Source organism: Mytilus californianus, unplaced genomic scaffold, assembly GCF_021869535.1.
Source record: "Mytilus californianus isolate M0D057914Y unplaced genomic scaffold, xbMytCali1.0.p SCAF_6, whole genome shotgun sequence".
NCBI lineage: Eukaryota > Metazoa > Mollusca > Bivalvia > Mytilida > Mytilidae > Mytilus > Mytilus californianus.
Window position 1 is genome coordinate 114,193,580 of NW_026262712.1, and position 144,179 is coordinate 114,337,758.

Sequence of the window (144,179 nt, forward strand, 5' to 3'; positions counted from 1 at the left end):
GCTTAAAGTTGAAGGCTGTACGGTGACCTATAGCTGTTAATTGCTGTGTCATTTGGTCTCTTGTGGGGGGTTTTCTCATTGGCAATCTTCGTTTTTATATCAACCCTGCCATATTCTTTCGTGTGCCTCACGTCCCAAGTCAGGAGCCTGTAGTTTAGTGGTTCATGTCTCGACTCATATTTGATATTTTGTAAATTATTTTGTTATGTATAATTAGGCCGTAAGTTTTTTCGTTTGAATTGTTTCTCACACTTTTCACGTCGGGCCTTTTGACAGTATCGGGTTTTGTCATTAACGAAGGCCTTAATTACGGTTGCCTATAATTGCTTACATCCACTTCATATTTGAACTCCGGTGGATAGTTGCCTCATTAGCAATCATACATTTCTTCGTTTTTATTTATTTACCTGACTTTTAAACTCGTGTTTCCTGAACCGAATCCTGAACCTGCATGACATATTTGTCACTGGGCGTTAAAAATTAGCAACAAACAATCAATCAATTTAAACTTGTGTTAAATAAGAAGAAAAACCATTTGATATTCATTCATTTATTGGGGTGGGGGGCAGGAGGATTTCATATATGAATATGGTTGGCCGGTAAGAGCTGAAAAATAGGCATAATTAGCGTCAGATTAAAAAAGTTAATTATGCCCTCTTCCCTTCCCCATCCTTCATTTATAAATTTAAACTGACCACCACGGAATAGCCCAACCTAGTGTTGAAAGTAGCGTTAAACACCAATCAATCAAAATCCCTTCCCTAGAATATCAAATAGTCGTCCCTTAACTGTTATTGTCCGTGTAGTTCTTATATTTATACAGCTTATCGTCCTACAGGGATGTCCTACTAAGACTGTCATACCATAAAAACGTTTATAACACAGCTCACATTCTAATATATCTGCATTCATAAATTTATTAATGTCATTTAGACTAAACGACGCCATGTTTGTTATGTGCCTCTGCCGTCTAAACTACGTATACCTATCAAAAAAGAAGAGGTGGAAGAGAGCCAGAAGATCTTCCCTATGCAAAAAAAACAGAAATGGACCTCTTCTGGCTCACTACCGAAGAACAAAAAAACACGCCCCAGGATTACAAGTATCAGATGTACTAATCGATAATAATTTTACATTTGACTCAGTACAATGAATATAATTTAAGGTGGATAATCAATATATATTTCCTCATATAGAATTTTCTTATATCTTGCCAAAATGTAGATTTTACCATATAAAAATAAGGAGCTAGGTGTGGTATGTTTGCAAATGAGACAACTATCCACCAAAGTTCAATTGAAGTGGATGGAAGCAACTATAGGCAACCGTACGACCTTCAACAATGAGAAAAACACAGGCTTTTTCAAAACTATGATAAAAACATTTTCATTTGTGAATAAACAGAAATCTACGAGATTGCATTTTGAAATAAAATATGAGAAGATATGTTTTATAATATGCTTTTAGAAATAAAAAGAAAAAATGGTGTCACCGAACTTTTTTTCTTGCTACAAGTAAAAATGACAATTTCATTAACATTCCTTTACAAAATATTTACTATAAGAGTTATCTCCCCTTATTTGACTAAGTTCAAATATTGAATTAGACAAAAACAAATATTTGGTATTTGTTAAAACAGTCTAAATAATGCAACAAATCACTTATTTTTCTGTATTTGAATAAACAGTCTTAAACATTAATTGCCAATCTGTCTCAACACTTGCAGATTCAGTAAGCAAAGAACTAGACCGATTGTGTACTGCTATTTTACAATCCAAAATGGCGGTATAAATTTAATCTACCTTAAATGCTTAAACAATTAAAATACTAATTGCTATCAGAACAACTCTCCAAGTGCCAATCAGAAATAAAAGCACACTGGATCTACTTATTACCTAACTGGGAATAGATGTTATACTGGGAATTTCAGACCATGACGTTGGGTATGGCAGAAATGAACAGCAATCCAATATCAAAAAACCAAAAACAAAGAAAAATCCAACTGTATAGAAGAGCAAAATGATACAGCATACTTAAAAAGAAGTTATGATCTTAAAATAAGAGAAAAAAGCCTGACCTTGACAAAAAGACACAATACTCTCTGGAATATGTTCAAGGAATGTTTAAGGCATAGCAAAACAACCTTCCAAAACATGCAAGACAAAAGAAAAAAAAACCATTGATAACCCAGGAAATAATGAAATTTATGAGGATAAGAGACCGAGACTACAAAAAAAACGAAATCAAATCCCCCTTCTGATATAAAAAGATTTAAGCAACCTAAGCAAACCACTCAAACAATATCAAGACAAGCTTATTAGAAATATAGGGAACATAATAAATTCAGACGATAATGAAGACACCCATTCTCCAACGAAACGATTCTGGAACTACATCAAACATACTAAAAGTGATAAAAACGAAGTAGCAACACTAAGAAGCAATGGCAAAATAGAAACAGATCCCATAAATGATGCAAACATACTGAATCATGTGAATGATCAATTTATATCTGCCTTCTCCACTGCATGTCTGATCAGTAAAAGAGAATTTAATTAAAATATTAATAATAGATCCACCAGAAAAATATCTAAAAAGCGAAAAGATTATCATCACACATGATGAGATAGACTGAAAACAGCTGAAACAAATCTTAATCCACACAAAGCTGCTGGACCAGACAATGTAAATAAACCAACAATACTGAAATAACCAGATAATGGAATTTCCTTGATCATAACCATCATTAACATTTTTTTTCAATTGAGAAAGAAAAGGTATCAGAAGACTTGGGAACTGCAAATGTCACACCGGCATACAAGAAAGGTCTTAAATACACACCAGCTTACTATAGATATATAAGAAGATGTGGTATGAGTGCTAATGAGACAACTCTCCATCCAAGTCACAATTTGTAAAAGTAAACCATTATAGGTCAAAGTTCGGCCTTCAACACGGAGCCTTGGCTCACACCGAATAGCAAGCTATAAATTAAGGGCCCCAAAAATGAAAATAGCCCAATATCTATGGCAAGCCGTTTTACTATCTATTCTAACTTCAAGATATCTCATATAATATATAAGATATCTTGTATAGTTCAAGTATAAGATATATAGTTTATAAGATATCTTATATAGTTTATAAAATATCTTATATAGCAAATGTATAGTTTATAGGATATCTCATATAATTTATAAGATATCTTATCATGAAAGAAAATTATATGAGATATCTTATAAACTCTATAAGATATCTTATAAACTCTATAAGATATCTTATAAAGTATATGAGATATCTTATAAAGTTTATTAGATATCTTGAAGTTAGAATAAATAGTAAAACGACTTGCCATAAATATCCCTAACATGCACGAGGATCTGGGTGGTCGGTCCTTCATTTCTGTATTCTTTAATTTTTTAGGACTTTTTTTCTCTATTCTTCATTTTTTTGCACTTTTTTCACTATTCTTTATAATTTAGCACCCCATTTTTTTCTATTCTTTATTTGTGGGGCCTATTTATCTCTATATTCTTAACATTTTTACCCGTTGTCTGCAGTATTAGTGTATTAGTTTCTATTCTGTAAACCCCATCTAGACCCTCGTGCCTCTGTTGTAAAATAATAGAACATATAGTGACCACTTATATATTATGAAACATGAAGATAGAGGTGAAAACCATTATGTATCCTCTACGGTTTCATGAGTAAGGATCATGCAAAACACTGGTCCTTGATTGTATTGACAATATCACAAGCAAATCTTGAAAATGGAAACAATTAGATCAGGCCGTTCTTTACTTCTTCTAAGCTTTTGACAAGGTCTCCTTCAGCCTACTCCTACAAACACTACACCCTTATGGCATCAGAAATAAGACAAACAATTGGGTAATGGAATCTCTCACGAACAGAACACAGTCAAGTAGTAGTGGTCGAAGGGGAAACATCAGAAAAAGTGAAAGTAGAATCTAGCAGCAGGTCTCCACTCAACAGTGAGACTGTTTGTGGACGGTAGTCTTTTTTACTCTTTCTTCAGACAACTGCCATCAATTCCGAGAAGACCTGGAAAAATTGGAAAAGTGGAAAAACTTTTGAAAAATGGAGTTCAACCCTGAAAAAATGCTCACAGTCACCAGAAAGAAAACCCCAATCAATTTGGAGTACAAACTTCACGGTTATACTCTGAAGCTTGAAACAACAATTGAGGTTCATTGAATACATGCCAGGGGCGGATCCAGCCATTTATAAAAGGGGGGTTCCAACTATATGTCCCCATTCAAATGCATTGATCGTCAAAAAAATGGTGGTTCCAACCCCCGGAACCCTCCCCCCTTCCCCTGGATCCGCCACTGCATGGTCTGTACGAACTCAAATGATCTAGATTGAGGAGAACCTAAACACAACATCACAAGTAAAGCCAACAGAAACCTTGGTTACTTACACCATCTATTGTTATCTTTATCTGGTCTTCAGATTAACTGTAAGCTAACTATCTGTTAGAGTAGATACAAACTGATCTCCGAAGCTTGATTAGAAAAAAATACTTCTTTACACGTGTATTCTGCGTTGTAAACTTAAATACTGATTCAGATATCTTGTTTTAGGATCCTCAAATATTTCTTTGTAAAAAAAACCACTCCGATTCAAACAAAAAGTTCTCTGAAAGGGATGTATCTAGATGATTTATTTTTTATTGACAACATGTTCGTTACGTTTAGAGGTCGCGTTTTCCAACGGAAAATTGGCATTCCATGGAAACGAGGAATGTGTCAAAGAGACAACAACCCGACAAAAGAACAGAAAACAAAGAGCAGAACGGATTCTTCCTCCTTTTCCTTATCATTTGAGAGTGGTTGATTGAAAAGTTTCTGTTTTGTAAATTGAAGAACTATGTCACTTATTCTTTTTAAACAGAGCCATATGTAAATTGTTGTATGCACACTGTTTCGTAGGTGTCTTTTTATAAGTAGCATATATTAAAAAAAAGGTTTGAAGATACAAAGAGCGTAATAAAAAATTAATAGACGAACAGCACGCCATAGCCAAAGAAAAATATGACTAGACAAAACAGTTCATAAAACACTACAGGGAAAACTTAAAATTGAGCAACACGAAGAATGCTAAATACCGGCGGTTAACTCGGGTACTCCGGTAGGGTCAACGTTCCCGACCCACTGGTTACATCCGTCGTGTAACTCCGTTAAAACCCGTTGAAAGATATTCGGTGATAAGTCGTCATAAATGTCGTATTGTTTAAAAGCATATGTACGGGTTATGTTCTTCTCATATATTTTATGATGGTATGATACTAAACCCCTAACGGGAGGGATTGTGCTTGATTTTCATATGATGAAGACATAATCTTTCAATCAGTTTAATGAGGTCTAGAGCTGGCATGTCAGTAACTGCTAGTAGTCCTTTGTTAATTTATGTATCATTGTCATTTTGCTTAGTTTTTTTTTGTTACCTATTCTGACATCGGACTCGGACTTCTTTAAAAGTGAGTTTTACTGTACTTATTGCTGTGTGTTTATAGATATAAGAAGATGTGGTATGAGTGCCAATGAGACAACTCTCCATCCAAGTCACAATTTATAAAAGTAAACCATTATAGGTCAAAGTACGGCCTTCAACACGGAGCCTTGGCTCACACCGAATAGCAAGCTATAAAGGGCCCCAAAAATTAATAGTGCAAAATCATTCAAACAGGAAAACCAACGGTCTAATTTATATTGTTTATTCTACATTGGCTAGAGGTATAGGGGGGAGGGTTGAGATCTCACAAAACCTGTTTAACCCCGCCGCAATTTTGCGCCTGTACCAAGTCAGGAGCCTCTGGCCTTTGTTAGTCTTGTATGTATTTTTCAATTTGAGTTCATTTTTATATGTTTTGGAGTTTAGTATGACGTCCATTTTCACTGGACTAGTACACATTTATGTTTAGGGGCCAGCTGAAGCCCGACTCAGGGTACGGGATTTTCTCGTGTTGAAGACCGATTGGTGGCCTTCGGCTGTTTTCTGCTCTTCGGTCGGGTTGTTGTCTCTTTGACACATTTCCCATTTCCATTCTCAATTTTATTATACGGTCATGCAACTAAATCACTGTGGCGTCCTTGAAGCTTTCAAAGAGATTACTTCTACTCTACCATTGCGAAGACTGGGTTCTCCGTGAAGCGTTCAAAAAGAATACTTCCACTCTATCACTATGAAAACTGCCGAGTTTCAATAACTTCCTCGTAAGCAACAACCCTTTTCCAAGCCAAATCATGATAGAAAAATCAGGTCCTGGATCAACTAAGAGATCATGTGTAAAAATATTTCATGCGCAGGTGCTGCTGAGTGTTGCTACATGATATATAGAAATGAAAGTTATTGTGAAGTTAAGTCTACAATCAAATTAAAATATAGATCTCTGGTGGATACAGGTGGGGCACCTGTTTTTATTTTACATGTATTAATCTGTGGAGTTGTTTGTCTTACACGGGAACTTAAAATTCTGGATCCATCACTGTTTATCCTATGATACCGATTCCAGCGCGCACCGCATGTGTTTCTTGAATATTTTTTTAACACTAAAATTTGGACCTAAGGGGAACATCTCATATCATCAAATGTCAACTTGATGGCCCATATAAAGATGACATAAGTGTACGGTATATGGACTTTGTTTGTGTCGAAGACTGTATGGTGACCTATAGATGTTTTAAAATCCACGTCATTTGGACCCTCAGAATAGTTGTCTCATTGACAATCATAACACATCTCCTTAAGACATAAACGAAAGAAAATTTTGTTTCATTAGTATATATCATGTATATACAGTACTAGAAGTTCATATTTAAGCGCTAATCAAAAGCACTAATTATAAAGTTAGACACTAATTTAAAAGTAAAGTTCATGTCCTAAACTTAGACATTAAGATTTCATAAACAAGCTCTAAAGTTCGAAATAAGAACAAATTAAAGTTCATAAATCTTAGCATCAAAATTCACTACAATAAAACAATGAAAAAATTATTAATGTACGTTCTTAAATGCTTAAACTGATGGTTCACATATGCGTGCACACTTCGTTAGAAGTATCTTTGACGACATACCGACTGTATGCACTAAACAACATTCCCTATATCTGGGTTGTCTCTTTGTTTTGGAGACCGACGGAGATTCCCTTCGTTAACTAGTTTGCAGTCCGTTGGTACTTTCGTTGCTTTCTTGTACGTGAGGTGGAGTAGAACGAAGAACTGGAGATTTCATTAGTTTTCCTTTCAGGTAAGTCGGTGGAGATTGTTTGTTTGGACATTTCTGCCAACACACTCCAGGGGTAATTCATTTCTCAACGACCTGTAATAAGCTTGTGTAATTAACATGTGTAATTGGATTATCATTTTTTAGATCATTTAATTGGAATCATTAAAATTACATTACCTACTCATTGTTAATTTAATTGGACCCAAGACAATTGGGCTAAATCATGAGCCTGACCATAGTATCATTTGGGCTAAAGTGTTGGAGTCCTGTTTACATTTGATCTCCTGCTTTGTTTTCTGTATATCTGAATGATTTACAAGCATTTTTAGAAGAGTTAGATACAAAAGGTTTACAGTCAATAAGTGCAGACCTAGAAAATGAACAAGATGTGTATCTGAAGATTTTCTTATTGTTATATGCTGATGACACTGTTTTATTCGCGGATAGTAACACTGAATCACAAAATATGTTAAACAAATTTGCCATATATTGTAACAAATGGCAACTTAAGGTAAATGTTGATAAAACAAAAGTTCTTGTTTTTTGCTAATGGTAGAATTCCACAAAATTTGAATTTCTTTATTAATGATACTGAAATTGAGATTGTTAAAAATTATAAATATTTAGGAATATTTTTTTCAAAAAGTGGTTCATTTTTACAAACTAGAAAATATTTACGAGACCAAGGAATAAAGGCTATGTATTCTATCTTGAAGAAGAGTAGAATTAATAATTTATCTATTGAATGTCAACTAGATCTCTTTGATAAGGCTGTTGTACCTATTTTGTTATATGGGTCAGAGATTTGGGGTTTTGAAAACTTTGACTTATTAGAGCGGGTGCACCTAAAATTTTGCAAACTCATTTTACATTTAAAGCAATCAACCCCAGACTGTATAGTTTATGCTGAACTAGGCAGATTCCCAATACTTCTTTATGCAAAAGTTTGTATGATAAATTTTTGGGGCAGAATTATAAACGGTAAAGAGTGTAAAATTTCTCATGTTCTTTATAAATTATTATATACTTATAAATTTAAATAACTATGGTTTTGAAAGTAAATGGTTGATTTATATAAAAAATGTTTTAGATAATTGTGGAATGTCTAATAGTAATATTTGGAATATGCAGTTTGCTGACAAATGGGTATCAAAAAGTGTGGAACAAAAACTTAAAGACCAGTCAATTATGTTTGTCACAGATAGATAGCTTACCTAAATGCCTATGTTATAGAATTTTTAAGACTAATTTGAAATTTGGGAATTATCTCAACATATTGCCTAATAATTTATTATTTGTATACTGCAAATTTAGATGTGGAAGTCACCGGTTACCAATTGAGACGGGAAGATGGCGAGGCTTGTCACGAAACGAACGTGGGTGAGACTTTAATTGCCATCTCTGCGATTCAAGTGATATTGGTGACGAATATCATTACATCATGACTTGTAAATCTTTGGATGTAGAGAGAAAGAAATTTTTACCGGAATATAGCTGTAAAAATCCAAATACATACAAATTTTATGGTTTATTTAATTCAGACAATACTATCATTTTAGAAAAATCAAATAAGTTTATAAAAATAATACAGGTGAAAGTCAGTCCTCCAAGTTAAGTTACGTTTGTTCACACATGTGCATGCTTATATATATATATATACATATATATAATTGCAGATATATATTTTCTCTGTAACTATGACATGTAGTTTTGTGAGAATAAAGTTCATTCATTCATATCTAATCATTTGTTGTTAATGGAAATGAATTCTCAGTTGAGAACGGCTGAGGCACAATCACAGCATAGTCAAAGTTTAGCCCAAATGTACTTCACTTAGCCCAAACGTGTATCTCCCATCTAATGATTATGATTTAGGTTAAACATTCATAAAAAATCTTTAGAAATAAAGAATTAAAAAAAAAATACGCCTTAATTATTTTATTTTTTGTAAATCAAGTTGTAAACGAATTTCAATTAAAATAAGTAGAAATTTGGATTCACATTAAAGAACTTATTTTGATATTTTTTTTGCAAATTCAGGAACATTTAATTGATACCTTTATGTTGATTATAACATTTAATTGTTTACAATCAGAGACATATAATACAATTACAATTGTATTACAGGTCTCTGTTATAATCATTAAACATGTTAAAGGAGGCCGAGTTGACTGACTTCATAGACGGTCCGAATTGACTTATTAGTCGGTCCTACTGTCTCTGGGCCGAATTGTCCCATGTGTCAAATATGGTGGATTCAAGCACCTGCTTGGATGCAGAGTAAACAAATGATACAAGGATATATCTTTGAAGCATTCAGGTAGTCATTATCTTTTGTATGATTGTCAATTATTTCATATGACTTACTTGACTTAATCCTCTTCATTCCTTGTGGAACATAGGGCTGCCACAGTCGCTTTCCACCTTACTCTATTTTGGGCTATTCTTTTTGCTTCGTTCCAGGTATATCCAATCTCCTCCAGCTCCTTGCGCCTTGATCTTCTCCAGCTGTGAAATGGTCTCCCCGGTCTCCGATGTCCTTGGGGGTTCCATTCTAATGCTTGTCTAGTGATGGTACCTACAGGTTTCCTCAAAGTGTGCCCAATCCATTGCCATGTTCTTCTCTTTAGCTGTTTAATTGCGGGTTCCTGGTTGGTCCTTTCCCATAAGCATTTGTTACTTATTGTTTCTGGCCACCAAAATTTACAAATTTGGCGCAGGCATTTGTTGATAAAAACCTGGATTTGATGTTGTACCCCTGCTGTGTAAGTCTCCAGGTTTCTGCTCCATAAAAAAGGACTGATTTTACATTGGTGTTGAAAATTCGAATTTTGGTGTTTTCTGTAAATGCTGTTGATTTCCAAACTGGCTTCAGCATAGCAAAGGCTTGTCGAGCTTTACTTATTCTTGTCCTAATGTCTGCATCTGTCCCACCCGTTCTATCCATGATGCTTCCTAAATAAGTAAATTGGTCTACTTCTTCAAGATCTTCTCCTTCAATTGAAACTGTTCCTTCTTTTCTGGTCTTTACTTTCATATTTTTTGTCTTCTTTATGTTGATTTTTAGGCCTAGTTTTTTTCCTGTTTCATGGAGTTTGGTGGATGTGCTGGTGGTTGTACGCAGGATTGTGCATGCGTCTAGTGTGGTAGGAGCCATAGGCTTTTTATCACCGCTGGCTAGCCTACTTGCAAGTGAAAAGAAAGCCGAGTGAGTAAGTCTTTCTGCCAGTACATAGCCTCTGCACTATTCAAGACTTCTGCAATGCCTCCCCGTGACAGCACATGGTAACTAGGGTCTTGCATCCTAGGCATAATTGCAGGGGATCTCGGAGCAGCAAGGGCCCTAGAGGTGCAGTGTGTAGGCCCACCGGTGTGTGGATATGCCCTAGCACTCATCAACCTTGCCCCAGCTATGGGTAAATAGTTGGTCAGATGAAGATCATAGCTCCGTTAAAGCAGTTCATCTAAGAGAAGGACAACTTGATACAAAACCAATGGCTAGATGAGAGTCATAAGCTTTGGCTAGCAGCTTATCTAGAGGAAGGAAACCTTGATTAATAAATCCCTAGCCCTCCTGGTAGGGGGTTTGGCGTCAGGCTAATCACCTTGCCCTGTAAAAAAACAGCTGATTACAGAAACTAATTATTTCATATATCCTCTATATAAAAAATAAAACATTGTCGTAGAAAAATAGTATTCGAATACAAGCGAATGTCTTAGACCGAAAAGAGCAGTTCTTTTCCTGTTTTCATCAGCAGATCAGTTAGTTAATTGTGCATGTTGTATATTTTCAGAAGTCCATTAATACTGGAAGTGCGAAATGTATACAAACTTCTTTACAATGAGGGTGTCCTGAGATTAGAATTTTCTCATTGTCCAACAATGTTTAGAGAAGATTTTTGAGAACTTTCAATTAAGTGAGGGTTGTAAATAATTTGGGGGTACCTTCATGACGAATAACCAAAACTAACTGTAACAGATAAATTATTTGAGACCTCTGATGACGAATCATGATAATTATATTTTGAAGAATTAGGATAAAAATTTTTCACCAATTTGAGCTAACAGTGGCTGAAAATGACCATTTGACATCTGACAGTAAAGGGCATTCCTACCCTCATTAGAGAGTAGCAAAATTCTTAATCCCTTTTGGGATTCTATGTCTGGAGCTATTTTCTATTTAGTTGGCAGCCAAACTGAAAATTACTCTGGATGAGGAATCTAAAATGGATAAGCAATTTTTTTTTACCTATGTTTTGGACTTATGGTATTGTCTTATCTTGATGAAAAATCCTGCCTTTCAAAAGCACACCTCTGGTTTCAGCCAGAGTAAACAGTTTATTAAACAGCAGATAAAAAGTTTATTACACTTTTAAACTCTAATAACATGAATAAAGAAATAACTAAATAACTTAGATTTTATGCATTCACACCTTTGACTGAGTGATCACAAGCGTAACCCTTTCATATTATGCATAGTGCGAGTTAGAACCATGCAGTCACCCAAATCATGCATTAACAATAATCATTATGGGATATGATAGTGCACCCTATCTTTTTTTTTAAGACATGAAATACATTTATTGAAAAACACTTAATTATAATTTACGTTGTACAATTAAGTCAGGGAAGTACAAACAAGGGGCCCTGTGTTTACAATGTTCCATTGTCCAGGATTAAACGATGGTCTCTTATAAAAAAAATATTTTCTGTGTTTAGTACATATTAGTTGCATTGTTAAACACCAAAAAATAAACAATCAAACACTGCACGGTGGAACTATAGTCACCCAAATCATGCAGTACAATGATCTGTATGATTATTATATATAATAGTGCAAAAAATTTAAAAAAATTGATTTTAGTGTTTAGATCAATTAAAGTCTTGTTACATGTACATGTAGTAGCACATACTTTTGATTCCTTGAATTTAAAGGGTTTGAGAGATTATCAGACTGGTACCCAACAATAAAACAACTAACAAGAACTTAAAAGATGATAGACACAAAATAATGACATAAGAGTACTCATAGATACATAAGAAAGCTAGTTGCTTCAAAACCCAATTTCAAATAATATTTATTTTACCGTAAGATTTGATACATGCACTTTGTTTTAAAAAGAGAAAAATGAAAGAGAAGTTCCACTGTCAAGCTCCAAACAATTTGATACATGCACTTTGTTTTAAAAAGTAAAAAATGAAAGAGAAGTTCCACTGTCAAGCTCCAAACAATTTGATACATGCACTTTGTTTTAAAAAGTGAAAAATGAAAGAGAAGTTCCACTGTCAAGCTCCAAACAATTTGATACATGAACTTTGTTTTAAAAAGTTAAAAATGAAAGAGAAGTTCCACTGTCAAGCTCCAAACAATTTGATACATGCACTTTGTTTTAAAAAGTGAAAAATGAAAGAGGAGTTCCTCTGTCAAGCTCCAAATCACTAGTTTTACTTTTTGGTCTTGAGTTTAAAATTTTTTGATTTATTATTTTGGAAATAGAAAATTGAAAATTTGATTGGTTGCACTTCTACTCCTGGTAATAAACATTACTACTGTATAGTGAGGATACAGGGTTAGAGTACTCCTGGTAATAAACATTACTACTGTATAGTGAGGATACAGGGTTAGAGTACTCCTGGTAATAAACATTACTACTGTATAGTGAGGATACAGGGTTAGAGTACTCCTGGTAATAAACATTACTACTGTATAGTGAGGATACAGGGTTAGAGGAAAGGGGGTATACATTATCGTCATAGAAGAAATAGACTATTTTATGCCAAAAATAGTATTTTTTCTAATCAAAGAGGGGATCCTCTATACTTCCACCTGTATCTTCCCCTTCAAATATAGATGTACATCATAGACATGCATGTGTATGCATTCAGCTTGGAAATTTAACCATTTCCTAAAGTTAGAAATTGAATGCATTAAAATAAATATATATATACATACTAACTTTGTTTAGGTTGTATAATCAATCAATATACATCATTAAAATAATTTCCATAATATTGATTTGACTGTCTCTGTCTTGGCATCAAACCAAAAGATTAAAACACTGGCACAAATCCATCATAGTTTAAAAGTACGTAAATTGTTATTGTTTACATTCTATCAGCTGATCTTACATCAGGAGACAGTCAAATTTGTACTTCATTGGTGAAAGTCGAATTAGTAAAGGTAGGGTTGTTATAAATTATTGTAGTACTAATTTTACATGTAGTAGTATAAAAATAGTAGAATAGACAATTTTTTAAAGGTACATGTATTGTCTTGACCATAGGGAAGTTGGTATGCTGTCTGTATTGAAAATATCATTCAGTATTTGACAAATATTGAAAAAACAAATTACTATATGTGGTTGCCCTCAATGTGGTACCATCCATCAGCATTAAGTTGGACACTACATTTTAGCTAGGTCAGCCTTTCTATGTTCCAATTGTTGTAGCCACAATCCTGTCTTCTTCATTGTGTATACATGACATTGACAAATATTAAACTTATCACTGTATTTTAAATTTCCAAAAAAACCCCATTTAGTTGAGCAGCAGTATTTTTGGCAATTCTTTTTTTTATGACTTTTGTATAGGTTTGTGAATTACGAAATAATAGAGTTATTTAACTAGCATTCAGGGTCCTATTTAATAAAACAATTAAACTGATAAGTTTATACGAATGTATAACATAAATATATACAATATAGAGAACTTTGTACGTTGAGGAGAAGAATGGTGCGATAAAGTCAAATGAATACTTTTGTGAAATACTTTCCTAAACTAAAATTCTAAAATATTGATATAATTGATAAGATTCCTTTGGAATTTATTTCTCTCTGAATTATTTATAAGTAATGAAATCACATTAGTTTCTTTTGAGTTCAGTTGATACTGTTCTTTAATGGAATTTATACAGACATGAATCATCTGAGCTGTGCTAATTGTAGCTAAAATAGATTTCTTTACCTTGAAAGAAGATTTTACAATGTCATATAATAGAATTTTTCTGTTCTTATTTCCATATTTTATTCATTAGAGAAGTCACTTTTTTCTACATCTAGCAAAGAATTCTGCTCAAACTGGTGCTAAGGGTTGTCTCAAATTTGATAGAGATCAGGAGTGGGTTTCACAAAAAAACTTATGACTAAGATTGATCATAAGTCATGAACAATTCAGTATACTTACGATCAATCTTAGTCATAAGTTTTTTGTGAAACCGACTCCAGAGTTTTGGAGGTTAAGGTCACAACAGCTATTATTTATCTGAGGCCACACTTAAAAATATTTTGGTTTGCCCAAACCCTACCCAAAGGTATAGACAGTGGGTAGGTAGGTAGGCATTTTCTTTTTTTTTTTGCAAAGAGAAATTGAAGTGTCAGATGTTTTTAAGTCTTCGTGCCTATCTGATTAAAAAAAAAACTTTTTCACATCAGGACAATAAAAGATTTTGAGAAGGTAGCTATTTTCTGGGTAGGTAGGGTTAGGGCAAACAAACATATTCTTTTTTATGGCCTGAAATAGCGGACAAAAAAATTGTTTTGGATTTTTTTAACCACATATGTCATGTATGTCAAACCTTCACCAAACCTAGCTCAAATATGACACATAGAAAGAAGAACAGCATATTGATTTCGTAGTCAATAGGTCAAAGTACCTATAGATAGACTGAAAGTTGGGGAAAAGTTTTTATTTGGGATAATATCTTTTGAGGCAAAAATCAGAACCTAGACCAAAAATGAAATTAAAATTGTTTGATAATGATATTGTCTACCTACCCACCTAAAACATCCTAAAAAGCAGCCTACCCAAAAAATGTTGACACAAATCGTATAAAATTTTTTTTTTTTTTTTTTTCGTGCTCTAGCGTCGGTTTCTTGTCTAAAATATGTATCTATGTTATTGGCCAAAAAAGAAATAAAATCCCTACCTACCTACCCAACCCTACAAGGCATTGGTAGGCAACATCAAACATAGAATTTTTTAAGCCCTATCTTTGGTGGATATATATATAATGCCCCTTGAGGTGAACAAATCTCCTCCATTAAATTATAGGTCAAAGGTTAAGGTAACAGTAGTAATTGATACACTGAAATTGTTTCCGCCATTTGACATAAATGTCAGTGAATTTTATAGTCTTTATTGTACTAGACCTAAAAATCTTTTCTTTACTGCAAATTATTTCATAAAGATCACAACTGGACTAATCCATGGTGCTTCTGTAGTTTTTTTAACTTGAATACATACACATACATAAAAGTTTTGTAAAATCGTCTTTTACTGTATACTTAATTAATTAAATGGATATAAAAGGTGCATTTAAAACAGGGTGACCCTATAAGTAATCCGTGATAAATCTACAATAATACTCTTTAATCGTGATGTGTACTCATTGGAGCGAGTCTGTTGATATTTACTGTTTGTGTATTGGATATATATGTGTGACTCCATCAGATGGTTTTGTTACTTTATGGTTCTTAGTCGTTAAATCAACAGGGAGTTGATGAATTGAACTATTTGAATGATTTGAAGGTAATTTTCTAAGTTTTAAATGTAATTTGATTAAATGTTATTATAATGTCACTTGACTGACTTATAATGACTGAATGTTTTTTTTTCACAATGACTCAAATAAATTTCGCAAGACTTATAAATTAAAATTTTACCTTTAAATTGGCTTTTTTATAGTTTCCTTATATTAATGACTTTCATCAAGTACAAAGAAGTGGCATCTAGAGTTAACCACATAAATGGCCCTCATCATTGTCTGATAATTTAGTCAATTCTTTCTTTAAATTCACCTGGTTAATTTGGACAATGCGAGTTATTGCCATTACTTTGCATCTTTTGTTGTCGTCATCAACATTTCCAAAAACATCTTTTCAGAAACTTGTTTCTGTTTAAACACTGTTGTACATAACATGTTTTATGTCAATAAGTGTCTCTGAAGGGATTTGTTAAATACATAACAGGCTATTATTTGAACTTGGAATTATTTTCAATTATGGAATTTGCATAATTTCTTGTGCTTGAAATTTTTAATAAATTCCATGTTTATTCTGTATTATAATGTTTTGAGCGGTTCATAACACTTCTCATACAATGTATTTTGTATAGATAGTGTTGTGCGCGGCACAGTACATTCTATTGAAAATGTACTATCTTCTTTGTAATAGAAAGTGTTGTGCGCAGCACAGAACATTAAAGTCCAAGTAAACATGGAATTTATTAAAAATTTCAAACACAAGAAATTATGCAAATTCCATAATTAAAAATAATTCCAAGTTTAAATAATAGCCTGTTACATGTTGTTTATTCAGATGGTCCTGTTCACATGTTGTTTGTTCAGATGGTCCTGTTCACATCACCATATCATTTCTTATCACAATTGTCTGCATTCAGCATGAGCAGGTGTTCTGTCATGTATGGTGTATGGTGCTCTTACTATAAGAGATGGAAAAAACTGCTTGATATATTTTAATCTATTTTCTCACTTTAGGAAAATAAATGATATATATGAGATGCTGGTTTCCTTATCTACATGTACCCTAACTTTGTCAAATCGAACCCCTATCCCAACTTTGAGCTCCTACTCTTGCTTTGAGCCCCAACCCAAACTTTGAGACACTACCCTTTATGACATTGCCAAATTAAATGATTATTCCCTTAGTAAATATTAAATAGAGGATAATGATTCAGTTAAAATTTTCCTCTGGGTAACCGGCATTGAGTAAACTGAGTTTGAAAAAGGGTGATATATGAAGCTCTATACTGGTAGGATTTAAACCTTGGAAGCAGGTTGATAATGATATGAAAATATTCAAATAAAACAAATCTAGAGTCATTCAATGGAATATTGAAACGAGGAGATATGATTGCCTGAGTTAGGACAACAATGAGAGGCGGATTTGGGGTAGGGGGTGCATTGGGGTGAGAGGGGGCAGTGAGGGCTCCCACTTATGGAGCTTCATATATGATAAATGCATAGACCTTTTACAAGTATCACTCCAAAGGTTTGCTTGCTAGGGGCAGCCCCTTTCTTAAAATCCTGGATGTGCACCTGACAATCCACCAAGGACAGGCAGGATTTGCTAATTCTTTAATGAGTATATATATATAGGTTTGAACGTTGTTTTCAATTTAGACTTGTTTATATATACATTGTATATATATAGATCAGAAATAAGTGATTCAGTATTCTTGCTGGCTGGAGTTTGACATAGATGTTTTGAGAATTCCTTTTTAAAAATAAAATATAAATGAATGAAAAAACACTATCAGTCTGTACAAAATTGTTGGTTGACATTTTGCAGGTAATTTGTGTAGATTAAGTTCTGTATTTACTCTCTTCAGGTAATGTAAATTCAGAAAAAATTCTTGCAGTATGTTGAGATTGTTGAACAATGGACTAAAATGGGAAATTTATTATTGTGATTTCAGAAACTCTGTATACAAATAATATTAACCAAATGAAAAATGTGAGTTCTTATTTTAAGTGATAAATTAAACCATTAAGTCACAGTTTTTCTCAAAAACAATAACATCACAAAAATTTCTGAATTTAAAGTAACTTTGTGGCAGTAAAAGACTTGTAACTATTTCCATCATGACATTGCATGTCACAGTGTCATCTGTCATCAGACAAATTGTACATCTTGACAAAAAAGATTGTTCTCGATTTATGATCCCAGAAAATCGTGGTGTATCCCCTTTTGTCAGCAGTGAATGAATGGTATACAATATAAAGGTTCCTCATGTTGAAGTATAATTAAAGTAATAATAATCAGTCAGATAAAAGGTATTATTTACTGGTATTGTTTTTCAGTGATTCTTTTGCCCCAACGACCTTGAAATGACATATCAAGTTGTTAAAATCTTTTTGTTTTGTTCTGTTTAACAATGTTTACCTTTAATTTGGTTGTAGAACAATTTTGTAAAGATAGTTATAGCATTTGTAAAGTGGTGAGTGGTCTTTGATTTGCACTGAGGATTTATGAAAATTGGTGTTTGCTAATTTTTTGATTCAGTGTTGGTATAAATATTGCTCTGTCAGATCATGCCAGTACGTATTATATTTTACTTCCATGGTCAGAGGTAACTCTTCAAATAAAATTGAGAATGGAAATGGGGAATGTGTCAAAGAGACAACAACCCGACCATAGAGCAGACAACAGCCGAAGGCTACCAATGGGTCTTAAATGCAGCGAGAAACTCCTGCACCCGAAGGCGTCCTTCAGCTGATCCCTAAACAAATATGTATACTAGTTCAGTGATAATGGACGTCATACTAAACTCCAAATTATACACAGGAAACTAAAATTAAAAATGATACAAGACTAACAAAATAGACTTTTCTACATTATGTGTTACTATCTCCTTCTGCATACCCCCCCCCCGTAAAGAACATGTAAAGACAAATGTGCAGAACATATGTCTGACATGTGTAAACCAAACCATGAAGATGATACTCAAAAGAGGAAAGTGCCATTTCTTCACTAAAAGTAGGTCACTATGACCTATAGTTAGGAAAAATTAGAAGTGCATAGTATGATTGTCAATGAGACATGGAATCAATGTGGAACTTTAGAGTAAAAGTAATGCACCAATTATGCTGACTCCTCCAAGAAAAAAGACGTACATTCTTTATGTGCCTGTCCCATTGAGTCAGGAGCCTGTAATTCAGTGGTTGTCGTTTGTTGCTGTGTATCATATTTGTTTTTCGTTCATTATTTTGTACATAAATTAGGCCATTAGTTTTCTCAGTTGAATTGTTTAACATTTGTCACTTAGAGCCTTTTATAGCTGACTATGCGGTATGGGATTTGCTCATTGTCAAAGGCTGTACGTTGACCTATAGTTGTTAATTTCTGTGTCATTTGGTCTTTGTGGAGAGTTGTCTCATTGGCAATCATACCACATCTTCTTTTTTATATTAACAACAGATGGTCCAGATAGCCTGACTGTGAACAGGCACAAAATGTTGTTGGGTGAAACCATTTTTTTTTATTAGCTTAAAACTAATCCCCTTTGCCTACTTGTATCAAAACAGTCCGTCGTTAAAGTAAAACGCACAATATATATAAAAAAAGCTGCACAGTCCACCTTGTACCTAACCATCAGGTGACAACTGACTTGAACAAGAAAATAAAAGACAGAAGTCTGCACCATAATCATAATGACATACTACAAAGGTAAATGTGTAGACCGAATGTCTTTTTGTCAGAAATATGAAATAATTGTTTAATTTGGTTGCTTTACATGCAGTGGCAAATAGATTATATTGCATGCATGTTTAGGAAGAGAACAGATTGACAATAAATATAAGAGGTAGTCCTGTATAAGAGGCCGTCCAGGATGAAGGTTTGGGAAATTTGGACTGCCATTGGAAAATAAGGGTACAGTATATTGGATAGGGACAGAAAATTTGACTTGCAATAGCCACCTATTGACCCTCAAAGAGATGTTGCAAGGGTTCCTTATGTGCAGAGAGTGTGGCACTCTCTTTATGTAATAAATATTATGACTAACTGAACCAGTCTTAACTACACATATTAGTGTATAGCATAAGACAGTCCTTAAAGTTGCCAACAGCGTAGTTTAGAAATTGAATTGTATGTTTTACAAACTGATAAAGTATAAAAAGTGAGTACAATTCAAATATGGCTAGGCTTTCTGCCAGATAATTTCAAACAAAGAAAACCATCAGAATTAAAACATATCAAAAAGGATCAATGCAAAGAGGATTTTCTCAATAAAATGCATCCTTGTTACGGTGAAACTTGACACATATTTATCAATCTAATGTTTTCATTTTGATCATGAGTTTAAATGTATCAATACATATATGTAGCAATGTAAACACTAAACAGCTGATTTTTATTGGCACTGTGCCAGGATACTATATGGAACAAAGAAAAGACATTATGATAAATATTGAAGTAGTAGTTTATAAAATCAATACAGAGAACCTAAATTGGCTAACTAAAGACCAAAAATATTTACATTTTGAGATTAAAATTAACTTGCACTTATTTTGGTCTAGGAAAAGTTTGTCTTAGTCTGTCAAGAGACATTGTGTTTGAATTGGTTTATCTATAGCTCTATGATGTTAATATGATTGGTCATTTTTATGTCATTTTGTATTTTATAGAACGCTTGCTTGAAATTTACTTCAGGCAGGTGTGTGGCAGGTTGTACGTTATAGATATCTGTAAAAAATACTTTAAAAAAAAATGTGTTTGTTGAATTTTAAGAATTGAAATATTTAATGTGAATTTATTGTGGTATGCTGACTATTTGATGAACTCTGGCCTGCTCTTTCCTGTATCTGCCAATGTATCAACTAAAAACTCAATTGTTAACTTACAGCATTGTTATAGCCATTGTTAGTGCATTGTTATAGCCAAAAGTCTTGTATTGGTTTGATTGTTAGTGCATTGTTATAGCCAAAAGTCTTGTATTGGTTTGATTGTTAGTCTGCATTGTTATAGCCAAAAGTCTTGTATTGGTTTGATTGTTAGTGCATTTTTATAGCCAAAAGTCTTGAATTGGTTTGATTGTTAGTCTGCATTGTTATAGCCAAAAGTCTTGTATTGGTTTGATTGTTAGTCTGCATTGTTATAGCCAAAAGTCTTGTATTGGTTTGATTGTTAATGCTTTGTTATAGCCAAAAGTCTTGTATTGGTTAGATTGTTAGTGCATTGTTATAGCCAAAAGTCTTGTATTGGTTAGATTGTTAGTGCATTGTTCTAGCCAAAAGTCTTGTATTGGTTTGATTGTTAGTCCGCATTGTTATAGCCAAAAGTCTTGTATTGGTTTGATTGTTAGTGCATTGTTATAGCCAAATGTTTTGTATTGGTTTGATTGTTAGTGCATTGTTATAGCCAAAAGTCTTGTATTGGTTTGATTGTTAGTGCATTGTTATAGCCAAAAGTCTTTGTATTGGTTAGATTGTTAGTGCATTGTTCTAGCCAAAAGTCTTGTATTGGTTTGATTGTTAGTCTGCATTGTTATAGCCAAAAGTCTTGTATTGGTTAGATTGTTAGTGCATTGTTATAGCCAAAAGTCTTGTATTGGTTAGATGGTTAGTGCATTGTTATAGCCAAAAGTCTTGTATTGGTTAGATTGTTAGTGCATTGTTATAGCCAAAAGTCTTGTATTGGTTTGATTGTTAGTGCATTGTTATAGCCAAAAGTCTTGTAATAGTTTGATTGTTAGTGCATTGTTATAGCCAAAAGTCTTGTATTGGTTTGATTGTTAGTGCATTGTTATAGCCAAAAGTCTTTGTATTGGTTAGATTGTTAGTGCATTGTTCTAGCCAAAAGTCTTGTATTGGTTTGATTGTTAGTCTGCATTGTTATAGCCAAAAGTCTTGTATTGGTTAGATTGTTAGTGCATTGTTATAGCCAAAAGTCTTGTATTGGTTAGATGGTTAGTGCATTGTTATAGCCAAAAGTCTTGTATTGGTAAGATTGTTAGTGCATTGTTATAGCCAAAAGTCTTGTATTGGTTTGATTGTTAGTGCATTGTTATAGCCAAAAGTATTGTAATGGTTTGATTGTTAGTGCATTGTTATAGCCAAAAGTCTTGTATTGGTTTGATTGTTAGTGCATTGTTATAGCCAAAAGTCTTGTATTGGTTTGATTGTTAGTGCATTGTTATAGCCAAAAGTCTTTGTATTGGTTTGATTGTTAGTGCATTGTTATAGCCAAAAGTCTTGTATTGGTTTGATTGTTAGTCTGCATTGTTATAGCCTAAAGTCTTGTATTGATTTGATTGTTAGTGCATTGTTATAGCCAAAAGTCTTGTATTGTTTTGATTGTTAGTGCATTGTTATAGCCAAAAGTCTTGTATTGGTTTGATTGTTAGTGCATTGTTATAGCCAAAAGTCTTGTAATAGTTTGATTGTTAGTGCATTGTTATAGCCAAAAGTCATGTATTGGTTTGATTGTTAGTGCATTGTTATAGCCAAAAGTCTTTGTATTGGTTAGATTGTTAGTGCATTGTTCTAGCCAAAAGTCTTGTATTGGTTTGATTGTTAGTCTGCATTGTTATAGCCAAAAGTCTTGTATTGGTTAGATGTTAGTGCATTGTTATAGCCAAAAGTCTTGCATTGGTTAGATGGTTAGTGCATTGTTATAGCCAAAAGTCTTGTATTGGTAAGATTGTTAGTGCATTGTTATAGCCAAAAGTCTTGTATTGGTTTGATTGTTAGTGCATTGTTATAGCCAAAAGTATTGTAATGGTTTGATTGTTAGTGCATTGTTATAGCCAAAAGTCTTGTATTGGTTTGATTGTTAGTGCATTGTTATAGCCAAAAGTCTTGTATTGGTTTGATTGTTAGTGCATTGTTATAGCCAAAAGTCTTTGTATTGGTTTGATTGTTAGTGCATTGTTATAGCCAAAAGTCTTGTATTGGTTTGATTGTTAGTGCATTGTTATAGCCAAAAGTTTTGTATTGGTTTGATTGTTAGTCTGCATTGTTATAGCCTAAAGTCTTGTATTGATTTGATTGTTAGTGCATTGTTATAGCCAAAAGTCTTGTATTGTTTTGATTGTTAGTGCATTGTTACAGCCAAAAGTCTTGTATTGGTTAGATGGTTAGTGCATTGCTATAGCCAAAAGTCTTTGTATTGGTTTGATTGTAAGTGCATTGTTATAACCAAAAGTCTTGTATTGGTTAGATTGTTAGTGCATTGTTATAGCCAAAAGTCTTGTATTGGTTAGATTGTTAGTGCATTGTTCTAGCCAAAAGTCTTGTATTGGTTTGATTGTTAGTCCGCATTGTTATAGCCAAAAGTCTTGTATTGGTTTGATTGTTAGTGCATTGTTATAGCCAAATGTTTTGTATTGGTTTGATTGTTAGTGCATTGTTATAGCCAAAAGTCTTGTATTGGTTTGATTGTTAGTGCATTGTTATAGCCAAAAGTCTTTGTATTGGTTAGATTGTTAGTGCATTGTTCTAGCCAAAAGTCTTGTATTGGTTTGATTGTTAGTCTGCATTGTTATAGCCAAAAGTCTTGTATTGGTTAGATTGTTAGTGCATTGTTATAGCCAAAAGTCTTGTATTGGTTAGATGGTTAGTGCATTGTTATAGCCAAAAGTCTTGTATTGGTTTGATTGTTAGTGCATTGTTATAGCCAAAAGTCTTGTAATAGTTTGATTGTTAGTGCATTGTTATAGCCAAAAGTCTTGTATTGGTTTGATTGTTAGTGCATTGTTATAGCCAAAAGTCTTGTAATAGTTTGATTGTTAGTGCATTGTTATAGCCAAAAGTCTTGTATTGGTTTGATTGTTAGTGCATTGTTATAGCCAAAAGTCTTTGTATTGGTTAGATTGTTAGTGCATTGTTCTAGCCAAAAGTCTTGTATTGGTTTGATTGTTAGTCTGCATTGTTATAGCCAAAAGTCTTGTATTGGTTAGATTGTTAGTGCATTGTTATAGCCAAAAGTCTTGTATTGGTTAGATGGTTAGTGCATTGTTATAGCCAAAAGTCTTGTATTGGTAAGATTGTTAGTGCATTGTTATAGCCAAAAGTCTTGTATTGGTTTGATTGTTAGTGCATTGTTATAGCCAAAAGTATTGTAATGGTTTGATTGTTAGTGCATTGTTATAGCCAAAAGTCTTGTATTGGTTTGATTGTTAGTGCATTGTTATAGCCAAAAGTCTTGTATTGGTTTGATTGTTAGTGCATTGTTATAGCCAAAAGTCTTTGTATTGGTTTGATTGTTAGTGCATTGTTATAGCCAAAAGTCTTGTATTGGTTTGATTGTTAGTGCATTGTTATAGCCAAAAGTTTTGTATTGGTTTGATTGTTAGTCTGCATTGTTATAGCCTAAAGTCTTGTATTGATTTGATTGTTAGTGCATTGTTATAGCCAAAAGTCTTGTATTGTTTTGATTGTTAGTGCATTGTTATAGCCAAAAGTCTTGTATTGGTTTGATTGTTAGTGCATTGTTATAGCCAAAAGTCTTTGTATTGGTTAGATTGTTAGTGCATTGTTCTAGCCAAAAGTCTTGTATTGGTTTGATTGTTAGTCTGCATTGTTATAGCCAAAAGTCTTGTATTGGTTAGATGTTAGTGCATTGTTATAGCCAAAAGTCTTGCATTGGTTAGATGGTTAGTGCATTGTTATAGCCAAAAGTCTTGTATTGGTAAGATTGTTAGTGCATTGTTATAGCCAAAAGTCTTGTATTGGTTTGATTGTTAGTGCATTGTTATAGCCAAAAGTATTGTAATGGTTTGATTGTTAGTGCATTGTTATAGCCAAAAGTCTTGTATTGGTTTGATTGTTAGTGCATTGTTATAGCCAAAAGTCTTGTATTGGTTTGATTGTTAGTGCATTGTTATAGCCAAAAGTCTTTGTATTGGTTTGATTGTTAGTGCATTGTTATAGCCAAAAGTCTTGTATTGGTTTGATTGTTAGTGCATTGTTATAGCCAAAAGTTTTGTATTGGTTTGATTGTTAGTCTGCATTGTTATAGCCTAAAGTCTTGTATTGATTTGATTGTTAGTGCATTGTTATAGCCAAAAGTCTTGTATTGTTTTGATTGTTAGTGCATTGTTACAGCCAAAAGTCTTGTATTGGTTAGATGGTTAGTGCATTGCTATAGCCAAAAGTCTTTGTATTGGTTTGATTGTAAGTGCATTGTTATAACCAAAAGTCTTGTATTGGTTAGATTGTTAGTGCATTGTTATAGCCAAAAGTCTTGTATTGGTTAGATTGTTAGTGCATTGTTCTAGCCAAAAGTCTTGTATTGGTTTGATTGTTAGTCCGCATTGTTATAGCCAAAAGTCTTGTATTGGTTTGATTGTTAGTGCATTGTTATAGCCAAATGTTTTGTATTGGTTTGATTGTTAGTGCATTGTTATAGCCAAAAGTCTTGTATTGGTTTGATTGTTAGTGCATTGTTATAGCCAAAAGTCTTTGTATTGGTTAGATTGTTAGTGCATTGTTCTAGCCAAAAGTCTTGTATTGGTTTGATTGTTAGTCTGCATTGTTATAGCCAAAAGTCTTGTATTGGTTAGATTGTTAGTGCATTGTTATAGCCAAAAGTCTTGTATTGGTTAGATGGTTAGTGCATTGTTATAGCCAAAAGTCTTGTATTGGTTAGATTGTTAGTGCATTGTTATAGCCAAAAGTCTTGTATTGGTTTGATTGTTAGTGCATTGTTATAGCCAAAAGTCTTGTAATAGTTTGATTGTTAGTGCATTGTTATAGCCAAAAGTCTTGTATTGGTTTGATTGTTAGTGCATTGTTATAGCCAAAAGTCTTTGTATTGGTTAGATTGTTAGTGCATTGTTCTAGCCAAAAGTCTTGTATTGGTTTGATTGTTAGTCTGCATTGTTATAGCCAAAAGTCTTGTATTGGTTAGATTGTTAGTGCATTGTTATAGCCAAAAGTCTTGTATTGGTTAGATGGTTAGTGCATTGTTATAGCCAAAAGTCTTGTATTGGTAAGATTGTTAGTGCATTGTTATAGCCAAAAGTCTTGTATTGGTTTGATTGTTAGTGCATTGTTATAGCCAAAAGTATTGTAATGGTTTGATTGTTAGTGCATTGTTATAGCCAAAAGTCTTGTATTGGTTTGATTGTTAGTGCATTGTTATAGCCAAAAGTCTTGTATTGGTTTGATTGTTAGTGCATTGTTATAGCCAAAAGTTTTGTATTGGTTAGATGGTTAGTGCATTGTTATAGCCAAAAGTCTTTGTATTGGTTTGATTGTTAGTGCATTGTTATAGCCAAAAGTCTTGTATTGGTTTGATTGTTAGTGCATTGTTATAGCCAAAAGTTTTGTATTGGTTTGATTGTTAGTCTGCATTGTTATAGCCTAAAGTCTTGTATTGATTTGATTGTTAGTGCATTGTTATAGCCAAAAGTCTTGTATTGTTTTGATTGTTAGTGCATTGTTACAGCCAAAAGTCTTGTATTGGTTAGTTGGTTAGTGCATTGCTTTAGCCAAAAGTCTTTGTATTGGTTTGATTGTAAGTGCATTGTTATAACCAAAAGTCTTGTATTGGTTAGATTGTTAGTGCATTGTTATAGCCAAAAGTCTTGTATTGGTTAGATTGTTAGTCTGCATTGTTATAGCCAAAAGTTTTGTATTGGTTTGATTGTTAGTGCTTTGTTATAGCCAAAAGTCTTGTATTGGTTTGATTGTTAGTGCATTGTTATAGCCAAAAGTCTTGTATTGGTTAGATTGTTAGTGCATTGTTACAGCCAAAAGTCTTGTATTGGTTAGTTGGTTAGTGCATTGTTATAGCCAAAAGTCTTTGTATTGGTTTGATTGTTAGTGCATTGTTATAGCCGAAAGTCTTGTATTGGTTTGATTGTTAGTGCATTGTTATAGCCAAAAGTCTTGTATTGGTTAGATTGTTAGTGCATTGTTATAGCCAAAAGTCTTGTATTGGTTAGATTGTTAGTCTGCATTGTTATAGCCAAAAGTCTTGTATTGGTTTGTTTGTTAGTGCATTGTTATAGCCAAAAGTCTTGTATTGGTTTGAGGAATGGTACTAAGGCCAAATCATATAGAAGGATAACATGATACATCTTTTAAGGAAACTTTACATTGGCAAAGGGATGATTGTTGTTATGTATTTATATGAATATATTCAACTGTACCCTCAAGATGCTTTTGTCTCAGTTTGAGGAACATAATCGCATTATATTAACAAAATCAAAATATTTTTGACATTTTTGGTTAAATTTGCAAATTTCAAGCGTTTTTTCACTTACACTGACATTTCTCTGTTTTGCGGATTTAAACAATATTTGAAAATAACATAAAATCATTGATTTTTATAAAAAAAAAAATAAATGTGTTAGAATATATCCTCTTATCTTGTATAATTTATTTAATCCCTTTATGAATAGATATTTGTAGATCATTTTATATAAATCATTTAAATGAAGCTATTCATACAAAGCAAATACAATAAAGAAATTTAAAAAGAAGAAAGTATTATATTTAAACAATAAGGGACAATATAAGTAATACTCGATCAGTAAGTACCAATGAACATAAAATTTGGAAGTTCTTGAATTAGTCACCAACAAAACTAATAAGATTTAAATTGTGTCTTCTCACAATTCCTCAGGTCAAAAGTTCATGCCATCATTGTCCAGTTACAATTTAAAAGGTCTATTTTAAAATAATAACTTAATTAAGGGGATATCTTTGTTAAGGTAAAACTCTAATTATTTTCACCTGTCTTTGGGATGTGTATTGGCCCTATGCCAATCTAATCCAATACACACATGGCAAAGATCTTTTGTGATACAATTGACACAAAGAGAACCCACCAGCTGACACTCAGGGTATAAGGTATATATAAACTCTGTGTTTCTTTGTGATGCTTACCAAACAGAATCATACCAAGATACTATCTGAAATACTTTATTTTATTTTAATGATGTTAAATGGACTTCAGCTAAAACGATGAACTTGTTTGATATGAAAAACTACAGTTAATTAACAGGTATATGGATTAATATCATTTACTTTCTTTGTGATGCTCATATAATCAAATTTGTAGCATTGATGTTATTACTAATAAGTGTGGCGAATCGATATATGTACAGCCAGTGTAATATCATGTATATTTGATACACAGAACTGTCATATATTTGATGACTTTTGACCTGTCATTTTTAATTGTTTATAAAATGTTTAGTTCTTTAGAAGAGTCTGAGATTGACATTTTAAAAGATATACTATACATTAAACCTTGAAGTAGATATTGACCATTTGGAGAGTAAGAATAACTTGTGAATGCTTACAGTAACTGAGCGTTCTATTTTGATACAGTATTGTGTTACCTGTCTTTTGACATGTACAAATGTAATTCAGATGTTTTAGAGTCACACTGAATTTTATAATGCATTCTTTTATTTACTTTTCAAGTTGTCTAAGTAGTTCTACTGCTGCACCATTAGCCTGCCAATGCTGAGATTGTGAATTTGAACCCTGTACGTGGCAAGTGTGTTCAACTCCAATCTTAATTGGCTAGGATTGTCAGTTTTCCCTGCTGAAGGTGTGGTTCCCTCCAGCTTCCTCCACCGATAAAAACTGGCTGCCACAAAATTGGAAATAGTGTTGAACAGGGTGTTACCCCCCACAATCAAAATCAAATATATTTATATTTAGTTATTGTACCGATGAAGGGGGAATGTATGAAAAGGGGGATGAGAACATATAAACTTATTTGTCCAGTCAGGAAAGGCATGTTCCTTTGTGAGTCCATTGCTTGAGAACATATAAACTTATTGTCCAGTCAGGAAAGGCATGTTCCTTTGTGAGTCCATTGCTTCAGAACATATAAACTTATTGTCCAGTCAGGAAAGGCATGTTCCTTTGTGAGTCCATTGCTTGAGAACATATAAACTTATTGTCCAGTCAGGAAATGCATGTTCCTTTGTGAGTCCATTGCTTGAGAACATATAAACTTATTGTCCAGTCAGGAAAGGCATGTTCCTTTGTGAGTCCATTGCTTGAGAACATATAAACTTATTGTCCAGTCAGGAAAGGCATGTTCCTTTGTGAGTCCATTGCTTGAGAACATATAAACTTATTGTCCAGTCAGGAAAGGCATGTTCCTTTGTGAGTCCATTGCTTGAGAACATATAAACTTATTGTCCAGTCAGGAAACGCATGTTCCTTTGTGAGTCCATTGCTTGGGTCGAAGATTCCACCACAGTTTTAGACTCTGGGCAGTTTAGAGCATAAATACTGCATCATAAAACAATCTTCTTGTAATATTACTTCCTGCAAACAAAGTTTTGAAAAAAGTACTAGTGGGGTTATGCAGTAATAGATTAGAATAGAAATCTGCATTAACATATCTATCATTAATGTAAAAATGTATTCAATAGGTTAAATAATATTTGGGGCTATAACAAGTTGAAGCAAGTTATTTGTTTAGCTCAGCATGTGCAGGTAGTTCTAGTTAATCTTAGATTGACATTTTAATTTATTTAAAAATGGTACAAATACTCACATATAATTCCAATTTCAAGAAGCATGCAAAATCTTTTGCTAATTATGGCACTAGTTTTTAAATTTAAGTCAAACTTTCAGAATGTGATTATTTTGGCGTACTTTAATGAATTAACCATCATCAGGAATGCCCAGAGTAAAAATAGGTGTAAGATGAAGATAGTCAAATACTTTGTAAAAAAACCTTAAAAAAATTACATTTATATGATATGGAAGAGAAAATTTAGCAATATTAGAAATCATATAAGTAAATAGTACTTAAAATTATTTGGCATGGTCATGTGATTAGTATGAAGAACTTTTGGTATGCTTATTTAAAAAATGACCTTGACAAAGCTTTCAGTCTATTTATTACAAATGAATGTATTTAAATTTAATGCAAAATGTATTATGACCTTAATTTTTCATCTAAAGCCTTTGTAAACTGTTTTGAAAAAATCAAAAATTGTGTCTGGGACTGAGAAATTCCTCTGACCTTGGATACGGATAATCCTTAGAATCATATTCAAGGCCGTCTTCCCTCTGTACTAATAACCTTTATGATAGATATTCAACCTTTTGTGTCTTCCATTCAGTACTTATTTTCTTTATGAAAAATATTCATTCTTTTGAGTTTCATTTTGAATAAATTTCTTCACCAATTTGATAATGCTATACATTTTTAACTTTTTTGGTTCATAAAATTTGTCCTGGTTTACAAATGACAGGGGTCATTCCAGTATACTTTAAGTTTGAAAAAAAAGATAAACATGTAAAATACCGTCAATTCACGTCGATAATTTAATTTAGTTGCTAATATTTTGAAATAATGTCCCTGAGGTTTTCTTATTATGAATTTCTTCCAACTATTAAACAAGATATGGTTCACTAAAATAAGGTGTCATCTCCATGGTCTATTTTAAGATTTTGCATAGAGGTTTCATAGTGTAAGATATTTTACTTTTCTGAAACATTTGAAATATCTTGGAAACATCAACTGCCTCTAAGAATAAGGTCACTTACTTACTTTACCGGTACTTTCTGCGTTTGCACAACTTTGTTGCCAATGACTCTGAGCCCTTAACTCCAATTCCACTGCAAACCTCGTCCAATCAAACATATCTTATTGCGTTTGCACAACTTTGTTGCCAATGACTCTGAGCCCTTAACTCCAATTCCACTGCAAACCTCGTCCAATCAAACATATCTTATTGCGTTAGAATATGAATTATTATGATATGGTCAGTAAAAAGCAAGAAAATATAATTTAAGGTACTGGAATGGAGAGACAAAAAAATCACATAACATGAAATATTACTAATTTAGAATTTATCAGATATATCAATGGAAAAGTTTTGTTCTTCATTTTGGCATGTTTGGGGTCTTCTATAATGATCTGAAGGGCTCGCACAGCAAGATCACATTGGCCCCTAGCATTGACTAATGAGATGTAGTGGGATTGTCAATGAGACAACTGTATATCCATGAGAGACTAAAGGACATTAGGATGTAAACAAATTAATATTTACCATAGGTATTTACTTATCTGGTAGATGCTAAAACAAATCTGTCCCACCCTGAACATATGTATTCCAGTTAAAATACTATTTTTAATGAAGAAAGACTTTTCATATAGGATTTGTGATAAATGGCTTGTAAATGGTCTTCCGTACATTTGAATCAAAAACACATTTGTATTTATTTTATAAGGAATAAGTGTTCCAGTGGCCTTTTTTTTAACGGATTTAAGTGGTTAATTATTCTATCTGAACTATTGAAGCAAAAGTAATAGAGTTTCTACATGCTAATTAAGTTTATCATTTAAAGTCTTAAAATAAAACTCCTGAATTTAAAATTGTAATTTAAAAGGTAGATTTAAATCTGGCATTTTATAGCCTGTTTTTCATTTAAAATACCATCCATCAAGTATAAGTAATAATAAAGTGTTTTTTTCAAGTCATCTTTAAATGAACTAGGACATCCTGGTAATGTTTAAGTCATCTATTATAAATCTTGGTATTAAATGAAGTGCTATTCTCAATTAATATTTTAAAAAGATCATTTAACCCTGCTGCACATTATTGTGTATCATCAGTTGTCTTAAATTTTTTTTGTATTTTGAAAATTTTGTGTTGGTTACAGATCTTTGAGTTAGATAGTGTCTGTTAAATTTATTGACAACTTATTTAGACCTGGGATGGTTTGAGCTTACTTAGACACAAATGTTAACCTATTGAAGTCTTTTTGGTTATTGGCATCATTGACATATTCTCAAAATAGACTTTTATTTCATATTAATACATGAGTATAATTGTCAAAAATAACTTTAATCAGATCTTTTAAAATAAATTTAAGGAAATGGCACCAATTACTTATTCCAAAATTAGGTTACAGCTTAAAATATAAATTGATAGGTGCAGGAGGAAAATAATTATGGCATTGTTAAACTCCTGTCATAAAATGGAATGTGGAACTCTGTGGGGAATATATTTTCTTTGAGTTGTCATTAGGATAACAAGTACATAAGGATATATTATACAAATATAGCCTTTGTATGAGGTTGATACGAAGTTATATCCACCTGAGAGAAGCATATGGACTGAGGACGAAGTCCGATGTCGATATGCTTCTCTAGGTCGATATAACATTGTATTGACCTAAACCAAAGGCTACAATTGTTATATTATTAATCAACAACTATTGCATGAACAATGTAAAATTGGGGATTTCTAGAATGTATTTTTAGTAACATACTGTATGCCCTGTGCAATATGCTGTTTTTGACCTACAAAAAGCTAAACACAACAGTATTGGTGTGCAAACTGAGTAAATACAAATGTACATGTGATCAAGTTTTAACGAATCACACATCCTTAAAAATATTTGATTAATAATATACCTCAATACATTGTTTTCAGTACATAATATTAATAGTAATTTTCACCAGGTTGCACCACAATTTTTTAAAAATTTTGAAGATATCATCTTTTTTCTTTGTTTAGATTAGGACAAAGGTTACAGTATATATTGATTATTTAATTAATCAACTTTTTAAGTATACATCCAATAATTTCACATACATTATTGATAAAGACCTGTTGTCTTCTGAAGTTTTTGTCCAGTCAGAACAGTTATTTAAAAGTGTGGAAGTAAACAGCTGTTTAAGGTGTCTTTATCTACCTGTCCAGACAGGTAGAGTAATCCACCCTTGTCACAGGCAATACACATCCCTGGTTTGAAATGACTGCAGCAAGGTGACTTGACATGATATAGTACATGTTTCAAACTAAATCAATTAAATTGATCAATTTAAGTATTGATCTCGATCAAAAGGTGAAATTTTGTGCATTCATTGGAAGGTATATTGGGGACAAAGAACACATACCTGATTTTTACCTGAGATTTTACCTGTGTAAAGGTATGACATTGTAGTATGTTTTTATTTTCCTTTGCATATGATCCTAATTAAATTGTAAGGTGTTTAGGTACTTTTCTATTAAAATGAAGGATTTTCTGGATCTATGTGTGATGAAAAAAATATATAAAGGTGCAGGATGAAAATAATGATGGCATTGTTGAACACCTGTCATAGAATAGAATGTGGAACTCGGTGGGGAATATATTTTCTTTGAGTTGTCATAAGGGTAAGGTTATCTGTATTTACATAAGGATATATACTTCAAAACATTGATTTCTAGTTATTTTCATTAGATTAACATAAATGGGATAAAAATGTGGCTGCAAGAAATAGTTGATTAATGTAAACCACCTGATTAAATAGTTTATTGGACATTGTTCCTTCCAAAGCAAAACAAAAACATTCTGTATGTGTCTGTCCAAAGTCAGCTGTAATTCAGTGGTTGTTGTTTAAGTTGCCATATATCATATTTTTGTTTTTTGTTTATTGTTTTGTTCATAAATAAGGTACGTTGTAGTTAGTTATTTTGTTTGAAATATTTTATTTTTGACATATCAGGGCCTTTTTATAGCTTGCTATGTGGTTTTGCTCATTTACATATAGTTGTTTACTTTATTTCATTTGATCTCTGATGGAGAACTGTCTCTTTGGTAATCATACCATATCTTTTTATTTTGAAAAAGCATAAATCAGCCATTTCTGATTTTTTGGTTTGCTAAAAAAAACAAATGTTAAGGTTTAAAATATTAGAGGCACTGCAAACATCTTCCTTTGCTGTAAAAAGGGCATTTGTCTTAATTAGTTTATACAAAAGTACATGACTTGCTGCAAATATAATACCATTATATATTGCCGCACCATGGCATGATTCCAATGACTGTGAGTCTGGTAGTTTTAACATTTACTTTCTCTGGACAAAATGGTTCACCACTTGGTCGATTTAATGTGTATATAACATATTAAACAATATTTATCAAAAACATCAAAATAAAAAATATACTGTGGCCCATCTATATACTATTGTAGGGATATAGCCTATTTTCAGAAAGGCAGCATAAAGGAAACATCATTTAATCAATCTTGAGTCTGGAATTGTCACACCAGACTTATGTAAAGTTTCAGTATTTACTTTTATATAAATTTTAATACATTCTCATTTTAAATAAATGTATGTCAATACTAGCTACCCATGGCTATTTAAATCACATTTGCTACATAATGTATACCTGTTTAGAGATTAATTAATAGGTATATCAGACAAACCTTCTGTAAAGATCAGGTTATTTCCCTGATAGGGGGCCATAATTTTAAATGGATTGATGGTCATTTTGGTCATGTTGTTTATTGAGATTAAGGACATTAAAAGGGCAGGGTATTATTGTTACTGATGTAATATACACTTAAGTGTTACCGTTGACCTTTTGACTTTATAGTGTAATTCTAAAAAATAATTTAATCAGCAATTGTACTTTGATTTAGTCCAAAATTTATCAAGATACTTCAAACTCTGAAACTTTGATAATCTGCATTAATATGCAACAATCTAGAATTATTGCACATAAAGTGACGTTTGCTGGTTTAGGACATTAGGCACCCATCAGTGAATAAATAAACCTTCTTGGACTATTTCAAAGAATATACTTCAATTTATTTAATTGCCCCTAATTTCTAGTGTCACTTTAGTATAGGTTATAGGTTATAGATATATTTTCAGTTTCTCACTGACCCGCTTATTAAAGATTGTTGGTTAACTAAGGGAACATGATGAGTAGAAAGTGGTGTCTTACCCATTAAACAAACCAACACAACTCCTTATATGTCTCCAGAAGATTTAACCTATTTATTTATATTTATGTAGTAATCTCAATATAACAGTCAGTATTTCAACATAGATGATTTTGTATTTTCAGAAAGAATTTAAACAAAATCGATATAACAGGAGTGAATTCAGGATGGATTATGTAACTCATGGAGAATATTAAATGAGAATGCCTGAATTACCAGAAAATGAACAACGACCAAAAAGCCGTAATGGATCTGCTAGTAAACGTACAGAACTTCATAATTCACTAAATAATCAACTAAATACCACAAGGAAAAGAATAGGATCGGCTACATACTATGATATAGCTTCTACATTACTAGGACAAGGTCGTACAGCTGACCTTGAAGAAATTTTTCTGTCTGCTGCTAGAGTAAGTTTAACATATTAACATAAAAGATATGAAGCAGATCCTTTTGAGAGAGGTTACGGAGGGGTCTCATCTTGAATTCCAGAGAAAATAATGTCAAATCCTGAATTCCCATGAATCACAATATGATTAAATCCCAAATTCCTAGTCTTGACGAAATAACTGGCTATTCCTGAATTTCTAGAATCAAACAGCTCAATCCTGATTCCCAGAAAGGTCTTTAAATTAATTCTGAATCTATTTTAAGAGAAACAAAATGCGTTTATTGCTGTTCCTCATCTTAAAAGAATACAATTTTGTCTTGAAAATCATAAAAAAATGAATAAGAGGTCATGCATTTCAACTTGAAGTCTCTCTTGTGCAGTGACATGTGCAATGTTCTTTAATATAGCTGATTTTACTTCACAGTGTATGTGCTGATAAGTATCAAGAAAAAGATTCTAAACCATTCAGTCATTGGAAATTAATCGAAGTTAGAATTATCAAAAAGAAACAAATAACAGGAAATGACAATTGATTGAACAGTTATCTTTTATTTTTTTGCAGGATGGTGATTATGAGAAAATCGAAAATTTCTTACAACGACGGAGTGATTGTATAGTTAGTGTTGATGTTAAAGATAAAAGGACTGGAAACACCCCCTTAATATGGGCTTCTAAAAGGGGCCACACAAAGGTACATATTACAACTAACAGATAGAAAAGCCTTGAAAAATACTGTGGATTCATTAGTATTACGGTAGTATGGTATCAATTTTTGTAAATATTGTTGGTACAATATAGAGGTAAAACACATATTTAATGTATAACAAAGTCTATATTTTCTAAAGGCTTGTTACAAGCAGACTTTTATATACCATGAAATAAAAACCACAGAAAATAAATAAACCCACAGTAGTTTAAAAGATGTGAAGAAAACAAGTATGGTAATTTGGGGGTAAAACAGCATTACTCAAAATCAATCAATTTATGTTCAATAAACTGATAAAAGGTAAAATAAAGAGGCATCCAGTTTAGAAAATGAACTAAAAAAGATAAAAAGTACTTTTATATTACATATGAAAGTAATGGGGCCTCGGTGGCCGAGTGGTCTAAGTAGTTACTACTGTAATCACTAGCCAGTCAACACTGAGGTTGTGAGTTCAAACCCTGCGGGTGCACTCGACTCCAATCTTAATTGACTAGGATTGTCAGTTTTCCTATCGAAGGTCAGCGGTTTTCTCCGGGCACTACGGCTTCCTCCACCAATAAAAACTGGCCGCCACGAAAAAGCCCAAAAGTGGCATTAAAAACACAAAAATCAAATCAAATCATATCATATGAAAGTAATGAAATACATAGATTTTAAAAATACCAGTCTCTCTATATCATAATAATGATAAATGAACTACTTAAACTAGCAGTATAAATCAGAAAAATATATTTTATTTATATTAAATCAGGTTACATTTCTGGATATTTAAATCTTGCGATCTTTTAACTTGATTTTATTGTGTGGTTTATAAAAATTGTTCAATCTGGTACAATCTCCAGAGAAATTTACATAAAACCTATCTAATAATAAATTTGAAATGGTTGTTAGGGCAGGTTTATACAGGTATTCAAAATATGATCACTATATATCAATATAAACTGAAGTATGAAAATACTATATATTTGAATTCTTGGAACTTTCATTAAGGCTGTAAATATGTGATGTGTTGGTCCTGTAAAAGTGAGTGAAAAATTGTGTGGTGAGAATCTTATTAAGTTTATCATCAGCTGAGTGTTGTAATGTACCACAATGCATTTTCTTTTTTAGTCCAATTCAAGGCTTCAAGTGTTTGAATATATCTGAGACCTAAATTTAGTATATATGTTAATGAATTTTATATTTCTGCAAGCTCATTTTAAAATCTAGCCCATCTAAAAACTACATAATTGTTAAAGATTGCGAAATTGACATTGATCTCATTGGTAGTTGGACATATCAATACATTACATTGGTCTCTATATGAATAAAACTTATAACCAGAAAACCGCAAAACTAAAACTTCTGAATGAAACCATTGTCCTATATACCAATGTGTAGATATTATAGTAGAACAGATAATTGATTTAATTACACGTAATTATAAAACATATCGTACAATATAGGTAGAAAGACTACCAAGGTCATTGTTTATATTCATGGATCAGATACAGTACTATAATAATGACTTTAAATTAGTAATAGAATGACTCAGATAGTTATTGTTTTTAGAAATGTTTTTCAACTTAGTTGTATTTACTAGCAATAGGTTATACATACTTCAGAAGGACAAGGGATGAAACATTTAAATCAGGATCACAAAATAAATATAAGTTAAGATGGTAAAGCATTTTCCCCATCTTCCTGTATAAAAAATAGAGGCAATAGATACCAAGAGGACATTAAAAACTAACAAGTCAAGATAAATTGAAAATTCCATAGCAAAAAACAAAAGATGACATAAGACAAACAAGTTCACAATGCACTACATAGAAAACTAAAAACTGAGCTAAAAGAACCCCACTGAAAACTAGGGGTGATCTCAGGTGCTCAGGAAGGGAAGGCAGATTCTCCTCCACTAGTGGTGATCTCAGGTGCTCAGGAAGGGTATGCAGATCCTCCTCCACTAGTGGTTATCTCAGGTGCTCAGGAAAGGTATGCAGATTCTCCTCCACTAGTGGTTATCTCAGGTGCTCAGGAAAGGTATGCAGATTCTCCTCCACTAGTGGTTATCTCAGGTGCTCAGGAAAGGTATGCAGATCCTCCTCCACTAGTGGTTATCTCAGGTGCTCAGGAAAGGTATGCAGATTCTCCTCCACTAGTGGTTATCTCAGGTGCTCAGGAAAGGTATGCAGATTCTCCTCCACTAGTGGTTATCTCAGGTGCTCAGGAAAGGTATGCAGATTCTCCTCCACTAGTGGTTATCTCAGGTGCTCAGGAAAGGTATGCAGATTCTCCTCCACTAGTGGTTATCTCAGGTGCTCAGGAAAGGTATGCAGATTCTCCTCCACTAGTGGTTATCTCAGGTGCTCAGGAAAGGTATGCAGATCCTCCTCCACTAGTGGCACCCATCGTGTTACTCATGGCAAGTACCTATTTGGTGACGAGTCTCATTCGGTGATGTCACAATTAGCCAAAAGAGAATGGGATTGTGGTTTCATCAAATATTGTTTGATTGTTGGGATGAAGGGTCTTTACTTTTTGAAAAGTGAAGATGTACTTTGGAAACAATGGAAAAAATTGCTTTGTAGTGATACTAGCAGTGGAAGACTTTAGAAAAATGTATTGATCTCTAGTATATACTGTACTATAACAAAAGCATTAAAACTACATCAGTGTCTGATTATATATAAAACCATGGTCTATATATTCTATACAAAAAAAATCAGTTATAAAATCTTTTATTCTGTATCTTTATCATTTAAATTAAAATATTGAAAAATTCTACTATGGCTTTTCTTGATGAATAAAATGTTAGATAGATCTGTATTGACCTCTTCAAACTTTAATATGGAATCTTGTCTGTTGTGAGTGAGTGACATTTTAGTGAAAATAATCAGGTTTTACTTTGAATAAAAACTGAATTAAATTAAAATCTGGTTAGAAAAACTTGGGGGAATAATATCAGATCTCATCAAATTTGCCTTTCACATTGTTGTGACTGAATTAAAATTGACTAGGAAATCACAGTGGATAAACACAACAGGACATATGTTGTTGTTGATAAATGTTGTACAGCAATTAAAAAAAACATTACAAATCCAATTTTTGAATTTTAAAAAATTTGTAAATTTATTTGGAAAATGGGTTAAACATGATTGACCTGAAAATGATAAATTCATAAAATATTAACAAATTAATTTTGTTTATTGATAAGTAATTTGATGACTGGTCAGTGACCCTTTGTATGTGTGTGTGACACTTAGATATAAATTGTAGGACATTGACAGAAAAGTCAATTTTGTTTAAATATCAAAGGGTTTGGAATGTAATATTGACACATAAAAGTTATTTATATCAATATACAAGTGAAAATATATACAGATATTTAGTGTTGTTTTAAAATCAATGGCTTTCCAAGACATAAATTTTTAACAAAGTCACATAAAATGGAAAGTAAGTTGCCAGATATATGTAGCGGTCTTAAACATTGGAGGAAATAATACCAATGACATTTTTTGTCTAAAGTACACTTAAATGTTAAGAAACAAAAGTTTAAAATTCATTGTGGGTTGCACATCATTTCACATTTTTTAAGTGTAAATACGCAGTGTAAATATAATGAATTATCTCCCTTTCTAGTCTCTTTATATAAGGCATTCTTTGTTAAAACAAATATGGTAAGGAACAATATTGTGAGATAATAAACAGCAATAAACAGCTGTTCCTATGCATTTGGATTTTGTTATAAAATATGAGTTCACACCATCTCACCATAACAAATTTTGCTGAACATCATTTGAAATGTGGGAATAATTAAAAGATAAAACACTGTTAAACTTATCAATCATTGCCCAAATTTAAAAATTACAGTTTAACACAAATATTAATAGCTAAAGTCAGCAGTTTTAAGATCTAGTTATTAGCAGTAATCAATGTATGATCTTAATGTAATATGTTATGACTGTGTAGTTATTGTTAATTATATTTGGTCAGGTCAGGGTTAATCTTAATCTACTTCACACTGCCAAATTGTAGTCTTATGAAATTTTCAACCTATTGAAAATTCATTTGAAACTGCATTTAATGTGTTTGTTACCTGTAAAACTAAAAGGAAAGTGCTATTGAATTTTATGTTACAATTTTGACTGAATAGAATTTATAGTCATCTGTTTCATCAAGCATCTTAATTACTACTATTCATAAAACTATGTCATTATGGATGGTCAGTTTGAATCCAATGTTTAATAATTGTTCTATAGAACTGCAGCCTCAAGTTGTTTTTCCCAGATTGTCAAAAACTTTCTTACCAATTATCAGAAACTTTTACTATCCAAAATAAACAAAAATCATATATTTATAGCTCTTAAGTTTAACTTGAATAGATAATTTGGATGCTGTCTCATTGAATTTGTCCATTGTCTCCTTAAGATCTTACCATTGTTATCTTATGAAGGAAAGACATAGTTGAATGCCGTACTTTGACCTATAATGGTTTACTTTTACACATTGTGACTTGGATGGAGAGTTGTCTCATTGGCACTCATACATCATCTTCTTATTTCTATATAGAAGTGTTTAGTACTGTCCATTGGTATTTTCTATGGATGTATATTCCTGATGCTAGAAATAATCAAACAATCGTTATTGATTGAATCACTTTATGGCCTGGATGAACAAAGGGGAAAGGGGAGGAGGAGGTGGTATGGGTACCTGTCTTGTATAATCAACTACTCTTACAGCTTTGAATTCTGAGCCTTACAAGCTTTCTCAAATGATTTGCATTGAAAATGTTCATTTTTGTGTACTCATTTGAAGATGTTCATTTCACATTGTGTACTCATTTGAAGATGTTCATTTTGTGTACTCATTTGAAGATGTTCATTTCATGTTGTGTACTCATTTGAAGATGTTCATTTCACATTGTGTACTCATTTGAAGATGTTCATTTCACATTGTGTACTCATTTGAAGATGTTCATTTCACATTGTGTACTCATTTGAAGATGTTCATTTCACATTGTGTACTCATTTGAAGATGTTCATTTCATGTTGTGTACTCATTTGAAGATGTTCATTTCATGTTGTGTACTCATTTGAAGATGTTCATTTCATGTTGTGTACTCATTTGAAGATGTTCATTTCACATTGTGTACTCATATGAAGAATTTAAGTAATCTTTATCTGCAATCTCCTTGGAGAATGTAGTTTTCATCAGTTTTGCCAATTTGTAGAAATCAGAGCATCTTTCCTTACTATCATTGCAGTAAGGGCTTTCAAAAACATGTGAAAGATATTAGTAATTATCATTGTCTTGTCTTTAAAATTTAAAATACCAAATTATATCAGTATCACTATTTATTTATATTCATGCATACTAATTTTTTGTTGGTTGAGAAAATTTGTATTTGCCATGATAATTATTTTGGTGGATTGACAATTTCTGCATACAAGCCTATAGAAATTTATTTTTCATTGACATTTAAAATTTGTGGTTCACATATACTTAACTTAACCCACAGAAATGAGTCACCCACAAATAATTTAATGAATCCGTCAAGTATTCTAGTTTTTTTACTTATTTTTGATCAATCGTTTGTTCAATCAATCAATTAACTAAAGTATGTAAACTTTCTAGATAGTACAACTGTTGCTGAAACATGGTGCTGATGTAACTCTACGTAACTATGAGAACCAGACAGCGGTAGATGTTGCCTCCTCGGCTATAAAGACGGTGCTATTGGATTCTGTGGAAAGAACCACAGAATCATGGCATCATTTACTGCTTCAGGCTGCATGGCAGGGAAATATCAAAGTTGTCAGGAAATTACTTGTAAGTATAGGGAGAATATCACAAGTATTCCACTCAGGGTATATTAGATAAGCCAAGTTTCGTCTGTATCCAAGATATCAGTAATTCCACTTTTCAGTATCTGATGCATTCTGGGTAATATTTTCAAAAGCATACACCAATCATTTGCCTACACTAGTAGGTCCCAAATAATGAAAATTCAACTAACAACATGACATTTTTTTCATTTTGGAGTATGAACAATTAAAATCATATGGTCCTACAGATTTTCTGAAACAGCAAATTCTTCACAAACTTGTCGGGAAGGTGTTTGGCTATAAAAAGAAGATGTGGTATTATTGCCAATGAGATAACTCTCCACAAGAGACCAAATGACACAGAAATTATAACAACTATTTTATGTATTCCGATAAGGTAAACTTCATAATTTTGAAATTTTCAAAACTTCAGAATAAGAGTTAATTGCTCATAATAAAACATATTAGAAATAAAGTTAAGTGGAGAACAATGGTAAGAAATTAAACATGGCATTATTAAAGCCAATTAAATGGCCATAATGATAAAGGACAAAGTTATTATAACTGAAAACAGGAGATGACTTGCATTATAACACATCAGCATTGATTTCTGCCATAGAAAATCAATCTAAGTTACGTCTGTATCCAAGATATCAGCCAATAAACGACAGGGTTATTCTAACACTTTAATCACATAATAGGATGTTTTTGCACATTTATGCTGCAGCTTTCTGTTTATTTTTAATCTTTATAGTTTGTTTTTTTTTAGTTAAAAGACATCAATAATAATGATTAATTCTTTAGAGGTGTTTTATTTTACAATGTAAAGCTATTTATCAGAACATTAGTAATTGTTCTGTTTTCTAACCAAGAACTTCATAATGGGTTAAACTTTTAAACTTTTAAAATGACAAAATGGTTTGAAAGAAGAATGATTGTCACAAATTCTAAACTTTTAATTGTTTCTTTGTCTTATTATCTTGTATAAATCACATCTTAAGATTTCGAAATATTTTTTTTGTTGAATAATTATTAATATTGATATCATTTGTTGTTCTGGATGAAATGATGAAATTAATCAGATTTTTTTTGTTTTTTGTTTTTTTTTATAAACATTTGCCAAATTAGGGTTTGCCCCAGATTTCAAGGTTCACTGCACATGGAGCTGTGATAGTGCAAGCTGGGTAGTGTCCCATTGAAACATATTCTTGTTTTGTTTTTAATATAACTTTAACTTTCTATGTTCATTTTCATTCACGCTTTTTCATTTTGGAGGAAAATAGAGTATGCCCATTGTGTGATTATATTATTAGACCTTGGTAAGCTGAATTTTCTATATTAAGTCATTGATTATATAGTTTACCATATTATAATGTTTGAATGTTAATAGTAAAATATTTGAAAAACTATCAATGGAGTGATTGATGTGGACTAAAGCTGAAATGCAAACCAGTAATAATGCTTGAATTTTATTCTGATCTGTTGTGTTGTAGAGACCCCATTCTAGTAAGGGACATAACCCTTACATAGGAGGAGAAAATAAAGAGGTTGATAAATTTTGATTTATTTGCTGTTGAATAGTATGGCTTGATTCTGCTAAAATATTGTAGTAACCGTGTAGGCTTAAATCAAATGATCCAAGTTTTAATATTATTATAAACAAAAATGTAACTATGGTTTTTCCTACCTGATTGGAAAAGTCAATAAATACTTTTTTGGGGAAAAAATTGAAGTTGATGTCCAGTTTTAGGAAGTATGGCATGCTTACTTGTTATTGTATTTGCATGATTAAGCAGCTTTTTAGAAATAGCTAGTTAAGTCATTCTACATAAATAATCATCTTCACTCAGTTCTGAGCAAAACAAAATTTTTTTAAAATATGTCCGAAAGATTTTTTTTTTTATTATTATCGAAATAATGCATGAAATGGAAGAAACAAGTGATTTAATATATAGACAGCAGAGGATGATAAAATTTGAAGAAATAAATGAATGAAATAAGAGACCAATATGGCCAACTTTTGATGTTCTGCTAAACAGAAAGATACGTAAAATAAAACTGTTAGGATATACTTATTATGATGTAATATTTCTTGTTGCAGAATGAAAATAAAGTACGTGACATAAATTGCTGTAATTCTGAAGGATTGACGCCATTGCTATTGGCAACACGGGACATGGTGGTGTTAGAAAAGTTATGTACACAGTTAAACAAACCATACCATCCTGCAGAAGTTGTGGCAGAACTCCTCAGATATAGATGGTAAGTTAATATTGGTAACATGTTAGAAAAGTTATGTACACAGTTAAACATACCCTACCGTCCTGCAGAAGTTGTGGCAGAACTCCTCAGATATAGATGGTAAGTTACTATGGTTACATGTTAGAAAAGTTATGTACACAGTTAAACAAACCATACCATCCTGCAGAAGTTGTGGCAGAACTCCTCAGATATAGATGGTAAGTTACTATGGTTACTTGTTAGAAAAGTGATGTACACAATTAAACATACCCTACCGTCCTGCAGAAGTTGTGGCAGAACTCCTTAGATATAGATGGTAAGTTACTATGGTTACTTGTTTGAAAAGTCATAGTAAAAATGTCAAACTCCACACAGATATCAGGGATAAAAGACCATGGCAACCAGGGGTTTTGGTGTCATAATGTTAGAAAAAATATCAACCTGTACATCAGCAAGTTATATATTTTACTGGGTGGAAATTCAAATGATCCTTACATATAATATATACGGCAAAGTTGTCAAATTTATCAAAAATCAGTGGAAAGTTACCATGGCAACTAGGTGTTTTCTGTTGTTAGAAAAAAATGAATTAACCCGTACATTTGCAGTCTATATATTCATTGTAAAGTTAAAACTTCGCAATATCAGTGTACTTTGAATTAACAAAAAAGATGATCTGTAGAAAAGAACAAGCCGTATTTCTTGTACATTTGTTTATGAAAATGACCACTCCATTAACAAATCTGTAAGAAGGTCTTTAAAATTGTATACTTGTATTTTATTGTAATGTATAATATGTATGAAATCATATTTTTGCTGAAAACCTCCATTTATTACAGCGATATCTATGCTGCTGATGGAGATGGGAAAACTTGCCTTCATTACGCATCTCAGTCGAAAGCTATCATTTCCCCAATGGTGGTGCAAACAATAATTACAGCAGGACCAGATATAGGTAGGTTTTTGACAGTGATTTCATTAGTTTTGATTTGCCCTGACTGGCATGCAGTTAATTAGTTATGTAGGTCTGTGGACTCTAGGACTTTTTGATGATGTGTAGGAACCTTGTATTATTATACCCTTGCTAAGAAGGAGGGAGGGTTTACTGGTTTATGCCTATTCTTCTGTCTGTGTGTTTCTCTGTTTCATGAAACTTTTGGAGCATTTTTCTCAGGAATTACAAATCAGAGGTTCCTGAAATTTTGTATCAAGCTCATGTAAACACGCATGCTTTACCGTGTAATGCATTTACAAAAACATCTCATATTAAATCTTATATATTCTTACACATATTGGCAATATGTAAAATTTTGTCGCATTTTCCTCAGGATCTACAAATCTAAGTTTCCTGAAATTTGGTATCGAGCTCCATGTAAGAATGCTACTCCGTGTGATGCGTTTTTACATCCATCACTTACTAACTTCCTGTTAAATGAAAACTTATAGCAGCGTTATCATTAGTGAGTATTAGCTCACAGTTCAACTTGTTTTGAAATAAAATTACAATGAACCTTCAAAATTCTTAGTATATTGAATATCTATCAATTGAAGGATTTATAATTTTACAAGCCTTATGTTTAGAGGGAAAAATACCTTTATGTTTAAGAAAATTGTGCCTGATTTCTTTAATAATTAGAAATCCAGAAAGATACATATGATACAATATTGACATAATGTATCAGTACAAGGGTTCAACCAATACCATATAATTTTGTATTTGCCATAATCTGTAAGATTTCTCCTGTTCTTTATTGACACCTATAAACAGATCAACGTTTTATGTGATGGAAATTAATCTCAACACATTCTCCTAGTAATACATTGTACATGTAATACACAAACTAATATAAAGCAATCTTGTTCTTCCTTCTAATTTTAATTCCTCATGCATTTTCTTTATGGGGTGCCTTGGTGGCATGAGTGGTCTAAGTACTTTATCTACAGTGATCACTATCCTATTAACTCATTTAGAGTTCAAACCCCGCTAGTGGTGAGGTGTGTTAGTCTCTGATCTTAATTTGTACTTAGTACTAATAAGGATATAATGGGTGATAAAACTAGAAGTCTGTGCTGGCATCCAAAGGTGGTGTTTAATAATCTAAACACAAGATATTACTGTAAATTCAGAAATTATTGCGTGCATTTATTATTGCGATTTTGTCATTTTAGACTAAAATGCGATTTTAATTTTTGCTATATTGAGAAAAATCCTGTTTAATTCATATAAAAAATTTCAAAATGCGAGTTTAAATTATTGCGATTATAACCCTGTCGCATTTTTCGCAATAATAAAAACATCGCAATAATTTCTGAATTTACAGTATTCAATCATACAAATTGTAATGCAAATACGCATATCTATAGTGTAGTAACATTATATTAAACAATAAATGATGATAAATTCAAACACCACATCACCTGTGTGAATATTTGGTTCAAACATTTTACAGTCTAGGGATAATAAACAGACATATACTATATACATCTACATTTGTATAAACCATACACACAAGTCAATCACTATCTATTGCCCCTTTGAAAAATTTAACAAAATCGTTTATTGACTATTAATCAAAATAAGACTAAGGGCTGGGAGGGTGGGATCGAAAAACTAATTTGTAGAGAAGTATGTAAATGCTACCTTTGATATAAAAGAGTTCAAATACCAAATTTAGGAATGCTAAAACATGAGAGACGGCCCCGAACAAATTAAGCAAAATGACACAGCCATTTTTAACCAATTGACAAGGATTGATATTTTTCCTGACAAATGTCAGTGCTAATTTCTCTCTTTGTACTTCAGCTTCTATCTTTTTTTTGAAGAAGAAAAAACTGTCTACCATAATATAGTCAAGGTCGGTGAAAGTGGCACAAAACAACGACAAACAATTTCTTTACAGCATTGCCTTATACATGATACCTGACAAAGATATTATTGTTTTATATTTCAGAACTGCAAGATAAAAGATTATTTGCTCCCATACACTGTGCCTCCCAAACTGGCAATGTCGATACAATAGAAACGTTAATACAAGGTGGATCTAGTGTCAACAGTCGGGGGTTTGCTGGTACGACCCCTCTACATATAACAGTAAGTATGGAATTTTATAATGTTGAGTTGTACCATGTAAGTAATTTTCAGACATGTCTGTTTTATGACATTTTGAATTTATCATGACCATTGAGCACAGAAATTTAAAATGTCTGATAAAAATTGGGGTCCTTGTATGACATCATCTCAAAATACAATTGGAAACCCTACAGGCATTAAGTGACAATAATAAGTGATTGAACCTTTTTTATTTAAATTCACAGGCTTACAACGATCATGAGAAAGCAGCTTCGTGTCTTCTAAGTTATGGTGCTCAGGTTATGCTAACTGATGATCGGGGACTGACATCATTAGATCTTGCCAGAGGAAAAAAAATGAAAGCTACACTGAAGGAGGCATGGATGGAGGCTACTAGGGGAAAACCTGTCGTAGATCTTGCCCCAATTAGAGCCCCAAGCAGAGAAGAGGTCAGAGCATCTGTAGAAAAATTTGATTCCAAAAGAAAAGGAGAAGTTATTTTTGATGTAAGATAATGTTGATAATTTAATCGGCATCAAAGAAAAATACTCATTTATATGTTTTGGAGTTTAGTGTGATGTCCATTTTCACTGAACTAGTACACAATTTTATTTAGGGGCCAGCTGAGGACCACCTCCAAGTGCGGGATTTTCTCGCTGCGTTGAAGACCCATTGATGGCCTTCAGCTGTTGTCAACTCTTTGGTCGGGTTGTTGTCTCTTTGACATACATGTAGGACTCAAATCTATGGTAGGTTCCAGATCTATGGCAGATCCCTAATCTATGGCAAATATGACGTCATGTCATCCCAAATCTATGGCAGATTTGTTACAATCCTAATCTATGGCAAGTTTTGTAATTTCCTAATCTATGGCGGATTTTTGTTGTTTCCAAACCTATGGCAGATTTATGCAAATGAAAAACAATGCAGTACATATACGATCAATGACTTGTCTTAAACAAGTTGAAATGTACGACAACGGGAGTATGTCTATAAACTTTTGTGATAAACATTCCATAATGGTCAACCAAATCGTGATAGCAACCATAAAATATTGTAAACGGTGAAATCATATACCTTAATACATAAAAATAAGCATTTATTAATCTGTGCATGGTACCTGTTTAACCCATTCAAGTTAAACCAACTTAAAGTAAGTCTTTTAACAAACAAGAAACACAGTTATTTTCATAAAAAAAATGAACAGTTTGACTTTTCACATAATATTTATTTCATCATTAAAACATCTTTTTTATTTGATGACGATTTAAATCAAATTATTATCCAGCAATTTGATTTTTCACTTTTATCAACTTTGCTAGCTGTAGACGCTAAAATATTTACTATAACTCCTTTTTCTAAAATTTCAGGCACTGAAAACAGCTGTGCCCTTATTAATAGCGGGATTCGGCCGGTACAGCACATTTTGTCCCTCTTCCGGATAATAGGTCACATCTTGTCACAAACCATGTGCAAATTGTTGTAGAGGGAAATATCTTTACCTTCATCTGGAATGGTATTCAAATCTATGGGTTCCGCCATCGTTATAGGGAGCAAGCATTTTACTTCAAGGGGGGTTATGGTGTTTTTTTCTGAGTCAGAAATTTTTTTATTTAGTGTTTTGAAGCTATATCAATCAATTTTTTTTCAAAATTAAACACTATAAAGTATGGGGAAAATGTAGATTCAGAATATTTTTTTTTGCCATCTGTTTGATCAGAATATTTTTTTTTCATCAAATTGGGGATCAGAATATTTTTTTTAGGAAAAAAACATACCACCCCCCTTTTTTGAACTTGAAATGGTCGTATCCTGGTTCCCGGTACTACGTTCCAGGTTTTAGCTGATAGCCATACGCTGTCACGGGGTTATATTGGTATATGTGTAACATACTGAATATTGCGATCGGGAACCAGTCTAAAATGGTCGTTCCCTTAGTGGCGGCGTCGATGTAATATGGCGTTATTCAATTGTGACGTTATATGTCACTCTTTTTCCCGGAAAATTATGCAATTTCAAGATATGCCATAGATTAGGAGAAAACAAAAATCTGCCATAGATCTGATTTGTCTGGCTTTTGTAACGTGAATTGCATTTGCCATAGATTAGGAATCTGCCATAGATTTGGAACCCGCCATAGATTTGAGTCCTACATACATATAAAAGTATAAAAGATGACAAAATGTGAAACAATTCAAAAGAGAAAACCAATGGCCTGATCTATGCTACAACAATAAACAAAACATAGTTATGACAGACAGCAACAAAGGACAACCATTTATTTTATAATTATTTTATCATTAGTTATTTATAATAATATAAGACAGAATTATATCTAACTTTGTATATTACTTTTACACTGCAGATTATTGAAACATTTTCTTACACAAACTTATATATATTTTACTAAGTTTATGATTTCTTTCCATAACAGGGTCATCCCTCCAACCCATTTGCCAACATGCAGAGCACACCTCATCGTGAGTATTATTATGGAACAAAAGGCTATTATGCTTCATGCAAAACATTCATTTTAAACTTATTAATATGAAAATAAAAAAATTATTGCCAATGAGACAACAATCTGCCAGAGACCAAATGAAGTGGATATAAGCAACTAGAGGCCAATGTACGAACTTCAACAATGAGGATAAAAGGTTCCGACATGACAAAATGTCAAACAATTCAAAGGAGAAAACTAATGGTCAGATTATTTAGTAAATGATAAACAAAAAGTAAATATGACAGACAACAACTAAAACAACCACTGAAATAAAGGCTCCTGACATGGGGCAGGAACGGTTCAAAATGTTTTCGAGCACTCAAATCTCCTCTCAGTCTGCGAAAGCGATGTAACAGCACAACATATGAGGCAAGGAACATTGAGTGCATTTATTTCTAGAGTAAAGGTTCACTCAACTTTATAGAAAAAAACCTGCATTTGAATTTTCTCTGAATAATAGTGAACATTTGCCACTTAAGACAAACTTCCTGTGTGTCTACATAAAATTACATGTAAAATAACATATTTCTGGTTGGTTAGTTGTCTTATTGTTGCATACCTCACATGTATCTTTTTATTCATATTGTGGTTAAATCTTTTTTTCAAATAAGGATTTCTATATGATTCAATGTTATAATTTCAGGAGGTCAACCTGTATCTAGACATTTAAGTTTGAAGGAGAAAGCCAGTCGAGCCGAGGCTTTGATGAATAAAGATATAGAATCAGGACGATTTAGTCCATCCCCATATGCCAAGTGAGTGTGTGAAATACTATGATTATATGAAAATGGTACTTAATTTCATGGTCCATTAATAGTAGATTAATTTATCCAAGAACAACCACACCACACAGACACCCACTTTTTCTTTTTCAAATCTGATTCAACAAATATACTGAATGTGTTTCCTCTAATTTATCACTGTAAAACATTTTTTAAAGTTATTATTTTCTTTGGGAGATTTCATTGTGCATACTGAAATCTCAGCAAGGATTTCTTTTTTTTATTGTATGATACCATTTTTGCGTAACAAAATTTTACAGAGATGGACCACGCCGTCTTGGTGTTGTTAGAGGAGGACGTAAACCCTCCCCCTTACCTCGAGTTAACAGTAAAGAGCGACATCCATCAGTTAGTCCCGATAGGCTCAGTAATGGTGGAAGAGAGTCGCCAGCATTTAACAGAAATGGTCGATTTAGAAAATCATTTGATGAGGGCCGACTCAGTCGAAATAGAAATAATAGTAATAAATTATGTAAGTTTGTAATACATAACTAGAATTAGAATATTACTAAATGTATTGGACAGGACAACTGACCATACTCTACCACTAACAAACAACACTTCCCAGAAAATCATTTTACAAAAAATGATCGTTACACTTTAAAAAACATAAAAGTTATTTTTGATATTGTAAGAAAGGTAAAAGTTATTTTTGATATTGTAAGAAAGGTAAAAGTTATTTTTGATATTGTAAGAAAGGTAAAAGTTATTTTTGATATTGTAAGAAAGGTAAAAGTTATTTTTGATATTGTAAGAAAGGTAAAAGTTATTTTTGATTTTGTAAGAAAGGTTTTTTTTAAGAAGTTCATTGATGTGTAAATTTAGCTCACTCACTAACAAACTGAATTCAGTCTGAAGGACTTTACACTAAGTTTGTCAGTGAAATGCAAAATTTACTTATTCAACATATATAGCACTAACATCAACCCATATGTAATAAATTGCACAAAAAAATTAGAAAAACCTTGTCAAATAAAAAAATTAGGCAAATTATGTTTTTTTGTATCTTTTTTTTCTTTAGTAACCCACCCTTCACCTGGTTCCCGGTTCAACAAAGACAGTGGTATAAATACTCCAACAGAAGACTTGGATAACTGTCTACAGAATTCTAGGTATGTTGTTATGTGAGGGTTATACATAGGTATAAAAAAATAAAGTGTCAATTTGGAAGTTTACAGTTTGGACTCCAATAAATCGTCAAGAGTTTTCAACAAGGAAATTGAAAAAAAAGACAAATGAGAAAATTGCTGTAATGAGAGGAATGATATTCACATATGGTATAGTAAGCTACAATAGGTCTCTACATGATTAAATAGCAAACTAAAACGAGAAAGCCAAAGGCGCACACACATGACTATTTGTTATATTTGTATATTTTGAAATCATATTTATTCCACAGATTAACACCTGTATCTCCATCTCCAAGTTTGTCAAAGAAAAAGCACAAAAGATCTGGATCAGACACAGCAACCTCTGTCAAGGTCGGCCATGTTGCTGCATCATGTGATCCTATCATGTCACAGAAAGGTAAAGTGTTCATCTCCTGTACTTAGAAGTGATGATTTTATGATAACTAATGGTAGCAGTAGTTTTTTATCAGTAAAATTGCTGTTTAAGTTTCAATCTAATGCAGTGTTGTTTGTAAGGTCAATTCTGATTGGGTGACATCAAAATTTTGAAAAGGGAAAACTTATGGTTTATTGTCTGAACAACGGAAAATGTAAAGGAGCAGATGCAGAAAGTAAATTCTTATTCAGTATTTTGAAAAAGTAAATCTCATGGTTTACTATCTGAACAAAGGACATGCAAAAAAAAAATCACCCAGTAATTTAAAGATAAAAATAGATAATTCCTGGCTTTGTATTATTAGCTTAGAGATAATTATACTGTATTTGAGTACTTTTTTACCGAAATATTGATTTGGAAACCTTACTATTGCTGGAAAATGATTTTGACTAGAAATATTCTTATGTACTCAAATTTAGTACAAGAATCTTGTATAATTATAAATAAAATAACTTAGTTTAATTTTCATATGTAAACACAAATTAGATTTATCCACAAATTAATCTTTAGATGTATTTTATTTAGTAATAGAAATTTATTTGTATTAGTATCATACCAATGTATCTGATATATTATATGCTAGATTACTCATTAATACTATAGTATGATAAATGGACAGTTTTTTGCCACCAACATTTACACTCAGTCTGGGGTTAAAGTTTTATTCCTTTTTCACAAACTTTTTGAACTTGAATAGAAGCTTTCCATAATAGAAAAAAAAGGTTTTTTGAGTTAACATTTAGATACAGTGTGGGTGTAAAATTTTCAAAACCTCAATTTCCCTTTCTTAAACCTTCGTGGATTTTCAGGAAATTTAACACAAGCTTCTTCCTAATCTAGCAATACCATTCAGAGGTAAACAAAATTCTTATTATTTTCCTATTTTACTGATAAATGGACTTAGCTTTCATTATTACACTTTTACACTGACAGCAGCAGTCACAGTTGAAACACCGGGTTCCATAGAATCCTTTATGTATTACTATTGTTCGCTTAAATAAGAAAAAATTTATGCAGCCATGAAAGTAAGTTCCCATTAAATCAATTTAAACGAGAGGGTGTTTCTCAGCTACAGAGGGGCGTAAAGGGGGGGGTATCTGCATGGAAGAACGCGAAATAAAATTGCCATTTCACAATGAATGAACAATTAAAAATTTATTGCACGTTGATGTTTTTACCGATTTAACGAAACACAGTGAATAACGAACCTTTTTCACGGCTGGACGTGAAAAAAAATGGCAAAACACTTTGCACGAAAATAACCCATTGATAATCTTTTATTGCTATTTTGCCTATGACCTCGTTGATGTTTACATTCACAAGGCATGTGCGCCCTTAGTTTCTAGTAATAATTTTCTATCTCAAGCGTGTAGCATGATAGCAAAATAGTGATAATTAATTTTACTATTGAATCAAAATGTGTAATGGTTGTTTTGGGGTTGAGGAATGTCCCATACAAGCAAAGAATAGATTGTAGGTTAAGCAGGGATATAGATTTAATGAGCTCATAGTACTGGGGTACATATAGATTGTAAGATACCAATCATAGAATTATTGCTTGTGTAGCTGGTATTATATATGTGTCAGTATTAATATAACTAACAAATTTTTCATTTTGTTTTTTAATCATAATTTTATCACATCATTGTCCTCATTTTTAACCTCATTTTGTTTGTAGGACGTGTGTCACATCCATTGAGTCGTAGTGATGACTTCACATCTTCTCCGTATTTAATACGAGTAAAACCTGCACAAACAAGAGAAGATAACAAATATAAAACTAACACACACGCTGTTGTTCTGGATCTGGGTAAATGTTTTATCTAACACTAACACACGAGTACAAGTTAAATAATCATAACAAACTCATGTTTGCATCAACATTATATTCATTGGTTCTTTTTGAAATGCATATTTTTTTTCAAAAAAACATGTTAAAAAGTCATTTTGTGTGCTTATTTAAACTGTTTATAAGTAATAATTGGAATACAAAAATAAAGCATTTCTTGAAAATGCATTTATGTGAATTTCTGTGTGTCCTGCATAAAAAATTGTTTTAAAAAAAGGTCAATGACAAAAATTAAATTCTGAACAAACGATTTGTGCTGTGTTTTGTACTGAATGATTTGGCATTCAACATCAAGCATGGGATATAACGACAAATTATTTTGATGTTTGAATTATTTGAGTATCTTGTACATTTTCGTTTATTTTTCTTCAAAAATGAAGTTTGTTGTCTTTTTGAAAGTAGTTTGTGAATTCATGTCTGTCATTTTATATGAGGGGCATCGGTGGCCGAGTGGTCTAAGTAGTATAACTACTGTATCACAGAGGTTGTGAGTTCGAATACGGCACGTGGGAGATGCGTTCAACTCCAATCTTAATTGACTAGGATTGTAATTTTCCTACCTAAGGTCGGTGGCTCTATGCGGGCACTTAAGCTTCCTCCACCAATAAAAACTGACTGCCATGAAATAACGCAATAGTGCTGAAAGTGGCATTAAATACCAATCAATCAATCAATCAATCATTTTATATGGAAAAGGAAGAAAATTCATGTACATTTCCCTCCCTTTTTTTAGCAAGAAGATTTTTAATGAATAAACACATAAACAATAGGGAGGATATTGATATTTTTAAAGTAGCTTTCAGACAGTATTAGAATAAATACTAAAGATATGAATAAAAGGGAATGTGAGGTTTACATCAATGAGACAGCAACCTATTAACAAACATGACAAAAAGACATCTAGGGGTCAACATACAGTCCTCAATAATGGACAGGTGTATACACTGTATTTCAAGTTAAATATCTACTTAAGTTGTGAATTCATTAAATAAAACAGACATGTCAGAAATTTATTGCATATGTCCTTCATAAATCAAACACTACTGTATAATGCATTATGATTTATGTAAAAGATTGTTTTAATTAAGTAATTTCAAAAACCTTCTTTATTCTTTCAATTATCTCATAAATGGATTTCAAAATTTTCTTTGAAAAAGAAAAAATGCTATGGGAAATTTGAATAAAATAATGATTAAGTACTGATCTGTTTAAAAAGGGAAGAGTGTTAAAATTAGTTATTTTTACTTCCCAACTACCCTGTTTAATGGGATCAAAAGACTGAGATTTTTTCCAACATGTCTTTCTTTTCCTTTGAAATGAAAGATTCCTTTGCTTCTCATTTTGAAATCTGCAGATCAACTAAGTTTTTTTCATTCATGTAGCTTTTGTTCTTATTATTTTTAATTCAAATTCTAAAATTTACCACTGGATGTTAAGCAAGCAATAATCATCCATCCATCAACATTCAATGACAAGGGAGATAATTCAAAATTTCTTGAAATCTTTATTTTTTTTAGTTAATTAAATAAGAACTGTACATCCAGTGATGTAGATGTAGTTTTGGAAAAAAGTTTTTTTTATGCGTTGACTTGAGTACTTTGAAAACTTTTAATTAAAATAGAAATAGAAAAAGATTAATGGGTATTATAATTGTATAGGATTTATCAGCTAGATTAGTAGCTACATAGTACTGTTGGTTGACTTTCACATAACAGAAAAAATGTTGTTTTCATAACACATGAGACTGTTTATAGATTTTTTGTTATATCTATATTTACCAAAAAAGGCAAGCACTTTCTATGTGAAGATAAATCAATTTGTCTTCATATTTATTTTTATTAAATTTTCTCTGTGTTTTTTTTCCCGCTGTAAGACTGATGGGCTATCACAATTCATATTGATTCAAAACAGGAACAACCACACTTATAACTTAGCAAGAAACAATTGTAAAAGAAAAACACACAATTTTTGACAGATAAAGAGTTATATATGATTTAAGTATTCAAATCGCTGTATTATCTGTTATTGTCAGTTTTTTAAAAGAATATTACATCCATACAATGCTTAATTCTTTTCTTTCCAGAGAGAATGGGTTTAGTAAACAAATGCCAGACACCAGTCCAAGGGGCACCAGTGTGTCCTACTTCGTCTAAAGTGCTGCCCCCTACACCTACATGTACAAATGAGAACAGTTGTCTAGAGTCGAAGACTATCAATAGAGAAGATACTGATTCATCAAAGGTAACGTAACCATGAAAGAAACTTGACTGAAGGGGGAGAAGGTATCATGGTAGTTTTCAATGAATATAAGCTTGATTAATGGTCTTGCTGTAATAACCATTTTTGGGGTGCAATCAAACCCCTATTGTCACTGTATTGTTTTTACTAATGTGAATAATGTGACTGGGTAAGTATGGCAATAATAAGAAGTCACAATCTGAATTCTATGCATATGTCTGTATGCAGATTTCTTGAAATCGCAATAATTAAAATCGCTTTTTTGTCCATTCTTCAAAAATTGCAATAATAAATGCTCGCAATAATTTCTGAATTTACAGTATTTAGCCAAATACCAGGCCTCTTCTCTACCTTTATCGTTAACACAATATAATGCAGTGGGGTAAACATTCTTTATATTATATCCATGCCCATCTTAAGCAATTTATTGATCAAATATACTCAGATATTCAAGTTACAAAATGATGTGTATGTGTAAAACAAAACTTGTCAAGAAAACCAAGAAAATAAGTCAGAAAGTAGTGCAAGGCACATGAAAACCAAGAGAACAATTTCAAAAAGTAGTGCATATGAATACATCTGTTCTACCTATAATCATGGACAATTAAAGATAACTCAATCAAAAATATGTCCTCAAGGAATGGCATTGCTTTGTTTATTACAATACAGTGTTTAATCTTAAGTTACTGCTCAAAAGTCACAAAGCCATGACATGAGAACTATGGAGCAACTGAGCTTTGTGATATAGGCATAAGAAAGTACAAGACATCTGTTTTTTTTATAATTTGTCAATTAGAAATTTTGTGATTTATATAGACCTTCTGTAAGATGTAATGTACAATAACACTTTCTACTTTCAGGAAGCTTCTCCTCGCTCTGATGATGAACGCCCTAATTTAGGAGGAGAAATTAAACAAGCATTTAGTAGTACCCTTACTTTACTGAGGACTAAAACAAAGTACAAGGAAGATTTTGTTTTGGAAGAAAGTCGACCCAAAGATTTAAAAGAACTGTTGATCTTACAATCCTCTGGAAGTGAGGAATCAAACTATGGGTCGATTTCTAGTCGCAGTAGTGACTCTTCAAAAGAGAATAATGGACAACCGTATAAAAAGGTCAATAATTTAAATCCTGTTCCTCAGAAACAGCAAGATTTAAAGAAAAATATAAGAAATTTCCCAAAAGACAATAAAAAGTTTTCACTTCGACCAAATAATAACAAAGTAGTGGAAGGTACTTCAAAGAAGAATTTAGATGTTTTAAAGACAAGATATGATACGCCACCTGTTGGACAAGCTGTGAATAGTGATAAAGTAATAGTACATTCAAACAATTTGCTAAACAGTGAAATTAATTCAGCAAGGAAAGAAACTACAGGAAATAGTAATTCACAAAATCAAGAGAAACCTCAGGGTCAGAGTTCAGCAAGTGTTTCAAAAGAAAGTAAAACTAGTGTTAAACAGTCTAGTCAGTCTAAAAGTGGACAAGGTCAGGTAGACTTTCAAGGTCAGAGGCAGAGAACTGTGCAAAGTTTGAGAACATCAAATTCTGGTAGATTAGAAAATGATGGAGAAAAACCTCCCATCAAAAGTAATACTATATCTACAACAGTTTCTTCAAATGCCATTGTTAAGCTTGGCACAAAGCCAGGTAGCTCTAAACCAATGCAAGTTGTTTCTAATAAACTTATTTCTAATGTTCGAGACGAAGTTCAGAGACAAAAATCTGCCAAGCAAAGTGAACAGGATACTGTAGCTGATAGAAAGAACTCTGCCAAAAATTCCTCTTTAACGAATAGTATAAAACAAATGATAAATGTTGCTAAAAGTGTTGTAGTGCCAAATTCTGGAAAGTCTAAACAGAAAAACTCTGCTGTGAGTAAATCAGTGGATTCGGGTCCATTAGTAACAACACCTGTTGAGAATAAACAAACACCTGCCATCCCGTCAGAGTTTTTACGTACTGGATCAGGGTCGGGGAAGACTGTGTACACGGATATTACTAATAATTCTGTTTCTTTGACTCCTGATATAGGTGGTCAAAACAACTCAAATACAAAAAATAGTGTTAAAGACAAAGTTACTCAAAATACAACAAACTCATCAACTCTTTCTGGAAATAAAGTAACAAATACTAAACCAGAAAATAACCAGTCAAAACGGCCTCTCCCTCAGTCTGTTGGAAAGATAAGTGGTGCTAATTCATCAAAGAATATATCACAATCTAATACTGCTGTCTCCAAATCTGTCACAAAAGTGTCTTCACCGGCCACAAGCAGAAAGAACTCGCCATCACAACAAAACAATTTATCTGCCAAAATTTCATCTTCACCCCTGATCATTAAATCAGCATCGATGTCTACTATTCAGGAATCACACAATGACAAATCGGTAAATCTGAAATCTCAATCAAATTCTAACGTTACAAAATCAGAAAGTGACTCAAATATTAAAGCTAAAACAGAAGAACAGGAACCTGCACATTTCAAATATAAACCAGCTAGTGCGGGAAAACCGCCATTAGTAGAAATATTACCGTCCGATACACCAAGGTCAAAAAGGACTCAGGGTGTTTTCATAAATCCATTGGAACCCGTAGCTACACCTATTATTGTTAATCCTTTTGAACAGTTTGAAAAGCCAACGGGTATTTCTGCAACAGAGTATGGATTTGTTGTACAAAAGCCAGGTATTGAGAGATCTAAAACACAAATTTCAATAAGAAGCAGAGGAAAGAGTGCAAAGAAGTCTGGGAAAGATGGAAAACCTGGCTCAGCTACATCCAGTAGAACTGGAGGGAAAAGAAAAGTTTTGAAAAATAAAGATGGTAAAAATTCAGATGAGGGAAATAATAGACCAAAGAGTGGAAAGCCAAAAAGAAGAATTAAATCAGGAAAACGGAGGAAAAAATCTGCAACTGATTCTGTACTTACTAAACAGTCAGAACAATCTGATATTGCTCTGATTTCTGGGATAGGTTGGCATGTAGCCACTTCCTGTTACGATAAATCTGATGTTGCTAATATACAAAGAATTGGGTCGGATTCATCAGAGTCATCAGACAGTGACGATCTAGACATGCCAACTCCAAGACATTATCGTCCATTACATATTGAAACTTCAAACCTTGCTGAATTGCCTGCACATTCTCCTAGGTTCTTGGAAGTAAAGCAAAGAGAGCAGCAGAGAAACATAAATATTCCAGTATTAGATAATGACGGCTACCCACCAATGAACCTGGATGTTACACAGAAATCATTGCCAAGTGCATTTGATATTGAAAATTTCTTGAAAAACTTGAATCAAGAATCTGGCTCAGAAATGAATTTTGATCAAGCAATTAAAAATTTGGCAATAATACCACAGGATATAGATTATGATCCAGATTATGCTAATTCACCTGAAGTTGACGAACAGACAGCAGCTTTACATAGACAAATCTTAATGGGAAAGTTAACTCCTATTCCAGAATCTCCGTCAATAAAATCCTCTCATGTTCTTAAAACTGCAGAGGCTATACAAAACTTTGATCAAAAAGTGAAAGAAGAAGCACTTAATCAGTTACTAGGACTTAATTCTGACAGAAATAATAACAAGGGTTTAGAGAATGTGGTAAATGATGTTCACAATGTGAGAAAAAGTGCAGAGAATATGGTAAGAAACAGTGCTACAGATATTGCATTAGGGAATACCCTAAATGCAAGTCCTAAACAAACTAATTCTCAGCCTCCTGGCAAAAGCAGTGGGAGGAGACGCATTGAAAAAACTCCATCGTCTGAGAAAAGGGGACATAATCCTGCAAGTAGGAGTTCTAGTAATACATCGGTGAAAGACAAAAATAATAGTGCATCAAGGTTAAATTCCAGAAACGAGTCTGGAAACTCAAAAGGTAGACTGTCACGCCAAAGTTCTAGTGACATTAGAAGGTCAAGTGAAGCCATCAATGAATCCGAGAAGCGAAAATCAAGGGAGGCAATCAATGAAGTAGGGAAAAGTAGTGAAGTTAAAATTGTGAAAGAAGAATTTATTAATGAGAGGGAGTCATCTGAAGAATGTCTGCTAGATGCAAAGGGAAACATTAGTTCTCGGAGGGAAAGAAAGTTTTCTGAAAGTAAAAGTGACCAACCAGAGGATGAAAATAATATTGATACAGTTATTGAAGAAATATTAAATAACAATACATACACGTCTACATCATCTATCAGATCTACTGGATCATTTAGAATGTCTAATCGTACCGACACAATAACTCCAGCAGATCGTCAGTTGTTGTTGAAAATGACGGCTGAGGCGGATAATTCACCATTCCATGCAGGTAGGCTTGCTGAGTCTTTTACACCTAGAGGAAATCAAATGTTTGATCGTGATGAGAAAAACAGACTTGCCGAGTCATTTACCCCAAGAGCAAATAAAGGGGAAAATAATCTCCGAAAACCTATGTTATCTGGTAGTAGTAGTCATCCTCGCCTAAATCAGAGTGTTGATTTAGAAGCTAAACAAACAATGGCTAAAATCCTTAATAGCTTCAAAAAGATGGAAATGTATGTTGGTGATCACAAACGTGAGACAAGGAAAGATGTGACAAAACCTGAGATTAGTTCATCTGTACCAACATCTGCTGTTAGGGTATCAGTTCGACCAGGAACCCCATCTAAAGTTAGATCAGCTGGTAAATTCACTGAGATTAAAAAGGAAAAGATGACCCCACGAGCTGATGAAGGGAGAGTTGTTAAGAACTCTTCAAGATTGGAGGATAGCAGGGCTGTGAAGAGTAGTTCTCATAATGTAAAGAGTAGTTCACATAAGGTAATTGGAACTTTTGATCATAAACTTAGTGCAGTGTTCATTTATTATTTTCACTGTACTTAGATAATTTCTATAATAACTGGAATTGGCACGAATTGGTGATCTACAAGTTGTGTAAACATATGCATTCATAAACGTATTTGATCTTAGCTATTATATAACCAAGGTATGAAGGTTTACCTTTAACAAAACACAATTCTTTTTAAAAGTTATACTCATCATTCATTAGCTCACCTGGCCCAAAGGGCCAAGTGAGCTTTTCTCATCACTTGGCGTCCGTCGTCCGTAAACTTTTACAAAAATCTTCTCCTCTGAAACTACTGGGCCAAATTTGACCAAACTTGGCCACAATCATCATTGGGGTATCTAGTTGAAAAAATGTTTCCGGTGACCCGGCCAACCAACCAAGATGGCCGCCATGGCTAAAAATAGAACATAGGGGTAAAATGTAGATTTTGGCTTATATCTCTGAAACCAAAGCATTTAGAGCAAATCTGACATGGGGGTAAAATTGTTTATCAGGTCAAGATCTAATTGCCCTGAAATTTTCAGATGAATCTGACAATCTGTTGTTGGGTTGCTGCCCCTGAATTGGTAATTTTAAGGAAATTTTGCCGTTTTTGGTTATTAACTTGAATATTATTATAGATAGAGATAAACTGTAGACAGCAATAATGTTCAGCAAAGTAAGATCTACAAATAAGTCAACTTGACCAAAATGGTCAAATGACCCCTTAAGGAGTTATTGCCCTTTATAGTCAATTTTTAACCATTTTTCGTAAATTTTTGTAACCTTTTACAAAAATCTTCTCCCCTGAAACTACTAAGATAAATTTAACCAAACTTGTCCACAATCATCATTAGGGTATCTAGTTTAAAAAATGTGTCCGTGAACCAAGATGGCCAACATGGCTAAAAAATAGTACATAGGGTAAAATGCAGTTTTTGGCTCATATCTCTGAAACCAAAGCATTTAGAGCAAATCTGACAAGGATAAAATTGTTCATTAGGTCAAGATCTATCTGCCCTGAAATTTTCAGACCAATCAGGCAACACGTTGTTGGGTTGCTGCCCCTGAATTGGTAATTTTAAGAAAATTTTGCAGCTTTTGGTTATTATCTTGAATTTTATTATAGATAGAGATAAACTGTAAACAGCAATAGTGTACAGCAAAGTAAGATCTACAAATAAGTCAACATGACCAAAATTGTCAATTGACCCCTTAAGGAGTTATTGCCCTTTATAGTCAATTTTTTACAATTTTCATAAATTTTGTAAATTTTGGTAAATTTTTACAAAATATTTTCCACTGTAACTACTGGGCCAAGTTCATTATAGATAGAGATAATTGTTCAGTAAAGTAAGATCTACAAACACATCACCATCACCAAAACACAATATTTGTCATGAATCCATCTGTGTCCTTTGTTTAATATGCACATAGACCAAGGTGAGCGACACAGGCTCTTTAGAGCCTCTAGTTTTTATTTAACTATAACTTTTTATGCCCCCCGCTGTAGCGGAGGGGGCATTAAGTTTTACCCTTGTCCGTCTGTATGTCTGTACGTCCCAAAATTGGTTCAGTTCTCTAACTTTAGTTTGCCTCAACCAAATCTTATGAAACTTAAACACAATGCTTATTACCACAAAACACAAATCAAGTTTTAATTTTGGTGGCGTCACTTTTAACGTTCTAGAGTTATGCCCTTTTACAAATGGAAAAATTGCTGAATTTTTCGTTTCCATTCTCTTACTTTAGTTTGCCTCAACCAAATGTTATGAAACTTATACACAATGCTTATTTCCACAAATTCAGATCACGTTTGAATTTTGGTGGCGTCACTTTTACTGTTCTAGAGTTGTGCCCCTTTACAAATGGAAAAATTGCTGAATTTTTTGTTTCCGTTCTTCAACTTCAGTTATGAAATTTATACACAATGCTAATTACCACAAAACTCAGATCAAGTACAAATTTGGGTAGCGTCACTTTTACAGTTCTTGAGTTATGTCCCTTTATAACATTATATGCAAGCGGGAGCATCATCTGTGTCCCATGGACACATTCCCCATTTATTTTCATAAATAAGGGTAGCATACATTTTTAAGATTGAAAAAGTGGATAAAAAAAATTCTTGTAAGGACTCATTTATCAGGCACCAGGAGAATCCAATATACAGGATTATACAAATTACATGTGTCTCACCCTGAACATGCATGAAATATTTGCCACTGGACAAACAAACAACAATCAATCATGCCTGTTTCTACTTTACATTTACAGCAGAAATCTTTCATCAGACAGTCAGTAGAACCAAGTATACAAGTAGAATTACCTGTGATACCTGTCGCTGGAGGTGATTTTGATGAGGAAGACTTACTGATACCTGATAATGAGGTATGATCTATTTTTAATAAAAGGAGATTGGATATATGTCTTTGAGACCTAATGAAACAAATAACCATAAACATCTAGTGGTACAGTCTTCAATAATAGATGGATGCCTTTACAATAAGTCAAGCACAAAAACATACTATGTCTTAAAAAACATGAAAAAGTTGTGCATAAATCAAACCGAAACTGATGAAAATCTGCCATTAATCCTGCTTGAAAGGCATAGGAATTTGGATTCTCTCACTTTTTATGCCCCCGCCGTAGCGTAGGGGGCATTAAGTTTTACCCTTGTCCGTCTGTACGTCTGTACGTCCGTCCCTACGTCCCAAAATTGGTTTCCGTTCTCTAACTTTAGTTTGCCTCAACCAAATATTATGAAACTTATACACAATGCTTATAACCACAAAACACAGATCAAGTTTGAATTTTGGTGGCGTCACTTTTACCAGTCTAGAGTTATGCCCCTTTACAAATGGAAAAATTGCTGAATTTTTCGTTTCCATTCTCTAACTTAAGTTTGCCTCAACCAAATGTTATGAAACTTATACACAATGCTTATTACCACAAAACACAGATCAAGGTTGATTTTGGTGGTGTCACTTTTACCATTCTAGAGTTGTGCCCCTTTACAAATTTAAAAATTGCTGAATTTTTCGTTTCCGTTCTCTTAAGTTTGTATCAACTAAATGTTATGAAACTTATAAACAATGCTTATTACCACAAAACTCAGATCAAGTACAAATTGGGTAGCATCACTTTTACAGTTCTTCAGTTATGTCCCTTTATAACGTTATATGCAAGCGGGGGCATCATCTGTGTCCCATGGACACATTCCCCATTTATTTTTTATTCAACATATCGAATTTAGTAATGAATGTAATTATAAATATTGTAAGATATCATTGCAATAGTTTAACTATTTTCATTTATTCACTTGTCACTGCCTAAAGTTTTCAACCAACAAATTTGCAATGATTCTAAATTGTTGCATATAGATGCATAATAAAGTTGCAGATTTTAAAGTATCTCAATAAAGGTTGCACTAAATCAAATTATAATTGCTGATTAAATTATTTTTTAAGATTGCACTATAAAGTCAAAAGGTCAGAGGTGTCATTCAAATGTATATTGCATCAGCTGAAATGATGCCCTGCCTTTTCAATGTCCAAAAGATCTACAAATAACATTGACCAAAATAGCTAATCACTCTATTTATCAGGGAAATTACCTGATCTTTACTGAAGATTTGTCTGATATATGTGTTAATTAATTTCTAAACAGGTATACATTATGTAGCTAAAGTGATTTAAATAGTCATAGGTGACATTGACATACATTTATTATACAATGAGAAGGTGTGTATTGAAATTCTTATTAAAAGAAGTTAGAAACTTTACATTAGTCTGGTGTTAACACATGATTGATATGAGGTAGTCATTCCCAAGGTCGCCGGACATTGGGCAAAGTCCAGTAAAAAACTGGTTTGGTCCAGTAAAGTGATATGCATCACGTATACTGGACCAAATGACCAGTAATTTTTTTATTTTGGTCCAAATTATATGTGTAAATGTCCTGTAAAGAGTCTGGTCTAGTTAAGAAGAATTGTTTACTGGACCAAATTTCCAGTTGATTTCTTAAAGCCTTGGGAACCACTGATGAGGCTATATCATTTGTGAGAGTATATACATGTCTATTAGTTTAGCCATAGAAGCTGTGAAAGCAAGACGTTTTGATTTTAATTGTACTAAAGTTTTGACTTTAAAATAAAAATTAGAAAAATAATGAATGTTTAAATAAGTTAGCAAAAACCATAAAAACTGCCCACATATTTTAAAAGTAGTTGAACAAAGTATTTGAGTTTCAAACTAGAGATTTAGAACTGTCACATTTCAATGGGATGAAGCAGCTTTGTTTTGGTGAATCAGTAGACTTTTATGATGGCTAGTTTTTTTTTAATTTCAATATGATATTTCATATAAAAAGAAGATGTGGTATGATTGCCAATGAGACGACTCTCCACAATAGACCAAATGACACAGGAATTAACAACTATAGGTCACTGTACGGCTTTTTTGTCTGATTGGTTTCTTTTTAATATATATGTTTACTTATTTAAAACAGCAATATAAACAATTGTTAATATGATACTGATCCCTACTGTAGAAGTCTTTTGATGTAAATACTTATCTTCATTTCCAGACAATTTTCAGCCATTTATCAAGTTCTGACAGTAGATCAGGCAGTGCTTGTACAGTATTTTCCCAGGCAGAGGAAACCATACAGTGGAAAAAAGGCAATGTTCTGGGTAAAGGGGCATTTGGAACAGTAAGTACAAATTTTGTATTTATAAGAAAGGTGGCTTTTCATTTATGGTAGACCTCTTGTATTTATATTCCAACACTTAACCTTTTTTTGGTTTGAATCTAAAAAAACATTTACCTCTGTACTTTTGAGCTAAGTGACAGCCGTATGAATAATGAAATAATTTTTTGTATTTACAGTATCAGAAATGAGTAAAAGAACCATTGACAGTATATTGAAATAAATCTTGACTAAGGGACATAACTCTAGTAATAAAAAGAGATCAATATTATGAGGATGTGAAGGTCATTTAGGATAGTTTAAGAGCAGAAGAGTAAATGTTAACTTAACTAAATGTAACTTGAATCACTAGAGATTAAAATTGTAGTTAGAATTAAATTAATTAATTTATGTATCATCTACAAAAACATATTTAAAAAACAGACCTGCCAACTATCCTGATTTATGGGGGATATCCCCCATGAGGTGTTGATCTGAATTTTGAAATTCTTTATTATATAAACTGAACACCTCAAAACAGGCATTCAAATGAGTAGGAAGGATATTTAAACACATACATACTCATTTTCAACTAATATAGTAGTAGATTAAAAACACTTATGACAGTATTAGAGGAGCATTAGGTCCTCTTGCGCTTAAAATCCTCCATGGAGATTTTGAAAAGTTGGCAGTTATGAAAACAGAAAATGTTTATATTATATTAAAACATTAAAAGTTCTTGATTTGTTGAAGTTCGAAATTTCCTTCAAATAAATGTATATATTTAGGTATGGTGTGGTTTGACTAATGAGGGACAGTTGATAGCTGTTAAACAGATAGAATTAAATACAATGGACCAGGACAAGGCAAAGAGAGAATATGAAAAGGTTCAAGAAGAAGTGGAACTTCTCAAAACACTTAATCATAAAAATATTGTAGGGTGAGTTTTACATCATCAGAAGTATCAAATTTGTATTCATTCCATTTCCTTTTCCTGTGGTTTCTAAATAAGAACCCTCAAGGAAACTTTTTAAAGAATGTGTTTTAATTTATATGCATTAAAGCGTATTTCGTTTACTTCATTGAAACAGTAATGCAGTATAAACACCAGTGTTAGAAAGAAGACATTTAGCTATGGAAGTCACCATATAATTTTCATTATAGAAAAAGCCTATACAACATCAGTTCTACAGAAATACCAAACAGAAGACATCTAGCTATGGAAGTCACCATATCATTTACATAATAGAAAAAGCCTATACAACATCAGTTCTACAGAAATACCAAACAGAAGACATCTAGCTATGGAAGTCACCATATCATTTACATAATAGAAAAAGCCTATACATCAGTTCTACAGAAATACCAAACAGAAGACATCTAGCTATGGAAGTCACCATATCATTTACATAATAGAAAAAGCCTATACAACATCAGTTCTACAGAAATACCAAACAGAAGACATCCAAATAATTGTCAATATATACACACCATCAACCTTTGATAGTATTTTTTCCGATTAGGAAATAGATAGGTTACGATATTTTGAGTTTGAGTTATTTCCCTTGGCCACCATTCTGGAGGGATAAATGGTTGATTTACCTATTTGACTAACCAAATTGAATGAATGAATGAATAATTATTTGCAAAAGCATATAGAACATGCTATGGCAATACATAATATATACACAATGTGACAAAAGACTGATAACAGAGAACAATACAATAATAACATAACTAACCAATAATATCAGATCTAGCTTTCCAGGCATTCTTTGAATAGTTACAGAGCTTAATTGTAAGCGATCTAGAATTAGCTTTCAACAAACAAGATAGTTTAAAAATATCTAATAGGCCATGAACAATAATAGCATGGCAGAAAAAAAAATTCTAATTGCCCTATATGCTGGACATACCAATACAAAATGGAATTCATTCTCAACACATTGCATTTTACAACATACACATAAACGCATTTCTCTTGGTATATCAGAGAAGCGACCAACTTCAACATTTTAGTTTCAAAGTACCACTTCGTAGTTTTGTAGGAATGTGAACATTATTAATGTAGCTTACATAATTCCCAAGACAAAAATCAAACTTTATACTTCTATATACACTTAATTTCTCACAGTCACATATATCTGTAGATATTGGTCTTTAATGCGTGTCTTTATAACATCAAATGATATATTAATATTAATTTGGTCAATCCAAATAGGGTTCATTCCAAGACTAAGTAAAAAATCACGCACATTAGATGCCCGATTAATTTTACCTTGATTTGCATCATCATATAAAATGTTATATACATCATATACAAAAGCTGGTTTATATATATAACAATATGTAACCAATACTTTAAGATTAATTGTTTTCTCAAAACATACATAGGTAGATGACCAAGCTCACCACACAGAAAACTAATAGGAGCATGTTTACCTAATTTTAAAACAAACCTACAAAAACGTTTATGGATAATCTATGTCGTTGGCGCGGTGAAAACCCCATATTTCGGAAGAATAGTTCAGTACTGATCCAACCATACTGTCGTAAAGAAGACATTTTTCATTGAATCATGCAGTACAAACAAGTCTGATAAAAGATCCTTACTAGATTGTAGAGAAGAATCAAGCAAGGCTAAAAGAAATTGAAATAGTTTAGAACCAACTTTTTCTGAAGTCTTGCGGTCAGTATAACAAGTTGAATTTGGCTGATTAAAGAAGGCAACAAAAGGGAAATAACTCTTGCTTATATTGTGTCAATCAAAACCTATCTTTACCAGAAATCAACACGAAATGAAAAGAAAACAAACTATTATTCAAGTTACTTCATTTTTGGACTATTGAATTATTCTGTTAACTTCTTTCAAAGCAAAACAAGTTTCAGTTTTATGTGTTAAGAAAAATGATGGTTATTTCAGATATCTTGGAACTAGTCTAGAAGAAAACATTGTCAGTATATTCATGCAGTTTGTACCTGGTGGTTCTATAGCCAGTATATTGGCCAGATTTGGTGCTTTAGATGAAGCTGTGTTCAGAAAATATACAAAACAGATTCTAGAGGGCGTGGAATATCTCCATTCTAATGACGTTATACACAGGTTTGTAGATCACTCAATTATGGAAAAAAATGTCTAGCCTAAGAGAAAACAACTTATGCTATCATTAGATAGTAGTTTAATATTTTTAATGGGAACTTTCATATGGCAAATTTCAAGTTATGTTTTAATAAATTGATTAGATACATAAAGAATATTGGGGTTTTCATGCACCGAAAACAAAATACCTAACTTATCAAAATCAAGGTATGTTTTAGCTATTACTGAAAGTTTCCCAACCATGCTGTATATTTGACTCAAAGTAGGTTTATTTATCAGTTTAGTATCTAAAAAGTTTTATTGTTGTTGTTTTTTCCAGAGATATAAAAGGAGGAAACGTAATGTTAATGCCAAATGGGATTATAAAATTAATAGACTTTGGATGTGCCAAACGATTGTGTATAAATCTCAGCATGGGACAGTCACAAATTCTCAAGTCCATGAAAGGTACACCATATTGGATGGCTCCAGAGGTTGTCAATGAAACTGGACATGGAAAGAAATCAGATATATGGTAAGTTTTAAAAAGTATCAAAGCTTTATATCTAAAAATTTTGCGAGCTTATTATTAGAGAGGAAGTTGTCCAACTAAAATCTCAGCTTGATTTGACTAAAATATTCTAAGTTTACTATATTAAGAGGAAGATTGTAGAAGACTAAAAACAAAACTTTCACTAGACTTATACAAATTGGAGACAATGGTAAACCAGAAAAAAAACAGATCAAGAATTTTAAAAATACTTGTTCCACCCCCTTACATTTTTTGTCCACAACAGCCCTAAATGATTTTTACTTGTATTTTTAGGAGTGTTGGTTGTACTGTATTTGAAATGGCAACTAGGAAACCTCCATGGTAAGTTTATACTAATGAATACTAATTAGGGCCACGCCTAGTGGCGGGTCGCCTTATAGTGATCATTCTGTCCGTCCGTAACAAATTGTGTCCGCTCTATATCTAGAGAACCATTATAATTTTATACTTTATACTTGACATGTATATTAACCAACACCAGAGGGTGTGTCATAATGTTTGTTCAACTTCCTAGGTCAAAGTTCAAGGTCAGCGGGCAGCACACAACAGCCATATTCAGGGTTTTGACCAGGGACATACAGAATGTGAGGAACTATACATGTTTGTGAGCTCTCTGAACTCAGGGCATTATATAATATGAAAATTACCCTAAGCCCTTTACAACATGATATCAATTCACAGATACAAGTATTTACAATAAAATAAGAAAGCCTATGGTAAAAATTTAGCATACCAGTATGAGAAATGATCACTAATAACAATTTTAAAAAAATTAAAAAAAGATGTTAAACTTTATAAAAACCTTATTTTAAATATCTTGCATATAAAACTATACTATTACATTCACTGTTAAACAAAAAAATGTTAAAAATGGGCATGGTAAAATAAAAAGACAATAAAACAGTACAAATAAAAAGAAGTTAGAAATTCAAAAATATTTAGTATGTTTGTACACCAACCAAATATTCTATTTCAAAACTTAAATTCAAGCAATATATTAAATCTTTGATTATAACCAAGGCTTCCAAAACGGTCATATATTCCGGACATTTGTATAATGTCCGGTAAAAGTCCAGCTGGGCAAAGCATGAAACGGACATCTACTTTTTAGTTTTCAAGGCTTTCTTAGGAGACGGTCATTTTAACATAATTCGCGATCTTTATGACCCAACCTTTTGCCTTTAACAGCCACACATTTCCGGTCATAAAAGTGACATGATCATTAAGTACTATCAAAACAACCCCTACTTTAATACCTTCTCATTTTAATCAAGGCTAATTAGTTGTCGAACAGCTGAAATTTACCTGTTCAGGTGACAGGTAAACTATTTTGAACCGGACATTGATCGGTCTATTCAAAGTTATTTTCTTACATTTCAGCGGTTTGCATCTAATTAATTTAGTCAAAAAGATATTAATTATCAGAAATACGTTTACAAATATGATTTGATGAAAAAATTAAAAAGGTGAAAATGAAAAATCGTCATAACCACGTTGTTTGAACCAGAGACATGTTTGAACTAGTACACGTGTGCGCATGTGCGCAGGTGTGAAATTTAATTATGCAGCCTAATTTCTTCAAAAAATACTTAAATTGTCATTGATGCCTTTATCTCACGTTTATTTCGAATATTTTCTTGAAGAAATAACGTAGAAAGAGCTACTTATACTCGTTCATGCTTTGCAAACGTACACGGAATTTACGTATCCGTCTCTGGTCCATGTTTTACCATTGTCAAGATAACATCCGGTTTAAAAACGAAAGTAAAGTTTTTGACAACGTTATTTTGCCAAAATAAGTCTAAGGCAGATATAAGTACGCTGATCTTGCACACTTCGAATGATGCACTGCCAATTTAACAGTTTACGTCAGAACTTCGAATTTGAATCAAAGGAAGTTTAATATCGTTTTTAATGTCAATCATTGGGATGTCCAACTCGGCAACTGATTACCATAATTGCCTTTTGTTTATTTAGTCTTAAGGGATTAAAATCGGAATAATATATAAAATGTCCGGCTGGCTAAAAATAATTTTGGAAGCCCTGATTATAACATAGTATGACAGTATTGATAGAATATTCCCATTTAATGCTGGTATTGATAGAACATTGAAATGTGTCTGTGTGTCCTGACGTGGGACAGGCATATACAGAATGTGGCGGGCTAAACATGTTTGTGAGTGCTCTCAACTCACCCCCTATGAGTATGTTTGTATGCCAACCAAATATTCTATTTCAAAATCCTAATTAGAATTTGAAATATATTAAATCTTTGATTATAACATTTTCTGCCAGTATAAATAGAACAATAAAATGTGATGTCTGTATTACAGGTCGGATATGAACCCTATGGCAGCCATATTTGCTATTGGTTGTGACAGACCTGTGCCAGAGCTGCCAGAAAGGTTCACCCTAGAGGCCAGAGATTTTGTAAACAGTTGTCTTACCAGGTACAGTCTTTATGTTGTTTGATGGGGTTAAGGGGGGAGGGGTACAAACCACGTTCCACATTACTTGGCTGGTGTTACCTCAGCAGATACTTTTAGAACATCTATACAAATGTATTTTGAGGGAATGGTGTGATGGGGGAGAGAGATAACAAATCTATGCTGTAATAACTTTATGAGTTCTCCATTGAAGTCAGATATAATTTGTTGTCTTGCAACATAATGTCTTAATCTGTATTGACATTTTATTTAAGGCATTTCTTTTCTGAAATTTCCAATTTTTTATTTGGAAGAAAAGACTGTTTTACCATATGAAAAAAACATCCTTTTGTCTCGCTTTGACAAAGTCGAGAAGGTGAGACTGTTAGTGATGTTTCTACTGTCTGTGGCATCAACAGTAAAGTATGTAATTAGTTCTTTGTAAGGGGAACCACTGATGATAAGTTAATGATATTTGGTATGCAGTTGTATTAGCATTGGCATATCTCATTTCCATGGATTTTTTTTGGCCCTACACCTTCATTTTTGCATATTTTACATGTTAAAGTTTGCATTTTGCTATAAAAATTACATTTAGGCAAGATATATCTCTGTGTCAACCTTTTTTTCTTCCCTACCATGCTATGGTATTTAAGAGGAAATTGATGAGAAGGATGTAATTACTTTGGTTGAGTTTGATAGATTTATTTATTTTTACTTTACAGGGACCAAAGTAAGAGATTATCAGCTACTCAACTATTGCATCATGAATTTCTTATACGAAGGAGACATTCAACAAAGAAATAAGAAAAACCCTAGTATATATGTTTTTATACTTCATGAGACGAAAAGTCTTTCTGCAGACCAATTAGATAGCAGAATTAGTACACAACATGTACCTAATGGAAGAAGACTTTGGACAATAAAATGATGAAACCTTGTAAAGGACACTTGTCTATGACATTCTATATGTAAATGATAAAACCATAAACAATATAGACCTCACAATGTGTACCTGCAGTAAACCTTTTATGAAGAATGATTGAACCTAATATGCAGATTATAAGAGACTGCAGTGGAAAAGAAATTAGTTGAATTTATTTTACATCAAGAAAGAAGTTTGAATCATACCTGAGATTTATAACTACTCATAATATATTTTTCTTATAAGAATGATCTTAAAACATCTTTGAATGATTGAAAACAGTATATTACTAGAGTAACTTCTTGATGGGTCTAAGCTATGACATAAATTATGGAAGTGACCATTTTGTTTCAATCATTAGTAAAGAGTCATGATTTACCTAAATATACCTCATGTATTTATATGAATTTTGATTATGATGGACCACATGTGTAACATTTGAAGAATTAACTATAAGGGACCCAAATAATAGACATAGAGACTAGGGGGTCATGATGAAAGGTGCAATGTATGTAAAAAGAAGTAACTATTATGGGACCAGGTTTAAAGAAGGACTATGTTTCAAGGGGTACCATCAAAGGACATTATTAAAGATGGTTAACATTACGGGACCAATATTGAAGAGTTTCATACATGAAGAGATCATTATTAAAGACTCGAACTAAAAGGACTATGATTAAAAAAGTAATATCTATGGACCACAATTAGAAACATAAAAGGACAGTGATTAAAGAGGCATGAAAGGACCACAGTTAAAGATGTTAACTTTAATTGATTATGATCCAACATTATTGAAATGACCAAAGTTTTATATGAATGAATAGAGAGTTATGAAAATTCTGCCATAGGTTTTTTATTTATATCAGGTGACAAAATTAGTCATATATGAATGTGTTCAAGCGATAATGTTTTAATCACTTTACTTTAAATGTTTCATTTAAATGTAGATCATGAAAGGACAAAAAGCTGAGCTAATGACAAGTGAAGTATGACATAAAGATGTCAAGTGTAAAATGAATAATTTGTTGATAGCATTGTTTTATCAAAAATTTAGATTTAAACATATTTTAATGTTTTAGTCCAGCAAAACTGTTTAAATGAGGTTTTTTTAAATAATTTTATTTGATATTAATTTGATATATTTTTAGATGCTCTTTTTATAAAATTTGATATCAATTATTTAGATTTTGGAATACACTCTACATTCCCTTAATATTTCAACAAAACCTCCATCTTTAATCATAATTTTTACAACATACAATTTCAATATACATTGTCATAAACCATAACATATTTGTCATACTATGTCATTACTTAATGTTGTTAACTTATACAACATGCAATTCAAGTACGCATTGTCATAAACCATAACATATTCATACTTTGTCAGAACTCACTGTAATAAACCATTACACATCTGACATTCTATGTCAGTACTCACTGTAATAAACCATTACATATCTGACATTCTAGGTCAGTATTCACTGTAATACACCATGTCATGTTTGTAAGTGTCACCATTGATATGATTTGATCACCATTGATATGATTTGATCACCATCCATAATTTCACCATCAATTAGTGCAAGAAAACATTTAAGATGCAATATAAAGTCATGGAATTATTTACATTGTCTTGTTGTGCAAGTTCTGTTTCATGGAAATGTAGATTAATTTTATTTCATTGAAGAGAAATCCAATTATGTGTATTGTTAATTCATAGTAAGCCTAATTAACCTCACGTTGTAATTTCTACCGTTTACCTCAATAAAAGTAATTAATTGTACTGGGGTAATCTATACTGTTCATTTCAGTTGAAGTGATTAATATGAATACAATTTTTAAACCTAAGAGAGAAAATGGATCTTGTATTATGGTTTAGGTTAAATATAATAAAATTATTAGCAAGAGGAAGAAATCTCAGACACTTATGTGTAAGATTTCCAGTCTCTGAAATGTCTTGTTGGAGTAACAGATGATAGGAAATCTTACTCGATCTTGTCTGAGATTTCCAAGTCTGTTATTTGCAGTAATTGATTCTTGGAAATCAATCAATTATTAAAGGGTGTATTCCGTTTGAATCGTAAAATACAGTAATTTAATGTAGCTAATTAAAGTTGTGAATTAGTATCCAAAGTTGTGGCTTGTATTATTAGAGTATCAATATGCCAATTGATTTAATCTTACATGTTAAATATTTACTTATAAATGCTGTACTTACAAGTTGTTGTGACAGTTTGTTATTTTGTGATAAATGGTATCCGTTGACAACGAGGTCTAACCTCGCTATACATGTGTCTAAATGTTGTATAGATGCACACTCAAAACACTAGTTTGTGCTCAAGCTAGATATTAGCAACATTAATGCAAATCAAGACATAAGTTTTGACCTTGAGATAAGACAGTATGAAACAACTCTATGGTCTATTGAGATTTTTAATACAACTGCCTATGATAATTCTGTCCATGCCTGCATCTGGCATTTATTATTTACACTGCTACAGTGATAAGTGCATTTATTGTGTGTTTGTGTGTAAATATGTTTAGAATATTTGCATCAGGTTTAATGTTTTGGAGATTTAATATTTAGGTCTATTTTAATGGTTTGTGGTTGAAGTAATTTTTGTACTTTTAAAAAGAGATTATTGATTTGAGGAATAGAATAGGTGAATAAAGATATTCCAGAAACCAGTGTTGTGAACACGAAAATCACACAATTTGTGTTTTTTACATGACTATCATTTAGACTCAAATTTTACATTTCTGTCAAATGCAATTCATTATTAGAGTAGTGCTAAACTTTTGTATTATTTATGTTATGTATATCAAAACATGATGAATATAAGTGATATTTTTCATGTATGAAAGCTATATTCCATGTCTGAAGCTGTTATAGTTATTTTTATCAATTCAATAAAAGATCCAATTGAATTTTACAACAAGTAGCAAAATTTAAGAAACATCATTTTGTTGTTTTATTTGTCAGAATTTGTCTTTTCGATGTATTTACTATATATTTTCATTTGAAATAAGTAGATTGCTATGAAAAGCAGTATATTTTATAGAAATCAGGATAAATATCAATGTGATAAAAATACAAATCCAGTGTCCACACTTAGCTTACCAGGATTTGACAACACTCCGTTCTTCTTTCTCTTCTGCTAATTATTACTTCAGTCAATACCATTTCAACCTTCAAATTTTTCAAGGTGTTTATCTAGGGCAAAAATAGAGGATTTTAAAAGGTCTTTTAAAAAAACAGAAAATAGAGTGAAGTGTCAGATTCTGGTAAACAAAGTCGGACACAGGATCTGTTTTTAACCAGATTGCATATAATGTGGTAAGATAACCTAGTTTATACAATTCATACAGTAAAAATCACAATAAGTTCTATCATTAAACTAGTCACAGAGTTATCTTACTGAGAAATAGAGTAGACCTGTATTCATTGGTATATTTTTAATCTCATACATACAAAGTAAATGTTTATATTTTTTGTGCTTACAAGGCTTGGATTTTTCACTGGAAATATTTTGAAATTTGTCATTTTTACTAAAATGTTTCAGAAACCACCTGACATAAAATTTATTTAAAGAAATTCAAGCCTGTTTGTGATCCAGAGTAAATGTAACTATTTTTTAGTGTAGACCAAGCCTGTTTGTGATCAGAGTAAATGTAACTATTTTTTAGTGTAGACCAGTATAGACTGGTGTCCTGTCTGTGATAACTTTTGTGATGGTCATTAATAGATTGTCTTCCTTTGAAAATAAAATATTTCACTAGTATTTTTTTATTACTTTCTTGTCAGTCTTCAAAAAAGGAATGACTATGTTGTTACAGAGAGGAATCATAGCTGATATAAAGTCTTTGTTCACTGATTACATTGAGGGATCATAGCTGATATGTAGTCTTTGTTCAATGATTACAGAGAGGGATTATAGCTGATATAAAGTCTTTGTTCACTGATTACAGAGAGGAATCATAGTTGATATGTAGTCTTTGTTCACTGATTACATTGAGGGATCATAGCTGATATGTAGTCTTTGTTCAATGATTACAGAGAGGGATCATTGCTGATATAAACTCTTTGTTCACTGATTACATGGAGGGATCATAGTTGATGTAAAGTCTTTGTTCATTGATTACATTGAGGGATCATAGTTGATGTAAAGTCTTTGTTCAATGATTACATGGAATGATCATAGTTGATATGTAGTCTTTGTTCATTGATTACAGAGAGGGATCATAGTTGATATAAAGTCTTTGTTCACTGATAATATAGAGGGATCATAGCTGATATAAAGTCTTTGTTCACTGATTACACGGAGGGATCATAGTTGATATGGAGCCTTTGTTCATTGATTACATGGAGGGATCATAGTTGATATGCAGCCTCTGTTCACTGATTACATGGAGGGATCATAGTTGATATGCAGTCTTTGTTCAATGATTACATGGAGGGATCATAGTTAATATGTAGCCTTTGTTCGCTGATTACAGAGAGGGATCATAGCTGATATAAAGTCTTTTGACACATTCCCCATTTCCATTCTCAATTTTATTTGTTCACTGATTACAGAGAGGGATCATAGCTGATATAAAGTCTTTTGACACATTCCCCATTTCCATTCTCAATTTGATTTGTTCACTGATTACAGAGAGGGATCATAGCTGATATAGAGTCTTTGTTCACTGATTACATGGAGGGATCATAGTTGATATGTAGCCTTTGTTCATTGATTACATGGAGGGATCGTAGTTGATATGCAGTCTTTGTTCATTGATTACATGGAGGGATCATAGTTGATATGTAGCATTTGTTCACTGATTACAGAGAGGGATCATAGCTGATATAAAGTCTTTGTTCACTGATTACATGGAGGGATCATAGTTGATGTAAAGTCTTTGTTCACTGAGTACATTGAGAGATCATAGCTGATATAAAGTCTTTGTTCACTGAGAACATGGAGGGATCATAGCTGATATAAAGTTTTTGTTCACTGATTACATTGAGAGATCATAGTTGATATGTAGTCTTTGTTCAATGATTACAGAGAGGGATCATAGCTGATATAAAATCTTTGTTCACTGATTACATTGAGAGATCATAGCTGATATAAAGTCTTTGTTCACTGAGTACATTGAGAGATCATAGCTGATATAAAGTCTTTGTTCACTGATTACATGGAGGGATCATAGTTGATATAAAGTTTTTGTTCACTGATTACATTGAGAGATCATAGTTGATATGTAGCCTTTGTTCACTGATTACAGAGAGGAATCATAGCTGATATGAAGTTTTTGTTCACTGATTACATTGAGAGAACATAGCTGATATAAAGTCTTTGTTCACTGATTACATGGAGGGATCATAGCTGATCTAAAGTCTTTGTTCAATGATTACATGGAGGGATCATAGTTGATATAAAGTCTTTGTTCATTGATAACATTGAGAGATCATAGCTAATAAAGTCTTTGTTCACTGATTACAGAGAGGGATCATAGTTGATATGTAGCCTTTGTTCACTGATTACATGGAGGGATCATAGTTGATATGTAGCCTTTGTTCACTGATTACATGGAGGAATCATAGGTGATATGCAGTCTTTGTTCAATGATTACATGGAGGGATCATAGTTGATATGTAGTCTTTGTTCACTGATTACATTGAAAGATCATAGCTGATATAAAGTCTTTGTTCACTGATTACATTGAGATATCATAGTTGATATAAAGTTTTTGTTCACTGATTACAGAGAGGGATCATAGTTGATATGTATTCTTTGTTCACTGATAACATGGAGGGATCATAGTTGATATGCAGTCTTTGTTCATTGATTACATGGAGGGATCATAGTTGATATAAAGTCTTTGTTTAATGATTACATGGAGGGATCATAGTTGATCTGTAGCCTTTATTTACTGATTACATGGAGGAATCATAGTTGATATGCAGTCTTTGTTCAATGATTACATGGAGGGATCATAGTTGATATGTAGTCTTTGTTCACTGGTTACATTGAAAGATCATAGCTGATATAAAGTCTTTGTTCACTGATTACATTGAGATATCATAGTTGATATAAAGTTTGTGTTCACTGATTACAGAGAGGGATCATAGTTGATATGTAGTCTTTGTTCACTGATAACATGGAGGGATCATAGTTGATATGTAGTCTTTGTTCACTGATTACAGAGAGGGATCATAGCTGATATGAAGTCTTTGTTCACTGATTACATGGAGGGATCATAGTTGATGTAAAGTTTTTGTTCAATGATTACATGGAATGATCATAGTTGATATGTAGACTTTGTTCATTGATTACAGAGAGGGATCATAGTTAATATAAAGTCTTTGTTCACTGATTACATGGAGGGATCATAGTTGATGTAAAGTCTTTGTTCAATGATTACATGGAATGATCATAGTTGATATGTAGTCTTTGTTCATTGATTACAGAGAGGGATAATAGTTGATATAAAGTCTTTGTTCACTGATTACATTGAGAGATCATAGCTGATATAAAGTCTGTGTTTAATGATTACATGGAGGGATCATAGTTGATCTGTAGCCTTTATTTAATGATTACATGGAGGGATCATAGTTGATATGCAGTCTTTGTTCAATGATTACATGGAGGGATCATAGTTGATATGTAGCCTTTGTTCACTGATTACAGAGAGGGATCATAGCTGATATAAAGTCTTTGTTCACTGATTACAGAGAAGGATCATAGCTGATATAAAGTCTTTGTTCACTGATTACATGGAGGGATCATAGTTGATATGTAGCCTTTGTTCACTGATTACATGGAGGGATCATAGCTGATATGCAGCCTTTGTTCACTGATTACATGGAGGAATCATAGTTGATATGCAGTCTTTGTTCACTGATTACAGAAAGGGATCATAGCTGATATAAAGTCTTTGTTCTCTGATTACAGAGAGGGATCATAGCTGATATAAAGTCTTTGTTCACTGATTACATGGAGGGATCAGTTGATATGTAGCATTTGTTCATTGATTACGTGGAGGGATCATAGTTGATATGCAGTCTTTGTTCAATGATGACATGGAGGGATCATAGTTGATATGTAGTCTTTGTTCACTGATTACATTGAGAGATCATAGCTGATATAAAGTCTTTGTCACTGATTACCTGGAGGGATTATAGCTGATGTAAAGTCTTTGTTCAATGATTACATGGAGGGATATCATAGTTGATATGTAGTCTTTGTTCATTGATTACAGAGAGGGATCATAGCTGATATAAAGTCTTTGTTCACTGATTACAGAGAGGGATCATAGCTGATATAAAGTCTTTGGTCACTGATTACAGAGAGGGATCATAGCTGATATAAAGTCTTTGTTCACTGATTACAGAGAGGGATCATAGCTGATATGCAGCCTTTGTTCATTGATTACATGGAGGGATCATAGTTGATATGCAGTCTTTGTTCACTGATTACATGGAGGGATCATAGTTGATATGCCGTCTTTGTTCCCTTTTTACATGGAGGGATCATAGTTCAGTCTTTGTTCACTGATCACATAGGATTCATATAAGATATAGGATCGTCAGAGTCGATATGCCGTCTTTGTTCACTGTTTCCATGTTGGAGTCAGAGTACTGTTGACAGCACTTTTCCAGGTTACGGCAAAGGTTGAGTGCCCACAAGCATGATTTACCCTAGCATTCTTTATATATAAAAATAAAGAGCTATGGTATGATTGCAAATGAGACTATCCTCCAACGTTCAAATGAAGCAACTATAGGAAACTGTATGTCCTTCAAAAATGAGAAAAATCCATACCGTTTAGTCGGGCTGTAAAAGACCCCAACATAAAAAAATGCGCAACAATTCAATTAAGAAAAATAACGGCCTGTTGACAAAACAATTTACGAAAAACAAATTTGACAGACATGAACCAACCCCAACCACTGAACTATAGGCTCCTAACTACGGACAGGCACTTGAAGAAGGTGGCAGGGTTAAAAATGTTTATGAGCCCTCAACCCTCCCCTTAACCTGGGATAGTGGAATTACAGCACAATATAAGAACAAACTTGTGATTAGTATGAGACACAAACACAACTAAGATAAAAACAATATACACAAAGCACCGAAATAAGACTACTCGCAGTAACTAAAAGCCAGTTTAAAGCCAATTACAACTAATAACTAATAAATAAATCATGTTCTCCAGACTAAAGTGTCAATCATTACACATCCAACGGATTTATTGTACATATGTCATTAACAGTCTGAGATACGCATGACCTAGTGGAATGCCAAAATTTAACTACACAGAATCGTGAGGATGTAGGGTCATGAGTTCTCATAACTGTACATATATAGCAATATGTATTTAGTTATGCTTTACTTTTTCAAAAAAAAATCAATATTAGTACCAATATAAACAATATTTATAGATTTTACTATTGTGTTAAATTGATAACCTTTAAAAATAAGTGTATTTAAAGGATCAATTGTTTTACATGGGTCGTATCTAAATTGCCGAGCTTTATAAACACCGCCATCAAAATTAGGATGTGATATCCCGTTTTTAATAAGAACTCCCAAAAACTGTGATTCATAACAATACAGGAACAAGTCTGCTATTAAAAGGACGCAATTGGTGCCCATAGGAATACCTACAACCTGTTGATAAACTTTATAGTCCAAATGTTTATAAATGTTGTCAAAAAGAAATATAAAGCTTTAATCGTCCCATCTCAGTTCTAATAAGTATATCTAGCATATATGCCTAAACAAATCCAGAAGCCTATAATTAAATGGTTATTGTAGATTGCTGTTTGTCGGATATTTTGTTAGTTTTTAGCATAATTCAATCCGTTCATTTTGTCTGTCTTCTGAATTGTTTCACATTTTGTCAAGCCGGGACCATACTAAAATATCTTATACTTTAAGGTATGGTACTGCTCATTGTTGAATGCCATAGATACCGAGTCCACATTTTACAATTGCAGTGGAATGATAAACACTTTTCTTAAATTGACCCTGTGAATAAAAAAAAATGAAATAAACGAAAGATAGTTCCAAACTGGGTGTCTTGGTGGGGTTTTCAGAATAGAATTTAATGGTCAAAAAGAATAGAGTAAAATTGCCTGAAAATTTTAAGAATACAAAATGAAGGCGCTCAGAGTTTTTAAACAGAAATAAATATATTTGGAATCATAATGAAAGTTTGTCCTTTACCATACCAATGATTTGTATAGTAACCATACACGTTTGGGCCAGTCAATTATGAAGGTCGCTGTCACCTTCAAAAGCTATTTTTTTAATTTTTTGGCTGATCGTGAAATTGCCATTTTATTTCTCGTTTGTCCGTAAGCATACACCCCTGCCCCGCCCTTTTAGGACCACATGATAAAGGTCACTGTTTCCTTTTAATCAACAGTTAGTCTGGTACTGTGTTGATAATTATTAAAACATAATAGTATGCAGTTGTGAGGTGTTCTAAATATGTTCATTTAGAATCAGAGATCCTTGTTTGAAAATTTATTTACACCAGGAGGCAAACCTTTACACTTTCCAAAAGATCAATTTGTGCAAATATAGTACTGCGACCAGCAGCTATCAGTATCACAAAAAAATCTCACTACAAAATATTTTCTTAAGTCATGAACTACAACCATTTTAGTCGTTACATTTCTTGTGAAAAGATATACTGGTTCTCATGCATTTTGACTACTTCTCGCCAGTCTTTATACATTTTCTGACATGTGTTTAATATTTTAAAAGAGAGGCGATACTGAGATACCAAAGGGACATTCAAACTCATAAGTCGAAAACAAACTGACAATGTCATGGGAAAAAATGCAAAAACGATCAAAAGACAAACAGTATACAAAACACAACATAGAAAACTAAAGATCGAGCAACACGAACCTCGCCGGGGTGACAACAGTAGTCAGTTGGTTCACCGTTATGGAATAACCGTTTCACAGATGATATCGGATATGTTCCTTATGTCGTAACTACAATACCCTTCCCTTTTCACGAATGTGACCTACCGAATTAGACTATTTACCGGATTTGTAATAACATAAGCAACTGTGACACGACGGGTGCCACATGTGGAGCAGGATCTGCTTACCCTTCCGGAGCACCTGAGATCATCCCCAGTTTTTGGTGGGGTTCGTGTTGCTAAGTCTTTAGTTTTCTATGTTGTGTCATCTGTACTATTATTTGTCTGTGTGTCTTTTTATTTTTGGCCATGGCGTTGTCAGTTTGTTTTCGATCTATGAGTTTGACTGTCCCTCTGGTATCTTTCGTCCCTCTTTTGGATACCGTCACGTTAAACAACCAACAAAAAATCTATCATATTCAATGTGCCTTGATACATTTTTATGTCTTATATGGACAAAGAGGACTTATCTGTAGAAACCGGGACGCATAACAACGTTGACAAACGTTCGTCACGATTCATCTTACTAAAATGTTTGAAGTCACGTTATAAATTTGACGTCACAGGGGAAACTATGACGTCACGTAGCGTTCATTGCTTCTGATTTCCAATCTTTTAGAGAAGAAATGTGTAGATTTACTTTCTTTGTTTTTTTATTGACAGGTAATGTATCATTGTATGTTATGTTTTACATTTAAGTATAAACGCTGTCGGTATTTCATTTAATAATGCTATCACAGAGGTTCCGGTAAAATATTGACGTCATAAGAGAAAATGCATAAAACTGATGACGTCAATAGGTAAAGGATCACAAAACTTGTTGACGTCATGAATTTCAGACATTTTCTCTTGTGACGTTTAATATCGATAGAACTTCACAGCGCGCGTGACGTCCACTTTTGTTCGAAATATTAATATCTGTTATTGACAAGATGGTACAAGGCATTTCTACTATTTCACTTTTTTTTTATTTTGAATTATGGATCTATTTTGATATAAACTTCAAATCGCTACTTGACTGTCCACCTTTACAGGACATCACAGGCGTTCCCGTAAAATTTTGACGAACAACAAGAGAAAATATCTATGATTTTTTTAAAGACCGCGCTTTCGCTTTTTTTATCAGTTGACCCGAGGTCAATCGGCGTAATTAAACAATGGACTCTTACTGTGACGACATAACACTGATAAGCATTGTGACATCGTAAATTTACGGGAAAATGCACGTATTTGAAAGTCGTCTATACAGCAACTATGTTATTTTTGACAGACTTGTTGTACAAAACGTCAAAACTTAACACTTTATATACAGATCGATTGCATTTTGATTATTAAATATGTATTTTAAAAAATTGACACTGTTTTATACAGATCGATTGCATTTTCATTATTGAATATTTATTTTAAAAAATGGACACTGTTTTATACATTATGATTATACATTTTTGACACATAAAAATTTATTCGAGGGTGAGCAAATCTTCATATCTCCCGAGGCAAATGGGAATGAATGTTTTATTCCACTGCCTATGCTTTGTTTACTATCAATACATTAAATGTTATTTTGCATACATTTTTTTCTTGTCCGCTTGTTTTTGTAAGTCAAACTAAACACGACATACCCATTGATAAACAGTAAGGATCAACATTTAATTAGGTCTTTCCACTTTTCTGTGGAAAGACCTATTGTATTTGTTCTGATTATTATTATTATTTTCTTCCGCCAAATTTTGTTCTCGCGTAAAATTTTTGTTTTGCAAGATGTCGCTTAGATATTTCTTATATAGTATCATACAGTTTATGCGCTTTTTATTTTCACCCGTTCTAAGCCGAACAATTTTCTTTGTAGGAGTTATCTCCCCGAACACTGTTTTCCTTGTGACTGCATCTCCTCCGTAACTGTAAAAGAAAGCGACAAATTTATTTCATAAAATTGCTCGTTATATCCTTTGCATGATTTGTCCTATTTTGACCGAAGCGATATGAATATTCCATATGAGAGTTATTTCCCCTTATGCATTTGAAATAAGTGATATGCATTTGTAACTGGTAAACCATAAGTGATAGAGACCTAGGGTCTGTTGATTTGAGGTCCTTGGTCCTTAGGAATAGAAAACTAGGTCAAGGTCAAAGGTCAAGGTCATGTTGTGATTTTTTACATTCAGTTCATATCGCTTCTTCCTAGAAAGAGTTAAAGATATCGACAAAACAATTTAACCAAAAAGTTTGTCGCGACAGGTGTTTACTAGAAAATTTTTGTCAAAATGGTACGCCTCATTTTATTGCAGGGTCAAAGTCCCTGTTATGGTCGAATCAACAAATTACTTATCAAAACTTCAAACTTTGCAGCTATCATGTTGTAAATGTTTCTTAACTCAATTATCAACCACAGTCTACCACTACACTCCCCCCTTTTTTTTTCAACTGATTTTTTTTTAAGTTATCCCATTTCTATGAAAAGAAAATCGCTTTTAGTCCCGTACATTATACTGTAAAATGCCAATCCTTCTTATGTACAAATTTCTTTCTGAAATAGAAATCCATCCCTGCAAAAATCTGCTCCAATTCATGTATTTTCTGAAATTAATCTATGAGACACGTGCGGTCCGCTTGATTGCGAAATTAAAATCAATATCGTAGAAATCGCTCCTTTAAGTTCGTAAATATTACTGAAATCCTACAATCAAATTTCTAAACATGCATTAAAATACAAATCTGTGCTCCCGTAAACATGTGTACGTAATATGTATGCGTGATCCGACGTCAATGACCTGTACAAAATAAAAACAATAGTTATCGTGTTTCTCTGATCAATACACATGTGCTCTGTTCAACGGTCTCCCCTGAAAAGACATATATATTCGATTGTCACGTGACTTCACAACACCATCTGGCGCGCGGACCTAAATTTAGAATAAAACATTCCATATCCAAATAAGGAAAATAAAACTTCCAAGATAAAATTTACTCTGTTTTCCTACAAATTCAATCAAAATGCATACACAACATATAGATAAAAAATGGAAGTCCGAGGTAACATAGAAACTAGAGAAAATTTATAAACGAATGATGCTAGGATCAATTTTTATGAGGACATCTCAGGCGTCCGTTTGGCTGTGCGGGATGAATAAGGACGCAGTCACGTTCGTTCAGAATATAGGCGTTATTTAAGTTAGCTGCGTCGCACCGAGAAAGTGCCATGCAATCAATCAATCAATCAATCAATCAATCAATCAATCGACCAACCAACCAACCAACCAACCAAAAAAGTTAATCATGTTTCGGAAGGGAAAGACTGTTTAACAATTGTTTTTAAAACAATTGATTTATAATTATAAGTCTTTTTGTTTTATCGTCTGAAATAAATTTGAACATGATAATGATTTTTGCTATCGCTATTTTAAGAAGAATAAGAAGTTCAAAACGTTATGTACATTAACCGCGCGTAACGTCGCACGAAGTTATCCTGACATTTCAGAGGGGAATTGAATATGAAGATTTGTTCAATGACACGTGGGATAGTCTCAACCAATCAAATATTGATTAAACTATCAATATGTTTAAACAGTGGAATAAAAAAAATTATTTCGTCATTATCTTAACTTGTTGAAAGTATAACTTATTTCACACATTAATCATTGCTAAATAGATATAAGAAGATGTGGTATGAGTGCCAATGAGACAACTCTCCATCCAAGTCAAAATTTATAAAAGTAAACCATTATAGGTCACAGTACGGTCTTCAACACGGAGCCTTGGCTCACACCGAACAGTAAGCTATAAAGGGCCCCAAAAAATTACTAGTGTAAAACCATTCAAACGGGAAAACCAACGGTCTAATCTATATAAAAAACGAGAAACGAGAAACACTTATGAACCACATCAACAAACGACAACTACTGAACATCAGATTCCTGACTTAGGACAGGTGCAAACAAATGCAGCAGATTTAAACGTTTTAATGGTACCAAACCTTCACCCTTTTTCTGAAACCATAGTGTAACATCACAATATAGAAAGACACACTATAAAATATCAACTGAAATAGCTTAACTCAATCAAAGGACATATTAACACCATTGAACATACACTGAACAAATAAATTTGACCTATGAAACAATGTAAATACAAAATAAATAAACTAAGGGAAGAATAATAAAAGTAACATGTTATATCGGTAAGAAATGTTAAACAATTAAAGAAAAACAATATGCTCGAACAAAAATACCATCCATTTGCAATAACTTTAAACACAGGTAAATGAAAATAATTTTGTTGTTAGGTATACCTGTACAGTACCAATAGAGAAAGGAAATATTTTTACAAAATAAATAATTTTGAATACAAAATAAATAAACTAAGGGAAGAATAATAAAAGTAACATGTTATATCGGTAAGAAATGTTAAACAATTAAAGAAAAACAATATGCTCGAACAAAAATACCATCCATTTGCAATAACTTTAAACACAGGTAAATGAAAATAATTTTGTTGTTAGGTATACGTGTACAGTACCAATAGAGAAAGGAAATATTATTACAAAATAAATAATTTTGATGTTCATAGTACGAAGTGAAAATTTATAGTTATACCAAACACTTATCAAAGCTGGTATATAGACCAGATATAACCCTGAATAACATTAAATAACAAAAAACAATACAATTAGTATCAACAGGTCAAATAAACATGAAAGTACGATTTGAGAGTACTAGCAGTTACTGACAGCTAGTTAAAAGCCAAAACAATTAATAATAAAAAATCATGCATCAGAGACTAAAATCAACTAAAACACATCCCAGGGATTTAGTATTTTAACGTCATTTTAAAGACTGTCAAATACTGCAATATCATATCCTCAGACATGGTCAATATTCCTTCATCACTAGTATCTAAGTCAATGCATATAAATCGTGTTCAAACAGCCGGTACAAAATCGGTTTTGCGCTGCAGGAGTCCAAATTTGATCACCACGTCTTCAATTGGTTATTTGTCTTTAATTTCGGTTTAATCCTCAGCCTCATAATCGTGTTCCCTGTTAGACTCATCTTCGTTTGTCATTGTTATTCTACGTTCCATTCCAGTGATATGGCAATTTTGACAATTCGAATAGTTGCCGTTTAAATAAGAACCACACGAGTAACAAGATAATCTTTTTACCGAAATAATTCCATTTTCAACACAATGAATCCGGTGAATAGACCTATTCATATTGTCCGTCACTGGTTTAAATCACTTTGGTTCGTCACGCTCAATAGTATCTAAGAGTCTAAAAATCGGTTATTCCTACGTTTTTATACAGTTTGCACTTTCGTTTGTTTTTTTCAAGAACTGCAATATCGGCCTGTCGTTTTACAAAACCACATGCGGCGTCCTGGAATATTTTCGCAACTCCTTTGAAACAAATCATGCGAAAGGCCCTTTCGCTTTGAAATCCCAAGTCTTCTCTAGAATAACATAAATCTCCAAGACAATGACGGCTTTTAAATTGAGCTTGACAACCGTCGGCATATTCATGAATTGTATTCACGGATGCAGAAATAGGTATTAGATACAATACAAAGGTAACAAAGAAACAGGCCGGTAACAAACGTTGCCGGATAGTTTTTCTGCACGAGTAGTCAGGTGAAGGTCCGAGGCGATAGCCGAGGACCTTGACCTGACTACGAGTGCAGAAAAACTATTCGGCAGTTTGTTTCCGGCCTGTTTTTTGTTACCTTTGTTTTGTATCTGACTTGTACGACGTTTCAAGAAAGAAGTAATTCATTTTGCATGTAGAAGAGGTATCAAAATTTAACAGATTCGAAACTTAAATGGCCATATACCAGTTAATGTAAGTTACAGTAAGACAGTTTAAACAAATTATTTTTTTCACTTCCCTTCAGCCTATAGTTTTTTTTTAAAAAATTCAAGAATCTAATAATTTCATTAAAAAGAACCATGTCAAGTAAAAGATGAATTTCGTATACATTTGAGACTTTTAAAAATGCATCTTCGCAAGTAAGTAATGTATGAAAAAGATTTCAGAGGTAAGCAAGCTAACATTTGATTTTTATTTGGGGGAAAACGGAAAAGGGCGGGGGGGGGGTAAAATAAATTTAAAATAAACAGGCTTGATTCTTTTTTGTTGAAAACATGCAGGATATGTCATTCCATTCCCCCATTCCGCCTTAAAAAATAATAAAAATCGTACGTTTGCTCCCAAATATATAAATTCAATAACAATATAAAAAGAATGAATTTCCTACGAAAAAATCGATTTTGTCTTGTTAAAATCACCCATATATAGGTATATAGTTTGGATTTAAAAAAAAAATTAATCTTATACGTTTTTATTTATATCTCTAATAGTGTTGGTCAGGATCAAACACGTGTCACAATATGATCCAATCGCAGCTTACCGTCAAAAATTGGTGACATAAGTTGAATGATTTTCTTCAAGATTTGCTGCCTATTTGAACATGTATTACACGGACACTTTTTATTTATAGGATCAATCGTGCATTGGTGAGTTGATAGGGATTTTATCTTTTGATTAGATTTGATTTTTTTATATATATTTCCTGTCTTTTTTATTGAAATATAAACGTCGGTACCAGCATTTCTTTACTTTCAGCATTGTCCAGAATACTATTCATGTCCATATATTGAAAAAAAAATACATTTACGGACCGACCATTTAGCTTCAAAAGGGGGGTATGTTTTTTTTCTGAGTAAGAAAATGATTTAGTTTATCAACGCTATCACTCAAATATTTTTTTTTTCGAAATTAGCACTTTTATATACGGTATTCGGAAAATCAGGAATCAGAACATTATTTTGTCATCTGATTTACCACAATATATTTTTTTCTCATAAAATTGGGGATCAGAATATTTTTTTAGGAAAAAACATAACTCCCCTTTTGAAGTTAAATGGTCAATCCCTTAGTGTACTGATATGAATAGCAATATACTGGAATTGTTTGAAAAAAAACATAGTTATTTATGCCAACGTAAATATTTTAATGAAAAAGACAAGAAATATGTCGGTGAAACAAAAAGTTCAAATCTCATTGAAATTTAAAGTGCCCATGAACTCACTGATCATGCACGAGTGATTCTATTCATAAAAAGTGTCCGTGTAACAACTAAAAAGTGTCCGTGTATCATCTAAAAAGTGTCCGTGTAACACCCGTTAATGTACTGTTTTTCTATAGCTCTGCTGGGGGCAAAGTCGTACAAAATTAGATAATTTGCTACAAGTTTTCTTACATCATGCGTGAAATACATGTCGTGTGAGTAACATCTGGACTAAAACAAACAATTGTTCCGTTACTATACATGCATGGTATTTCGTCTATACATACTTTCTTCTCCGCAAATCTCGATTATAGCATGTCACTATATTAAAGTTACATGAATTGATATTTCGCGTCTTGCAAAGTAAGACGACTGAATTTCAGCATTATCGAAGCAGCAATTTTCTGAAAAATCGTCATTGCAAATTTATTTCTGAAAAACTGATTGCAAGTTTATTTGCGGCAACTCATATAAAGCCTTTTCCTAAAACGAGAAAGTTAAATATGCTAGATATACATACAGGATGTGTGATGATGTGATTAAAGTCGTCATTTTTTTCCTTGACAACATTTATGTACGTTTCCGCAATTAAGTTTATCGACAGATTGTACTGTAGGTATTTTCTATGGGCACCAATTGTCCCCTTTGAATTGCAGACTTGTTCCTTTACTGCTATGAATCACAGTTTATGGCCAAACTCAGTGAAGACCCGTCTAAATTTCATTTAATTGATAAATTAAACAACACTTGTCGTTATCTTGATGATACTTTTCGTTAAATAATCAAGAACTCTCCAAATATATTGCCGAAATTTACCCACAAGAACTTACCTTTAAACCATCAAGTTTTTCTGCTTTGATAGAGTTTACAATCTGTAGTATTATATATCTTTGCTTTTGTCAAAGTAATTTTTCATAGTAATCTTGTCTCGCTGTGTTGTCTATGTTGAATACTTTGTTTTATCTAGGTTTAACTGTCTCGGCACTAGAAATGGTTATAGAAATAGAGGATGATGACGGACATAGGGAAAAATATAATATATCCGAAGAGCTTGAAGGTATGATATTATGTTTATTTAGGTGATTCAGCAATTGGAAGGTACATGCATAATATTATGATTATCTATGCGGTTTAGCGAAAAGTTGATTACATATGAAGGTGAAACATATAAATAAACCACTTTACGACAGTCTGACTAATACAAATGTTCCGTTAGTAAAGAAATGTAAGAAAAATAAGTTATAATGTGCTATGTGGTCACCAATTTCCAAAAGAGCCGAAAACATCCATAGCTTTAAGTAATCGCAGAAAATGCCGACCAAACATTTGCAAGGGTCATTTTAAATATTGGTAACGATAAAAACACCGTCATATTTCTCCATTCATTAGCAGTGGTTATGGCAAAAATACTTACATTCTATCCCCTAAGCAGTAATTAAGACAAAACAACAACCTATTGTCTCCTTAGCAGTAATCAAGACATAAACACCAATTTATCGTCCCCTAAGCAGAAATCAAGATAAAATCACCTACCTGCGACCCCCTTAACAGTAACCAAAACAAAAACACCTACCTGTCGTTACCATCAGCAGTATTCCAGACAATAATAACTACTTGCCGTCCCCTTATATTTGGCAGTAATCAAGACATAACCACCTACCTGCTGTCCCCTTTATAGCAGTAATCAGGACAAAAACACATACCTGTCGTACCCTTTGTACTAATTAAGACAAAACATCTACCTGTCGTTCCTTTAACAGTAATATAGCCAAAACACCTACCTGCTGTCCCCTTTGCAGTAGTCAGGCAAAACACATACCTGCCGTTCCCTTAACAGTTAACAAATATAAAATACCTTCCTGTCTTCCCCTTAGTAGCAATCATGACAAAAACGCCTACCTGCTGTCCCCTTATATCAGTAATCAGGTCAAACACATACCTGCCGTCCCCTTAGTAGTAATCAAGTAAAAAAAAACTGCCTGCCGCCCCCTTAGCAGTAGTCAAGACAAAATACCTTTCTGTCGTCCCCATTATTACTGCTTTTAAGGACGAAAACACCTCCCTGTCGTCCCCTTAGCAATAATCAAGCAACAACATATATCTAACGGCCCCTTATCAGAAATCAAGACAAAAACAACTTCCTGCCATCCCCATCAGCAGTAATTAAAACAAAAACAGCTACCTGCTGTCACCTTTAGCAGTAATTAAGGCAGAAACAATTACCCTAACTACCGCCCCCATTGAAAGTAATCAATACAAAAATACCTACATACCGCTACCATTGGAAGTAATCAATACTAAAACACCTACATATCGCCCCCATTGGAAGTAATCAGGACAAAAACACCTACCTATCGTCCCCATTAGCAGTAATCAAGATAAAAACACCTACCGCACCCATTGGAAGTAATCAAGATATTTGCACTTGTAATCCACAGATTTATAAATTTTCTAAATCTTCAACGGCAAAATAAAAGATCCATTCAAATTTGCCTTTGAATGCTAGATGTCAAAAGATCTTAAACTTTAAAGTCATTTACATAAAAATAATTTATCATATCGTAATTTCATGTATTTCAGAACTAATGAAAGACCACCTTCCATTCGACGTACCTGATGAAGATATGGACGAAGAATATAAAACAAAACTAAGACCACGACGAGATACAGCTACTGTTCAGGATCAAGTACCATGGAGTACGAGTTTTATCTTTGGCCTACGTTTACCGTAGAGGTCCCCGTACTTAATGTTAATGTTCATTTAAGGATAAGGTTTTGTTTTAGATCAGATATATTAGATTTAGGGATAGGGTTAGTGTTAGGGATAGATATGGGTATGAGTAAGTTTGATTTAGGGTATGGATAAATTAGTATGGGTCCTCGACACCGTACGATCTAAAAACTATGAGCAAAACTTGTGTAGTTGAATCAATTTAATCAATTTTATTTTTACGGTGTGAATACGGGCGATTAGTTTCCAAATTTGAAGTGAAACTCAAAATCCGTTTCTACTTAAGGAATCATCACTATTAACGTTATTGGATTATTGTTTTTGCAAAATATTAGACTAAAATCCGTATTAATATCATCTAATAGATAGAAATTTACCCGAATGCGAGACATACATCCAAAATTATAGAAAACAGAACAGAGGCGCACCGTTACAATTGATGTACAGTGTGGAAGAGAATGAACACATCGTTTTAACATGTCATTACTGGTAAGTATGGTTCACAAACACTACAAATGTATTTCTCATATTATCTTATCGTTAAAGCGTTTATATATACGAAGCTTTATTATGTGAATAGAAAGAAAATTAGATGACAGAAATTTTCAAATAAAATATGAGAAAATAATTCTGATGAAATTCTTTTAGAAAATGTAGAGAAAAAGTAGGATCACTGTACTTTTTTGTTGTACCTATAATACATAATTGTAAAAAAAATGAGACAATTATCCAGCAGATACCAAAGGCGATGATGTTAAAGAACTATTATAGGTCACCGTACGGCCTTAAACAACGAGCAACATCCATACCGTATAATAATCGATAAAAGGCCCCGGCATGACAAAATGTAAAACAATTCAAAGAGGAAAAACCAACAGCATGATTTATGCTTAAGGTGGCTCGGGTGTCTTCCTCCATCTTGGATTTTGAAGAAGCAGATAACAGTTGGTCTATATCTTTAATGAAGTGTGCAAATTTTGAGAGTAGTATGTAATTCATGTGTAAGACTTTTGATGTAAATATAGAAATTATGTGTTTTATCATATTTACGGCTGAAATTTCTAAAAAAAACCACCGTATTTGTGTTTGATTCATTTTTTCAACTTTGCTAAATAAGGGGAGATAACTCAGATATAGTAATTTTATAATAGAAAGTGATGTGAATTTACCAATTTTAATATGTAGCAAGAAAAAAAGTTCGGTGACCCCATTTTTTCTTTTTCTTATCTAAAAGCATGTTATAAGAGCTATCTTCTCACATTTTATCTTAAAATTCTACCAGGTAGTTTTCTTTTTATCACACAAAATTGGATTTTCCATGACAATTTTGCAAAACCTGTAGCGGGGAAAAAAGTCCGGTGACCCATACTTTTTATTATATTTTTGAAAAAGCATGTAAATAAGATCATATTGACAAATTATTAAAAAATTCTATGGATTTTAATTAAGACGCCCCAGCCACCATAAAACAACAAACGAAAAACAATTATGTCAGCAACCTACTACAACCACTGGTCTCCTGACTTAAAACAAGCACACACAGAATGTGGCGAGATTAGACATATAAGTGACCACTCAACATCCCCTTTACCTGGGACAGTGGTGTTACAGTACAACGTAAGATCAATCTGAAAACATTTGGCTTGGCTCATAAGATCGTTCATAAGCACAAAAACAACTAACAGACAGACAAAAGACACAGATGTACCGATCTAAGAGTACTCGTAGTTACTTAATACTATTTCGAAACCAATTTTTAACAAATAAATTAACTAGACTGAAATATTGATCAGTATATCTCCAAAGGATTTAGTATAAAAAAAAAGTCATAAGAGGTCTGAGTAAAGAATGACCTTATGTAATTATAAATGTCAAAATGTAAGTTCCTACAGGCTGTAGGACAAAAAGAATTCATAAATCATGGATAGCAATACATGCTTTGTTATGTATCAAGTATCAAATAAAATCAATGTACCTATAAAGACAACATTTAAAGATTTAACAGCAATATAAAAATGATAACCTTTAAGAATATTTTTGTTTCAAAGGATCAATATTTTTTTATGGATAGTTTCTAAATTAATGAGCTTTATGAACAACATAATCGCAAAAATTAGGATGCGACATTCCGTTAGTAATAAGGTTTCTACAGGTAAAAGAAAAACTTCCAAGCCGCCATCATCATATCATCTTTTTTTTTGTCACAAATTATATCAGTTGATTTGAACGATAATAAACTTTGATTTAAATTGAATTGAATTTTTATCTTGATCAGTGGTGACAAAGAAACATATGGGCAAACAATCGAATGGAAGAAACTTGACAGAAAGAAGGCAAAAGGCAAACAATTCCGTATAGTCCGAATTGATATAGACATGCATGATGATGATAATGATAATCGTGTGTATATTGATGAAGAATACAGCCTGCATATCAAAAATGCTACAACAGGTGAATTATTTAGTTAAAAAAAATTAATAAGTATGATCAGTGGTAAACATATGAACAAAAAGAGATAAGGTTAATGCAAACTTTTGCAAGTTCGCACAAAGATTGATATTGGTAAAAAGAAAGAATTGACCATCTTTTCAGGTGTAAGTTTATGTTGTACGCATTCCATTAGAAAATTGTATTTAACCCTGTAACCTCTGTGCAGTTGTTTGATCTTCATTCCTGTGAGGCTAGTAAAAAGGCATTTGTCTTGTTTAAAGCTATATAATGTACAAAAAGTGTATCCTACTGTGTAAACATATGTTGAGGTGGATAGAGGCGACGAAATTTTTAAAGTCAGTGTGTGATTTTCACAATTTTCATCAATTAAGTTGTTAAATACATGATTTTTTTATTAGTTGTTATTGGCTTTGAACTAGCTGCCAGTAACTGCGAATACGCTCAGATCTGTATATAGTGTCCTTTTTGTTGTTAGGGATGAGGGATAGATAAATACCCTGCAATTTCCAGTCTGTGTTTTTGTTGTAAGGGATGAGGGATAGATAAATACCCTGCCATGTCCAGTCTGTGTTTTTGTTGTTAGGGATGAGGGATAGATAAATAAATACCCTGCCATGTCCTTGCTGTGTTTTTGTTGTTAGGGATGAGGGATGGATAAATACCCTGCCATGTCCGGTCTGTGTTTTTGTTGTTAGGGATGAGGGATGGATAAATACCCTGCCATGTCCGGTCTGTGTTTTTGTTGTTAGGGATGAGGGATGGATAAATACCCTGCCATGTCCGGTCTGTGTTTTTGTTGTTAGGGATGAGGGATAGATAAATACCCTGCCATGTCCAGTCTGTGTTTTTGTTTGTTTGTTCTACTTTGTATCGACTTGATGAGTTAACAGAGGCGGATTTAGAGGGGGCCCCTTTTCTGGGAAAAATTGGTTGATTATATAGGATGATATAGGGATGAGGGATGGATAAATACCCTGCCATGTCCGGTCTGTGTTTTTGTTGTTAGGGATGAGGGATGGATAAATACCCTGCCATGTCCGGTCTGTGTTTTTGTTGTTAGGGATGAGGGATAGATAAATACCCTGCCATGTCCAGTCTGTGTTTTTGTTGTTAGGGATGAGGGATGGATAAATATCCTGCCATGTCCTTGTTGTGTTTTTGTTGTTAGGGATGAGGGATGGATAAATACCCTGCCATGTCCGGTCTGTGTTTTTGTTGTTAGGGATGAGGGATAGATAAATACCCTGCCATGTCCAGTCTGTGTTTTTGTTTGTTTGTTCTACTTTGTATCGACTTGATGAGTTAACAGAGGCGGATTTAGAGGGGGGCCCCTTTTCTGGGAAAATTGGTTGATTATATAGAGAATCACTGAAGCATGACCGGAGCGGGCCCCCTCTTTGGTAGTCAGTGGGCCTCCACGTATGAAAATTTCTGGATCCGCCACTGGTTAAGCCTTTTTCAACTGATTATTATAGTTTGTTCTTATGTTGTGCTGTTTCACCACTGTCCCAGGTTAGGGGGTTGAGCGCTCACAAACATGTTTAACCCCGCTACATTCTTTATGTGCCTGTCCCAAGTCAGGAGCCTGTAGTCCAGTGATTGTCGTTGGTTCATGTCGGTCATATTTGTTTTTCGTAAATTGTTTTGTTATAAATTAGGCCGGTAGTTTTCTCACATGAATTGTTTCATATTTTTTTATGTCGGGTCCTTTTATTGCCGACTATACGGTATGAGATTTTCTCTTTGTTGAAGGCCGTACGGTTGCCTATAATATCTTACATCCACCTTTTTTGAATTTTGGTGAATAGTTGTCTCATTGGCAATCATTCTTCATCTCCTTATTTTTATAAAGATGATGATTGTTGGATGGACTAATGCCATGGCGTTGTAATTTTGTCATCGGGATCTAATCCGACTCCCACGGTCTAAGCGGTAAAACTCTGATCTGAAAGGTAAAATCGATGTTTTTTATTACTATGATTGTGGCCTCCACCTAATACATATAGGAATACATTTTTAAACTAATCACAAGCTAAATTGCATACAATCCTGGTACATAATTTTATAACAGTATTGTGGTCTCCAAGTTCAAATGACGTTGAAGGAAAACTCCTCTTGGGTGAGTGAATGTGAATATTTAATGTTATATTTATATGTTATAAGTTTTATTATAAAGGATAACCTACGCATGTTTTGCATTGATTCTTAGGAAAACTACCAAATAATACATAATTTGATATTTGTTTTAGCGGATAGAGGGACATACTTTTGTCACGATATGAAAACCAGGGATGTTTATGTGAAAAAATATCTTGATGTTAGTATGTTGCAAAAGTTTTTCTTCAGTAAGGACAGATTTCGGGTCTTCTTCCATTTGGAAGGTAAGTGTTTATTTTTTTTAATAAAATCTATGGACGAAAGAAACATCCTCTTTAGAGGAAGTAAGAAGAACTAGAAAACCTAAAATTATATAAACTATAATAATATTCATTAACTTTTATCTGTAGAAGCAGTCAGACTATCAAATTATAATATTTCAAAACTTGAACAAATCTAATAACCAATATTAAGGAATAAAATGATTTTTTGTTAACATATTCATGTATAGAGTAAGTTCCAAGGTAAACACGTTTCAGCTGCTCGTAAACTTTGAATCTTTGAATTCAAGTCTGTGGCAAAAAGGCAAAATCAAACGTACCTCAATTATATATATGTTTAAAACTGTGTGTTGACTTTTTTTTTTATGTCGTTTGTCTATTTACAACGTTATGTTGCAGTCTCGATGACATTGGCTCCACTTCTCTTCTCATTCATTCTCATATCTTCAAATGATTTTATTACATAAGGTATTCTCGATTATTATACATGTACGTGCGTTCTTTACGATTTACTTGCCTTATATATATATATATATATATAGAAGTCTATAAAAAGGACCAACCAGCAAATTTACTATGTACCGGATCGTCTAGAATAGACGATACTGTGCAGATAAGGAAAAAAATTATATAAGTCTAGAGATTTGCACAACGATACTAATATAAGATGGTATTATACGAAGATGTTGTTAATAAATCGTGTTGACAAATATTTCGGCTTAACAAATAGCCTTCTTCGGTGTCAATTATTTTAACAATACTGATAATATGTATAAAAATAGCTCAATAATACAGGCAAGTTTTGGTCTATTGATTTAATCCAAAATCCTGAACATCATAATATAAAACAAAACTCAATACTCAAATATACGTGACTGTGTATATTTACAACCCAAAATGAGTGAAAAATAAAACTTAGTATTTTTTATTGATGCCGTTTGGATGATGTACATTTAGTTCCTTTATCCAAAAGCTTTCCCGAACCTGTCGCTGGGCATCACTCCAGTAAATGTTCTGTTCAATCACTAGGATCTTCATGCGGTTAAAGTCATCAAGTGTGTGACCAGACTGTCTGAAATGCTGAGAAACTGGGAGAAGTGGCTTCTTAGAGATATCACTCCTATGGCCATTGAGGCGTTTGTGGAAAGGCTGCTTTGACTCACCAACATATTGGAGGCCACAAACCGAACATTCTAGAATGTAAATAACATTCATACTTTTGCAGTTAACATTGCAAAATATCTTATAGTTATTTTCGGTTGCCTTACTGTGAAAAGTTGATGAGTGATGCATCTGTAGGCAGCATTTGCAGCGTTTTTCATCACACGAACGACATTCTCCAGAAGTACTTCTATTATCAGACACTTCAGCCCGCACCAGCAGGTTACGCAGACTATTGGGTTGCCTAAAAGCTATCATGGGAGGCTCGGGAAAAATCTTGGATAGTTTGGAATTCTTTTCAACTGTTTTCCAATGCTCACGAATGACACCGAAGCTGTTTTTGAGAGATGGGTGGTAAGTAAGAACACATGGAGTCCTTTTATTTTTCTTTTTATATTTGTATTCTAACAGTTTACTCCTTGGAATAGTTTCCGCTTTCTGAAAGCCTTTTTGGATAGTTTTGTGTTTGTAGCCCCTTCTCTTCAAGCGGGTTTCGAGTTGACGTAGTTGTTTTTTAGTTGTTTCTGAGTTGGAACATATTCGCTTGACTCTGAGTGCCTGACTGTACGGGATGCTCTTAGTACAATGAGCAGGATGGCAACTTTTAGGGGACAGATATTGGTGAGTGTCAGTAGGCTTAGAATATAGATCAGTGGATATGATGCCATCTGTGAGTGAGCTGGAGGTATCGAGGAAGGTGATTTTGGATTTAGATTTCTCATGAGTAAATTTGATACCTTGACAATTTTGCCAGAAGTCTACGCATTAAGGAATATTTCGCGTCGAAGGAGAACAACAACAGATGCTCGGATAGCGACTCAGAAATTTCAGAATACGAAAACAACTACAAATTTATAAAAAAGAGTACTTGGATCCCTAAACCGAGCAAAAATGCCACCTTGGAATCATTTATTGACAATTTTAAGTCGGACATTATAAGAAATACTAGAAATAACAATAAACCTTTTGACAATCTTACCAATGAAGAACGAACTGCACTGAAAAACTTACGATCTAACGACAATATCGTCATTAAACCTGCAGACAAAGGCAGTGCAGTGGTTGTCATGGATAAATCTGCCTATATTCAAGAGGCTGAACGACAACTTGGCGATGCAAGGTTCTACCAAAAACTAGACTCTGATCCTACAACATCTTTTAGCAGAGAAATAACTGATAGTTTGGTAGAAATGCACAACGATGGTTTCATCGATGAAAAGACTCTAGAATATTTGCAACCAGAAAATCCAAAACCGGGCAGATTTTATCTTTTACCTAAAATTCATAAGGCCAATAACCCAGGAAGACCTATAGTTTCAGCGAACGGTCATCCGACGGAAAAAATATCGGAATTCGTTGACTTCCATCTTCGTCAACATGTTGAGGACTTACCATCTCAATTCAAAGATACTACCGATTATCTTAGAAAATTGCAGGCCTTAAATCCACTCCCCTCCGACACGACACTTGTCTCTATGGACGTCACCTCCCTCTACACGAATATTCCACATGCAGATGGCATTGATGCATGTAAAGAAGTTTGGAATTCCCGACCAGTGAAATATCCACCTACTGAATGCCTGGTCAAAATGCTCACGCTGGTACTCAAAAACAACAACTTCACTTTTGATGGAGATCATTATCTGCAAGTTAATGGAACTGCTATGGGCACCAAAATGGCTCCATCATATGCCAACATATTTATGGGCAAATTAGAAAAACAACTCCTTGAATCTTCCATCGAAAAACCGCTTTCCTGGTTTAGATTTATAGATGATGTGGATATGAAATGGAATAAAAGTGACGAGGATTTAGATACACTCATCACTCATGCCAACAACATACATCCAAGTATCAAATTTACTCATGAGAAATCTAAATCCAAAATCACCTTCCTCGATACCTCCAGCTCACTCACAGATGGCATCATATCCACTGATCTATATTCTAAGCCTACTGACACTCACCAATATCTGTCCCCTAAAAGTTGCCATCCTGCTCATTGTACTAAGAGCATCCCGTACAGTCAGGCACTCAGAGTCAAGCGAATATGTTCCAACTCCAACAACTAAAAAACAACTACGTCAACTCGAAACCCGCTTGAAGAGAAGGGGCTACAAACACAAAACTATCCAAAAAGGCTTTCAGAAAGCGGAAACTATTCCAAGGAGTAAACTGTTAGAATACAAATATAAAAAGAAAAATAAAAGGACTCCATGTGTTCTTACTTACCACCCATCTCTCAAAAACAGCTTCGGTGTCATTCGTGAGCATTGGAAAACAGTTGAAAAGAATTCCAAACTATCCAAGATTTTTCCCGAGCCTCCCATGATAGCTTTTAGGCAACCCAATAGTCTGCGTAACCTGCTGGTGCGGGCTGAAGTGTCTGATAATAGAAGTACTTCTGGAGAATGTCGTTCGTGTGATGAAAAACGCTGCAAATGCTGCCTACAGATGCATCACTCATCAACTTTTCACAGTAAGGCAACCGAAAATAACTATAAGATATTTTGCAATGTTAACTGCAAAAGTATGAATGTTATTTACATTCTAGAATGTTCGGTTTGTGGCCTCCAATATGTTGGTGAGTCAAAGCAGCCTTTCCACAAACGCCTCAATGGCCATAGGAGTGATATCTCTAAGAAGCCACTTCTCCCAGTTTCTCAGCATTTCAGACAGTCTGGTCACACACTTGATGACTTTAACCGCATGAAGATCCTAGTGATTGAACAGAACATTTACTGGAGTGATGCCCAGCGACAGGTTCGGGAAAGCTTTTGGATAAAGGAACTAAATGTACATCATCCAAACGGCATCAATAAAAAATACTAAGTTTTATTTTTCACTCATTTTGGGTTGTAAATATACACAGTCACGTATATTTGAGTATTGAGTTTTGTTTTATATTATGATGTTCAGGATTTTGGATTAAATCAATAGACCAAAACTTACCTGTATTATTGAGCTATTTTTATACATATTATCAGTATTGTTAAAATAATTGACACCGAAGAAGGCTATTTGTTAAGCCGAAATATTTGTCAACACGATTTATTAACAACATCTTCGTATAATACCATCTTATATTAGTATCGTTGTGCAAATCTCTAGACTTATATATATATATATATATATATATATATATATATATAAACAAGTCTAAATTGAAAACAACGTTCAAACCTATGATTGCGTTGGATAAAAACCGCAATTTTTATACGTGTGCATGCAAAACAAATTTCTTGATAGAGGGGTCTAAATACAGCACAAACAACATTTTCCAAAAGACCAAAAAAGTGAAAAAGTATATTTTAACAAAACGCATTTGACTAACAGGTCGAACAACAGATGTTCTAAAACCCTGCTGACTGCCATTGGCGATTGGCAAATAAACGGATCACAAGATGTTACAAAATGGATCTATATATATAAAGTATGAATAATAGACAACGATAAATCTTACGGGGCGATGGATCATATTATAATTATGATATCCTTCATCAGTAAGATATCAAATGGTTCTTATCTTGACATGTGGTAGTCACACTGTAATAGTAATCTTGATCGTTATACAAATTATCACGAATCAATACGCTGGTAAATTTTTTCAATATTGATGTTTGGGAGGAGGAATAAATTCCTTAAAACTGTAAGAGTCCTGTACTGAAGCCTGAGTTACTGGAAACAAGTGATGGTAGGGACTCATTCTATGTTTTGTCATTAATGCCCTCTGGGAAAACTGTCCTTAACTTCCTTATCCAAAAATTTTCCCGACCAAGTCTATCGACCCTTGACCAACCCTCGTTGTGGTCTATGATAGTGATGGTAAGGTTTTTGAGATCACCTTGGGCGTGCCAAGGTGATCTCAAATGACGACTTACCGGGAGGTCGGGCTTGCAGGTGTAGTCACTTCGATGACCATTCAAGCGTTTGTTGAATGGTTGTTCTGTCTCGCCATGATACTGCATGCCACATCGACATTGAAGAAGGTATAAAACAATGAATCAGGGTTTTGCAAGTTACATTGCAATACATATAGTGTTTACGGACCCAGTAGAGTGGCAAGTATATGTTTGAGTGTTCAGTATTTGTTAGCAAGTCAGACATCGTCTGTTACCACACGACTTGCACCATCCTGCAGTTGAAGAGCTTGTATTAGAGGAAACATCAGCTCTCACAAATAAGTCTTTCAGACTTGCTGTTCTCCGAAAAGCTAAGACAGGAGGTTTGGGAAAAATCTTGGATAATTTTGGATGTTTGGCAATAATCTGCCAATTGGCACGGATCAAACGGGAGAGGTTAGTAAAGGCGTGATTGCATGTCAAAACAAACGGAACTGTTTCGCTTCGCCTTTTCTGTTTGTTCTGTAATAGGTCATTACGGCTGTTATTGTTAGCACGCGCAAACCCCTTATCTATGTCCCATTTCTTAAAATCTCGTTTGTCAAAAATCCGCGAAGTTCCTGTAACCGTTTAGTGACAGCCTCCTCAGAGCTGCAAATCCGTTTTACTCTGAGAGCTTGACTGTACGGGATACTTTTTGTACAGTGTTTGGGGTGATAGCTTTGGGGAGAAAGGTACTGATGTTTATTTGTAGGTTTACATACAGTAGAGGTCTGTTGATATGACACCGTCCTTTATAGATGTAGTTGTGTCCAAGAAAGATATTTTAGAGTCGGAAATTTCATATGTGAATTTAATTGACTGGTGGGCGTTGTTTACATGTTTGATAAAATCATACAGTTTTTTTTGTGATTCAATCCATTTCATGTCAACATCATCGATGAAATCGAACCAAGACAGAGGTTTAAATAAAGATGTTGAAATGATTTGTGTCTCGTTTATCTGAAGGTAATGTTCACCATTGAAGTTGAAATTGTTGCTTTTCAGAACCAGAGTAAGCAGCTGGACAAATCATTCGGTGGGTGGTTCTAAAGTGTTTCGCGAGTCCCATATTTCCTTGCACGATTTTATTCTGTCATCATGATGTATATTGGTATACAATGAGGTGACATCCAAAGTGACAAGGAGAGTTTCCGGAGGAAGAGGGTTCATGGATTCCATTTTACGAAGGTAATCTGTGATGTCTTGAATATGAGAAGTAAGATTTTCTACATGAGATCTTAAATGAAAGTCTACAAATTCCTAGATTTTCTCAGTCGGGTGACCGTTTGCGGATACAATGGGTCTACCAAGGTTGTTAACCTTGTGTATTTTGGGAAGAAGGTACAATCGACCAGGCTTGGCGTTCTCTAGTTTTAAATATCCGATTGTATCCTCATCTATGTGACCGTCATTGTGCATGGTTTGTAACGCAGTTTAGTATTATTATTAAAATTATTACTGCGTTACAAACCAAAGGAGATACTGTATTTGATTTGAGTACAGTGTTTTGCTTTTACTCAAGTTATTTTAGTTACTTGTGAATATCCGGTTGGCCAGATTGTTACAAGGGAGACATTTGTTTTGTGTACAGTATTTTGCTCTAGTTATTTGAGTTACCTGTGAATATCCTTTTGATTCCAATCAATCGTTTAGTTATACAGGAAACAGATATTCCAGTAAGGAAGGGTAGGTATATGTTTAACTCATATTATTTATATTTAGATGTTGATTTTGCGGCTTTACCTTGTTATTTTTTATCATTATTTATGTTTAATGTTTTAACTTATTTATTTTTACCTTATTTATGTAATATATGAATTTATATAAGTCAACATTGTCGACTCAGTAAGAATGATATGTCCGGGTGTGATGAACTGTATTCCTGCAGAATGCTACCTTGAGAACTAGCACGTTAAAAATACATCTAAGGATGTCGGTCTAGTGCAATCAGGGTTAATATGCATGTCACATTAACATGATATAGTCCTATTGTCTGCTCTATGGTCGGGTTGTTGTCTCTTTGACACATTCCCCATTTCCATTCTCAATTTTACTGATAATAAAGTAATATGCATATATATATACTATATGCTACAAGACGTTAAACATCAATACATCAACCCATCATAAACGATATTTTATTTTAATTCCAGCACCAAATAACACAATCATTTTCTGGGTTTTTAAGTTTTAAAGTTTGTTGTGTTTATTTTCTCTCTGTGTGAATGCACCGAAGGACAAACTATTCTTTTTTCTACCAAATCAAATATCGGTACTGTTGTCCCAATGTTCCAAATCATAGATAAAAAAACTTGCTTTCCGTTGTTCAAAATAAACAATAACAAGTATGGATACTGTTGTCCCAAATCATAAATAACAAGCATGGATACCGTTGTGCCAAATCATAAATAACAAGCATGGATACCGTTGTGCCAAATCATAAATAACAAGCAAGGATCCTGTTGTGCCAAATCAAAAATGACAAGAATGACTACTGTTGTCCCAAATCATAAATAACAAGCATGACTACTGTTGTCCCAAATCATAAATAACAAGCATGGATACCGTTGTGCCAAATCATAAATAATAAGTAAGGATCCCGTTGTGCCAAATCAAAAATGACAAGAATGACTACTGTTGTCCCAAATCATAAATAACAAGCATGACTACTGTTGTCCCAAATCATAGATAACAAGAATTACTACTGTTGTCCCAAATAATAAATAACAAGCATGACTACTGTTGTCCCAAATCAGAAATAACAAGCAAGGATACAGTTGTGCCAAATCATAAATAACAAGCAAGGATCCCATTGTGCCAAATCAAAAATAACAAGCATGGCTACCGTTGTCCCAAATCAGAAATAACAAGCAAGGATACCGTTGTGCCAAATAAAAAATAACAAGCATGTCTACCGTTGTCCCAAATCATAAATAAAAGCAAGGATACCGTTGTGCCAAATCAGAAATAACAAGCATGGCTACCGTTGTCCCAAATCAGAAATAACAAGCATGACTACTGTTGTCCCAAATCAGAAATAACAAACATGACTACTGTTGTCCCAAATCAGAAATAACAAGCATGGATACCATTGTACCAAATCAGATATAACAAGCTTATTATACCGTTGAGCTAAATCAGAAATAGCATGCATTTATATACCGTTGTGCCAAATCAGAAATAACAAGCATGGCTACCGTTGTCCCAAATCATTAATAACAAGCAAGGATACCGTTGTGCCAAATCAAAAATAACAAGCATGGCTACCGTTGTCCCAAATCATGAATAACAAGCAAGGATACCGTTATGCCAAATCAAAAATAACAAGCATGGCTACCGTTGTCCCAAATCAGAAATAACAAACATGTTTACCGTTGTCCTAAATCAGAAATAATAAGCATTACTATCGTCGTCCCAAATCAGAAATAATAAGCATTACTATCGTCGTTCCAAATCAGAAATAATTAGCATTGATATCGTCGTCCCAAATCAGAAATAACAAGCATTGATATCGTCGTCCCTAATCATAAATAGTAAGCATTGATATCGTCGTCCCAAATCAGAAATAACAAGCATTGATATCGTCGTCCCAAATCAGAAACAACAAGCATTGATATCGTCGTCCCAAATCAGAAACAACAAGCATGAATTATGTTGTTCTCAATAAACTCATCATAGATACCAGGATTAAAATGTTGTACGCCAGACGCGCATTTCGTCTACTAAAGACTCATTAGTGACGCGTGAGTAAAAAAAGTTAAAAAGACCAAATAAAGTACTAAGTTGAAGAGCATTGAGGATCCAAAATTCAAAAAGGTTTTATCAAATACAGCTAAGGTAATCTATTCCTGGGGTAGACCAAATGAGACATAATAAACATGGACAGCTTTGTCCCACACATTGTCCCAAATCTAAAATAACAAACGGGACCTTTTATAGATATAAGAAGATGTGGTATGAGTGCCAATGAGACAACTATAGCTTGATATGCAGTATGGGTTTCGTTCGTTGTTGAAGGCTGTACGATGACCTATACTTGCTAATATCTACGTCATTTAGATAGTTGTTTCATTGGTAATCATACCACATATCACTACTTCATATGGATAATGTTGTACCAAATCAGAAGTATTAAATCAAAATGGATACCGTTGTTCCACCTTGAAAATTTAATACAAGAGTGAACACGATGAAATGTCTCGCCTGTTCTTCTTATGATTGAATTTATGTTTAAAGTCTGTAAAATGAAGGTTTTACTACGAGTATAACACAAACTTAACATTGTCAATGATCCATGAAAATTGAGTCACGGTCAAATGAACTATGCCAGATAGACATGTACACCTGGCAATCATTGGCAAAATATACAGCAGTAAAAAGGATATGCGTTAATTTTGAGCTATCAATTTAAGTATTAAAAGAAGATATGGTATGATTGCCAATGAGACAACCCTCCACAAGAGACCAAATGACACAGAAATTAACAACTATATGTCACCGTACGGCCTCCAACAATAAGCAAAGCCCATACCTCATAGTCAGCTATAAAAGGCCCCGAAATGACTAATGTAAAACAATTCAAACGAGAAAACTAACGGCCTAATTTATGTACAAAATAATGAACGAAAAACAAATATGTAACACAGCAACAAACGATAACCACTGAATTACAGGTTCCTGACTTGGAACAGGCACATACAGAATGTGGCGGGGTTAAACTTGTTTGAATGCGCCAACCCTCCCCTAACATGGGACAGTGGTGTAACAATACAACATAAGAACAAATTATAAAAATCTGTTGAAAAAGGCTTAACTCATCAGGTGGATACAAATAGAAAATTAATACATCTAACAAAAACACAAAGTGGACGTGGACGGGAACTTGCATTTCCTAACAACAAAAAGACACTAAGTACAGATCTTAGGGTACTTGCAGTTACTGACAGCTAGTTCAAAGTCAATAGACGTCATAAACAGTCAGAGAGAAAACATGACCTTGTACAATGCCAAGATACAGGTATCGACAGATTGTAGAGCCATGAATGTGCATATGTATATAACAATAATATTTAGTTTGAATTTGATTTACTGATAACAAAATCAATATTAATACCAATAAAAACGATATTTAAAGATCTAATTACAGTGTTGAATTGGTAACCTTTTCGAATAGGTTTATTTAAAGGATCGATATGTTACCCGGATCGTTTCAAAATTTCCGGGCTCGGAAAACAACATCTCCGTAAAAATGAGGATGTGCTATACCGTTTGAAATAAATTTTCTACAGATAAAACCAAATTTCAAAACCAAATCTCTTTATATCTATGGAAGAATTTAGTAAAGGTTTTAAGTAATTTGTGGTAACGAAATCCCTGACTTAATAATTTACCAGTAATACATAGATAACATTCATTAAAATTCGAAACGTCACAACAGACTCGGGCATAGCGAACGAGATGTGATACATAAACACCGTAAGTTGGTGCCAAAGGAGCATCACCATCCAAAAAAGGAAAATTAAGAATAGGGAACGAAAAATCGTCCCTTTTGTCGTAAATTTTAGTGTAGAGTTTCCCTTGTAAAACTGAAATATCTAAATCTAGGAAAGGACAATTATTACCGTTTATATTTGAAGCATTTAAATGCTAGATGATTATTTAAGTATTTCTTAAGTTCTTTGAAAGACAAAAAATAGGGTCCAATGAAAAACAAATCAACATTTTTGGAGATAAGAAAACGAAAAAAAAAACATTGAAATAACTTTTTATACTTTGTCGGGGAAAGTGCAGTGTACACAAAGTCGAGAATGTGACGACTAAAACTGCATGTGTATTGACAACGAGTTATGTGAACCGTCTCATTAGTCGTATTAAACTATAAAAGATATATATTTAATTTTAGTTGACGCTAAAGGCTTACTATTCAGTAAACCTTTGCCGGAACAAGTATGTAAGTATCTTCGTGTTAAACCTCTTCCAGAACAGGTTTGTAAGTATCTTCGTGCTAAACCTCTCACTGAACAGGTTTGTAAGTACCTTCGTGTTAAACCTCTTCCAGAACAGGTTTGTAAGTATCTTTGTGTTAACCCTCTTCCAGAACAGGTTTGTAAGTATCTTTTTGTTAAACCTCTTCCAGAACAGGTTTGTAAGTATCTTCGTGTTAAACCTCTTCCAGAACAGGTTTTTAAGTATCTTCGTGTTAAACCTCTTTCAGAACAGGTTTGTAAGTATCTTCGTGTTAAACCTCTTCCAGAACAGGTTTGTAAGTATCTTCGTGTTAAACCTCTTCCAGAACAGGTTTGTAAGTATCTTCGTGCTAAACCTCTTACTGAACAGGTTTGTAAGTATCTTCGTGTTAAACCTCTTTCAGAACAGGTTTGCAAGTATCTTCGTGTTAAACCTCTTCCAGAACAGGTTTGTAAGTATCTTCGTGCTAAACCTCTTCCTGAACAGGTTTGTAAGTATCTTCGTGCTAAACCTCTTGCTGAACAGGTTTGTAAATACATGTATCTTTATGTTAAACCTCTTCCAGAACAGGTTTGTAAGTATCTTCGTGCTAAACCTCTTACTGAACAGGTTTGTAAATATCTTCGTGTTAAACCTCTTCCAGAACAGGTTTGTAAGTATCTTCGTGTTAAACCTCTTTCAGAACAGGTTTGTAAGTATCTTCGTGTTAAACCTCTTCCAAAACAGGTTTGTTATTATCTTCGTGTTAAACCTCTTCCAGAACAGGTTTGTAAGTATCTTCGTGCTAAACCTCTCACTGAACAGGTTTGTAAGTATCTTCGTGTTAAACCTCTTCCAGAACAGGTTTGTAAGTATCTTCGTGCTAAACCTCTCACTGAACAGGTTTGTAAGTATCTTCGTGTTAAACCTCTGACTGAACAGGTTTGTAAGTATCTTCGTGCTAAACCTCTTACTGAACAGGTTTGTAAATACATGTATCTTTATGTTAAACCTCTTCCAGAACAGGTTTGTTAGTATCTTCGTGCTAAACCTCTTACTGAACAGGTTTGTAAATATCTTCGTGTTAAACTTCTTCCAGAACAGGTTTGTAAGTATCTTTATGTTAAACCTCTTCCAGAACGATTATGTAAGAATCTTTGTATAAAACCTCTTCCAGAACGATTTTGTGAGTACAACAAAATGTATTTTTATGTTAAACCATTTTCCAGAACAAGTTTATGAGTTGTTAAACCTTTTCCAGAACAAATTTATGAGTATCTTTACGGTAAACCTTTTAGAGAACAAGTTTATGAGTATCTTTATGTAAAACCTTTTAGAGAACAAGCTTATGAGTATCTTTATGTTAAACCTTTTAGAGAACAAGTTTATGAGTATCTTTATGTTTAACCTTTTAGAGAACAAGCTTATGAGTATCTTTATGTTAAACCTTTTAGAGAACAAGTTTATGAGTATCTTTATGTTAAACCTTTTAGAGAACAAGTTTATGAGTATCTTTATGTTACTTAAACTGATCAAAGAGATTCCTTCTAAACTAATTAAACAAATGTTGAATGTATTTAGAAATAAAGAAAGTAGGGGATTCTTGTGCTAAAACATTTAATGGAACTATTTGAAAATCAGAAAATCAGAAATCAATTATCTACAGAAATCTTCTAAAAGTATACTATGGAATACATACATAACAAATCAAAGACCTGTAACATATAATAAATTTTATTCATAGCAAAACAGGACAATCTTGTTTATTATACAAGCTGGGGTGATTGGACGCCATGTAGTGTTTGTGGCGCAGAAGGCGAGCGCAAAAGACGAGGTATGTTGGAATACGTACACGATACCTTATAGAATGTAGTTTTCAGAATGAAAAATGTGTTTTTCGAAATTAATCTGAAACTATCGTAGAGATATTATTACTAAACCATGTTTCTTGTAAAAGGTGGGTGCAAATTAACCAAAAATATGTGAATAAAACAAGATGTGGGTTAATACGTTAATGAGACAACAAACAAACAAAGCAACAAAAAAAACCCCGAAACTTTGATATATGCACATGCCAAAGTGTATTTCTTGTCGTGGATGCTGGTATCAAATCCGAAAGGATAAATAGTTGAAAGTACACTATATATTGTTGTTATGTTGTTCGGATCATTTGTTGGATAGGTTTTTACATATACAAATGGCAGTCCAATCTGGTCAGATGATAGATGCAAGAAAGTTTGTTTTTGCCTTTTTTAGTATTTGTACATTAAAGAGATAAAGGTCATAATTTATTTATGTTCGGGTCAGCAATGTAGATAACCATCATATAACAAGACAAAACACGCATGTTTTTATTTTTTTGCGTTTTTTACAGGAACATGCATGGCCAGACTATACAGTGCAAGAAAGATGATAAGTAATTTTGAACAGTTATATTACATTTTACATTCGTACAAAGCAGGGTTACCATGTAGATCCTCGCTGTTTGAAAGATATTATTATAGTATGTCCAAACACCGTGATCGTCCAGATGAGATGGAATATAAATCGTGTCATGTGCATTGTTGGAGTGGTAAGTAAACAAGTAATACGTTATTTAGTTTGGTGCAGAAATATATTATTAAAAGTAAACGTTTTAACCCTTGATGTTAATGCTTCATCATTCAATAGAAACCCAAGCATTTCACACCGTATAGATTACAATAATTCATGTTTATTTATTTTTTTTAATTTTTTTTTTTTTTTTCTCATTAATTTTTTTTTTTTTCTTCTTCTTCTTCTTCTTTCACCTTTTTTCATATTGATATATTTATTACAGAGCATGCCAGTATTTATATTTATGTATTGTCCAATAAGTGTATTATTTTTTGTAAAAGGAGACAGATTTGTAAAAGCAAATTGCTTGTTTCTGAATCCTTAATATTATTTCATTTGTATAATATCGTTTAATGTTGATTTATCTGAATAAATATTGTTTAAACCAAGTAATACGTATGGATGTAACCGTATTGGTAGGCACGTAGATCGCCGCAATGAAGGTCTGATATCCGGCTGAGGTGGCTTGGGGTAAGAATGTATCAGTTGTGTCTGGGTAGGTAGAGTGAATTCTTGCGGACTTCTACACATACCTCTACCTTGTGAATCAGCGTATCAGTCTACTTCCTGCAGAATACTTACTAACTTGTGAATCAGCGTGACGGTCTTCTACCTGCAGAATACTTAATAACCTGTGAATCAGCGTGACGGTCTTCTTCCTGCAGAATACTTACAATCTTGTGAATCAGCGTGACGGTCTACTTCCTGCGGACCACTTACTGTAACAGATACTACTACCTTGTCGGAATCAGTATGTCGGTCTGCTATCTGTGGACTACTAACTATCTTGTGAATCAGCGTGTCGGTCTACTTCCTGTGGACTACCAGCAGATACTACTACCTTTTGAATCAGCTTGCATTTAAAAAATGACGTATTTAAACTCGGGAAAGTTCTTGCATATTTCCAAAGCAAGAGCTACAGGCATGTTTACTAGTCATTTCAGTTAAAATACAAACCACTTCAGTAAAAAAACATCTTAAGATGGTCTGACGATTCAAAGTTCTCACCGTCCTCTTTAGCGGCAGTATCTAACCAACAGTTGTTATGTATCATAATTATGTACCGGTGTGGTATCGCTATATGTATTATAATTATGTACCGGTGTGGTATCGCTATATGTATTATAATTATGTACCGGTGTGGTATCGCTATATGTATTATAATTATGTACCGGTGTGGTATCGCTATATGTATTATAATTATGTACTGGTGTGGTATCGCTATATGTATTATAATTATGTTCTGGTGTGAAATCGCTACATATCACTTGATTATAAAAAGGAATGTTTTATATTTTACTGCATAGGTGGTGGTGCTGGGAAAAAATTTGCATCAGTCAAACTCGACAAAATAGAATTTCAAAACGTTATGAAAAAATGTAAGTAATATAGTATATATAGTTTATCAAGATCGTATAAAATGATTCAATTGACATATACTGAGCTAAAAGAAATAGCAACATTTATATGTGAATTGAAAAAAAAACTTGGAATTAAAAAAATCAAACGTTGCGGAAAGAACTTTTATAATAGAGTTCTTGTCGGGTGTATTTTCTTTGTTACAATAATTTATTTACTTTAATGTTTAAAAGTGTAGTTTATTTTTTTTAAATTTGAAATTGAAAATATATTGCTAATTCTTTTTTACTCGGTGTTTAGTTTGGCTATGTAAAATTATCGAGATTTAGTAAAAATGAAGGAATAGACTTGAGAAGTAAAAAGAATTTGGAAATTTTATGTTTAGACGAAGTTTTTAAAGTTTGAGTTTAATTCAATGTTAAAAAAAATCGACATCAATATCCTTTACATCATAAGCGGCTTTTACATAGTTTATTATGTAGAATTGGATTATTTTTACTTTATATTTACAGTTCCAGAGACAACAGTTATTGCTACAGAAGGAGACAGAGTTGATTTAATTTGTCCGGGGTATATATGATTAAACACAAAGTTTCTATTCATATTTGTCGTCGATAAATTGATTTTCATTTCATCTTTTATCATATTCTTGTGAGAATTTCATATATTATGAATTATTTAAACAAAAATGACAAAAGTAACTTTCGAATTATGTTTCGGTTTAAGAATTAAAGAAGAATACCAGAAGGTGGTGAGTAACTTAAAGGAATAGTCAAACGGTTTATAGCAATGAACCATCCCTACGGCACGTCTATAGGTGCAATGAACCATCCCTACGGCACGTCTATAGGCGCAATGAACCATCCATACGGCACGTCTATAGGTTCAATGAACCATCCCTACGGCACGTCTATAGGTCCAATGAACCATCCCTACGGCACGTCTATAGTTCCAATGAACCATCCCTATGGTACGTCTATAGGTCCAATGAACCATCCCTACGGCACGTCTATAGGTGCAATGAACCATCCCTACGGCACGTCTATAGGTGTAATGAACCATCCCTACGGTACGTCTATAGATACAATGAACCATCCCTACGGCACGTCTATAGGTCCAATGAACCATCCCTACGGCACGTCTATAGGTCCAATGAACCATCCCTACGGCACGTCTATAGGTCCAATGAACCATCCCTACGGCACGTCTATAGGTGTAATGAACCATCCCTACGGTACGTCTATAGATACAATGAACCATCCCTACGGCACGTCTATAGGTGTAATGAACCATCTGTACGGTACGTCTATAGGTGCAATGAACCATCCCTACGGCACGTCTATAGGTCCAATGAACCATCCATGCGGCACGTCTATAGGTGTAATGAACCATCCCTACGGTACGTCTATAGATGCAATGAACCATCCCTACGGCACGTCTTTAGGTGCAATGAACCATCCCTACGGCACGTCTATAGGTCCAATGAACCATTCCTACGGCACGTCTATAGGTGCAATACCACCATATCACATCACACTCATTATATCTTGGGTGTTTTAAGGCACTATTGTTTTTTTTTATTTGGAGTTTCAGTAAAATATTTAAGAAACACGGTTTCAACTAGTTACTATTTTTTTTTGTATACATAAAAAGAAAGTGGAGTACTTTCCTTGTTGAACTCCAGCGAAGGTTATTTATTTCTATGCAATGCAAGTTGTTTAAAATTGTCACCCTATTACTGCTTATGCTGGTAAGGACGTAACTTTATTCAGGCAAAGTATTTCTGTATGTATAATAGTAAAATCAGCACATTTTGTTTAAAACGGGTTATTAAACATGAGGAAAAGAGGAAAGCATTAATTAGCTGCGTCGGATAGAAATCGACCTTATGGAAATGAATATCAATACATCTGTTAACCCATTTCGGTTTGAAAAAATCTCTACTTAAAGTCTGTAACTGTTTGAAAATTGAGTTGATACAAGAACCCTTTAAAATAGACAAAAAATCATCTTTTATCTTGTATTTTAAAGTTCCAAAATCAATCAAAGTCTCATACATGTACATTGCACTTGCGCTTGCATAAGGTCGATTTCTATCAATTTTGTAAGTATTACATCATAAGTTACAGAGTGCATAGCAATAGACCATCCGAAACACATCTATAGGTCACACGCTCCATATCAATATAACATCCAACAACATGTCTATAGGTCATACAGTTCACAGCTATGGAGAAGTTTTCGCATGCTATTGTAATCATCTTTAACTGAAGTCTTGAGAAAAAAATCAAGAGATTCACCAACATATAATTCATGTTTATGTATTTGAAGTATATATATTAAGCTAGTGGCGGATATAAATAATTCTTTTATCTTGAATAGTTGTATAACATGTATAACAAATGGTGCAACTAAAAACGCACAATAACAATCAAACCGCATAAAAATGTTAACACTATATATATAGCAGAAGGTCTGGACGGGGGTCCTTCATTTCAGTCTGTATTCTTTTTTTTTATGACATTTTTATCTATTCTTTATACGTTTTGTCCATAATTCTCTTTTCTTTATAATTTAACACTTCCGGCATTATTCTCTATTCCGGGCTGTATTTTTCGGTACATTTTTTTCTACTAGTATTCTTTATATGTTTTGCCATTATTCTCTATTCTGTAAACCCCCATCCACACCCTCATAGCATAGAAATATCTTCGACAACTTGGCGATGATATATCTTTTTCGAGATTTTTCGTCAGCACCATAAAGAAGAATGTGAGGAGCATACGATTAAAAAAAAAAAAGATCTGATCAAAAAGTATGCCGATAAGTGAAATAAACATGTACAAATAACCTTCTGGAGCTCATTAGGTAGTTCCTGTCTCATATTACACAAAATAACAGGATTATGAATGTTTTTGATACCATGATCACGTCGACATCTATGACGTTGATTCATCTTTGGACTGTTCTGTTTAAAACAAGTTGATGTTCACATTAAACAGCATAATACTGTGATTGGTATCTATCTTAATTTATTCTGACCTCATATTCTGTCACTTTCATCTGCAATCTGATTGGGTGTAAAATATGTTATTATACTTCATGTCAAAATGCCAGATTCTGATTGGTTAATACGAGGGAGACAATTTACTCTATCCTATGGTAAATACTCTATTACCCTTGACGGAGACGCTTGATCAAGTGTGCGCTTTATTAAATACGTATGGTTGTTATGTACAAGACGTCATAGTTTATTACTTTGAATTTGAAATTTAATAGACAGTAATAACAGAATATTCAATATTATAAATTAAATAGCACATATCTGAGAGGGTGATAGAGCAGATTGCTACCCCTCGAAAAGACATTGTCAACCTTGACTTCGCCACAGTTGACAATGTTTTCTCGGGGTAACAATCTGCTCTATCACCCTCTCAGCTATGTGTTATTTATATATTACCACAATTAATGCATCTGTAATTAGTATGACTTTTAACCGACCGCATTCGATTTCAGACGTTCACATTCCTATGTTAACCATTTAGTTAAATGAGGTAGTAGATCATCTCAGTTAACCAAGTAAGACTGATTTCAGTCGATCATTTCATAATATGAACAAATAAAACCGACTGTAATCGATTGCTATTGATTAATGAAATCTACATCAAACTTAAGAGACTCATATATACAGCTCATCACTTGTCTAGGACGATTGAAATATTTTCCTCTCATTGTTTTATATAAGGAGATGTGGTAGGATTGTTGATGAGACAACTTTTCACCAGCAACCGATTTTTTTACCTGCCTTTTTTTATTAGCAATTTATAAATCTTGTGATCTTTAATACTTGTTTCAGGTCGTCGATAGACACTCTTGTGTATTGGATAAAAGGAACAAAATATATGTCGTCATTAAAATTACGTGAGGAGACGTCGGACAGAGTAGACATTGATGCATATAATGTTTTTGTTATACACACTTCACTGATGGAAGATTCCCGCTCATACACATGCGCTTATGCTGGCAGAACACGAATGATTTTCCATTTGAAAGGTATTTTTTCATCAGAATTTGGAGAAGATTTAGTTAAATATAATAGGAATGAATAAACATGTGGAAATAAAACCGATACTCCAGAGTTGACATAAGTATCATAAATAGTATGTGACAAATTCTTCGATCAAAGCTATGGACAGTGGTGCAGAATGTTTTTGCTTTACACTTTTACCATACAGGTCAGTATACAGCCTTAACAAAAGACACGTGTCTATAGGTCTCTATAGAATATGCTAAGCTCTAAAACGTAGCGAGTCCATAAAAGTTCTGAATAAATTTAGCAGATCCAATAAAAAGATCTGCCATCAACATTCAATTCTCAAAAAAAAACAAAACAGAGACATCAATATTATGGCATACGACAACTACTGATGATGAGGTGGGATAGGCACATGCATATGTGGCGGAGTTATTAAAACTAGTATCTTGTGATCCCAACCTTCCCTCTTTCCCATCTTAATCAACGGACTAACAAAACGTATATGAGAGACCTACAATAAAAGTCAGTATAGAAAAGGCGCTTCACTCTTTTAAAGCTGAAAACAGTAATTCTGTTCATTGACAAATTACTTTTTGATTTATACATTTAAAATACTGAATACTTGAACATACTTTTTTCTTTCAGTTCTCCCACCTCCTGGCTTGCGTAAGTAATAAAAGAAAAAAAATAAGTCTGAATAAGTGCGTCACAGTACTTCGTTTATATCATTGCTATGAATGGTATTAGCCAAAAAAAGTGCATTTACTAAAAATAGCTAATAATAGGTGACTGAGTTGTACATCGAGTGTTATCATGATAACTAGTTCAATAGTTTTATCGATTTCACCTAGATTCGACAAAGTTGTGCAGTGTTACCGTGGCGACTAGTTAAATTGCTTTGGTTATTTTACTTTTTTACAATATTTATATAAATGCTTCTAGTGGTATTGAGTTGATAAAAATCTGACCAGAAATGACCACACGATAATTTTTGGAAGGGTGTGGTTTTAAATGAAATAATATAGCAGAGAAACGTAAGGAACGAATACCTTAATTCAAAACTTATTAAAAGGATGAAGAGCTGATAAAGCATGAAGGACACAATTAAAGCCATAGCCGGGCAAGGAATCAGAGCTTTGCATAAGGGAGACAATTATAGCCATAGCCGGGCAAGGAATCAGAGCTTTGCATAAGGGAGATGTATTCCTTAATTTGAAATAATTTCTAAAATTAATACTTTCACCATCTGTACACATATGGTCGTTAAGTTAGAAACCATTTAGAAAATCACTTCAAAAATGTAGAAAATTGAAAATTTATACTAGTTTGTCAGTCTTCAATTTACTAATGTACCCTATTAATTGTTATATCTGTCGGCATTGTGTGTTGTAATTATTGTTGACTTGTGTTAAATTTGCCACGATAACTTCTCTCACAGTTTTTATAACATCTTTATATTTTAGCTCCATGGGTTGAACACCTTCTGTATTTGTGCTATAGTTTTACGGTGGATTTTTGGGTGTTTGTGATTTTTCTCGCGGTACGACATAAACACCGCCTTGTTGCACACACGACAAAGAGGTTTAAACCACAACGCTATGAGGATGCAAATAACAATGAAGAAGTACAGAATATGCATCCTGAGAACGAGGCTCTGTTGCCGCGTGACTTTGATAAATATTTGCCTGAGAACGAGGTTATGTTGGCAAATGACTTTGATGAATTTTCGACTGAGAACGAGGTTGTGTTGGCAAGTGACTTTGATGAATTTTCGACTGAGAACGAGGTTTTGGTGGCAAGTGACTTTGGTGAATATTCGACTGAGAACGAGGTTGTGTTGGCAAGTGACTTTGATGAATATTCAGAATATGAAGAAGAGGATTTGATGCCAAATAATAAATACAATAATACATATCAGGACAAAAAATATATTTGACAATACTGAATTTAGTAAAAACATTTTAAATATAAAAACTTTGCTTCATAAAATTAACAGTCTTCGATTTACTCTAAACAATAGAAAGAATTGTAGAAATAAATTAGAATGAGTTTTGTTTAAAAAATACCAGTTCTTAGAAAATATTTTCCTTGCCTTGCTTGATGAAAAACAAGATTGTCCTGGATATATGAATATACTATTTTTGTATATTAGCTTTTCATGATCTCCCCCTTTTTTACATATATACCTTGTTTCCCTTAAAAGAGGTAATTTCAGCTCCCCAGTTGTGAACTTTCCATTTCTGTGTAGCAACATTCAAACAGCGGCTTCATATGGAGTAAATATATTTTGTATCTCCCAGTTGATACGATATTCCAGAGTTTGCAATTCCTATCATGATTTCCTTGATAGAGGGTTGCTGCCAACAATGATACTATTAAACCAAAAGTTCCAAGAGGTGAAGTAGAAATTTTCCTTTCTACGCCACAACGAGTTGGTTGACCGTTATGAAATATCCGTTTCAAATTACGACACATATGTTACAATTGTCGTAACCATAATCCCGTCCTTTTGTTTTCTTATGTGACCTACTGACTTACTACCAGGTTTGTACTATCATGAGTATCACGACGGATGCAACATGTTGAGCATGACCTGCTAACGCTGCCGGAGCACATGAGATCAGCTCCGGCTGTTGGTGGGTTTTATGTTGCTCAGTCTTTAGGTTTCTATGTTGTGTTTTGTGTACTGTGCATTGTTTGTCTTTTTGTCGTTTTTCGTTTTTCCAATGGCATTGTCAGCTCGGTATCTTTGGTCTCTCTTTGAATTGTGAGTTAAAGAAAGACGGGCAACTGACGATATTGGAATAGACTAAATAAAAGTATTAGTCCATAAACACGATAAAGCGCTACATAGGAAAGGAAAAATTGAACCACCCTCCGAAACAGGGCGTGAACACAGGTGCTCCGGTGGTTATTATTATGTGTTATAAAAGTATTTTTATTTCGTATATGGTGAGGTGAAGATAACGTAATTTGTAACCCATGTTAAAATGTTAACTTCTGTCAAATCATTGTTTTATATTTGTTATCATTGTCTTTATTTTAACTGGATAATTATTTTTGTTGATATATTTATTTTCAATCGATTAATTTCCCTGGCTTTCAATTCTAGTAACCTCAAATTAAAATACTAATCCTTCTGGCAAGAATATTATTGTTTTTAAATATTCAACTAAAGGCTTGCTCTGATTAATGGGGCTTAAACAGTCAGCACAATACCTAATTTAAGATATCAACCTTTTATTTTACAACTTGATTATTTTCTGAACAAAAATATACATATGTAATTATGATAACTTTTTCATTGATCTTTTCGTGTTTAAAACATGTTCGGTATGTACTTCCTTGAAAGAAACACTGGGTTATTCTTCAAGTTTGAATGATTATTACTGTAATTTGTTGTTGGTACCTTGCAGTAGTATTTACACGACATGTTAAAGAAAAAAGATCTGTATTGTATTTCATACTATATATAATTCAGTGATATCACTTACTGGCTTTCAAGAAACCATAACATTTTTCTCACCAAGTAAGAACATATTTTTAAATTGAAGCAAATCCTGATCGAGAATAGTTTCCACTAAGTCAATTCCCTATTATGATAGAACTTCATTTGGTTATGAAATAATACAGTTCAAGAAACCGGTGACACTCATCGCCGATAATAGAAGAATCGATGTAGTGATGCCAGGGGCGGTAACCCCATTATCTCCGACTGACACAGTTTGTCCGGCACAGCTGCATTTACTTTTCATTTCGATTCTTGGGATGTTTGTGCATTCACTTCGGTTTCTGTCGGAGAAACACGTGACGTTGTTTGAATAGTTTTGTGATTCAAAACTTGCATCGTTCGAACAAATAGGACACCTGTCGACGATAGCTCCTACGGGCTTTATCCAAGTCTGCAATCCGCAAACTTTAGATATTTCCACAAGGTTGTCAACAGTTACGTGAAATGCAACACTAGTTATGGGAACATGTTCATCCCACTGAAAGGTGTGGTTACCAATTCTCCTAAGTCCGACCATTATCAAATCCCCTTGTTTATATGAACCGGCTGTACCGGAACACTTCGAAACCGGAAACACAGAAAATATAGTGATATTTTCAAAAACGTGATAACCATCAGATTTTAATACACAATGAACTTCCAAATTAGTGTTTATACTTTCGAATATTGTCATATTACTTACTTCACGACCTATAACCACAACCTGTGAGTAAGACAGCATTTGTTTCATATCCAACATAATCCAATCTTCTACTTTACACGACTCAACTGACAAGTCATTTTTACAGAAAATAAAACAAATTACAAACACAAAATATCTTATCGACATTTTCCTTACTTTTTCTATTGTTCTATGGCAGTCTATGTAAGTTTACTTTGTGATCAACTTTAAAGACTATAAGCAATAAATCTGATTAAAACACGAGATTAACCTAAATTAAATTTGGCACAATAATATTTAATCCGCCCAATATAATATATTCTTCAGGCCATTTTTTCAAACAATGAGCTAAACACTATATAATAATAATAATCTAAACACTATAAAATAATAATAATAATAATAATAATAATAATAATAATAATAATAATAATTTTTTATGACATTCAGGATGTCATTAGGCAGGAATTATTGTTGGGAAATATAAAAATTGTTTTTTAGGCTTTAGAAACAGTACTTTGACTTTGCTATGAAATAAAATTCTTTCTAGTCTCTTATGTACGTGTTATGGCCTTATTGTTCGCTGGCTTATTGTTCGCTAGTTATTGTTCGCTAGCTTCAGCCTGGTTATGAAATATACAGGAAAATAGACCAAACATATGCTACTCACACTTTTCGATCTATATAACTCAACAGAAACAAAGTACTCGCTGCGAACAACATTTTTCCCTGTCCAGCTATTAACTCACTGAAGGTCCCTGTTAATAATATCAGAAGTTCATCACTAGGATGTTATGCAGTTAGCAAACCATCCAGAGAAATAAGTCAAATAATTAATGCCTACATATGGCACATAACTAAATAAATGAAAAGGAAATACTAACCAAAACCAACATTCTATTTGGAGTACGTCTCTGTTACGTCTCCCGGAGTTACAGAATATTTCGTTTTAGTACGGATGCCTATGTGAAATTTGAAATATATTGTATCAAAATTGTTTTCAAAAGCAAGATTTATAAATGAGAAGCATTATTATTTTATGCGTACAATTAAAATTGTTAGATTATCATTAGTAAGTGAGTTTCAGTAAGTTTTAACATCTTTTTGATTTTACACACACAAATGCACAAATACAAAGTGATTTATCTATGTCTCCTTCATATTGAATTGGAGGAGACCTTAAAACAATATTAAATGTTGTAAATACAGGGAAGTCATAGACCTTAGATTATATAGGATATTTATAATGGTTACATTGTAAATCTCAAATGTGACCTTAAAACAACACACAAAGACGAAAAAGGATATGCATATTTTGAATAATGAATACATTGTAAATCATAAAGAAAGATTAAGGCTATACAGAATAAGTACACAATGACACATTTACATCGAGGGTTGAACTAGTCTATTTCTAACGTTATAAAACCACGAGACTGGATGTTAAAGAGGGTTTTACGCTTAATTAGATAATACAATGATTGATATACTAGTTTAAGAAAAGAGAACTTAAATTTAAAGTACCTCGTTACGGCAACATACGTCGATATTTCATCTCCCTGGGTATTTGTTTAGACGATGATGACAAGACTGTACTGGCTTGATGTTAAAAGTCAATTTTAACTAATTCATCAATATGAATAGAAATTGATCTCAGAAAATGAAAATTAAACAAAATGATACTGATTTTATTGCGCATGACACTTGCTTCTGAGACAATCTTCACCAAGTACGCTTCAGACTAATTTAGTGTTAAGGAAGCCGAATAAAATTTGAAAGGTTTGAAACATTAAAACTGGAAACGGCAAATACAGAATAGCCAAATCCAAGAAAGATGTTGTTGCCTCAGGGTGTTGGAATCTAAGTTTTATTGCATTTATGTAATCCATGAACTGAAAGTTTACTCTTACAATGTATTGCTTTACCCTGTCCGCTTTAATCTTTTCCTAAGCATTGACTACTCATTTAGTTTACTGTCATTCAACAAGCTGCAGGTATCGACCCATGTCAGTAAATCGAAATAAAACGTAATTGAAGAATTGTAACCATATATATTTTTTCTATCATTTCATCACCGATCCGCTTTTGCATGACTCATAACTTCACATAACTTACCAACGTAATTCATAGGGGTAACACGACGAGTTACATGTCAAGCAGGAATTGCTTACTCTTCCTGAGCACCTGAGACCACCCTTGTTTTTTTGGTGGGGTTCGTTTTTATTTTTCCATGTTGTGCTTTGTAGACTGTTATTTTTCTTTTGATCGTTGTTTGTTTTTATGCCATTGCATTGTCAGTTTAAATAACCTTTTTGAATCTTTCCCCACTCTTTGAAACTCAAATAATATTTGCAAACTATCAAATCAAGAGTCATTAATTGTCGAAATGCGCATCTGGTGCAGTAAAATTGGTACCATTATCATTATTGCAAGCTGTTTTTCGTTTGTCTTGAATTCCCACTGCTGGATACACTAAATGTAGGAGATGGAAGATATCTTTGTGGACTTACTGTCAATCAATTCAGAGCTGAATACAATGATAGTAATCAAGGTTAAAACAACTCATCAATGATACAAGGCTTGTAATTCAAATTTAATACACCAGACGCGCATTTCGTTTACATAAGACCCATTATGTGCGCTCGGATCAAAACAACTGGAAGGCCAAATCAACTACAAAGATGAGGAGCATTGAAATCCAAATTCCTAAGAAAATAAATCTGTTTTCAGGAAATGATATGTTGGATATGTGCAGAAAGAACCTTAGGTTCGACAAACAATGAAGACTTAGCTCACTTTCATAATGATATAACATTAACGGTACCAATTTTACTGCACCAAATGCACATTGCGAGATTAATGTCTCTTCATTGATGATCCGGGCCAAAATATTTTGAATCCTAAACTAAAAAATGAGGAGTTTATAAATGAAAAGGGACGAAAAAATAATCAAACCGGGCAAGGAATGCGAGCTTTGCACGAGGGAGATTGATATTGAAAACATTAATTATCTTTGCCAAACCATCATGGAATCAGGTTGAACTACCCCTTGATATACAATTGTCCTACATTAGAAATACATGAACTAAGCTTGACTGAAATCGGATTATTGTAGACAAACAATATCTAAGACTAGCCATTGTAGTAATTAGAACACGTTCTACACAATAAGCTACTAAAAGGGTAATAAACGAATACATATTCAATATAATAGTCCAGAAATGAAAAATATTCAACGTTTATATAATTCCTACACGGCGACCATCCAGTTTTGATAATAGAAAGTGTTCATGAGGAAGAACGACTGAAATCGACACTACATAATTATACAATCACAATCACGAATTGATTGACCGATACGATTTGTTTATGTATCAACTCATGAAATACATTCTTTCGAGCTTTTAGATCTTTAAACACATGAATCGTCGTTTGATCTGGTCGTGTCCTACTCTTTATCGTGATATTTACTTGTGATTTGATTATTTCTAAAAATATATATGTATAAATAAATATATGATGATTATTTTTATTATGGTCCGAGTACCTGGAGGTTTAAGATTGGTTGCTATACCCGTCCAAAATTTTCAAAAATTTCATCATGTTGAATGTGATATGGTAATTTATAAATACAATATGGGAAATTCAGTTTGCTAAAATTAGATAAGACTAAAACACAGTTAACTAGCTGCTTATGTACTTCAAACACAAACCATATCAATACTAATGCTGTTAATTTTCTATACAGGTCAAATATTTTAAATTGGATATAAGAACTTTAGGTTATTGTATTATTAAATGAATTGTAATTAAAACTATTCTTATTTGGCATATGAATTAAGCAACAACAAAACGAATCGTATGCTATACCTTCGCTTCGTGCACGACACGTGCTTCTTGAATGGATTTCATTGGGCAAAAAATCATAAAAGATACCAGGCTTAAAATTTGTTACGCGAAACGCGCATCTCGTCTACACAAGACCCAACAGTTATTTAAGGTACAACAAACTGTAGATAAGGTACTATGTAACAAACCATGTTACTTTTATTTTTCTTCCCTTAGTTTATTTATTTTGTATTTACATTGTATCATAGGTCAAATTTATTTGTTCAGTGTATGTTCACTGGTGTTAATATGTCCTTTGATGAGTTAAGCTATTTCAGTTGATATTTTTTAGTGTGTCTTTCTATGTTGTGATGTTACACTGTTGTTTCAGAAAAAGGGTGAAGGTTTGGTACCATTAAAACGTTTAAACCCGCTGCATTTGTTTGCACCTGTCCTAAGTAAGGAACCTAATGTTCAGTAGTTATCGTTTGTTGATGTGGTTCATAAGTGTTTCTCGTTTCTCGTTTTTGTATAGATTAGACCGTTGGTTTTCCCGTTTGAATGTTTGAATGGTTTTACACTAGTAATTTTTTGGGGCCCTTTATTGCTTACTGTTCGGTGTGAACCAAGGCTCCGTGTTGAAGACCGTACTTTGACCTATAATGGTTTACTTTTATAAATTTTGACTTGGATGGAGAGTTGTCTCATTGGCACTCATACCACATCTTCTTATATCTACGTAGAAAACAATTAATTTTTATAACGGCATACAAAATTTAAAAAAAATATTGTTAAAACTCATCAAAGATACCAGGCTATAATCTGGTACACCATACAAGCGTTTTGTCTATATAAGACTCAACAGTGGCGCTCAAATCACAGCAGTTGGAAGGCAAAATCAAACACGAAACAGAAGAGCATTTAAAACCGTGAATTCCAAAAAGTTGTGACAAATATGACTTAGGCAATTCATTCCTTAGGGTTGAAAAAACCTTAGTGTTTTGAATAATTCAAGATTTTATGAACACTTTTACAAAAAAATTAACATATCAATGACTTGTTTATGACAATTTTTTGTTATTATTTGTGTTAAAAGAGTAAATATAATATTCATTTCATTTGATCTGTAAATAGGAGGCGGTGATACCAAAAGAGGGGCGAAAGATACCAGAAGGACATTCAAACTAATAAATCGAAAACAAACTGACAACGCCATGGCTAAAAAAGAAAAAGACAAACAGACAATCAGACAAACAAAAGTACACAATACACAACATAGAAAACTAAAGACTAAGCAACACGAACCCAACCAAAAACTGGGGATGATCTCAGGTGCTCCGGAAGGATAAGCAGATCCTGCTTCACATGTGACACCGTCAAACTCAAACTTGTCGAAGACAAACTAATGATGCCGTGGCAGAAAACCAAAAACTACGAAAAGTCAAACAACAGACTACAAAACATACCATACAAACTAAAGAATGAGTTCCACGAATCCCATCAAAAACCGATGGTAATCTCAAGTGCTGTGGAAGGATAAGCATTTGACACCCGTCGTTTTGCTTATTTATGTATATATTCAGTGATAAATGAATGATAAGTCTCATTTGGTGATGTCACATTCGAAAAAAAGAGAATAGAATTGTAATCACTTCAATATTCAATTGGAACATACCCATCGTCATCTGTGAAACATATATACCGTATCGGTCGACTAACTTGTGATGGCATCGGTAAAATGCTAAAGGGAATTACTTCAATTTTATTATTTGGTACCCTTGGTTTAATTAGCTTTGTTCTAAGCAGCAACTCTACATCAAAGGATCATTATAGGAAACGCAAGCTCTGGAATAATGTATCAACTTGGAGGTATATACTCCATATGATTGCGCTGCTGGAATATTGCTACATAGAAATGGAAACGTCACAATTTGGAAGCTGAAATCAATTTTCGTAAAGTTTTTTTCTCAAACGACCCTTATTGTCAATTTCTAGATTTGAGGCAGACTTAACACCGAGTTTTGGTGGGGTTCGTGTTGCTCAGTCTTTAGTTTTCTATGTTGTGTTTTGTGTACTGTTGTTTGTCTGTTTGTCGTTTTCTTTTTTAGCCATGGCGTTGTCATTTTATTTTCGACTTATGAGTTTGACTGTCTTTTCGGTATCTTTCTCCTCTCTCTAACAGTATCTGTGATATCTTTCGCTTATCTTTAACAGTATCTGTGGTATCTTTCACCTCTCTTTAACAGTATCTGTGGTATCTTTCGCCTCTCCTTAACAGTATCTGTGATATCTTTCGCCTCTCTTTAACAGTACATCTGTGGTATCTTTCGCCTATCTTTAACAGTATCTGTGGTATCTTTTATTTCAAATATAATGGGATAGGTATGTTCAACATACTGGTAGTCTCCAAACTTTTAATTATTTGTAAATTTACCGGTTGTGACCCGTCTCTTATCTTAGATATTTTGATTTTTGATTCTTGATTCTCATTGATGGTAAGGCATGCTCGGAAGGAGATGTTTAACCTTCCGACATACTCGGCCAGTCTCCGTGTGCAGGTCAGGCGATTATCTCAGTTTATCACCTTTGATTGGTATATTCAAATGAATTTTACAAGTATTGATCACTCGGTAATTTAATGAAGCCTCTTATTTGTAATTTATGTCCAAGTGGGGTTATGTACGAAAAGTTATTGAAAGATATATCGAATATACATATATCGAATATATACTTTATTTCTCATAAAACTACAATTACATAGTTATAGAGAACATACATAAATATAACTATAAAGTACAATTATTACATGCATGTGTGAACAATACACTGAAAATAACTTGGAGGACTGACTTTCACATTTATAACTTTGATAAATTTACATAGTTTTTCTAATATTACAATATTTGATGAGTTAAATAAAGGCAACAGTAGTATACCGCTGTTCGAAACTCATAAATCGATAGAGATAAAAACAAATCCGGGTAACAAACTTAAACTGAGGGAAACGCATCAAATATAAGAGGAGAACAACGACACAACAAAAACACAACATTAAAATGTAACACACACAGAAACGAACTATAATATAACAATGGCCTTTTCCCTGACTTGGTACAGGACATTTTAAGAAAAAAATGGTGGGTTGAACCTGGTTTTGTGGCATGCCAAACCTCCCGCTTTTATGGCAACGTCAAACACAACACCAAAACGACAATATCACATGACAGGACCACAATACAAATAAATGGGAGAACATATAGGACAAAGAAACACACGAATAATAGCTAACAAAAGGTACTAGGCTTAAAATTCAATACGCCAGACGTGCGTCTCGTCCACACAAGACCAACCAGTGACGCTCAGATGAAAAAAGTTTGAAAGCCAAAACAAGTACAAAGCTGAAGAGAACCGAGGACCAAAACTTCCAAAAAGTTGCGCCTAACACGGCCAGGGTTTTCTGCCTGGGACAAGAACATCCTTATTATTTAGAATAATTTATAATTTTGCAAACAGTAAATTTTATAAAATGACTTTATAATAGATATACATGATAAAACCGAAGTGATTTAAACAGTTGATCAACTTTATAGATATTAGGGTTTGACCAACAGCATTTCGGTAAAAATTTCTTTCTTTCTAACTTAAATGTTCCACAATTCTTAATGTAATGGTACTCGTCACCAATGTCGTTTTCGTCACAGAGACGGCAGATTCTGTCTTTTCTCGGAATCAATCAGCAAGTGGTGACTACCACATCTATATTTGCATAATGTTTAAATGAATTTGTAAGGTAAAAATGAAAAATATTTTTCAAATTGTAAATTCTTTTTTTGAAAATACGATAACATAAAGATTTAGGCGATTCTGCAACAAAATAAACATTATTAATTTTCTACACAAATCAAATATTTTCAATGAATATCAATATCAGCTGAATAAATGGGATGTCACTTAATAAAATGTTACTCTGTTTATATAATTTAAGGTCAGATGGGATGTCACTTGATAATATTTTATTCTTGGTTTATATAATTTGAGGTCAGATGGTGTACCACATAACCAAGGAAAATAGAACTTGTACATTTTGAGTTGACATTTGTCTTTATGACAGTTTAATGTTATCATTGTGACCACTTAAAATAAAATTGCGACATACATTTTTAATGGTCAGATCATTAGGTATTATCTTGTCATTCACCACATATTGTCATTTACATATCCGAAATTTGTATTAGACGAAAACATTAATAATATCTTTAAGCATAATATTGTACTCATTATTTCATTATATTTCTACTAGTATATATGTTTGGATTTGAGGGTTCCTTGTAAACTCAGACAGGCGCTTTGGGCGCACTACATTAATACAGTGTTATTTTCATATAAATGCCAGAAGATCATTTGGTAGAGATCTTTCGTTTTATATTCGTACAATACAGTTCATCTGTGTCCTTTCCAAACATCATGCTCAGTTTGCCACAGCTAGGAATTCAATATTTAAAATTGTAAACAAAGACGGTTATTTGAAAATTGACTTTTGATAGGGCTCTTTAAATCCGTATTCGCATATACTAACGGTCATCTAGTCCAATTGTGTTCACTACCGTTCGTCTGTTGTCAACAGAACAAAGATACTTATATCATTTAAAAGGGTAACTTTCGAAAACAATATCGATACCTTAACAGACATTTGCTTAGCAGTAGACCGATATTTTTTTTTTGGTGTATACTACTATTAAATTTACTTGTATCAAGAATTAGATAAACAATAAACATTCTAATGTATTTAACCTTAAAAAATATTTGCTTATGCTCATCATCAAATTTGAAAACGTTAAATGTTGTTCAGTATTTATATAAATAACACATAGCTGAGGGGGTGATAGAGCAGATTGTTACCCCGAGAAAAACATTGTCAACCGAGGTGAAGCCAAGGTTGACAAAAGATTTCTCGAGGGGTCCCAATCTGCTCTATCACCCTTTCAGCTATGTGTTATTTCATTTATTATACTGAATGTTCCATCATTATTGTCTTTTGAATTTTAAATAAAAAGTACTTAACTATGACTTCATGTACATACTAACGTTACAGTTCTTAGAAAAACAACAAAAGTGAAGCAACATGTATTTATTATTTTGACAGTCTATGAAAAACTTCTGATGCCAAAACGTAGAACTTAAGCATTGTCTTTAACATTATTGACGTAAATTCGATTCATTGTCCTTTAAATAATCAATTTCTGATTGGTCTTCACGAGAGGGTGATATTAAAAAAATTGTCTCCCGCTGAGCCATGGGCCGGGATAGAGTAAATTATCTCCCTCGTATTAGCCAATTAAAACCTGGCATTTTGACGTGATTATACCTTACATATATTATAAACAATTCTATTGGGTAACACGTTATCACTTGACATGGAATAATTCAGTTAATTTTCATTTAATTGCAAGGAAGGACGAATAACCCTAAAAATTTACACCAGCGGTGAATATCTCTATTATTCTCCGGCGAATAACCTTTTGAGTTTCTTGATTTGTACACCGGTGAAATAACCTTCTCGTGTTGACAATTTTGGATATTCACCTTTTCTACGGGCCATAATTGTATAATATCAAAAAGATAGTGTTTTACATGCTATAGAGAAATGATTATTTTATTATATAATAACGGATGCGATAAATTATAAGGTAAAACCGTTACCAATGAGTACTTGCATCTCGTATATCCCAGCGAACACGGATATAACCGAAACTAGAAAGTCTGCTTCATATTTTGATATGTTCATCGATATTGACCCCAATGAATGACTTCAATCTAGAATCGATGACAAATGTATCGATTTCGACTTATAAATTGTCGACTTTCCGTTTCTCAGCAGTAGCATACCGTCTGGCCCATCGCACGATGTTTACAAATCTCAGTTGATACATTACACTCGTGCATGTTCACACAACATGTTCACACAAAAAGGACTTCATTGGTGCTTACATCTTCTTATTTCTATTCATTAACAGGAGTGCGCTCCCTACAAAAAAATCTGCTGTTTTGAGGAAGAACGATTTAGTCGACACTTAATACATTTTACGGTCACCATTGCGATTTGGTTGACCGATACAATGAGTCTGTGTCTCAACTCACTAGCGACATATTTTCGCGGTCTTAGATCTTTAGGTACCAGAATAGTCGTTTGTTCTGCAATTAAACTGATTATGTCTTATTCCCAATTGTGACGTTTTGACTGATTGTGGATTCGCATTGCGGGTGATGTTTGCATAGCAGGAAACATTTACTTTGTCCACGCATACGGTTTTGCTTAATTTGCGATTCCTCAGTTTTTGTTTGTTACCTCGATTTGTACTTTCACAATCGATTTATGAGATTTGAACATCGGATAACTATTGTGGCTTAAACATACTGTAATTCCAATGTTGTATGTTAATTCTTACTGTATTTAATTGTTAAGAAGTAATATTCATACTAAGCTATATAGATGGCGAATCTAAAGTGTTTTAGTAAAATAAGATTAACCAGTTTCGCTAACAATCAAAAAGATACATTATTCTATTAAAATCTTACTTTATTTTAAAGAATCAAATACCACAATATAACATAACTATAGAAACCTATCACAAAAAGTAAAATAACAAAAATAACGAACTCCAAGTGAAATTCAAAACGTAAAGTCCATTATAAAATGGCAAAATAAAAGCTCAAACACATCAAACACATCAATCGAATGGAAAACAGCTGTCATATTCCTGACTTGGTACATGCATTTCCTTATATATCTTTGATTCAATGTCACAAGACATTGAATCAAAGAAATAAATATCACAATACTAAAAGTATAGAAACCTATCACAAGACATTGAATCATTCTAATATTCGTCACATGAAATAAACAAACGATAAAACTAAGATAAATTTCTTCAAAGTACTTTGTTATAAAAACAATTTAAATTTTAACAACAATTTCTTCCTACAAGCTCTTTTATGCAAGAGGTGAACAAGTGCATATAGCTATGTATACGACAACACAGTGAACGTCAGTGGTTCGTTCAGACGACAATGTCATTTGCCGTGAAATATCAAGAAAATTGATGTTTGACGTGTAACAACGCAGATTGATGTACAGAAAAAAATAAAAAAGGGCGGAACAAGATCCATTCACTTATTTAAATAGTAATTGTACAAGTGTAATTCACATGAATACATTTTACAAGACAACGATGAGACTACACGATGTTGTCGCCGGCTTCGGTCTTTTGCTTGCATTAAGCACAGGTAAGACTATATCATTCAATAAATCTGTATATTACATATGGGATGATATTAGGGAATACAAAGTGGAAATATCCACAGCTTACATGTTGTAAATTGATTCGAGAAAAAGAGATAGTACTACTATAAAAGTATATTTCTTTTATCAAGTGATTTTTTTATCAAATGTTTTTTTAAACGAAAGGCTTAGGTACATATACATCTATATACATTCATCTGATAATAATTTATTCAAGGTGTGCAACAAGGATTTCATCTGCTTTTGTTAATTAAAGGTCTGCAAATGTATAGAATTGTACTGAATAAAATTAACAACTTTGATATGTTGGTTGTTTCTCAGTTTTTGTGAAATTTTTATCTGCTATGCCATATCCTTTCTGCCCCTGCAAAGAAATCTCAATTAAACGTTGTTAGCATCGATAATTTCCAGATATAATAAAACATTTCTTAATATTTTGAACATTCAGTTGTTCAAGCATTTAAATTTGGAATAATCGTTATATATAATAAATAATTTTACTTTAACTGGTATATCTGAACCTCTAACTTCGTACTTAGTTCGTCTAAACATTGATTGATAAAACAAAGTGAACAAACTATTGTAGGTCCTTTTTTAAAAGCACATTTATCATGTTACATTGTAATAATGTCTTGTATGTATCGCTAGTGTATTAACCAACACGTTGTCTACTAAAAGATTAATTGACAAAAAAGAGACTTTTTGGCGAGAAAACAATGAATTATCTCGACATTAACATAAAATAACCGTAATTTGTCCTTTATTCACTGCATACATTTTTACGATGTATATATATCAAAATGTATAGATATAAATTAAAATACTGGAAACACGATATGAAAAAAAGGATAATATCAAGAATTTTATAAGTCCAAGTAACACAATAAAATGTTCTGTCTGCTAGTTTGTTCATTTTCAACAATAAATAATAAATACACCTTTTAGAATGAAATTTGAAAAAAAGGCAGGACAGGAGTTTTGAGTAAAATAAAAAGGCAGGATGAGCAACTTGGCAAAAACTTATGAAATTTTTTTTAGGATAAACTAATAAAAAAAAAAGGCAGGACCGATTAGATTAAAAAAAAGGCAGGACAGAGATTACAACAAAAAAAAAAAGTTTTTCATCCTAGCCCCCGATAAAAATCAAATGGTAGCTCCCCTATGATTTTAATCCAGACATTCAGAACATACAGAAAATGTTTGGGCCGTGAATCATATAATCAAATGGAGATATGGGGTATTCGTTAACAATCATTTATAGACAAATTTCTCTATCATATATCAAGCTCTGAATCGATCCGGGTCTAGGCAAACATCAACAAAGCAATCTATCTTGTACCAAATCTGAAATATCCAATTATATTGTACCAGTCTGAAAAATCCATTTGTTTTAGCGGTCAGAATTGTCGGTTTAGCAGTTTAAATTGAATTTTAAAGATGATTAATGCATGTTGCACAATTAAGACATCATCCGTGGATCTAAATTGTATATTTTTAATAAGCATTCACTTACAACAGCTTGTTTCGAGATATTTTCAATATCTTATCAGCACCGACTGCATATTTTTCTCTTCAAAAAGTCAGTTCCGAACGAAGATCGTGGAGGTGAATATTGTGCAGACGTCATTTGCAGTTTGGTTAATCAGTTTATTTTAGGTTATTTACAACCATTCAGTCGATGACACTGCAATATTCCGATATACTTTATATGTTCATCTCCAGAAATAGACTACCTGAGTTGTAACTGTAAAACCTTTCGGAATTTGGGGTCCCCGATACTCTTCAACTTTGTACTTTATTTGGCCTTTTCAACTTGTTTGAGTCAAGCGTCACTGTTTAGTCTTGTGTAGCGGAAATGCACGTCTCGAGACAACACGTTAAGCCTTGCATCTATGATGAGGTTAGAAACGCACGCCTCGAGACAACATGTTAAGCCTTGTATCTATGATGAGGTTAGAAACGCACGTCTCGAGACAACACGTTAAGCCTTGTATCTACGATGAGGTTAGAACCGCACGTCTCAGGACAACACTTTAAGCCTTGTATCTATGATAAGGTTATTTGCGTTGATTTAGCTAAAAACAAAAAACTCGTATTTCTTTCTTTTCAGTATTGACCGAAGCAAACCTTGGAAACATTGCTAACTCCCTAAAAGTTGGTTACGACGTTGGACGTAATGGACTTCCGTTAGACCTTGGTCCAGGACAAAGAATAACAACATACTTAGCAAACATTACATTGGAGAATATCGGAAGGACTCCAATACAACCAAACGGTTGGAGTCTATATATGTGTCATGAAAAACTTATACATCCAATGTTTTATAATATATCTGGATTACAGTTCGCTGGGGGTGGTCTCATATTGCCAGGGAATGTTACTGTTATACACATTAAAGGTTGCATGTTTAGTTTCACTCCGTACTTAGGAGAAGATCCAAGATTTAAAGCTCAGCCTATACAACCAGGACAAACTCTTATTATTCCAATAGTTGCAAGTGAATTCTTAGTGAGTAGATACTCCGTGTATCCAAACTGGTATGTTGCTGATAGAAGTCGTACAAATCTTATTCCTAACACAATGGATAACGACAGGAAGTTTGTCGGTCCGTTCGAAAATAACATTCAGTACACTCGATACATTAATGATTTAGATAGTATCAAGTTATCTCCAATTGATCGATATCGAGGATATAGATTTTTAAGCAAACCGGAAACAAAATCTGAAATATTACCGACACCATTTAAAAAAACCGAAAATACAGGATCAGTAAGTTTAAATGGAAATTGGTTGATTGATTACAATGGAGTTAAAACTTTGGCAAATATAGCAACATACCTGCAAAGTAAGTATAACGTAAACGGATACTCATACACTAATTTTGTTTCTGAATTATTAAATTACAGCCAAATTTAGATCAAATCTAAGTAGACATACAACATGTAAACAAACACTACGGTCACAGGAAACTAAAAATTGAGCAATATGAATCCCATCAAAACTAATGATGAACTAAGGTACCCCGGAAGGGCCGGCAAATTCGTGATGTTTTATGAATTTGGTGATGCCATGGCGTTATAAAAGATATATTTATCATTCGACTATTGTGTGATATCATAAGATAAGACTCACCAAGAGTAACATGACGTTTGTAACTAGTGGATCATGAACTACTGACCCTCCGATGCACCAGAGTTCATCCCTGGTATTTGTGGGGTTTGTGTCTCTATATAATTTTCGTGGACATCTGTTTTTGGCCATGGTGTTGTCTGTTTATCTTCAGTTAATGCTTTTTGATTGCCTACTTGGTATATTCCCACTTTTTAACGCCACGGATTTTTTTTAAATTTGATTTAAGGACACATTTCATAAAATGTCTGGTGGTGGTTTATTGTTAGTTGTTTTCCAAGAAAAAATACTTTTCGAACAACAGTTTAAATAAATGTTTAGAAGAACCCCATTTTGGTGATTTTTCAAATGAAGACTTTTATCCATTATATCAGATTTTTTGTGTCTGTCATGTCCTTGTTCTTTGAATGATACATTTATTTTGGCGTTTGATATCGAATCTTGAATCGTGATTAATAATAACGATCACAGCGAGCGTTAGAGATCATACAACAGCTTCATGTCTGTCATCAACGCTGTAAATTTTCTTTAAACGTAAATAAAATAAATCACTAGATAAAATCGTAAAGATTAAGCATGCCAAAATACATCAAAAACAAGGGGTAAACTCAGGTGTTCCTGAATGTGCAGCAGTTCCTAATCTAGTGTTGACTCATGTGTTCCTGAAGGTGCAGTCGTTCCTAATCTACTGTTTACTCAGGTGTTCCTGAAGGTGCAGCAGTTCCTAATTTACTGTTGACTCCGGTGTTCCTGAAGGTGCAGCAGTTCCTAATCTATAATTGACTCATGTGTTCCTGAAGGTGCAGCAGTTCCTAATCTAGTGTTGACTCAGGTGTTCCTGAAGGTGCAGTCGTTCCTAATCTAGTATTGACTCAGGTGTTCCTTAAGGTGCAGCAGTTCTTAATCTATTGTTGACTCAGGTGTTCCTGAAGGTGAAGCAGTTCCTAATCTAGTATTGACTCAGGTGTTCCTTAAGGTGCAGCAGTTCCTTTTCTATTATTGACTCAGGTGTTCCTGAAAGTGCAGCAGTTCCTAATCTAGTGTTGACTCAGGTGTTCCTGAAGGTGCAGTCGTTCCTAATCTAGTATTGACTCAGGTGTTCCTTAAGGTGCAGCAGTTCTTAATCTATTGTTGACTCAGGTGTTCCTGAAGGTGAAGCAGTTCATTATCTAGTATTGACACAGGTGTTCCTTAATGTGCAGCAGTTCCTATTCTATTATTGACTCAGGTGTTCCTGAAAGTGCAGCAGTTCCTAATCTAGTGTTGACTCATGTATTCCTGAAGGTGCAGCAGTTCCTATTCTGTTGTTGACTCAGGTGATCCTGAAAGTGCAGCCGTTCCTAATCTAGTATTGAATCAGGAGTTCCTTAAGGTGCAGCAGTTCCTATTCTATTGTTGACTCAGGTGTTCCTGAAGGTGTAGCAGTTCCTAATCTATAATTGACTCATGTGTTCCTGAAGGTGCAGCAGTTCCTAATCTAGTGTTGACTCAGGTGTTCCTGAAGGTGCAGTCGTTCCTAATCTAGTATTGACTCAGGTGTTCCTTAAGGTGCAGCAGTTCTTAATATATTGTTGACTCAGGTGTTCCTGAAGGTGAAGCAGTTCCTAATCTAGTATTGACTCAGGTGTTCCTTAAGGTGCAGCAGTTCCTATTCTATTATTGACTCAGGTGTTCCTGAAAGTGCAGCAGTTCCTAATCTAGTGTTGACTCATGTATTCCTGAAGGTGCAGCAGTTCCTATTCTGTTGTTGACTCAGGTGTTCCTGAAAGTGCAGCCGTTCTTATCTAGTATTGAATCAGGTGTTCCTTAAGGTGCAGCAGTTCCTATTCTATTATTGACTCAGGTGTTCCTGAAAGTGCAGCAGTTCCTAATCTTGTGTTGACTCATGTATTCCTGAAGGTGCAGCAGTTCCTATTCTGTTGTTGACTCAGGTGTTCCTGAAATTGCAGCCGTTCCTAATCTAGTATTGAATCAGGAGTTCCTTAAGGTGCAGCAGTTCATATTCTATTGTTGACTCAGGTGTTCCTGAAGGTGTAGCAGTTCCTAATCTATAATTGACTCATGTGTTCCTGAAGGTGCAGCAGTTCCTAATCTAGTGATGACTCAGGTGTTCCTGAAGTGCAGTCGTTCCTAATCTAGTATTGACTCAGGTGTTCCTTAAGGTACAGCAGTTCTTAATATATTGTTGACTCAGGTGTTCCTGAAGGTGAAGCAGTTCCTAATCTAGTATTGACTCAGGTGTTCCTTAAGGTGCAGCAGTTCCTATTCTATTATTGACTCAGGTGTTCCTGAAGGTGCAGTAGTTCCTAATCTAGTGTTGACTCAGGTGTTCCTGTAGGCGCAGTCGTTCCTAATCTAGTATTGACTCAGGTGTTCCTTAAGGTGCAGCAGTTTTTAATCTATTGTTGACTCATGTGTTCCTGAAGGTGAAACAGTTCCTAATCTAGTATTGACTCAGGTGTTCCTTAAGGTGCAGCAGTTCCTATTCTATTATTGACTCAGGTGTTCATGAAAGTGCAGCAGTTCCTAATCTAGTGTTGACTCATGTATTCCTGAAGGTGCAGCAGTTCCTATTCTGTTGTTGACTCAGGTGTTCCTGCAGGTGCAGCCGTTCCTAATCTAGTATTTAATCAGGAGTTCCTTAAGGTGCAGCAGTTCCTATTCTATTGTTGACTCAGGTGTTCCTGAAGGTGTAGCAGTTCCTAATCTATAATTGACTCATGTGTTCCTGAAGGTGCAGCAGTTCCTTTTATAGTGTTGACACTCGTCGCTTGAAGGTGCAACAGTTCCTATTCTAGTGTTGACGCCCGTCGCTTGAAGATGCAGCAGTTCCTATTCTAGTGTTGACGCCCGTCGCTTTACTCATTCTATTATTCATTACTGAATCTTAACCGGTTATGTCAGTTCCTTTTTTGGACTTTTCAGTTTGATTATCTCTTTATTATCTTTCGCCTCTCTTTTTAAGGAATTGATGAATTATTCGCTTTTCCCAAGAAGTTACAATCGTTGGCGTCTGCATGTTTTTAAAAAATGACTTCACAAAAAAATATAGATTGGACAGCATTAACCCAACTAAGAAAAGCAGGACCATACTCAAGTGCTAAATCAGGACTGAACTAGAGTGCTCCAGGAGGCTCAACAGAAATGTCAGTCGCTGCTTAACTGTGGGATTTTTTTTGTCATATCTAACTAAATTTCGTATCATCTATTGTACATGTGGAGCAGGATCTACTTGCCCTTCCGGAGCACCTGAGATAACCACCAGTTTTTGGTGGGGTTCATGTTGCTCAGTCTTTAGTTTTCTAAGTTGTGTTTTGTGAACTGTTGTTTGTCTGTTTGATTTTTGTCTTTTTTAGCCATGGCGTTGTCAGTTTATTTTCACTTCTCTTTTGTAAAGATCTGCCGAATTTTCGGTCTAAATCAATAATTTTACAGATATTACTGAGAATGCTTTACTTTTTTCTTCTGATTTTGAATATCAACCAAATTTTTGTCATCAGCTTTGATCATTTGACAATCTAACGTATGAAATCCATAGTAGTGAATTATATTACAGAACGTTGTATAAGACTTAAAGTATCCATACAAATAATACGTAATTGATAACTATTGATACTACAAGAAAAAATGTCGATTGCAAATTTTGAAATAACCAAAATGATCTGATTTGAAACATTTTAATACACGAATACTATCATTTCATTTTATCATATTTTTTTATCTACTAGGTAGTATTAAAGGCGAATCAGGTTTGTCACTAAGAATGAGCAATGTTGCAGATGGAACTCGAAAAGTAATACAAATCCTTCGTAGTAATCCCGCGACTTCCACAAACCCAGAAGCCTATACGTTACAAGTCAATCCAAGAAACGAAAGAATCGTCATAAACGGATTTTCTAATGCAGCTGTTATTAATGGCATACACACATTGAGAAGTTTGCTTGCAGGCGGGAGAACAATTAAAAGTATGACAATTAATGATCAGCCCAGATTCCCATATCGAGGACTTGAATTGGATCTTGCCAGTAATTATTTCCCACCAAGTACCGTTAAAAAGGTCATTGACGTTATGGCATTGTACAAACTTAATAAATTGGTGTTAATTCTTGGCGAGGAAAATGGTTGGAGAATAGAAATACCAGAGATTCCTTCTCTTACTAAGGTAAATATAAAACAGAAACGCCGGATTTCCCCCTATTTACAGAGGTAAAAGAGAGGCGAAAGATACCAAAGGGACATTCAAATTCATAAGTCGAAAATAAACTGACAATGCCATGGCAAGAAAAAGACAAAAAGACAAACACAAACCCCTCCAAAAAGCGGGGTTGATCTCAGGTGCTCCGGAGGGGTAGGCATATCTTGCTCCATATGTGGAACCCGTCGTGTTGCTCATGCAAGTACAAACCCAGTGATAAGTCTAATTCGGTAGTCACATTGAATATATAAATAGAGATACCACTCATTAATCGAAGTAAATGTGAAAACAGAAACACCGGAGATACCTTTACTGAAGTAAATATAAAAATAGAAATACCGGAGACAAAGTAAATATAGAAAAAGAAACATCGGAGTTACTGAGGTAAATATAAAAAAGAAGCGCCGACGATACCTCACTTACTGAGATAAATAGTATACTAGTATTATAAACTGTTGACACAGAGATATGTCTCGCGTTTGATAGTATAATGCAAATGTTGAAATTTGAATGGAAATATTTAAACAGGTAAACTATGCAAAACATTCAAAGTCAATGAACCATGACATAAGATGCAGGGCGAAATAACCTCCATGGAAATAAAAAATGCCAATGCTTATAAACTGCATACCAAATACCATTGACTTATTATAAGTGGTTCTATTAAACTAACATAAACACATGATTGAACTTGTAAATATGCAAAAGTTGTAAAGTCAATGAACCATGATGATGGGTTGGGGCCTCAAACTGATGGGGAGGAACCAAATAATTACCATAAAAATAAGATGTGCCAATGCTAATAAATCTTCATACCAAATACCATTGCTATACCACTAGTGATTCCCAATAAACTGACATAATCACAAACTAACGGAGATGTTTAGATTATCGCGTTTACTCCACATTGATATCGTAAAATATGAGCCGCGAGTTACAATGTGAAACTTTTTTGGCAATTCTAACTTATACTATAGAAAAAGCGGAAGAAATACCATAATCTTCACTAACGTTCTCAAGTGCAACATAATCTACTTATTAAGGTAAAATAGATTAATAATCAGTTGATTGTTGCTAAACGTCGTGTCGGCGCGAAGGGGCTATATCGCGAGAGGCAAAATAGAATAGAAATACAGGGTTGTTTCATAATTTATTAAGGCATAGAAATTTTGTAAAACTTTATACTTTTAGTTTTACAAAATTTCTATTATCTTATTTGTTTCTGCAATTGCCTACGCAACCACCTAAACGATTTTAATGGCTTTTCAGTTTTTATACCTGTATGCATTTACTTTATAAATCAGTGAGTTGAACTTAAAGTTTAAAATTGTTTAATGGCGCAATATGTATTTAAACCTATTAATCATCTATTGAATATTCTAATTAGAATTTACTGTCCATTACTGGTAGTATTGTGATATTCTCTAAATGCACTATTGTTTTTGGTATCATTTGTTGTATCATATTAAATAAGACCGCTTTTGAAAGAAATATACATAAACCACCTGGCAAAAAAAAACTACATAAATCACGTGACAAAGAAAATGAAAAAAAAAGATAAAGACATAATTTGTCATTAGCTTTTTTTTTAGCACGTACATGATGTATGAGTTTTCTTGTCCTTGTGTTATTTATAAATATTTGATTTACTGTAATAAAAGCCAGATACCTTTTAAATTTTCATGCAAAAGATTACCAGTAACAAAAATATACTGCCGTAATACAAAGTATTCACAGATGAGCAAAAATACCATAATTGTTTTGGTGCAGTTCCATTAAATTGGATTTTTTGTGTAGATCTAGATTTTGTTTTGCTTTTTAAATACATATAGCTATCTCGTTTTTAAGATACATTAGATTAGTTATTACTTGCATGTTTTGTTAAACGTCAATTTTAACATCGACCTGAATGTAATTACCATATTAAAAGCATTATTTAACTCTTCAATACTTCGAAATAACTCTCAACGGACTTGTTTTTGTGTTAGGTCTAATTTGTTGTTCGTTTTTGTTTATTGTCGGTCAACGGACTCGACTTTGTGTAAGGTCAAACTTGTGTTCTTTTTTGTTAAGCGCCAGTTAACGGAAGTAAATTTGTGTAAGGTCAAACTTGTGTTCTTTTTTGTTACGCGCCAGTCAATGGACTCGACTTTGTGTAAGGCCAAACTTGTGTTTTTCTTTGTTTTGCGTAAGTTAATGGACTAGACTTTGTGTTAGGCCAAACTTGTGTTTTTCTTTGTTTTGCGTCAGTTAATGAACTAGACTTTGTGTTAGGCCAAACTTTTGTTTTTCTTTGTTTTGCTTCACACCACGAATTTGACTTTGTTTTAGGCCAAATGTTTTGTTTGCGTCAGCCTGTTGTTAGGTTTTGGTTGGTTTAAATAACAACAAACCCCAAAAATCTTTCAAAAAATCTTTTCAGTATAAAAACGAACATGGTTTTTAAAATGGACATTAAAACTATTATAATAACGAATGTCATAAAACACAATTTGGTTCAAAACAAACATTACTAACTGATGTTAAGTTGAGTTTAATACTTGTGTGTGTTTTCTTCTTGCTTGCTAGAAGGTTTTAATACTTTGACTTGAAGCAAAACAAAATAAAAATAAGACACGAACTTACCCTGATTCCTCGAATGACTGCCGTGTCAATGGTAGATTAATGAGCCATGAAGGTCTATTGAACTTATCCTGATTCCTCAAATGACCGCCGTGTCAATGGTAGTTAATGAGTCTTGAATATCTATCGAACTTTCCCTGATTCCTCGAATGGCCGCTGTGTAAATGGTAGTTAATGAGCCTTGAGTGTCAAACGAACTTACCCTCATTCCTCGAATGACTGCCGTTTTAATGGTAGTTAATGAGTCTTGAGTGTCTATTGAACTTACCCTGATTCCTCGAATGACCGCCGTTTTAATGGTAGTTAATGAGTCTAGAGTGTCAAACGAACTTACCCTGATTCCTCGAATGACTGCAATTTTAATGGTAGTTAATGAACCTTGAGTGTCTATTGAACTTACCCTGATTCCTCGAATGACCGCTGTGTCAATGGTAGATTAATGAGCCTTGAGTGTCTATTGAACTTGCCCTAATTCCTCGAATGACTGCCGTGTTAATGGTAGATTAATGAGCCATGAGTGTCTATTGAACTTACCCTGATTCCTCGAATGACCGCCGTGTTGATGGTAATTAATGAGTCTTGAGTGTCAAACAAACTTACCCTGATTCCTCGAATGACCGCTGTGTCAATGGTAGATTAATGAGCCTTGAGTGTCTGTTGAACTTACCCTAATTCCTCGAATGACTGCCGTGTTAATGGTAGATTGATGAGCTTTGAGTGCCTATTGAACTTACCCTGATTCCTCGAATGACCGCCGTGTAAATGGTAGTTAATGAGCCTTGAGTGTCTATTTAACTTACCCTGATTCCTCGAATGACTGCCGTGTTAATGGTAGTTAATGAGTCTTGAGTGTCTATTGAACTTACCCTGATTTCTCGATTGACCGCCGTGTTAATGGTAGTTAAGGAACCTTGAGCTACGATGAGTTTACTAATAATGAAACTTGGTGCCACGAAAGTGCACGAATTTACGGTTAAATCACATATCCGCAAGTCTGAGTAAAGCAGTAGACATATAATTATTATGTAAGGAAAATGGATTCTACACTCCTTTTAATTAATTAAGTTGGTGATAAACAATGTCACAATATTTACATTCATCTGTGTACATTTATATATATAAATATTCGTTGTTATACGATATAGTGTGATTTTGTGTATTTAGATTGGTGGTAAACGATGTCACGATCCATCAGAGAATAGCTGTCTCTTTTCACAATTAGGATCAAAACCAGATGGAAGCGATGGAGGATATTTAACCGTTCTGAATTACCAAGATCTTCTTAAATATGCGGCTGTCCGAAATATTGAGATAATACCTCAAATACACATGGGAGTAAAAGCAAGAGCTGCTATTAGGGCTATGAGGGTACACTTACTTACAACTAAAGATAAATCCATGGCGTTACAAGATCCGACTGATATCCCTAGATATATGACATCAACACTGTATTCAGACTCTGCTGTCAATCCATGTCTCCCAAATGATTCTACTGTGAAATTTTTCGAATTCATTTTAATGAAGCTTAAAAATTATCATGACAACGCAGGCGTTCCGCTCAAATATGTACACGTGGGTGGGGATGATAGTCCACCTCCTGCATGGCTCAATTCCACACATTGTCAACGTCTACTTCACTTAGAGAAAGAAGACCTGTACTTAGAACTTAAAGTAAATTACAGCATGGCTTTAGGAGAACTAGCAACAAAACATGGCGTTGGTTTGATAAGCTTAGAGGAATTTTACATGGCATGGCCATCACGTTTAGGGCCACCTAGGATTATACCTTTCCTGACTCCATTCAGCAGATCAAGATTTGGAAACAAAAGCGATATTATCAGTGTCTCTAAAACGATTAACCAATTCCCACAAAGGCGAAGACCTCAACTCATGGCTAATAGTGGTTATAAGGTAATTAGTTATAATCCTGGCTAATAGTGGTTATTAGGTAAATAATTATATTCATGGCTAATAGTGGTTATAAGGTAATTAGTTATACTCATGGCTAATAGTGGTTATTAGGTAAATAATTATACTCATGGCTAATAGTGGTTATAAGGTAATTAGTTATACTCATGGCTAATAGTGGTTATAAGGTAATTAGTTATACTCATGGCTAATAGTGGTTATAAGGTAATTAGTTATAAGTTTCACTTTACAGTAGACTAGATAAAAGATTTTTTCATTGTAAAATATTCTAATGTGAAAAAAACCCAAATCAACCAACCAAACGAAAATATACTAGTAATCTGTTTTTCCGTACGTACAACACTTGTTTCTGGGATAGTTTAATCAGGAACGCAAAAGATCAAAAGATTGAAAATTCAGAAAATATGAAATGTTTTAATGCATTAAAAAACCAAAACAGCCTAAAATGGTCAAAACAGAACAGCCAAAACCGTTTAAGGTAAAAGTTGACTGATTATGTTATGTACGATTAAGAACGGTTTCTAGGCTACCTTTAACATTTATTTGATGATGATTCACACAGAGACGACTAAAAACCACCGAAGATTACTATGGTAACTTTAGTTTTTCACACAACATATCCATAATTTACCAATACGTGTGTCTAAATGAGATGTGAAGAATCAACTTTTATAAAACTGAATTCTCTATAATTGATGAGAAACTGCATAGCAATCAGATTTCCTATAAATTCCTTTGTTATTTTTATAGGTTATCCTACAGCCATCGGACTATACAAGCTTAGAGTTTGCAGCCGAGCCAGACTCAGAAATGCCCGGTGAATATGATTCTAGAATACGACACATCAATGCCACAAAGGTTTTCAACTTCCTGCCTGAAAATCTGTGCTGTAATTTTGAACTAACAGATGCGGGATCGTTTGGCTGCACAGTCCCGGATCAATGTGAACGACTGACTGAAAAAGACAATATCTTAGGTAAAAACTAACATTTTCTTCATAACTGCATGTTCCATATATGATAACATTGAAAAAAAATTTAACAGACAAACTTCACAAATGCCACATTTCCTTTCATATACTTATTGATTGGGATTGTGTTTTGTGGTGTTTTGTGGACTGTTGTTTGTCCTTCTGTGTGATGTTTTGTGGACTGTTGTTTGTCCTTCTGTGTGGTGTTTTGTGAACTGGTATTTGTCCTTCTGTGTGATGTTTTGTGGACTGGTGTTTGTCTTTCTGTGTGATGTTTTGTGGACTGGTATTTGTCCTTCTGTGTGGTGTTTTGTGAACTGGTATTTGTCCTTCTGTGTGATGTTTTGTGGACTGTTGTTTGTCCTTCTGTGTGGTGTTTTGTGGACTGGTGTTTGTCTTTCTGTGTGATGTTTTGTAGACTGTTGTTTGTTTGTCCTTCTGTGTGGTGTTT

General features: G+C 33.4%; 3 protein-coding genes across 12 annotated transcripts in view; all 3 read left to right on the forward strand.

Annotated features, from left to right (window-relative positions):
- The first annotated feature begins 9,512 nt into the window (after positions 1-9,512).
- Positions 9,513-75,833, forward strand: LOC127706153 (uncharacterized). 10 transcript variants are annotated; one of them, XM_052210598.1, is made up of 24 exons: positions 9,513-9,564; positions 34,540-34,824; positions 35,368-35,496; positions 41,128-41,322; positions 43,420-43,580; positions 44,399-44,514; positions 46,511-46,650; positions 46,875-47,135; positions 49,064-49,109; positions 49,776-49,887; positions 50,175-50,386; positions 50,936-51,026; positions 51,314-51,441; positions 53,159-53,290; positions 55,413-55,570; positions 56,428-60,372; positions 62,654-62,767; positions 64,964-65,089; positions 65,854-66,005; positions 67,989-68,168; positions 68,485-68,679; positions 68,971-69,018; positions 71,031-71,147; positions 71,849-75,833. In XM_052210598.1, the coding sequence occupies exons 2-24, from the start codon at positions 34,612-34,614 to the stop codon at positions 71,928-71,930; spliced, it is 7,053 nt and encodes a 2,350-aa protein (XP_052066558.1). In that variant the 5' UTR covers positions 9,513-9,564; positions 34,540-34,611; the 3' UTR covers positions 71,931-75,833. The 10 variants fall into 10 exon arrangements, with proteins under 10 accessions (XP_052066558.1, XP_052066559.1, XP_052066555.1 ...); XM_052210599.1 differs by lacking the exon at positions 9,513-9,564 and adding an exon at positions 13,375-13,425; XM_052210595.1 differs by lacking the exon at positions 9,513-9,564 and adding an exon at positions 15,652-15,770.
- Positions 75,834-94,148: 18,315 nt separating this feature from the next.
- On the forward strand, positions 94,149-119,157 carry LOC127706731 (uncharacterized). Its single transcript, XM_052211388.1, has 8 exons — positions 94,149-94,224; positions 109,338-109,427; positions 111,496-111,567; positions 112,060-112,117; positions 115,404-115,600; positions 116,229-116,249; positions 117,047-117,496; positions 119,138-119,157. Exons 1-8 carry the CDS (start codon positions 94,149-94,151, stop codon positions 119,155-119,157), a joined length of 984 nt encoding a protein of 327 aa, XP_052067348.1.
- A 23,636-nt stretch (positions 119,158-142,793) lies between these two features.
- LOC127706732 (putative beta-hexosaminidase) overlaps positions 142,794-144,179 on the forward strand; it is an 8,934-nt gene continuing 7,548 nt past the window's right edge. The window contains exons 1-2 of the mRNA XM_052211389.1: positions 142,794-142,814; positions 143,509-143,734. Of these exons, the coding sequence (XP_052067349.1) occupies positions 142,794-142,814; positions 143,509-143,734 (247 nt within the window). The remainder of the gene's footprint in view (positions 142,815-143,508; positions 143,735-144,179) is intronic.

Coding starts and splice junctions, on each gene's coding strand:
- LOC127706153 (XM_052210598.1), top strand. CDS start 34,612: ATGAGAATGCCTGAATTACCAGAAAATGAACAACGACCAAAAAGCCGT. Junction 41,323..43,419: donor AAGTTGTCAGGAAATTACTT/GTAAGTATAGGG, acceptor TTCTTGTTGCAG/AATGAAAATAAAGTACGTGA. Junction 46,651..46,874: donor CGACCCCTCTACATATAACA/GTAAGTATGGAA, acceptor TTAAATTCACAG/GCTTACAACGATCATGAGAA.
- LOC127706731 (XM_052211388.1), top strand. CDS start 94,149: ATGCATGATGATGATAATGATAATCGTGTGTATATTGATGAAGAATAC. Junction 109,428..111,495: donor AGGCGAGCGCAAAAGACGAG/GTATGTTGGAAT, acceptor TTTACTGCATAG/GTGGTGGTGCTGGGAAAAAA. Junction 115,601..116,228: donor AATGATTTTCCATTTGAAAG/GTATTTTTTCAT, acceptor TTTTTCTTTCAG/TTCTCCCACCTCCTGGCTTG.